The sequence below is a fragment of the Pinus tabuliformis genome, chromosome X (genome assembly GCF_031772625.1).
Source record: "Pinus tabuliformis cultivar Carrire ecotype Pingquan chromosome X, CPIR1, whole genome shotgun sequence".
Classification (NCBI taxonomy): Eukaryota; Viridiplantae; Streptophyta; class Pinopsida; order Pinales; family Pinaceae; genus Pinus; species Pinus tabuliformis.
The window spans coordinates 499,576,721-499,720,899 of record NC_142308.1 but is presented as its reverse complement, the minus strand read 5'-3'; the positions used below and the strand labels follow the sequence as shown (position 1 = coordinate 499,720,899).

Here is a 144,179-nt window from a genome sequence, read left to right as displayed (position 1 = left end):
TTATTTTTAAAATTTTGTTGAAAATTATGAGACATTGTTCCCTGTTCATCGATTCCATGGACTGCCTTAATTTATTCCCACCATAAAATCACTTTCAAATTGTTGTTATACTCGTAAACTTGGAAGTATTTGTTAATATTTCCCCATGATGTTTCTACTCCCTCGGTTTCACCATCAAAACATTGGGGGTTTAATTTTCTTAAACTCCCCTTTAAGCTCCATATTTTTTTTCTTTTTGATGAATTATAATATTTTCTCCGAGAAGCATTCATATACACTTCTTCCTTAGTTTCTTTATCACCCCAATATTCATGAGTAGAAATTCTCTCAGGAACACTATCCTCTCTCTACCTATACAAGTTTACCTTGTTTCCATTTTGAGGAGTTTGTGCAAAATTTCTTTGATTTTTCTTATCTGTTAAACTCTTAACTATCCTCTCTTGTTCTCTCAACAATCGTTCATTTTTAGTCCATAAGCTAACCATTTCATCTCTTAACTATTGCAAGATCTCAAACAACATTACAGAGGTGGACGAATGCTCTGCCATCCAACTACACCCACATTCTTGAATTGTGTTGTGAAAGTCTGCAAAACTTGATCATGTAAGTAAATATGTCATATTACTAGATACTTTTTCTTCCATCCTCTATGAATCCTCAAACACAATTTTGTTATTTTTCTAAATTTTTCTTTAAGTAGGCTAAGTGTTATAATTGTGGCTCTAATACCACATGTAATATGCCTTTCCATGAAAATAAAAATAAAAATTATTCTATAACAATAAAAAATAATGCACCACCTAATATTTACTCACTCCATAATGTCCTTAAGACATTCGCCAAACATAATAAATAGAATACAATGACTATTATAACCTATAATTAACTTCTCTTTTCTTTGATATATACTATATATGTGTTTATGTTGACACCTAATCCTCTGCGGTTGGGTGAACCTAGAATGTGAACAGTCATCAGAAGATGAACTGAGCTGTCACATTCTTATATATAACAATAGCTACCTAATGTAATAAATCGAATCAGTTTTTCTGAGTTTTCTGCCAAACTGGAGTTACTCCTGGCATGACATGGTATCAGAGCTAGCTCCTTTTTTTAGCCTTTGTGTCTTTGTAACTCCTGGTCTGCTCCACTGCTCCCATGTAATTCAGCCACTTCTTACCTGCATTCTGTCTGCCATCCCTGAGCTGTACCTGCGCTCTGCTCCATATTCCATTACCTGCACCATATAGTACGTTGCCCTACTGCTACGTAACCTACGCCCTGCTCTTCTGAAACGTTGTCCTGTCCAGCGCTACCCTTGTTGTCTCATCCGCCATCTGAATGAGCCTGAGCCTGTCTTTACATTCCTGACAGCTCCTTTCCCCTAATTTTAGGCGTATATTCTACAGAATGCTTTTACAACTACAGAAACCAAACATTACCTCATTTTCAAGATAATAGCAAACTGATCTCCATTCCGCCGACATTGCTAAACCTAACCAGCATCTCGACCCTTACGAAGCTGCATCTTTCAAGATGAAAAAAAAACAAAATTCAGAGTATCGGAGCTATGCTACAAACTCGAGAATGAGGTCCTCGTAAATTCATTTTTTTCCCTCCTCTCTCCGACATTTATACTTTCATACATTTATACACACGATGCATTCAGAAGCTTGAAAGGCAAGGAGATACCAAATCAAAGTGAGGATAAGGCGCAGGAATTAACGCCACTCTCACGAGAGAGTGGATTTCACGTCGGTCGCCAGCCCACGTATTGAATCAAGCTCCCCACGTATTTTATGGTATGGTTCAAAACGAGGCTATCGTGCGGTGCTCCTCTTTTTTGAGATAATGGTGCGGACATGGTATGCGGTGTTCTTTTTTATTTGAGATAGCGGTGTTGAATTAATGCCTGTTGATGTGGCTTATATTAAAGCGGTGCTGAATTAATGCGTGGTTTATATGTGCGCTAAAGCTGTGTGCTATATGTGTGTTGTGGTTACATTGATCAGTGTATATATGTGTGCGTTGTGGTTACATTGACCAGCATATGTTTTGAATGCGTTGTCCCATTGAACTGTGGCTTGAATGATGTTGATGATTGACCAGCATATATATATATATATTGACCAGCATTTGAGTTTTGAATGCGTTTTGGACATTGTTTGAATAAATTTTTGAATGCATTTTGGACACTGTTTGAATAAGTTTTGAATGCATTTTGGACGTTGTTTGAATGAGTTTTGGACGTTGTTTGAATGAGTTTTGAATGCGTTTTGGACGTTGTTTGAATAGTTTGTAGATATGGAATATGGTGGATATATTATATGAGGATCCTTGGAGGGATTTGAAGAAACAATACATAAAAGTGTTTGAAATCTTTTTGCCCTTTTGAGTACAATTTCATTGTATATCAGCAGAAGTATTTTTTTTCTATCAGCAGAAGTTTTTTTTTTACAGAATGCATTCAATCATCCCTATGTTAGGAATAGTTCTCACTGGCAAGGAGAACTATCCTGAATGGTCCCGGATGATAAAACACACCCTCATCTTCAATGAGTTGTGGAAAAGAGTGTGTGTCAGAGAAGGAGACAATGACCCAGTGCAGCCTACATCAGACAAAGAGCTCGTCATTTGGGAAAACAAGAACAGCAAAGCCTATGCATTAATCGCAGCATCTGTAAATGAAGAGGTGAGTCGCCATATTTCATCATATTCAACTGCCTTTGAAGCTTTACAAAAGCTGAAAGAACTCTATGACTCACATTCTGCACTGGAAGTTGTTCAGCTCATGATTAAACTCTTCACTCTTGAAGTGAAAAATAATGATCCTCTTTCTCTTGCATCTAAAGTAAAGTTTATAATGCATGATATCAAATCCACTAAGGTTGAATTGGATATTCCTCTTATTTCTTTTCTCAAGGCACTTTATCCTACTTACTCCAACTATCTTGAGTCATTACAAGCAAATGGAAATCTTAAAGATATAACCTTTGACTCTCTTGTGAAAAAGTTTGCTGAAAGAGAGAAAGCCTTTGGAAAGAAGACAGCCCCTGAATCTTCTGAAGAGACTGTGTGCCTTGCTCATAAAGAAAAGCATCCTGCTCAAGACTCTACAAGAGGAAGAGGTGGACGAAGATGAAGAGGAAGATATTTTAGAGGCAGGGGGGGCAGACATTCTCAAGGAGAAAAGGCAGATCTGCATTGCATTCGCTGCAAACGAAATGGATCACATGATGCTTCTACATGCAAGCTACAATGGGACAAAATTGAGCAGAAAAGAAACCAGCAGAAAGGTAAAACTGATGATACAGACAAAGGTAAAGCACCTGAATCCGCTCACTATATTGAGGCACAATGTAACATTGGAGTAAATGAAGATTTGTTTAATGCTTCACTTGCTTCTTCGAAAAATGATTGGTTGCTTGATTCAGGAGCAACCTGTCATATGACTCATAGAAAAGATTTTTTTGAAGATTTCACTGACAATGTTGATGGAGCAGTATACTTTGTAGATCAATCAAAAATCAAGCCATCAGGGCTTGGCACAATCAGGCTTAAACTGCCTGGTCTTCCAGACTTTCTTCTGGATCATGTTCTATATCTCCCACGGCTCAAGAGAAACTTCCTGTCCTTGGTCCACATCCGCCAGCAAGGTCACTCCATTCATATGTTTGATGGCAAGCTTGAGGTAAGAAAAGCATCTGACCACTCACTTGTCATGAGGGGAATAGAAGAAGAAAGACTTCTCAAACTGCAAGGAACCTCTGCTCATGCACAACATTTCTCATATATTTCTCATCATGAAGAAGGTACACTTCCATCAAGTTTATTATGGCATGCTAGATTTGGACATTTAAACTATGACAGTCTCCGCTTATTGAAGAAAAATGGTGTTGCTGGTTTGCCTACAATTCCTAGGAAACATAAGCAATGTGATGCTTGCATTCTAGGAAAGCATAGCAAACAGTCTTTTCATGATTCGCATTCAAGAGCACATAGGAAGCTTGAACTCATTCATTCAGATTTATGTGGTCCAATGCCTGTTCCTTCTACAAATGGAAATAAATATATCATGAAATTTATTGATGATTACACCAGAATGTGTTGGGTTTAATTATTGAAGAACAAATCTGATGTCTTTCAAACATTCAAGAATTTTCATAAATGGATTGAAAATGATGCACAATCTCATATTGGGTCTATTCGCACTGATAATGGAAAAGAATATACATCAAATGAATTTGAAAACTATCTTCGCCAACGTGGGATCAACATCAAACAATTGTGCCTTATAATCCCCAACAGAATGGTGTAGCTGAAAGAATGAATAGAACAATCTTGAATATGGTACGATCCATGCTTTTCTTCAAAAATGTAAAGATAATGTTTTGGGCTGATGCTGTTCTATGTGCTGCATATATAAAGAATAGATGTCCATCTAATGCTATAAGAAACAAGACTCCTTATGAATTGTGGTATGGACATGTTCCTTCGGTAAAACATCTCAGGATCTTTGGTTCCACCTGTTATGCTTTGATACCAAAGGTACATAGAAACAAACTTGGTGCTAGAAGTCATAAGTGTGTCTTCCTGGGGTATTCAAACACCTCTAAAGCATACCGTCTCTATGATGAAGTAAATAAAAAATTTGTTTTATCTAGAGATGTCATTTTTCTTGAATCATCCAAATCTGACAATGTTGTTGAGCGGCAACTTGATCGCTTGGATAGATTCGCAAAAACGAAATCATTTCAAGAATTTGATAATCAGATTCCACATCTTGAAGGGGGGATTCCTATACTAGAACAACATGTAGAATCTTCTTCTGAAGAACAATCTCCCCTGCATGAAACTCCAACAACAGATGATGCTTTAAGTGATGTAATTGATATAATTGGGAGACTCAATCTTGATTCAGTCCCAACTCAATCAATAGAGCAGCCTGGACCATCTCAGAAAGGTCCCCCAAAGTGGCTGACAAAGACACTTGAAAGTGTTCATCCTGATGAAATTGGAAAAACAGGAACCAGAAATTCAAACCGACAAGATGGAGGTGATGTAGATGACTCTAATTCACCTGTTGATATGAATGTTACTTATGATTGTGAATTGAACTTGTCTACAGATTTTGAACCAACTTCCTCCAAAGAAGCTGCTTCTCATGATGAATGGAAAGAAGCGCTGCAAAAGGAGTATGATGCCCTCATAAAGAATGGCACTTGGAAGCTGGTTGATCCCCCATTTGGAACCAAACCAATTGTCTGCAAGTGGGTCTACAAGAACAAATACAAAGCTGATGGCTCACTTGACAAGCACAAAGCTAGGCTTGTGACAAAAGGTTTTGCACAGAAGGAAGGGGTCGATTATGAGGAAACTTTTTCCCCCACAGCAAAATGGGCCACCATCCGAACACTCTTTGCACTAGCAGCTCAAAACGGTTGGAAAGTCCATCAAATGGATGTAAAAACTGCATTCTTGAATGGAGATCTAAAAGAGAATGTTTTTATGTCCCAGCCTGAAGGATTTGCTGTGAAAGGACATGAACAAAAAGTATGCAAACTTGTGAAGTCCTTGTATGGCCTCAAACAAGCACCGCGAGCCTGGTATGAAAAACTAACTGAGCATCTTCTGAAACTCAACTTCAATCATTTTGATCTTGATGATGCAACTTTATTTGTCAAGAAAGTTGGCAAAACAGTTGTATATCTTGTGGTATATGTAGATGATCTTTTAATGACAGGGAACAATGAAAGCTACATTGCATCCTAAAGAAGGAATTGGGGAAAAGTTTTGAAATGACTGATTTGGGCTATGTTCATTACTATCTTGGCATTGAAGTAACCCAACATCCAAAATCCATATTTCTTTCTCAAAAGAAATACATTGGAGATTTGTTAAACAGATTTAGCATGACAGAGTGCAATCCTCTTTCTACTCCAATGGAACAAAACTTAAAGCTCACATCTATTGATGGAAAGGAATTTGAGGATGCAACAAAGTATAGACAGCTTGTAGGAAGTCTCATCTACCTCACTACTACCAGACCAGACATTTCATTTGCTATTGGAATCCTCTCCAGGTTTATGCAAAAGCCTTGTGAGGGACATGGGTCTGTTGCAAAAAGAGTTCTAAGGTACTTGAAGGGAACTCAAGACCTTAGAATCAAGTATACACAGGTGGACGACTTCAACTTGATTGGATACTCTGATTCAGACTTCAATGGAGACAAAGAAACTGGGGTATCTACTTCAGGATATGCTATGAGTCTTGGATCAGGAGCTGTCTCTTGGAGATCATGCAAACAATCAGTTCCAGCAGATTCCACAACAGAAGCAGAATATGTGGCAGCAGCTAAAGAAACGAAAGAAATTGTGTGGCTCAGGAAAATTCTTGAATATTTGCAGGTAAAACAAGTACAATCAACTCCACTCATGATTGACAACACCTCTGCAATAAAGTTGGCCAAGAATCCAAAGTTCCATGATTGTACAAAGCACATCAATACTAAATATCATCTGATCCGACATCATGTTGAGGCCAATACAATCCATCTCCGTCATTGTTCCACAAATGAGAAAATTGCAGACATCTTCACCAAAGCGCTTGGAAGAGAAAAGCTTGAAAGATTCAGAATGATGCTTGGACTCACCAACATCCCTTCAGATTAAGGGGGGGGAATGTTGACACCTAATCCTTTGCAGTTGGGTGAACCTGGAATGTGAACAGTCATCAGAAGATGAACTGAGATGTCACATTCTTGTATATAACAATAGCTACCTAATGTAATAAATCGAATCAGTTTTTCTGAGTTTTCTACCAAACTGGAGTTACTCCTGGCGTGACAATATTGTGGCAATGATTTGATATCACGTGTGTGCTATGATTTACGTAAGGTTACATAACAATTGATTATATATTAATTACGGAAAGGTTGAGACTGTCTAGGGTCATGGTCACCCTTGTGAATACTCTTGTTATTATGTTTTGGTTATAATATTTACTTGGTATAGTTACTAAGGACCTTTGGATAAACCTAACTTACGTGATTATGCAATTTACTAAACTTATATATATGTTACATCATCAAATGTCCTATAGGGTAGTTGTTTGACAATAGACATTTCAAGGAATCTGTGCAGTGAGAAATCACTGATCAATGGTGTCTTAGGGATTGGGAATGAAATTGATGATGGAAAAATCACCTCCCCATTATGGAGTAACTAACTCCCTCACCTCACTACTCCCAGTTGTACTCCCCAAACTTCGAGGTGAGCTCTACAACCCCCTCCACATTTGTGACCATGTACAACTAGATATAAGTGATACCGTGCCATGGCTTAGCTTCTTCACCGGTTGGTCTCTTCCACAAGAAGGTATATAGTCTTTATTTTATATATTCCTAAATCCCATGTTTTTATGCTTAGGGTTGCTTCATTCACATTTGAATTTTTGGCATAGCTTTTACCCTAATTATTGTCCTTGTATTTGCAGATGAAAATCATGGGGGTTCCCTTCATTTCATTCGAGTTATTTTCTTTTCTTTCATTCTGATCATTTCCCATAGGGACTCCCAGGTTTTCAGAGAAACACTACTAGGAGTGCTTTTAGAGTTTTTTTGTCACAAAACTATCGAATAGGCTAATATACCCATCTTAGAACCCCCATAGGTATTTAATAATTCTATTTCCGATTTGTCATCCATAGTCCACATTCTAAAGAATGTTTTTTGATATTTGAGCATGGTTCGAAGTTATGACTGCTCCCAGACCTTCTACATAGGTGAGACTTTCATCTTTCTTTTACTACCTCTTAGTAATACCACTCGAATGATATCACTAACATGTTTTCTTCTCTGAATGTTTGCAGGTTTGGCCTTCTCCTTCTCCGGGTCATTTTCCCAATAAAAGATTCATTTATAACCAGAGTGGAGTGGTTACAGAGGCACCCATAAGCAAGCACCTGGCAGAGACAGCAGGACTAGAGGCCTGGAACTTGAATAGGTCTGGACATAGACCTGGAACATCAAGACGTGCTCGTCATGACCTGCTGATGATTATCGCTGCTACCGCTTGCCTTTACGCGTATAATGGGCCTCAAGATCTTTTTAAGAGCTTTTCCTTCCAAAGGTCCAGCAGCTCTGGTCGCACCCAAGGGTTTTCTTGGAGCTCGATCATCATTCCAATTTCTCACTGTTAATGCCATGTTATATCAAAAGACAATTGGTGTGTGCTTGCACCTTTAGTTACTTCTAGAATGGTACATTCATTAGCCGACATTTTAACTAAATTATGTGTTTATGTACAGTCTTTATAGTTACGGCCATGTGGCCTCGAACGTTTCTTATTCTATTATCTATATGGTCTATTCGTAGAGGTTCTAATTCCAACATTCTCGGCTGAGAAATTGGCTAGTCTTTGAACTAGGGTTGTTAAGTTGTCATGAATAGAAAACTAGGACTTGCTTCCAACCGTGCGGCCTTGGTTTACCTGACACCAAGGGTTTGGTTAATTCTTTTGTATATATGATGTATAATACTTATTTGATACAAAACTTCTTGAAAACCCATAGTTGTTATGGTTTCAATTTGTGGATTCTGAGACTCGTTATGTTCGGAAAATACAAAAGAGTAATTTTATCGAATTTCTCTTTTTCTTTTTCTTTCATGGCTGCGATTTTTCCAAGATTATGGTTGTTATAATTATTTTTTCCCTATTGTAATTTTCTAACATTTAATGAATCTAGTATGGACATGAAAGAATATTATTTTATGCTTGTGGGTTGTGTCCGGACAAATGTGTTAAGGTTTAGAAATAGTTCCCCTTGTATTTTTACATTATCATCAATGATAGTAAATTTCTATACAAGGAAATTTACTCATATCTTCTTCTTTTTTAAACTATTTATTTTTGTTATCTACTGTATTCCTGTATGTGTATCACAAATTTCCATAAGTCTTGTTTGATACATAAATTTGGACCTTTAGTTACCTATTTTTACAACGACATATTCTACTTTTAGTTTAACAGAATGAACACCAAGGTTATAATATGTAATTTTTCTTTCCTTTCTACTATTACTTTAGAAGTCATATATTCAAATTATTTTATACATATTTACCAGCATATTACACATAAGTTTAACAAAATGAACACTAGGGTTATAGGAGAACTGAAATTCTAGTCTTAAAGCCCACTATGTAATTTTTCTTCCCTTTCTACTATTGTTTTAGAAGTCATATACTCAAACTATTTTATACATATTTACCAGCATATTACACATGTAATTGTATATAGTTTGTAAGTCTTGACAATGGCTATCTCTCCAGGATGCGTCATATAATTTCTAGACTTGTTCATTTAGAGATTTGGAAGGTTACTCTACAGGTTTATGGACTTTACTTCACTCTATCATTTGTGAGTAACTAACTAGTCTCAAATTAATATTTATTTATATTCAAACACTATTACACATAAAACAACTTATTTTTCTTTTCAGCAATTTACAAGACCATTCATACTTACAACACCACTTATTTTCTTTTTGAATATATCCTACCACCAAAAACACAGTGGGTAAATGGATGCTTAGGTGGGTGAATGGATGCTCGGCCAACCAATGAGAACCGGTACCCTCAACCAGAACTCCCCTAAAGCTAATTTCACATCTAGAGCAGTTATTTCTTGATAGAGACTTCATCGGGTCTAGTATAGGGTTCCTCCTCACATTGTCCCGCCTCTCTCAAACAATATCATGTTATGAGATAATAGCTCAACAACTAGTTAAACTTGCTTGGGCCTCCACCAACTAGGCTCCAGATCCATGAGGTTGCCTCCGGTTTTTCTCCACTCACTCTCTTGACCAACCTTTTTCCTTACTCAAATAATCTATCTCTAAAGAGAGGAATATGGGAAGCAACCACCTCTACCTTCTCCCCTTCTTGGGCTTTCCTTAATTGTCTTCTTAACTATTTGAAATGTGAAAATTTTCCTCTAGCATCTAATTTTACATGACTCACTAAATGCAACTTTTATTAGTAGAATATTAGAAAAACATTTATTTACATTTCACAATCATACCTTTCCCTTAACATGGGTCTATAGTCTATAAAAGTATATTCACATGAAGGAAAACACAATATTCACAATTCACTAGGGGGTATTTCACATGCATAAGTGTTAATGTAGGTTGTTAACAAAATGATAATGGTTCAGTCATTTTATTGAAGATTATGCTACGCAACTAGCTGTGATGGCCTCTGTGACTCCTCTATCATTCCCAACATTTCTATACAATATGCACATCACATGGATCTAGTGTGAAGTTAGTGTTTGATTATTTCTATTTGAGGACTCAGAGTTCTATTGGCTAGTCTTATCCTTGAGGCTTTTTCCCTTGACAATAGTGAATTCTTTCTCATGTTAGAAGGGGGTTTCTTCCTTTCTATTGGGAGTATCCACCATAGTCCCAAGCTCTTTCTCTTCTTGTTTGTAGTCTCTTATTTCTTACACCAAGTGGAATCTTTCCTATGTGGCTCTATCCCTCTCCTCTATTCTCTCCCCCACCAACACCTCCATTCCCTTTGCAACCTCTTCAGGATAGAAAATTTTCTTTGGTTGTGGGTTTGGTCTCTTGTCACATGTTCTCATCTCTATCTTATTTGGAATTCCATGGCAAAATATCTCATCTAGTGACATGGGTTGTGTCCTCATCATGTCTCATCCATATTTTCACCTTTTGTAGCATATGGTCTCTCCATTTCTATTAGCTCAAGGTGTTATGGTTTTAGTAGATATCGTAGGTGAGTCAATAGGCCTATGTGAAAAGGAGTGGCAATGCAGGTAGTGGTCATGAAAGCTCCTGAGTTAGACTCCATGCAAAGGCCTTAGTAGAGGCATACATAGAGAATATTTAAGATATGGTTCATGAATAACTTTGAGAGCTTCATGGGAAGGTGGGCATTGACCAAGCCTACACCTCTAACTTCTTCAATATTTTATCTAATATTATAAACTAGGTCACTAGGAAAAACCAATATCTCTTGACTATTAACGTATACTCAAAAATCACAATGATATTAGGAAAAGGCATGCTACTGAAGAAGAAATACTTCAAATGTTTGACAATGTGGTCTTGAAAAAAAAATTAATCACACCACAAACAAGTTCCCTTTAGCTTATTTAGCTTATTGCTTTTAGGTTTTATTATTTGGACAACCTTTTTCTAGCTAGTCTTCTAATTATTATGGTAGTAATCCTTTCTTTTAAGTCTTTTCTAAATACATCTAAAGTATATTTTTATCAAACTTTATGCTGTTATTTAATTTCACTCAAAAACATGTTTAATTTCTAATAATTTTTCTTTATAGAAATTCACTAACCCAAAGAAAACCGAACATTGTATTTTTTAATGATTTAATTAAATTAAATTAAAACCGAACATTGTATTTTTTAATGATTTAATTAAATTAAATTAAAATAAATGTAATTTCTTGGCAGGTTGGAGACAGCCCATATAATAACACAAACTCAAATATTTTTACAAATTACACATTTGAAATAACAATACCATTTTTAGAAGATAAAGGAACATACGACTATTATTGAAATTTTATAGCCGTTAAAATGCCTTCCGAATATGGTTCGAGAGGAGAAATTCACAATTCAACTTCGTTTAAATTATTTATTTAATTCTAAATTTATTTATTTAATTTCTTTATGAACTGATTTAGATTTGAGTTAACATTTGTTTAATCATTGTAATCTATTTTAACTATTTTCGTAATTATTTTATTTTAAAATTTTAAATATCGATTGGACTTGGTTTAAATTTGTTTAAATAAATGGTTTAATTATTAATTATTTTAATTTAATTTAAAAAATATTTATAATTATGTCAGTATAAATTATTATTTAACTTTTACTAAATTTACTTTAAATTCTTAAATTTAATTCGAATTCATTTAAATGTGGTCAAATAGTTGTATTAATCATTAATTACTTTAATTTAATTTAACATTTATTTCTAATTATTTTATTTTTAAATTATTATTTTTCATTCTAAATTTTTACTAAATTTATTTTTGTTTAATCCTATTTCCTATAAAAAAATATTTTTAGCACTCGTTTAATTATAAAAAATTTTGACCCTTGGCTCTTATGATGGATGGTGTAACTGTCAGAAATATGGAATGGATTGAAAACATTACACAATTTACTTCTAGAAATCTCCAACAAAAATATGAATAGTTGTGGAAGTATTTGATCACTCTATAAAAATTAATGCAGGTAAGCAACAAAATGATAATGACAATTTCTTCTGTGAAGATGATGCTTCACACCTCATTATGATAACCTCCATGCCTCCTCTATCATTGCAACACTTCTCTCTATTATGCACATCTCATTGATTTTGGCTTAAAGATGGTGCTTGGTTATTTCTATTTGAGAACTTGAGTTCTATTGGCTAGTCTTATCCTTCAAGTTGGAATCAAGTTGAGAAGGTTTTTTCCCTTTCTATTGGGAATATCCACCATAGCCCAAAGTTCTTTCCCAACCTCTTCTTATTTACAGTCTCATCCATCTTATAGTATGTGGATTTGTCCCTATTCCTCTCCTCTATTCTCTTTCCTATGTATCCTTATTCCTCTCCTCTATTCTCGCCCCACCAGAACCTCAATTATCTTTGCAAAGAAAGTTTTCTTTAGCAGTGGAAATGGTCTCTTCTGACAAGCTATCATCTTTATCTTATTTGGGTTTCCATGGAAAAAGTCTCAGTTGCATCTTTTGTGTTCTCCTCATGTCTCATCCCTCTTTCCACCACTTGCAACATATGGTCTCTCCATTTTCTATTGGCTGAGGGTGTTATGGATTTTGACATGGTGGAGAGCTAGCAGGTTTGTGTAAAGGAGTGGCAATAGTCAAGAAAGCTCCCAAGCTAGACTCCCTGCATAGGCTTTCGGACATGCATACACAAAGCATATTCCAGATACCCTTCTAGTTATTAGGGTGGTAACCCTTTCTTTTAGTTCTTTTCCAGATACACCTAAGTTTTATGTTCGTCGAACTTTATGTTATTGTTTAATATCTCTCGAAACATGTTCAATGTCTAATGCCTTGCTATTTTGCCAATAATTTGATTTTCCTTTTAAAATTTCACTAACCGATAAAAAAAAACTAAACATCATTGCATTTTTTAATAATTTAATTAAAATTCACCTTGATAAATGTAATTTCTTTCTCTCCTTAGAGTTTGACATAACACGTTGGTAGCTGGTAGCTTGGAGAGAACACATATTAAAGCGAATTATGATTAACTGAAATGTTTTTACAAATTACAAATTTAAAATAACAATACCATTTTAGAAGATAAGGGAACATACAGCTTTTATTGAAGTTTTATAGCCGTTGAAATCCTCAAATATCCTTCCAGAGGACGACATTCACAATCCAAGTTCGTTTTGCTGAGGTTCCCACGCCAACTCGTCTATAAGGAGAAAGCCGTGTTAGTATCGGATGTGATGTAAAGATCCAGGCCTAAGAACCAAGAAGTGAAAGACGTCAAAGCGAGATTGATTAGTAGATTCAGTTTCATCCGCCTGCGCAGTAGCTCCAATGAAAGGTTTCACTACCATCATCTCTGCATTATTCATGACTTGTATCAGCAACTTTTAATTAACACGTGATCTAATTGTTGCAGGAAAAATGGAGATGTATCTGTTAATTGCCTCTATATCAATCGCGCTGGTGCTTATTATATCAATCGCAGCTTTTGTGCTGCACCATTGTTGTAAGGCCCTCGCGACTTGGGCAAGTGCGCGACGGGCGGGCGCCCCTTCACATGGCGGGCGCCCATTTAACACGGTGGGCAGACACCCCCTTGCGAGCTGGTGCGGGCGCGGGCGTGCACGGCGACCCGGTGGGAAAGGCGACGAGCTGGTGCAGGCGCAGGCGTGCACGATGACCCGGCGGAAAAGGCGACGAGCTAGTGCGGGCGCGGGCGTGCACGACGACCCGGCGGGAAAGGCGACGAGCTAGTGTGGGCGCGGGCGTGCACGACGACCCGGCGGGAAAGGCGACGAGCTGGTGCGGGTGCGGGCGTGCACGACGACCCAGCGGACAGGGCGACGAGCTGGTACCCGGCGGACGGCGCGGCGAGTTGGTAATGCGGCAAGCAGGCGAGAGTCGCCCGACGAGCTGGCGGACAGGCGCGGCGAGTTGACAGGTGCGACGAGAGGGCATGGCTGCACGATGGGCGAGCGTCCCGGTGGGTGACCCGTGCACGGTGAGCGGGCGACCCGTGAACGACGAGCGGGCAATGGTGAACGGCGGTTCTGGGCCTGCGACAAACAATGCGACGATAAACTAAGTGCGGCGAAACACTTAGTGAATAATGCGAAATGAAAGAAGGCCGAAGCCTTATACTTGGCGTAGGGGAGGCTTTGCCCATGGGCAAAGGCCGACTTACAAAATAGTAAGGTAGGGGCTTGTAAAACACTTTTGTGGGGTCGGCCTAATGGCTTGACACCCCTTCACCAAATGGCAAGCAAGCGTATATATTGGAGGCACAGAGCTTCATTTGGAAACAATTCAATCAAGCACTTCGCTCTCTCTTCTACAATTGGAGCAGAGGTAAAGGAGGACGCAGTTAAGTGCGCACATCTCATGCGCATAAATGATAAGTGCACAGATTTTACTGGAGCTTGACGTGGGCTAAACGAAGGGCGATCTTAAGGCAGTTTTGTGCAGAACCGAGTTGGAGGAGTTCTGGTGTCTCGGGTGAGCACCCTCCTACCGAGTGAGGTTGGCACATGGTTGTAAAGGCTGTCTTGCCTTGATTGTAAATATTTCTAAGTGTTGGCCTTGGATTTTGCCAGGCACACTTGTATGATGTATTATTGAAGATTTTCATAATATATTGTTATCGGGCAGACTTGTTTGGAAGTTGCCCCTCCCCTTTATACTTGTGTGCAATTGTTATTGTTCTGGTTAATTGCATATTGGTTAATGAATGTGTATGGGCTTCATTAAGTATAAAGGTTAATGCATTTTACTTGGTTGAGATTAACAAACTAAGTATGTTAATGTGGAAAGGCGTAGTCCATGTGCACGAGTATTGTTAAAAAGAAAGTGTACGGTGGTGCCACACCTCGCCGGACACGGTTGGAAGACTACCGTAGGCCTGGGGGCGTGACAGGTGGTATCAGAGCAGGGTTGCTCGTAGAGACTTGAACAAGGTTCAAGTGTTGAAGCATTTGCAGGTAACTTGAGGAAGCTGTTGAATGGTCGAAACTAGGTCGCAGAAGGGCAAGAAGTTGTTAGGAATGGCAACTAATTCTCAGGCTGGGTCTAGTCACACAATGAAGGACACAGTGAAGGATACTACTCTTGGGTTCATGGAGAAAGTGATTGAAAGAATGGAGACTTTGGAGACTTCTTGGAACCAAGATGTGGACTCGCTTGCTAAGGAGCGAGAAGCCATCTCAAAGGTCAAGGAAGAGCTTGAAGAACTCCGGGCACAGCATGATGAGCTCAAGACACAGTATGAGTACACTGATCTTATGTGTACACAACTTGAAGTAAGGGTCAAGGAGGTTGAAGAAGCAAGGGATCAGGGTCTTGCAGAGATCGTGAACTTGAAGGAAACTCTTGACAAGGTAAATAAAACTCTTGATGATGCCAAAGATGAGATTGCAGTATTGAAGAGGGCCGTGAGACATAACTCAGGTGGAGGAGTGCCTCATGTAAAGGTCAAAGAACCAGAATCTTATGATGGTACAAGGAGTGCAAAGACTCTTGGCAACTTTCTATGGGATATGGAACAGTACCTGGAACGATTGAGTCTACCTGATGGGGAGACACAAGTCAAGGTGGCTGCTCAATTCTTGACAAAGGATGCTAAGATGTGGTGGCGAAGGAGGGTGGATCAGATTATCAATGGCAATGCTGATGACATCACTTCGTGGGATGATATGAAGAAGGCCTTGCAGACCCATTTCAGTCCTCAGGATGAAACATGGGAAGCAAGAACGAAGATTAAGTTCATCAAGCAAACCGGAAGCTTACAAGCATACCAGCGAGAGTTTTCAAGTGCAGCTCTGGAACTTCCCGACATGGCAGAGAGGGACAAGGTGTTCAACTTTATTATTGGGTTGAAGCCTTGGGCACGCAATGAGGTGAAGAGGCAGAAGATCAGAACACTTGAAGAGGCTTTTGTTGCGGTTGACAGATTGGTGGATCACTATGATGAGACTTCTAATGAGAAAAAGAAGTCCGACAAGCCAAAAGAAAAGAAGAAGGATGATGCTTCGAAATCGGATGATAGTCCGAAAGCGAAGAAGCCTTTGAAGTGTTGGATATGTGCAGGACCACATGTGGTGAAGAATTGTCCCTCTAAACTGAAGGTGGCCGCTGCTGCACAATCTGATGATGATGACAATGCTTCTGTGGGGATGATGCAGATACTTGGTGCCTCTGCTACTACGGAAGTGACTTCTAGAAGAGATCCAGAAAGAAACAGGTTGGAGTATGTTCAGATGAAGGTTGGAGGTGCTGATGTACTCACTATGGTGGATAGTGGGGCTTCACACAACTTCATGAATGAAGATACTGCAAGAAGGATTGGGCTAAAATTTGTACCAGTGAAGGCACAAATGAAGACACTGAATTCTCCTCCTATAGGAATTCTTGGTATAGCTGAAAAAGTGGACACTACACTTGGTGAATGGACCGGAAAGGTGGACTTCACTATAGTGCGGATTGATGACTATGAAGCTGTATTGGTGATGGAGTTCATGAAACAATTTAAGGCTATGATTGTACCACATTTGAGGAAACTCTTCATTTATGATGGAAAAGAAGATGTACCCATTGGTGTTCCAACCATTGGTGTAACAAAACCTGATCATAAGTTAGGAGGAATGCAAATGGAGGATATGGAGAAGGTGAACAAGCGGTTGTCCACTGTGGAGACAAAGCTTGTGGAGCAGTCATTGGTCATCCGATCACTTTCAGATAGCATCTTGGACTTGTCAAGAAGGCTAGAGCTGGTGGAGGACGATGATGATGATGTTGACGAGATATATGTGAGGCCGAATATCCAGAAGGAAGATCGGGAGGCATATCTACAAAGAATGGAGGTTGAGGATCCTGATAGATGGATTGAGCTGATTAGTGAGGGAGAGCCTTCCGGCTCTTCTCCCTCCACATCTTCTTAGATGACATAGAAGATGGGGCTCATTGTTAAGCTGCTCATGGCAGTGAGCCCTTAAACATGTTTGAGCAGGTATGACTGATGGTGCAGGGATGGCTTGGCATCAAGCATCATGACATGCTGCAGAAAGATGGGGTTTCCATGGACCTGAGCATGGGCAGTCTTGCACATGGAGATGATGACCTGATGGAGATGGGGCTTTATATATGTTGCAGTGATGTTTGCCTTATATGAAGGAGTCTACATCATGGTTGATGACGATCTTGGTGGAGTGCTACCAGGATGGTGTGTTGTCGAGGACGACAACGATTTCAGGTGGAGGAGGATGTAAGGCCCTCGCGACTTGGGCAAGTGCGCGACGGGCGGGCGCCCCTTCACACGGCGGGCGGACGCTTAACACGGTGGGCGGACACCCCCTTGCGAGCTGGTGCGGGCGCGGGCGTGCACGACGACCCGGCGGAAAAGGCGACGAGCTGGTGCGGGCGCGGGCGTGCACGACGACCCGGCGGAAAAGGCGACGAGCTGGTGCAGGCGCGGGCGTGCACGACGACCCGGCGGGAAAGGCGACGAGCTGGTGCGGGCGCGAGTGTGCACGACGACCCAGCGGATAGGGCGACGAGCTGGTACGGGCGCGGGCGTGCACGACGACCCGGCAAACGGCGCGGCGAGTTGGTAATGCGGCAAGCAGGCGAGAGTCGCCCGACGAGCTGGTGGACAGGCGCGGTGAGTTGACAGGTGCGACGAGCAGGCATGGCTGCACGATGGGCGGGCGTCCCGGCGGGCGACCCGTGCACGGTGAGCGGGCGACCCACGATGGGCGGGCGACCCGTGAACGACGAGCGGGCAATGGTGAACTGCAGTTCCGGGCCTGCGACAAACAATGCGACGATAAACTAAGTGCGGCAAAACACTTAGTGAATAATGCGAAATGAAAGAAGGCCGAAGCCTTATACTTGGCGTAGGGGAGGCTTTGCCCATGGGCAAAGGCCGACTTACAAAATAGTAAGGCAGGGGCTTGTAAAACACTTTTGTGGGGTCGGCCTAATGGCTTGACACCCCTTCACCAAATGGCAAGCAAGCGTATATATTGGAGGCGCAGAGCTTCATTTGGAAACAATTCGATCAAGCACTTCGCTCTCTCTTCTACGATTGGAGCAGAGGTAAAGGAGGGCGCAGTTAAGTGCGCACATCTCATGCGCATAAGTGATAAGTGCGCAGATTTTACCGGAGCTTGACGTGGGTTAAACGAAGGGCGATCTTAAGGCAGTTTTGTGCAGAACCGAGTTGGAGGAGTTCTGGTGTCTCGGGTGAGCACCCTCCTACCGAGTGAGGTTGGCACATGGTTGTAAAGGTTGTCTTGCCTTGATTGTAAATATTTCTAAGTGTTGGCCTTGGATTTTGCCAGGCACACTTGTATGATGTATTATTGAAGATTTTCATAATATATTGTTATCGGGCAGACTTGTTCGGGAGTTGCCCCTCCCCTTTATACTTGTGTGCAATTGTTATTGTTCTGGTTAATTGCATATTGGTTAATGAATGTGTATGGGCTTCATTAAGTATAAAGGTTAATGCATTTTACTTGGTTGAGATTAACAAACTAAGTATGTTAATGTGGAAAGGCGTAGTCCATGTGCACGAGTATTGTTAAAAAGAAAGTGTACGGTGGTGCCGCACCTCGCCGGACACGGTTGGAAGACTACCGTAAGCTTGGGGGCGTGACAATTGTGGTCCCAAGCATGCGCACGGGCTAGGCATAATTCACGGATTGGCGTTGCTAATGCTTCCTCCGCCCTCTAATCAATGAAGGAAAGTACTCGGAAACAAGAAAAGCAGATCATGAGAATATCAGGGTCCAGCTGCATAATGATTCCATGGCCATTCTATCGCTATGTTAAATATAACGAGTTCTCCTTGTATTATCAATTCAGATAAATAGTCTTTAAATATTTAGATGTTTTTGAGTACAGATCCCGATACTATATAAAGTAGATTCCTGATAACAGAGAGTAGCTATTTGAATCGGCGGATTAAAAAAACAAAAAACTAGCAGGATATATTGATAGAAATTAAAAAACAAAAAAATATGACAGACTCGATCTATTGGTAGAAATAAAATAAAAAGTAGTTTATGACAGACACCTAAGTGGAACATGGCAGAGAAAGTAGTGCCATGTAATCGCCTAGGGATTTGCTCTTTTTGTTGCTATCTAACTTTCCAGGAAAAAATCGAACTGATGTGAAAAAACCGCAGGAAGACAAAGTCGCTAGAGGAGAATTGGAGGATGGAACCGACAGATGGTAGATCCGTTGCGTATAATCTGCCCATGGAACCGACAAATGGTAGATCCGTTGTGGATAATCTGCCCACGAGTAGCAGAGTATCCTCGCTTTGACATCTGATCTGCAAGGGCGTGGCAAAAATGAATGGGAGATGAAAAAAATATGCATCCAATTGGAAAGATACTATACCTTAGCCTTAAAAAATAATATTTAAAATATTTTATGTTTTACTAAAAAATCAAAATGGCATAATATATTTCATATTTTAAAATTTCATAAAACAATATTCAATAATAAGCATCCATACCTTATATTAGATTTTCCATTTAAAAATATATAGAAGTATCCAATTTTAATAACACCATTTCATTTAAAAAAAGTATATGATGCACCTGAATGTATTTTATAGATGGTAAATATAATCTTTTAAAACAAATATAAATAATTGGTATTTATATTTTATATTAGAATTTACGTATAAAATTTTATAAATGTATTAATTTGATACTCTTTTAGTAGATGTTATAAAATTTTATAATGGTATTGATTTGATACTTTTTAGTAGATGTTATAGATAATGTATATTATATATATTTAAGATTTGATAATTTAAGAATATTTTTTTTAAGATAGGATTTAATAGATAATATAAAAATATGTAAAAAAAATAGTGTTTTTAGTATATTTTTATTTTTAATGTATTATGGTATTTTTTATTGCTTATTAGTTTGTTTTGATCAAAATGTTTTGTCACTTGTCTATAGTTTAACATTAAGAACTCAATTTTTTATTTATTATTATTTAAATTTATTTATTTGTAAGGTGGTTGGTCAAGGTATAAGTTGTTTAGTAACTTCTATTTCTATTAGTTATTAATTTTTTGTTTTTGTTTTTGTTTTTTTGTCTTTTTATTTTATTTTTTCTCTTTTTCTGTTATTTCCAATTTAAAATGACTTATTATTATATTGAAAACATATTTTAATAAATTTAATTATAAAAAATTATATTTATATTAATAAAAATAAAACACATAAAAAGAAAACATATATATTAAAGTGTATATATGTTAATATAAACAATATTAGTTAATCATGTTTTTTGTGATAACATTCAACAATACATTAATCTTTTTCTTCATTAATTTTAGTTTAATTAAGCTATATTTAAGCAATGCTAACTACTATTATATATTAATAAAAAATAAAACACATAAATATATATAAAAATAAATAAACATATATATTAAAGTGTATATATGTTAATGTAAACAATATTAGTTAATCATATTTCTTAATTTTTTATGATAGTATTCAACCATACAATATTTTATTAACAATTGTAATTTTGTGATAAAATCTTTATGTATTTATTGTTTTTTAATTTAATTAAATTATATTTAACCTAAACAACAAGTACTAGCTACTATATAACCCTAATTAAAAAATAATTCATATATAATAACATTTTAATTTATTAAACAATTATTTGTCAACCAAAAAACCTAGATATTTTTATTAATTTTCCTTTATAACCTTCTCCATAACAACAACCCATACCAGCGATCTTACTCGAGCTGTTTCTCTTTGTGATTCATTTTACAACTTATTAGTTCAGAAAAACATTAAAAAATATGTAAAAAAATTAGTTTTTTAGTATACTCTTATTTTTAATTTATTAAAAAATAATTCATATATAGTAACATTATAATTTATTAAATAATTATTTATCGACCAAAAAACCTAGATTTTTTTAATTAATATTTTTTTTATATATATGAACGTTCTCGATAGCAACGCCCTACAAGCTTATATCTTACCCGAGCTGTTTCTCACTTATTAGAAAAACATAAAATTACATCTAAGAGAAATTATTTTTGCTTTCGTCAATGGCCAAGGAAACCGTAGCCAAGATAGCATACATTAAAAAAAAAAAAAAACAAAACAAAACAGACAAGAGAATATATATTATTTTGAAACTTTCCTCTATAGCTCAACCAAAAGAAGTAATTTAAACATTTTACATAATAGTTTTCTGGTAAACTATATTTTATTTGGTGATTATTAAAATGTATGTATAGATATTTATAAATAAGGTATATAAATTATTTTGTAATATTTTTTATAGATTATTTTAGTATATTTATTAAATTTTGGAATTTTATCCTTTTTCCAATCATATAAAAATTTTGGTATTTTGTCAATTGGTAGGTTATTAATGCAAGGAGAGAAAAAAAAATTATTAATAAAAAATAAAAAATAAATCATATTTAAGTTATACTTTAAAGATTAAAATTAAATATTATTATTACTTTAATATTAATTATATTGAAATTTTAATATAAATATTACTTTAATATTAATATTATTAATTTTGTGGAATCTGATAAATAAAATTCCATGTGATTTTCGCAGAAATCTTTCTCTAACTTGATATGGATCACAGAAGCTTAAACTCTATTATTAATCCTATTAAAACTTTTAATATAAATAATATTCATAATCAAAATAAAAAATTACACTGAATTCACCAAAATTAATATCATATTTTTATAAATAATATTCATAATCAAAATAAAGAGTTACAATGAGTTGACCAAAATTAATATCATATTTCTCTAAAAACATGGACGGAATTGGATTGGAGAAACTTCAAATTTTTAGATTATAAAGTGCTAAAATTTAATAATCTACAAATATTCTTGATCTAATACATAATCATCCATAAATAATATAAAAAATATATAAATAGTTTTGAAGGTTGCTCCTATTTTAATTTATTAAAAAATAAATAATAGACCCTCATGTGAACTTTCTCGATAACGCAGTCAAGAATACCACACGCTGATATCTAAACGGAGTTATTTCTTCTTATAATCCATTCTATGACTAACATATTTCAAGTCTTTATTAGTTCAAGAAAACATAAAATTATCTCTACAGGTAAAAGTATTTTTGATTCCGTTAATGGCGAGGCAAACAGTAACTGCAAGATCGCATACATGAAAAAATAGACAGGAGAATATACACTATTTTTACTTCCGTTAATGGCGAGGGAAACAGTAACTGCAGGATCGCATACATGAAAAAAATAGAGAGGAGAATATATGTTATTTTGAAACTTTCCTCCGTTGCCCAGCAGCAAGAAGTAATTTAAAAATTTTACATATAGGAAGAAGTAATTTAAAAATTTACATATTGTTTTTTTAGATATAAATATAATTTCATGGGAGGATATATTATATTTGATGATTAATACTATGTATTAATAAATATTTATAAATAAGATATATAAAAGATTTTTTAATATTTTTTATGAATCATTTTACTACATTTATCAAATTTTGGGATTTTGTGAAAAAATAAAAATTTGTCAATTAATTTATTATAATTAGATCTGTTATTTTGTTAATTGATTTATTATAATTAAAAAATAATAATAATAAAAATAAAAAAAATTATTAATGGAAAATAAAAAGATCATATCAATTAATATTTTGGATGTTAAAATTAATTTGTATGTTTTATATTTTTTAATATGAATACTATTAGTGAAATTAAAGTTTTTAATATAAATAATATTAATATTAATACTAATATTTAAAAAAATTATTAATTGAAAATAAAAAGATCATATCAAATTAATATTTTGGATGTTAAAATTAATTTGTATGTTTTATATTTTTTAATATTAATACTATTAATGAAATTAAAGTTTTTAATATAAATAATATTAATATTAATACTAATTTAATATTAATATATAATATTGATATTTTGGATATTAAAATTAACTTTTATGTTTTATATTTCTTTAATATTAATATTATTAATGACAATAAAGTTTTTAATATAAATAATATTAATATTAATACTATTTTTAATATCAATAAATAATATTAAATTATGTTTATTGGTTTAATACTTTATTTTAAATTGCCATTATTATTGCTAATATTATAAAAAATAATTAATATATAAGTTAAATATATATATATTTTTTCAAAATATTAGAGAAAATTTTTAACTATGGAGTTTCACCACATTTTAGCATAGAGATTCTTAATTTGGAAATAGACTTCATTACAATACCAAGGCTTATTCATACCATGTGACCAAGAAAAAATAAAAGATTTCATGATATTTGTTAATTGACATTTTTCATTATTAATCAATTTAATTAAAAGAGAAAAAAAAGGAATAATTGTTTTATATATAATCTTAACCTCTAATTTGTAAATATTATTGAGAACATTATAGAATATTCTATGTAGATTAAATCTCCACCATATATGTGATAGTGTTGTTACTTGTACCATGATTTAGCAAGCCTTAATTTTTACTTATACATTAGATATCTAATTATAACTGAAAATTATCTATTTTTACGAGAAAAAAAAAAAAATAAATATATATATATATATATATATATATATAATAAGACATATTATATTTAATTTTAACTGTAAATTATAAAATACTTCGATTTGCTTCATTTCTCTCCAAATTTTTATTGAAATTTCACATTCTTTATGCATATATATATATATAAAATAAGTTTTTCACCTTCATAATATAATGAAAACTTCAGTTTTCAACCAAACATATCTTTAGTGACAAAAACACACACACATAATTTATTTTAAAAATTAAATTATATAAAATATTATAACTTATTTCACATTAAATCATACACCCCAATCACAAATATAATTTAAACATAATTATAATTACAAAATAATAAGCATAATCTAAACATAATTATAATAACTAATATAATCATATTAATAAATATGGAATGTGTCATTTTCAGAGTTTGGAAATAAAAATAAAATTAATTTCTGAATTTTGAAAAATCATACTAAAATGTACAAAAATAACTCACAAATATAAGATAAGAAATGATACTAATTGCAAAAAAACATCTAACATTTAATTGGAATAAATTAGTTGTTAAATAATGTTGACACCTAATCATCAGATTGGGTGAATAAAAACAATTTATGTAAATAAATAATAAGAAATATGAATAGTCATCGAGAGATGAAGTGAACAATCTCCCTCATGTATATAATAAAGACCAACCTAAAGGAATAATAAAGAATTGAATTTGTGGAGTTACTACCTAGCCTGACATGGTATCAGAGAAGGTCCTATTTTTAGTATTCCTGCCTTTGTAACTCCACTTTTCTGCCTATTTTCCTATTCTGCCCATATTTCAAAACTGACACGCCTGGTATTTTCTCTGGGCTCTCTGCCATAATAATTTTCTACACCCTCTTCTCTGGAACGATTTTCGTAATCCGTTGTCTCGCTAATGCACGCTTGAGAGCTGTGTGAGAGAGTTCTGTTGAAGTGTGCAGGGACACGATTTTTTTTTGCGGAAGAACTACTCCATTCTGAGGCTGTGTTTGGCAAGACGGGGGTTCTAATCCTGCTATTGTGGATAGTAAGGCACCGTGGCGAGATGACAAGCGCATTTCGATGCAAGCTTTGGACTGGTGCGCATCTGGTGCCTCCACACTGAAATGAGGAACGAGAAACGCTGCCATCAAAGTATTTTGAACGCTGATGAAACCAATGGCATTGCTAGGTTTCCACGGGGCTGCTCTGACAGTTTAATGGGCAGTGTATGGTGCCTCCACATAGGAATACACATTGAATGTGTTGTTTATATTTAACGTTTCTTCGTATATTTACGTTGTCCCATATTTATTTAATGCTGCCATTGAATTTAAATATTTACGTTGTCCCATATTTATTTGAACGCTAAAACCTGCAGTTTTTATGTACTCTCTGTGATTTTTGTGTACTCTCTGCATTGGGTTTTTGTCGTTGGAGTTGATCCTCGATACGTTTCAAATGAGTATTGACTGGAATATTGACATAAAGGATATGCTTGCTGGAGAATTTTATGTGAGAATAGCTGAGAGGGAAGCTGTTGGTATTTGCGTTGTACATTGAATGTACGCTCTCCCATGTGTCAATGGAGTGATCTTGTTTAATGCTACCATATATGTGTTATTTAATGCTGCCATATTCTATATTTTAACGTTGTCCAGATGAATGTGAATTGACATTTGAATTTTCTATCCCATCATATCAGATGTATATTTTTTCCCATTAGGAGTAAAATTTTGCAACAGAATTTTTTGTTACAGAATGCATTCAATCATATCCATTGTGGGAATAGTTCTCACTGGCAAGGAGAACTATCCTGAGTGGTCCCGGATGATAAAACACACCCTCATTTTCAATGAGTTGTGGAAAGGAGTGTGCATTGGAGACGAAGATAAACAGCCAGAACAACCTACCTCAGACAAAGAGCTCGCCATTTGGGAAAATAAGAACAGCAAAGTCTATGCATTAATTGCAGCATCTATAAGTGAAGAGGTGAGTTGCCATATTATGCCATTTTCAACTGCTTTCAAAGCCTTACAAAAGCTTAAAGAACTCTATGACTCACATTCTGCACTTGAAGTTGTTCAACTCATGATTAAACTCTTCACTCTTGAATTGCAAAATAATGATCCTCTTGCTCTTGCATCTGAAGTAAAGTCTATAATGCATGATATCCAAGCCACTAAGATTGATTTGGATATTCCTCTTATCGCTTTTCTCAAGGCACTTGATCCTACTTACTCCAATTATCTTGAGTCATTGCAAACAAATGGAAATCTTAAAGATATTACCTTTGACTCTCTTGTGAAAAAATTTGCTGAAAGAGAGAAAGCTTTTGGAAAGAAGACAGCCCCTAAATCTTCTGAAGAGGTTTTGTGCCTTGCTCATAAAGAAAAGCACCCTGGTCAAGATTCTTTTAGAGGATGAGGTGGTTGAAGAGGAAGAGGAAGATATTTCAGAGGCAGGGGGGGCAGACACTCTCAAGGGGAAAAGGTAGATTTGCATTGCATATGTTGCAAAAGAAATGGATCACATGATGCCTCTACATGCAAGTTACTTTGGGACAAAATTGAGCAGCAAAGAAATCAACCCAAATGTAAAACTGATGATACAGACAAAGGTAAAGCACCTAAATCCGCTCATTATGTTGTGGCACAATGTAATATTGGAGTAAATGAAGATTTATTTAATGCCTCACTTGCTTCTTAGAAAAATGATTGGTTGCTTGATTCAAGAGAAACTTGCCACATGACTCATAGAAAAGATCTTTTTGAAGAATTTACTGACAATGTTGATGGAGCAGTATACTTTGCAGACCAATAAAAAATCAAGCCATCAAGGATTGGCACAATCAGGCTTAAATTACCTGGTCTCCCAGACTTTCTTCTGCATCATGTTCTATATCTCCCACAGCTGAAGAGAAACTTGTTGTCCTTGGTCCACATCCGCCAGCAAGGTCACTCCATTCATATGTTTGATGGCAAGCTTGAGGTGAGAAAAGCATCTGACCACTCACTTGTCATGAGGGGAATAAAAGAAGAAAGGCTTCTCAAGCTGCAAGGTACCTCTGCTCGTGCACAACATTTCTCATACAATTCTCATTATGAAGAAGGTACATTTCCATCAAATTTATTATGGCATGCTAGATTTGGACATTTGAACTACGACAGCCTCCGCTTGTTGAAGAAAAATGGTGTTGCTGGTTTTCCTACAATTCCTAGGAAATTTAAGCAAAGTGATGCTTGCATTCTAAGAAAGCATAGCAAACAGTCTTTTCATGATTCACATTCAGGAGCACATAGAAAACTTGAAATCATTCATTCAGATTTATGTGATCTAATGCTTGTTCCTTCTGCAAATGGAAATAAATATATGATGACATGTATTGATGACTACACCAGAATGTGTTGGGTTTATTTATTGAAGAACAAATCTGATGATTTTCAAGCATTCAATAACTTTCATAAATGGATTGAAAATGATGCACAATCTCATATTGGGTCAATTCGCACTGATAATGGAAAAGAATACACATCAAATGAATTTGAAAACTATCTTCGCCAACATGGGATCAAAATAATCCCCAACATAATGGTGTAGCTGAAAGAATGAATAGGACAATTTTAAATATGGTACGCTCCATGTTCTTCTTCAAAAATGTAAAGATAATGTTTTGGGCTAATGTTGTTCTATGTGCTACATATATAAAGAATAGATGTCCATCTAATGCTATTAGAAACAAGACTCCATATGAAATGTGGTATGGGCATGTTCCTTCGGCAAAGCATCTCAGGGTCTTTGGTTCCACCTGTTATGCCTTGATACCAAAGGTACATAGAAGCAAACTTGCTGCAAGAATTAGTAAGTGTATTTTCTTGGGGTATTCAAACACCTCCAAAGCATACCGTCTCTATGATGAAGTCAATAAAAATTTTGTTGTATCTAGAGATGTAATTTTTGTTGAATCATCCAAAACTGACAATGTTGTTGAGCAACAACTTGATCGCTTGGATAGATTCGCAAATGCAAAATCATTTCAAGAATTTGATAATTAGATTCCACATCTTGAAGGGGGAATTCAGATACTAGATCAACATGTGGAATCTTCTTCAGCTAGATCTAGATCTAGGCGGCTAGGTTCTAGATCTAATCTTCTGCGGCTAGATCTAGATCTAATCTTATCTTCTGCCTTATTTTTCTACGGCTGGGTTCTACGGGGAAGTAAAATATGGCTCTTAGCTTCACGAAAATAGTTGTTGGCTCATCCGGTTCTGGAGGGCAAACTCCTGCCCATATTGTCAGTGAAGCCCCAGCTCCCACTGTCCAAGTGGTCCAAGCCTCACTCGATGAGGCTTTGAAGTTTTCCGAAAGTGCCCTAATCTGTCGATTCAATGGTTTTTGGCCGCAGTTGAAAGCTCTCCACAATTGGATCTCGGAGGTATGGAAGCCTGTCATTTCTGATGAAATTAATATCTACCCTTATGCTACGGGTTTCTTTATAGTAGATTTTGAAAATCCTGAAAGCAGACAATGTATTCTAGACTCTGGTCCTTGGTTTTGGGAAAAATCAAGGCTATTCATGAAGCCATGGAACCCATCATTCGATTCCTCTACAGCAGTCATAACCTCAGCACCAGTTTGGGTGAGATTACCAAGCCTACCCTTGCATCTCTGGAATCTCTCCTCGCTAAAAGCCATTGGAAATGCAATTGGGAAATTTTACTGCAGGTGCCCAGAAACAGAGGAATATGCCAGAACCACCTATGCACGCATCTGTGTGGAAATGGACTTCAGTGCTGGATTCCCAGCTAAAATAATCCTAACAAGTAAAGACTATGTGTGGAACCAGAAACTCGATTATGAAAGTGTCCTCTTCAGATGTCGATCCTGCTTTGAGATAGGCCATCTAGCCAAAAATTGCCCAAAAGTCTCCCAGAAAAATTCTGCTAGAAGAAACCATCACAGATCTACATGGTGGGAAGGAGCACAGAAAGAACACTACGCTGTCATCAAAGAAGAATACTTTAGAGAAAGCTCTGAATCACAAGAAATCGGGCAAGAAAGAAACAACTCTCAAGACAAGCAGGGAGAAAGTCTCGCCCAGCAAATCAACAGTTATGAATACTGCACAAAATAAATCTTTATTTAATAGCAAAGTAGATCTCCTAGACCAAACTTCTTCTCTGACTATCTTCAAAAGGACGAACACAATAGATCGCGAAGCTAAGAAACCAATGTCCCAAGAACCAGAAGAGATGAAGGAGATGCAAGATAAAGGAATTTGGAAGACCGTAAAGAAAAAAGAGAAAGTTACAACACCAATCTCGCCAAGAAAGATGAGGAGCCAGATAATTAAAAACTAAAAAAATTACAGGTCCAATAGATCAATTTGGTCTTAGTGGACGTTAACCATCATCATCATCATCATCATAAAACTCCAACAAACGATGATGCTTTAAGTGATGTGATTGATAGAATTGGGAGACTCAATCTTGATTCTATCCCAACTCAATCAACGAGGCAGCCTGGACCATCTAAGAAAGGTTCCCCAAAGTGGCTAACAAAGACACTTGAAAGTTTTCATCTTGATGAGGTTGGAAAGACAGGAACTAGAAATTCAAACCAGCAAAATGGAGGTGATGTAGATGACTCTAATTCACCTGTTGATATGGATGTTTCTTATGATTGTGAATTGAACTAGTCTACAGATTTTGAACCAACTTCCTTCAAAGAAGATGCTTCTAATGATGAATTGAAAAAAAGTGATGCAAAAGGAGTATGATGCCCTCATAAAGAATGGCACTCAGAAGCTGGTTGATCCTCCATTAGGAACCAAACCAATTGGCTGCAAGTGGGTCTACAAGAACAAGTATAAAGTAGATGGCTCACTTGACAAGCACAAAGCTAGGCTTGTGACAGAAGGTTTTGCATAGAAGGAAGGAGTCGATTATGAGGAGACTTTTTCCCCCACAAAAAAATGGGCTACCATCCAGACACTCTTTGCCCTAGCAGCTCAGAACAGTTGGAAAGTCCATCAAATAGATGTAAAAACTGCTTTTTTGAATGGAGATCTAAAAGAGAATGTTTTTATGTCCCAGCCTGAAGGATTTACTGTGAAAGGACATGAACATAAAGTATGCAAACTTGTGAAATCCTTGTATGGCCTCAAACAAGCACCACGATCCTGGTATGAAAAACTAACTGAGCATCTTCTGAAACTCAATTTCAAACATTATGATCTTGATGATGCAACTTTATTATCAAGAAAGTTGCAAAACAGTTGTATATCTTGTGGTATATGTAGGTGATCTTTTGATGATAGGGAACGATGAAAGCTACATTGCATCCATAAAGAAGGAATTGGAGAAAGTTTTGAAATGACCGATTTGGGCTATGTTCATTACTATCTTGGTATTGAAGTAACTCGACATCCAAAGTCCATATTTCATTCTCAAAAGAAGTACATTGGAGATTTGTTGAACAGGTTTGGCATGACAGAATGCAATACTCTTACTACTCTAATGGAACAAAACTTTAAGCTCACATCTATTGAAGGAAAAGAATTTGAGGATGCAACAAAGTATAGACAGCTTGTAGGAAGTCTCAACTACCTAACTACTACCAGACCAGACATTTCATTTGCTGTTGGAGTCCTCTCTAGGTTTATGCAAAAGCCTTGTGAGGGACATTGATTTGCTACAAAAAGAGTTCTAAGGTACTTGAAGGGAACTCAAGACTTTGGAATCAAGTATACACGGGTGGATGACTTCAGCTCGATTGGATACTCTGATTCAGACTTTGATGGAGACAAAGAAACTGAGGTATCTACTTCAGGATATGCTATGAGTCTTGGATTAGGAGCTGACTCATGGAGATCACGCAAACAATCAGTTCGAACAGATTCCACAAAAGAAGCAGAATACGTGGCAGCAGCTGAGGCAACAAAAGAAATTGTGTGGCTCAGGAAAACTCTTGAAGATTTGCAAATAAAACAAGTACAATCAACTCCACTCATGATTGACAATACCTCTGCAATAAAGTTGGCCAAGAACCCAAAGTTCCATGATCGAATGAAACACATCAATACTAAATATCATCTGATTCGACATCATGTTGAGGCCAAGACAATCCAACTCCGTCATTGTTCCACTAATGAGCAAATTGCAGACATCTTCAACAAAGCACTTGGAAGAGAAAAGCTTGAACGATTCAAAATGATGCTTGGACTCACCAACATCCCTTCAAATTAAGGGGGGAATGTTGACACCAAATCATCAAAATTTGGTGAATAAATACAATTGATGTAAATAAATATAAGAAATATGAACAGTCATTGGGAGATGAAGTGAATGGTCTCCCTCATGTATATAATAAAGACCAACCTGAAAGAATAATAACAAATTGAATTTGTGAAGTTACTACTTGACCGGACAAATAATATTGTTATCTTTTGAAATAAAAGGAATTTTGTTGGGTTGGAAATTTTGTAGCCGTTGGAACGCTTTTCAAAATCCAATCTGAGTTAAAAGAAATTTATGCTAACGGTATTTCAAAATACTTGAAAAAATCTCATAAAATCTAAAATTTATTGATATACTTCTGCACTAAGATTGGAGTGTTGATTTATTCTCATTAACCTAATCTCTTTACACCTTACGAAAATTTTGCAAGTTCTTTGAAATTATTTGATTTTTATAAAAATTATTTATCTCATTAACATCATATTTCTAAAAAGAAAAATTATAAATATGATACTAATTTTACATTTAACATTTTTTAACTTTGAACCATTTAATAACCTGTAACTCGTATTATTTTCTTTATTGTATTTATATTTCTATTTAAACTTCTTACCTAAATAATAAATAATAAATAATGATGCAGATAAAGAGCTACCGTGTATAATTCTCTTATTTTTTACCCAGACTTTTTGGTTTTCCGATAAGCAGATTTATATTGTAATCGGTTTTTGTCTTTTATCTTTTTATTTTGAAACAAAATTTTCTATGGTTTATCAAAAACATTATATTATGATGCATTTTTAAAAAATTAACGTTATTTTAAAAATAAATTGAAATTCAAAAATTCTATTTTTGATGGGTTAAAATAAGCGATTAAGACATTTTTATGAAACTTATTTTTTAATTATAAACAGAAAAAATAAGTAAAATATAAATTTGGAAAAACCTACCTAAAATTAACACTTATACTATAATCATAACAATGTGTACTAGTTATTTTATTACATTGGACCATAAAATCTTACAAATCTTGATTTATGAATTTTTATATATTTTATTAACATTGAATACTATAAAAATAGTATATCAAATAATAAATTTATCAAGTAATAAAGTTTAAATTAATAAAGTTTAAATTTTATATTTTATGTTAAAATTTTAAAATAATTATTTATATTTTAATATTTATTATATAATTATTTTATCTATCATGTTTATTTTCAACTAGTTTTAAAAAATTTAAATTTTTTTATAAAATTTGGAGAAAAAAAATAAAATAAAATAAAATTGAAATTTGAATTTTTATTTTTTATTGGCTCATATAGATAAAATGACTAATTATGAAGTTATAAATAGAATTTGTCATAAATAAAAATTATTTTGAAAAATAAAAGATCAAAAAAATAAATATATGTTACCAAGTATCATAATAGTACATATGTCAAATCTCAATATTTATGAAAATTTCATTATTTATAAAAAATCAAAATCAAAAATAAAAATAAAAATTATATAACATCAAGTGTCATAATAGTACACACATCAAATCTCAATATTTATGAATTACTAAGACTCCAATACTATTGCAACAACAACAAACAATCTAACAAACACATTTGTGATTTTCTACTTCTTATATCAATATAAAGATATTTTTGAAAATGAAATCTAAGTTTTTCCTCTAAATCCTAGCTGCATTTGAGTCTCTTCCTACATTAATACAACTTCTTTAAATAGATGATAACATTTGAGTTGAATTATATATATATATGAAGAAAATTATCAAAATTGATTTCTAACCTTGCCCACCCCGAAAGGGGACAAAAGGGAGGCCTTTCGGGGGTAGGGAGATTATGATTGGGATAGCGCAAAGCTATGGAACTTAGTCTTCACAAAGGATCATTTATCGAAAATGATACCTGGTACGTCCGAGAGTAACTAGCATATTTGTGTCTGACCTCCTATAAATCTTCCTCATTATTAGATTTAAATTAGGGTTATAGAACGAGAGATTCTTCCAAATCCGAGGGAAAATATGAGGGAAAATAGATTGACAGCATGCAGGGATCCAATTCTGACTTCCAGGGAACAAACTTATAGTTCTAACAGCTGGTAATGGGTCGAGTGACTAGTAACGAGTCGAGCAAATAGAGGCCTCTTCACCTTTAGCTCTCGAAATGTCATCACATCAGGAGAACAATGGATTTGTTTCTCCGAACTTTTCAGTATTTCGAAGAGACATATCTCAAAATAATATAATGTATTGATAAGGAAAAACAATGCCTCCTCCATTATAAATATTTATAGTTCTTTGGTATGCCCCTAAGTTAACATGCATTTTAGTAATTAATTATGTGTTCCTTTAATATTATATAATGTTTTTGTTTCAAACATTTTTACCTACCTTTAATAGCTAGCTCGATTTTATGGGTAACTTGTGTAGGAGTCATATAAGGCCTTGAAATATCAAGTTGTCAAATAATGCAAGGTAAAGACTTATAAGCATTTGTATGCATTAGTTATTTAAGAATAGAGACAATAAAAAAATCAATTGATGACATTTGTTATGTAAATTTTTGTTATAAATGATTTTAATGCAAAATAGAAATTTCATCGTTTTAACTAAACACCTACTGAATCTTAACTTTATGAATTCAACTATAAAAATATCCTTACTTAAAAACTTTAACAATTTTATTTGTTTTAATATTTTGAAATTTTGTTTTAACATTCTAAAGTATAAACCTATATTCAAAAGTTGAAGAAGATCTAAACTATTATAATATCGCTTACGAAATAGAACTTTGTAAATCATAAGTCTTAATAATTAAAAAATTTCAAAATTTTTATACATGAAATTTTATACTTTTGTTATCAATTACTTTTCGCATAAAAAATAAGTACTAAAAAACAGCACTGCATATTAGACTTGTTTATTTACTTATTCATTTTCCCATATATTATAACAACTTGCCCCAGTGACCATCTTACAATATTGAAAAGCATTTGACATACGTCTTTTCAAAATATTATTAACTATTATTACCATATATATTACATAATATATTACTAATACTATCCTTCAAAACATTTAACCGCATTAAAATCCAATATAAATAGATGTAGTTTTTCAATCTCATTCAATTGGGTTTGTTTTTTGTATGGTACGTACGGACCTTCCAATTTGTGTGCTAATTTTAGCCGTAGTCTTTAACGCGACTTTTTGAAAGCCTTTCCGGCGATTTTTTCCGGTGAAAATCCGGCAGTAATTTATTGAAATCGAAGTTTGATAACTAGTTTCTGCACAATGAAAGCGTCCCAGGGGTTTTTCAGGGTGCTGAATCCGAATATGCAGTTAAAAAACCATTTTAACTGCAACAAATCATGATTTCATCTCAATTTCTTCCGCCGGATTCCGTCACCGGAATCTCAAAAAGTCGCATTATAGACAACTCCCTAATTTTATTTATAAACTTCTTAACTTTAATTTTAATTTTCTTTGCAAGATAAGTAAATGTTTGTGTTGTAGTACATCTTTCCAAGTATTAAGAAGAGTCAACTTTAAAGTTCATATTTTTAATTTTTTCGAATTTTTTTTGGTTAAAAAAGATTCATTTAGGGAAAAGCATATTACATTTTAAAGGTCATCTATTCTCCTCGCTTTACTCTAATCAAATTTGTTAACAATGAGAGCCAGATAAAAACATAAGTGAGTCTATTCATTACATATATCCAATGGAAAAAATGGTCAATTGCTCCAAAAGACATTTAAAACTAAAAAACAACTTGTGATTTTCATATTAATGGGTGGGGGCGTGCAGCGGTTACTAATTTGATCCGGGGGGGTTTACTAATTTGATCACCCAAAGCAGTTGAAATCCCATGACCTTCATGAACATGATAGCCAATATGAGTCAAACGCACCTCAATTTCATCCATTCTTTTATTGTTGTGGCATTGACTACATGTCACCAAAGTCAAATGTTCATGCATCTCATTCTAACTTAAATACACATCATTAATGTAGGCCATGGTCTCATTTCAGACCTCATACCTATGTTCATAAAGGATGTCCAGGTTGGCATAGATGTCACGCAATTGTTCTGCAATTGTGCCCAGAGAGGGTGGTTTCTCCACACGGCCCGAAGAATGGGCTTGGGTGTGGGTGACCTATCCTCCCACATTGACACCTCCCACCTCATCCTCATTAAGATCCTCTGCCTTATCGGCTTGTGCACCTTGCTACCCATGATGGTCACCACCGCAACGGGCATGCCCACATTGGCGTAACATTTCTCCTAATAGCACCTTAGTACCTCCCTGCCAAAACCACACCCCAAAGACAATGCCTTGCCTAAAGACCTCCTTATGCAGAAACAAATAGAACCATGTGAACCTAACCCAAACACAGCAGTAGAACCGTTGCTAACACCAGCAAGCCCTACTACTCCTTTATTGAACTGTGGAATTGAATTTCGGTGGTCGGCTGGAGCAACAAGCTTGAACCTCTTATATAATGACAGAGCGAAAAAGATAAGACACCCAGAGCCTTGGTGCCAGCAACCATCAGGGTGTTTAACAAACACAATGTATACCCAAACTTCTCTTAGAGGGTCTCTATCTATAATGTCTCAGATGAGAGATATAACAAGAAGAATCAAGGGTCGGCTTTAAGCCATAAGAACCCCCAAGTCATATTTGGTTATTGAAGAAATAATTATTATGTTAGGGCTTCGAATTTGAACAGAAACATCTTTTTCATAAATAATTTAGTTGATCCTTTTTACATGAAATTAATTATTATACCTGCCAAAGGCAGAGTATATTGTAATTAGTTTGGGTCAAAATTCTTTGACTTTTAATTAATTTACAAATTTTTAGAAACTATTTCCAATGTTTATTGAAGTTTTGGTAAAATTAAATATTAAAATTTTTTTTAGAAATTGAAAATTATTTTTTTATTTTTAAAATTTGAATTTCTAATTTTTTATTGGTGGATGGCTAATTTTATATGGTTTAAATTCAAATTTTCAGAATTAAAAATTGCTTAAAAAAAAAAAAAAACCCCTCTAATCAACAACTGACCTCTAAAATTAATTATCGATTTGTTTTTCAAAATTTATAGATTTTTCCTTAATTCAATCGTTTTTTATTGTCGACCTTTTTTGTTAGTAAAAAAAGATTCATTATATTATCAGGAAAAAGGAAATTACATTTCGAAGACCATCAGCTCTCCCGACTTTCTCCAACCAATTATTTTAGCAATGAGAGTAGGATAAAAACATAAGAAGTGAGTCTATTCATTACATATATTCCATGGAAAAAATGGGCAACTGCTCCAAAAGACATTCAAAACTAAAAAACAACATATGATTTGCATATTAGGGAGGGGGGTTCCTAACTTGATCACCCAAAGCAATTGGAGGCCCATGACCTTCAATGATAGTCAATGTCAGTCAAATGCACCTCAATTTCATCCATTGTTTCATTGTTGTGGCATTGGCTACATCTCACCAAATCTAAATGTTACAAGATCTTCTTCTAATTGAACTACACATCGTTAATGTAGGCCACGATCTCATTCCAGTCCTCATAATTATGTTCATGAAGGATTTCCAGGTTGGCCTAGATGTCACGCAATTGTTCCACAATTTTGCCCAAAGAGCGTGGTTTCTCCACATGGCCCAGAGAATGGGCTTGGGTGTGGGTGATCTCTCCTCCCACATCAACACCTCCCACCTCATCCTCATTAATATCCTCCGCCCTATCGTCCTGTGCACCCTACTACCCATGATGGTCACCACCACAACAGGAATGCCCACATTGGCATAACATTTCTGCTAACAACACCTTAATACCTCCCCACCAATACCACACCTCAAAGACAATGCCTTGCGCAAATACCACTTTATGTAAAAGCAAACAGAACCATGTGCACCTGACCCAAACATGGCAGCAGAACTGCAGCTAACACCAGCAAGCCATATTACTCCTTCACTGAACCATGGAAGTGACTTTCATTGGTCAGCTGGACCAACAAGATTGAACCTCTTATACAATGATAAAGAAAAAAAGGTAGGATACCCAGAGCCTTGGCACCAGCAAACATCAGGGTTTTTAACAAACACAATGTATACCCAAACCTCTCTAAGAGGGTATCTATCTATGATGTGTCAGATGAGAGCTATAATCAAAAGAATTAAGGGTTGGCTTTAAGCCACAAGAAACTAGGTCATATTCGGTTATTAAAGAAATATTACTTTATGTTAGGGCTAGAATTTGAAGGGAAACATATTTTTCATAAATTATTTTACTAATAATTTTAGTTGATCATTTTTACATGAAAGTAATTATTATACATGTTGAACACAGAGTATATTGTAATCAGTTTGGGTCAAAATTCTTTGACTTTTAATTAATTTGCAAATTTTTAGAAACATTTTCCGAAGTTTATTAAAGTTTTGGTTAAAAATGATATCAAACTTATTTTTTTAAACATTGAAAATTAATTTTTTAATTTTTAAAATTTTATTATTGAATGGACTTGGTTCAATCATTTTCCTTAATAGACCTTACCTATATTATATATTTTCACAATTCACAATTCAATTTTAAATCAAAATGCAATATAAAAAATAAAATTTAAGTCAACACTACAATAAACAAGTGTAATATGCAGCGTCCTTGCTTAGTATATGTCTCTTATGCAAAAAGTAATTGATAGCAATTATTAAATGCTTGAACAAATTCATAAATATAATAATAAAACATATTTGAATACAACAAAGGGAAGTAACAAAAGTAATTAATGGACTAGATAACCTTGGTACAAAACACAGATAGGTGCATAGATCATTTTGGATGAAACATTAGCTCCAACATCATCATTTGTTACAATAGCGAAGAGTTTATTGAAATATGTTTGTGCACATTTTATTCCATCATTAGCTTATGGGACCAAATAAGAAGGAGAAATTACTATATATATATATATATATATATACCTTTTGAAAAGCTAATTATTGTAACAAATTATTTATTTAAATTTAAATTTGTACTCTTCGTAGCAAAATAAGTAATCTATGGTATAATATTTATGTCAAAAAAAATCAAATTGTTATGAAGTATTTGTTGTCATCTTAGTCGTGTGGCAAAGAATTTATATGTAATAAAATATCTAATATAAAAAATTATATTGTCTAGTATATTAAAATAAAAAATTTAGTTACACAAAGAGTTAAGCATGAGTGAAAAAGATTCCTAAAAAATATTTTTTTATTCTAATTTTTTAAGCTATGATTAAAATTGTGAAGACAAAAAAAATCTTGTTTATTGTAGTGTTGACTTAAATTTTATTTTTCATATTACATCATGATTTAAAATTGAATTGTGAAAATATATAATATATATAATGTTTATCAAGGAAAATGATTGAATCAATTCCATTCAATAATAAAAAGCAACAAGGAAAATATGAAGAAAATAAACAAGGGAAAAATCAGTGTAGCGTTGTTAATTTTGACTTTTAAATGGGTCAGTTTCCATGCTTAGTAGAAGCCCGAAACGTGATTGCAATTGTATTTTTTTTGCTGCAAAGAAAATATTGATTATGAAAAAATCTATAAATTTGGAGAGAAAAAAAAAATGATAATTGATTTATGAGAACACTTGGCGATTAGAGGTTTTTTTATTTTTAATTTTTTTAAGTAATTTTTAATTCTGAAAATTTGATTTTAAACCACATAAAATTAATCATCCACCAATCAAAAATTAGAAATTCAAATTTGAAAAAAAAAAAAAAAAAAAAATCAATTTCTAAAAAATAAGTTTAATATTTCATTTTACTTTCTAAAAAATTGCAAATTAATTAAGAGCCGAAGCGTTTTGACCCAAACTTATATACATGCCTCTTATGCAAAAAGTAATCAATAGCAATTATTAAATGCTTGAACAAATTTGTAAATCTAATAATGAAACACATTTGAATACAACGAAGGGAAGTAACAAAAGTAATTACTGGACTAGATACCCTTGGCACAAAACATAGATAGATGCATAGATAATTTTGGATGAGACATTAGCCCCAGAATCATCGTTTGTTACAAAAGTTAAGAGTTTATTGAAATGTGTTTGTGCACGTTTTATTCCATCTCTAGCTTATGGGACCAAATAAAGAGGAGAAATTGCAATATCTAGTATCTTTATATTAAATAATGTATATTTATGATATAAATAAAATAAATATTTTTTTAAAAAGCTAATTATTGTAACCAATTATTTATTTAACTTTAAATTTATACTCATACTAGCAAATAAGTAATCTATGGTAAAATTTCTATGTCGAAAAAATCAAATTAATATGAAGTATTTGTTGTCGTCTTAATTGTGTGGCAAAGAGTTTATATATAGTCAAATATCAAATATAAAAAATTACAGTGTCTAGTATATTAAAAAAAAAAAAAATAAATAAATAAATAGTTACATAAAGAGTTAAGTGTGAGTGCAAAAGATTCCTAAAATTTATTTTTTTATTTTTTATTTAAATTTTATTTATTGTAGCATTGATTTAAATTTTATTTTTTATGTTACATCATGATTTAAATTTGAATTATGAAACAGATAATATATAAGGTTTATTGAGGAAAATGATTGAACTAGGTTCATTCAATAATAAAAATCAACAAGGAAAATATGAAGAAAATAAGCAAGTGTGAAATCAGTGTAGCGTTATTGCTTTTGTTTTTTAAATGGGTCAGTTTCCATGGTTAGTAAAAGCTCGAAAGTAATGGAAATCGTTTCCTTTTTTTTGGAAAAGAAAATATTAATTATGGAAAAATCCATAAATTTGGAGAGAAAAAATTGATATTTGATTTATAAGAACACTTTGCGATTATAAGTTTTTTTTAATTTTAAATTATTTTTAATCATTTTTAATTATGAAATTTTGATTTTAAACCACATAAAATTAGTCATCCACCAATCAAAAATTAGAAATTCAAATTTTAAAAATTCAAAAAATATTTTTTCAATTTCTAAAAATAAGTTTAATATTTAATTTTACCAAAACTTTAATAAACTTTGGAAATAATTTCTACAAATTTGCAAATTAATTAAGAATCATAATATTTTGACCCAACTTGATTACAATATACTCTTCTTTGGGCAGGTATGATAAGATTTCTCTTTTGTCTTTACAATTTTAATCATAACTTAAAAATAAAAAATAAAATAAAATGATTTTTAAGAGTCTTTTGCACTCGTATTTAAGCCTTTGTGTAACTAAATTTTTTTATTTTAATATACTAGAGATTTTAATTTTTTATAATAGATATTTTATTACATATGAATTACTTACCACATGATTAAACGGCATGGGATACTTTATATTAATTTGATTCTTTTGACATCGAAATTCTACTATAGATTATTAATTTGTCGTTAATTTAGGATGAGTATAAATTTAAAGTTAAATAAATAGCTTGTTACAATAATTAGCTTTTAAAAAAGAGTTCATTTTATTTATATCATGTATATATAGATTATTTAATATAAAGCTACTAGACATTGTAATTTATCTTCCTTATTTGATCCCATAAGCTAAAGATGGAATAAAATGTGCACAAGCAAATTTCAATAAATTCTTAATTTTTGTAACAAACAATGTTGTTGGGGCTAATGTTTCATCCAAAAGTATGTATCCAACTATTTCTATTTTGCTCTAGGGTTATCTAATCCATTAATTACTTCTATTACTTCCCTTTGTCATATTCAAATGACCTTTATTATTAGATTTATGAATTTGTTCAAACATTCAGAATTGTTATCAATTACTTTTTGCATAAAAGACAAGTACTAAATAGCAAAATTACATATTATACGTGTTTAAATTATATTTTTTATATTAATATATTTTAAAAATATTATTAAGTATTAATAGAATATATATTAAATAATATATATCATCAAAATAAACCATTTAATTTTATAATATAAAAATTAAAATATATATATATATATATATATATATATATATTTTAATTCTTTTTCTTAATATATATTTTTTATATAAAAATATTTATTTATTATTATTGAATTATTTTTTAATATATAAAATTATTTTTATAATATTATTTAAATTATATTAAAGTTTATAACCTTTGGGGTAGCTTAAGCGGCAAGGGCCGTGGAAATGAAGTCTCACCGAACCGGAAGTCTTGGGTTCAAATCTTGGGCTACCCCTCCCCCGTAGAGAGGTACATAATGGACATGTAAATCAGAGAGTCTCGCCCCAACTTTAAAAAAAAAATAAATAAATAAATAAATAAAATATTAAAGTTTATAACCTTAATAACTATAATAAATTTAATATTTAATACTTAATATAATTTTAATAGTCTATTTGTTTTATGTTATTAATTTTTTTTAAGAAGAAGGTACTATTATTATTATTTTTTATAAGAAGAAGTTACTATATTTTTTGTATTTGAATATGGCATCTATAAATTATTTTTTATTCGAATATAACACATATCTTTTTGAGAATTATTTTGTATACTATGTTATTTAGTGTTATGAATATAAAATAATTTTTTTTAATGAGAATAATAATATTAATTCTTAAAAGACGTTTCTCTTTTCTTTTGATTCCTAACCATTTACTATGTATCTTTCCTTATTATTTCCCAGAATATCATAATGAAAACTGTTAGAGATCCATGCCTCCATTTCGCTTTTTCTAAATATAATATTGATGGGAATACTTCTTTAAACACAATTTGAGATAAATATTTCAGTTAACTTTCTATCACCATTTAGGGGATTAACCTAGATTTTTAGTTGTTTATCATTCTATCCAAGTCGTTTCATATTTATTTATTGATCATTCTATCCAAGTTAGTTATAGTGAAAAAATAGTTCAACCTCAATCTCTTACGTAGTTTTAGTGCATTTCTTGATTGATTTTTCATGCAACATATTTTATTGTAATTTTGATTCCTCATTATATTTTAGGGAAAGTAATTGGTTTTCTTGTTTGTGTCCTTTGACCATCTAAATCATGATTTATACTTCCAAAGAGTATCTTACTATAACCAATGCCCCGGGGTATGATCATGTGGGTTAGATCCTTCATTAAACTTTATTGAAGTGTTTCCTTTTAATGTCTCTAATCATTATCGAGAACCTGCCAATTTTTAAGATGTCCTTGGACCTCCATTTGTTCCAATCTTTTAGGCCCACTTTTATTTGTATTGTTAAATTATATACTATCTTGTATGCTCCCTCTCTTAGACACATCTAAGAGTATATTCATCAACATAATTAAGTCATTGTGTATTATTTGATATATATTAAACAAAAAAGGGTTGTGGTAGCGGGTGAGTCGAACCCCGCTCGACCATTGTGCAACAGTACATTACTATGGTGAGGTTGGCGGGATTTGAACCTGCCCGGCCCAATGGGCTAGCCTGCCAAAATGGCAGTCCCATTACCAAAAAAAACAAACGCACCAACAGTGATATCAAAATAGGTGTTCTGCGGGTTGGACCCCAAAACCTCCCCAACCACAACGCTTTAATTATATGTTGTCAGTCAACAGGTTGTTGGCCCTTGGTTGAAAGCTCTGCTGCCCAAACATTATATGAATGTTCACAATGCGCCCAACAGGAGGGGAGCGGAGAGCAGAGATTTGACCAGCGTAACAGTAAGTGGAACCAGGAGGGCGAAACCCTAATGCAGGGGTATCTTTTTTATGTTGAGAAGATTCCTTGGGGGTCCAAAAGTGTTAGAAAGGGGTCAACTTTATAGTCATTTTTCACGACTTTTCACCAAGAATCCAACCGTGCAGCTCGTTTCTCCAGCAAAGGCCTACATTTTCAGACCATCCCCGAATGTGGAGGTACAAGGTGCCATTTTGTAATTGCTTGCAATTTATTTCTACTACCATTTAATGAAAGAGGTCTCCCGCATTAAGCAAGGCTCAGAGACGTAGCCCACATTGGGTGAACTTCATTATCAAATTGTCTTATGCCTTTGAACTCATGGTTGCTTTTGATTTCCACTTCTTTCATGTATTTGTGTTACTTGGATACATGCTCTTTTAAATGCAATTATGTATGCATCCTTGAAGTAAAATATTTGGATCAAGTTTGGTATCAGAGTAGGTATTCTTGATGCAAGTTGCATGAGTGACTTCTAACTAGGAACAACCTCCAAAGAGGAGAAGGGAAACTCAAATATTTTGATCCTGAAGTGGGGCATGCAACACGAAGATGGGACATGGGAGATGAGGAAGCTCAAATGGAGGAAGATTGAAATTATCACAAGATCTTCTTCACCATAGTAGAGAAAGTTGACAAGTTGTTTGCAGAATATGATAAGACAATCAAGCCTAAGAAGAAAGAACCAAATGATCATACCTTAGTAAACCATGAAGGTGGAAGAAGAGAGCCTTCTAAACTTCCCTCTCCATCCTCTAGTGATAGTTCTTATTCTTCCTCTTCTCATCATTCTAACAAGCATCATATGAATGCATCTAAGAAGCCATTTTTTCAGCTAGATGTAAAATTTGATTTTCCCACATATAATGGAGAATGTAGTGCAAAGAAATTAAACAATTGGATCAAACAAATCGAGTTTTATTGTCGATTCAGCATATCAAGGAGGATGAGGCCAAGATCCAATTAGCATCTCTTCGGCTGAGTGGCACTACTCTCGTTTGATGGGAGAACAAGTTACATAAAAGCAGCAAAAACTTGGGTAATCTTCTTTCTTCTTGGTCCAATTTTTTTCTGCATTAAAATATTAGTTTTATCCTTTGTGTTATCAACAAAAGGATTTAATGGAATGGAAATATTTGAGGCAAGGAAAGGGTCAAAATGTGCAAAGCTTCACAAAAGAGTTTAGAAAACAAGCTTTGAATTTGGGCATTTCACTTGATTCACCAAAAACTATAACAAAGTATATTATTGTTTTACATAGTTACATCAGGGATTCTTTGTTGTTATTTGAGCCTACGACTATTGATGTGGCCAATGTGAAGGCCATTCACCTTGAAATTAGGGGAAAGAATGGAAAATAACAACAACCCAATAAATCCTCTTTCAAACCTCATAATGGAAAGTTTAAAGGAAAAGGAAAGGGAAAGGACAAGAAGGCAGCTACAACCAAGAAGGATGAAGGAGAAAAGCCATATTTCACACATTGCAAGAAGGAAGGTTGTGATGATGAACACTATTGGAAGTTGCATCCAGAGTTTAAACCAAAGAGATTTGGTGATAAGAACAAGCAAAAGACAATGGAAACTGTACATCATGACCTTGGATCTGACTCCGGTGATGGGACCTGTCACAGCAGTGGGCATACAAGGTACTCTTTCTCTTCATGCTAATGAAAAATTTGAATTTCATGCGAGTACAAGCTATTCAAATGAGTCTCTTGTTATTGAATGAAAGAGGACTGAATTTTTCCACATTAGAGTCATAATGAAACATACTAAATTGGAAACCTTATTTGATTTGGGCTCACAAGAAAATTTGATTGTAGAATCCTTGGTTAAGAAGTTAGGGTTAGAGACTAAGCCTCATCTAAAACCCTACCCTCTTGGTTGGGTGTGTTGTTGGGAATGGGTCCCCTAGTGGTCAGTTTTGGGGTTAAAAACCCAATTTTTGGGGCAGAAGGCCCAAAGTTTGTATAAAGAAATGTAAAGTCTCCGCATTTTGTGGTCGCAGAGTGTGAAGATATCTAAAGTCAAAAAGGGTTTTCTACCCTTACTCTAGATAAGTTGTGTCAGTTTTGGATATCCGCCCCTGGTCCGCAAACCATGGGATTGTATAAAAAGGAGGTCTTAAAGGAGTCAAAGAGAGGTCAGTCGGGGAAGTAGAAGTACTTGATGAGTCTGTAAAGATCTTAAGAGCGAGAGTCATAGCATAGGAAGAGGCTCTGCAGCTGAGTGGGTAGAGGCCTAGGGTAAAAGTCCACAACTGAGTGCGTGGACCCCTACAGCTGTGTACGTGGGGAATATAGAGTCTGTATTGAGAATTTGAATCATCAATAAAGAGAAGTATTCTGAAATTACTGTGTATTTTCCATCTGTGTGTGTGTTATTTTACTTCTACTATGAATGATGCATTTATGCTATGTTGAATACTGGGGTTATGAATTAATGCTATATTGATGTGCGAATCTATGTATTTCACTCTATCATATGAACACAAGTAAGAATATATGTTACGTGAAGATAACCGTAATGCATGTTAAAGTTAACCAATACTTAAGCTAATCTGGGTAGACATAGAAGTAAGGATAATTACAGAGGTGCGTAAGCACCTGATCTATCTATTTAGGGTCTGCAAAGGATGATCGGAGACTTCCGTGGAGGCTCCAAGGACGAATAAGAGAAGTACATTGATAAGCCCTAAAGGGCTTATCGATCTGTGTGAAGGCAGAGCAAAAGTCTAAAAACTGACATCACAACCATCTCAGGGTGCGGAAACTTGGTTCCTGTGTCCCCCCATACTGCTTCGAGTGAGACTTCAGTCCGCACTCTGCAAATTGATGCCGAAAGGGCTAGTAGTGTACGGATTTTCTTGGCTTCTTAACGTTGAACCTGGGTCAGGGCCCATCAAGCCAAAAAATGGTTCCATTGTTGGGACCAGGATCTGCATAACGATATGTGTGATGTTGTATCATTGGAATCCAACTAAGAAAGAGATCGAAAACTGGTTGGATAGAAAGATCCATGAATTTGCGGCGCGGGAGAACAAGAACCCGCAATTGATGAAAGAACAGTGGTTGGATAGATATATGTACACAGAAATACACAAAATCTTCTTATGTTCCTTCCGGGTTGAGTTATACGAGTGGATCGCGAAGTTCTCAGATGGCCAAGGAAGGTGGAGGATTGACAATCTGATTGTTTGGACACCAGAGTTAGTGTAGAGATTGGAAGCCACTGAAGATAAGATCGCATGTGCTGTCGACCATTGGCTTGACCGCATCATAGGAGGATTTGTGACAAAATTCGTGGTCGATACTTCTATCAATTACAGCGAAGCAAAGCCCTGCTTCTTCAAAGGACCACGAGGTCAGTATTTGAAATCACTAAATACTTGGATTAAGATGCTCTTGTGTGAAAAGAGGGTCATGTAGTTACCTTGATTTTTGGAGCTACGTGAAGTGGAAGGTCTTTTAGGGACGGAGGAAGGAAAGGTCCTGAGTATAGCCCACTGATTGAACCTCGTTTGAGTGATGACGAAGGAGCAGTGTAGTCTTCTCCACTGAGAATTATTCAGCTGATAAGACAAGGGTTTTCGTGAATACCTACACCACCTACATCCTCGTCCCATCCATTCACACCCCCTCCATCCTCACCTCCACCACTTAACCCCTCTCCCACACTACCGCCACCTCCACCATTATTCAACATGGTGAACTCTGTAAAGCTACCTGTATTCAATGGCGTAGGGAATGAAGATCCGGGTTAGTTTTGATTCATTGTGAAGGTTGTGTGCGAAGCTCAAGGTATCACAAATGACCAAATGAAGAAAGCCACACTAGTTAGTGCTTTGCAGGACCATGCACTAACGTGGTACATTAAGTACAGTACTGATAACCCAACATTCGCGTTGGCAGATATCCAGGCTACGCTGAATAGAGAATTTAGTAGACCTAAGTCTCAAGCGCAATCAATTGTGGGATTCAAGGAGATCATGATGAAGCCTGGGGAGACCTAGGATTTGGATCAAAGATTGAAGTGTATGATCCATGAAGCCAACATGAACCTAACTGATGGGCAGCACCACAAATGGTTCATGCCCTCACTCCTACCCCACCTAAGGGTTGCGCTATCATAACAAAAGATTGGGACCCAGGAAGAAGCTCTAGAAATCGCAATGAGACTGCATGAGACACCAATGCAGGATGCTAATCTGGAGGTTCAGCAAATTCACACGCAGTTGCAGAACCTTTGCCTCGAAATGCAAAGTCTAAAGAAAGATAGAACAGCTCGGCCGGAGGCGCGTGAAGAAGTTTGGTGCCTAAAATGAAAAGGTCAAGGGCATGACAAGGATCACTGTCCAGTCTTTGCGAACTATGTTGCAGCAGGGGGACCAATGCCTCTAAGGCCGGAAGCTGCAGCGAGGCCAAGTGTAGGGCCTGCGCTATGGTGTTCCATATGCCATGTAGCTGGGAAATATGCGACTGGTAACTGCCATTTGCTGCAAAAATTCGTACAAACACCACAACATAACTCTTCTGCAATTTCTATCAATCAGTAGTTCATGACGAACATAATTACCGTAGCTATGAATTAATGATGGATAGGAAACCTGCATACAAGGTGCAGGTAGAAATGCAGCCTCTAGACCAAGGCGTTGGGGGAACGCAAGGTGAGTATCAAGGGCGTGGCCAAGGCCAAGGTGGAGGGGGGCCTGGTAGAGGCCAAGGGAAGCTTATTAGTTAGAATTGTGGAGGACCAAGACACTATGCAAGAGACTGTCTGAATCTGACACAACTGTCATGCCGCTACTGTACTCAGTTTGACCATGTGACTAAGGATTGCCCTATATTGTTGGCTAAGATTCGCAAAAAGGGGGTGCAGTCTCTACAACCGACGCAAAACCTCTAGATGATGAGGGTTGAGCCTTGTGGGGAATACCCTAAGGTAAACATTATGTTGTAGAATGGAACAACAACTGGGGAGGATAAAGGGAAGCAACCTACAGAACATGAATCGGTCTGCAGCGCACCAGAAAAGGAGATTGGGTTTGATTTGGAGCACACAAAAGCAACATTTACGGAAGCAAAGAAAAGCTTCGTTGAGGCCTCTCCCTCAGGAAGTTAGGAGAAACTAGTTGAAGAAATGGACCCATCCATGATTACCACGTTCTTGGAGACCTGCATGAAACTGCTCCACGATATTAAGGTTGTTAAATGCCTGCAGGAACTGATAAATCGGTGCGCTGGCAAGGATAGCGCTACTGGCGAACCACATGTAGTCAGAAAGCTTGGCAAGCATAAGGCAAGGATTAGACGTGAGATGAGACTCACCATGCAGCTAGGGGAATACGAAATGGACCAAGTTATCTTGGATCTGGGGTCCAACGTGAATGCTTTTCCAAAACAAACATGGGAAAGAATGGGGAAACCTATTCTTGAGTGGTCTCTAATCTAGTTAAGGATGGTGAATCAAAAGAAAATCATCCCAATGGGGAGGCTGTAGGGGTAACCGTTGACATCGAAGGCGCGAGCACACTGGAATATTTTGAAGTAATATAGATTGTGGATGATAGTAATCCCTACCTTGGGCTCCTTGGAATTGATTGGACCATTGACATGAATGGGGTAATCAACCTCAAGAAGAGAAAGATGATATTTGAAAATAAATCGCTCCAGGTAGTGGTGCCATTGGATCCTGCAAAAGGATCACACTATACAAAACTAGTCTGCGATTATGAAAGTGATGACGATTTGGACCAGATTTACAAGATAATAGTGCGAGACCAAGATTGGGTAAATTCGGCAGCATATGGATGTATTGCATGGGACCACGAGAGATCCTGCACATTAGATTCAGATGAATAACTAGAGCACTGGTAGAACCAATTGCATGAATTATCTACGCTATGTTGTAATATGATGACCAAGTCATTGCGTTGTGTATCATCAGAGGTAAGGAATATGCCTCACTATGATGGGATAACTGACGTTGATCGATTTTTGGATGCATTTGAAAGATAAGTGCCAAAGAAGCATCGTTTGGAGGCCTTGGATTGGGCACTGTGCGCTACACCCGCAAGATGGTGGGGTACACACAAGGATAATGTCGGTGATTGGCACAACTATAGGAGGATGATGAGAATACGTTTTGGACACTTGAAAGTATGGATGACTGATAAGTATGATGGAAGGGATGATCCGCGCGATCACCTGGCCGAATGGACTAAGGCTTATGGAGCGGAGCCCCAGCCTAAATGGGTACATCTGTTTTGTCATACCCTAGATTTCATACCAATGAATTGGTACTTGGAAACAGAGCTCTGCCATGGCACTGAAGAATGGGACATCTTGCGCCAGGGGTTTATAATGACGTTTAGCTTTGAGGATGGGTTTGACTATATTGACACAGCACTACAAGAGGTTAAAGCAGTGATCTTTAGGATACTGCAGGATCCTTTAGACCTGATTCAACTTGATTGGGCTACCCAGCTGAGCCACATGCTGCAATGCTATAATGTGACCACTGAAGAAGAAGACAAGGATCCCAAAAAGATTAATATTCTGGAAACCGAGGGTCACTGCGAGGTTGAAGGACTGCATATAGAAGATCCAAACATAACCGCGTTGCTAAAAACTAGACAGGTCAACATTGGCACAGAGGTGGAGCCAAAATTTGCGAAGATTGCTGGCTATTGGGATGACGCAACAGTAGATAAGGTCGCTGAGCTCCTCTGTGACTATTAGGGTTTGTTCCCCACAAAGTTTTCTGATCTAAAGGTAATAATAGGAAACCTGGGTGTCATGAAGATCACCTTGAAACCGGACGTGAAACCTATGAAACAAAGACCTTACTACCTTAATCGGAAGTATAATGAAAGAGTCCACGCTGAGTTAGATAAGATGCTTGCAGCAAGTATTATTGAGCTAGTAGAAGAATCTGATTGGGTAAGCCCAATAGTGGTTCAGGAAAAGAAACAGAAAGAAGAAATAAGGATATGCGTGGATCTCCAAAAATTGAATGATGCTTGTGTGCATGATCCTTTCCCAATGAACCCCATTCACTGACGAGGTCTTGGATAATGTAGGTGGCTAAGAAGCATACTCTTTCACTGATTTGTTCTCTGGGTACCATCAGATCAAAATCGCACCTAAGGATAGAAGAAAGACGACCTTCGTGACTGAATGGGGATGTTTTCAGTACACCATAATTCCTTTTGGGCTGAAGAATGCACCAGCAATCTTTTCGTGCGTAGTCATTGCAGCATTCAAAGACTACATTCATAAATTTCTCGAGGTATACTTTGACGACTGGACAGTGTTTGGATTGGTCAAGCACCATGTGGCAACTCTGCGCTTGATGCTAGATACATGTCGGAGATACCAGATCATGCTCAATCTGAAGAAGTGTCTATTTTGTGTCCCTTTTGGGATCCTGCTAGGTCATGCGGTATGCAAACAAGGATTGATGGTAGACCTCGTGAAGATCATGGTGATAATCAACTTGGAGGCACCAAGGAATGTGAAATAGCTGCACACAACTTTATGGCATACCGAATACTATAGGAAGTTCATCAAGAGCTATGCCCAGATCACTACGCCTATGGAAATTGTTTTGAAAAAGCATGCTATGTTAGAAGAGCTTGGACGTGCTAAAAGATAAAATTTTCACCGCGCTAATCCTAATCTTCTCGGACTGGAAGAATGAATTTCATGTGCACGTGGACGCATCATGTATTGCACTGGGGGTCGTGCAAACGCAGGCCGGTGAGGGAGAACTGGATCACCCTATAGCGTTCATAAGTAGGAAGTTGTCTAAAGCAGAGAAAAATTATTCCACAACAGAGCGCAAAGGATTAGTTATGGTGTATGCGCTCCAGAAGTTTAGGCACTATTTGTTGGGCGGACACTTTAAGATGTATACGGATCATTCCGCGTTGAATTACCTTGTCAACAAGCCTATGTTGGGGGGGAAATATGTAGGTGGTTGCTATTGTTCCAAGAGTATGACTTTGAAGTTATTGTGAAGCCAGGACGACTAAACGTGGGACCTGATCATCCGTCGCGCATTGAAACAGGAGAGGAACCTACTAATTTGGAGGAAGGGTTGCCTGAAGTGTAGCTCTTTGCGGTACACATCGTGGACAGTCACTTTGAATATATCATCCACTTCCTGACTGTTAGCCTCCTATTGCAATAGGTGTTCATATTTCATGATTGACAGTTGAAAGTGCCAAATATGTCATCTTTTCATGCTGCAAGGTTCCATATTTCCAGAAAGAGGCCAAAGAAGAGGCCATGGAAGTGTGCCAGTCTAAATGCCACTGTTGTATTCCAAATTTTGATGAGTTAATCCATTTTGATGAGTTTTTCAGTTAAGGGAAGTCCAAACAGCTTAATCTTGGCTTCCCTAGGTTTCAATTTCTTGTTGTAGAATATAGAGAATGAATATCTGTCCAAATAGCTTAATCTTGGCAGATTTGTGGATAGGTAGAGAAGCAAGGGTGCTTAACAGCTTAATCTAAGCCCTTGGAAGAGATAAGGGTAGATTTAGTTAGCAGGGCAGTCAAAAGAAAAGGGATAATCAGGGTCTGCAAGTCCAAGTGCACCCATGCAAAAAGAAGAAAAAATGCTAGGTAAGTAGGCTGGGTAAGTAGTTTTGTGGTTGCAGAATCAAGCTATGTGATCCATTTCATGTTTCTTAATGTTATATCTATTCAGATCACAAGTATAAGGCAATTTCCCTTTGGAGGAGCTCAAGCGAGGCATGTCTAATTCCCCTTTTTTCTAAATCTCCAAATCACTCACTAACATCCCCTTGAGGACCTTGGGATCTACCCAACCAGTCCTGTTATCACTTCATTTTTGTAAAAAACCAAGTCAAACTTTGACTCTCTTCAGTGAATAGAAGCCACATTTATTGTGTAAAAATCATGTCTCCACAGTCCATTCACTTCCTCTATCTAAGTTTCAGCTCACAAAACTTAGCCTCTCCCCTACACTTCACCTCAAAAATTCATATTAACTCCTAACTCTACTATCTAGCTCCCTAGATCATCTCCTTATCCCCTATTACACAAAAAACTATATAAAACCCCAAAAAATATTACATATCCCACCCTATAGCACTATAGCTATGTACATACAGTTCTGGAATATAATAGTCCACCTGGGACTATCATGAACCCATCCGTGTCATAACTCTGGGATTGGTCTAAACCTCTGGTTAGGCCAATAACCTATATCCACCCCTTTACCCTTAAAACCTCATATTCCTACCCCTCCGCAGTCATTTTCCCAAAATTAATGTTTAAATGTTTTATTAAACATTAAATTATCATTTCCCCCCACTTAAACCTAACCCGCAAAACCCACATTGTCTAAAGTTTTGAACCCCCGCAACATAATATTATTTTAATATTCGCGCGGGCCCCGCTCCAAAGTTGCGCGCCACCCCAATCAACCCGCCAGCCGTCCGATGCCCAGTGTTTCAGATCCAACGGTGGGTGGGTGTTTTCATATGCCGATCCGCCAGAGGTTAACGTCCGGGGGATGGGTGGTTTCCTTGCCGTACCCCCACCACGTGTCAGCCTCCCGGTGTGTTCGGAGGCCCCTCCCCCAATACCACTTACGCGAAAAAACGGTGCGGGAGAAAACCGGATACCGCCTCCGCCGAATGACGTCAGTGCCACATCATCATGACGTCATCAACATGCGTCGGCCTCCTGCCACCCTGTCCTGTGCCACGTCACTACCACGTCGCTACCACCGTGTCACAGCCACGTCACCCCGCCATACCGCCATGTCACCCTACTGACGTCACCCTACCACGTCACCGTCGTACTGGGACCTCATGCTGATGTCATCACCGAAAAGGGCGCGAAGCACGAAATATGCAGCAACGGATGCCTGGAATGAAAAACCGAGGCAGTTTTTGATGCGCGATCACGCATCGCTAAGGGAAATAGGCCAAAATGGAAGCCCTCTCATGGCTCGGCTACCAGCGGGCCCGAAATTCACAAATTCACAGGAATTTCTCCACACAGGATTCAGAAAAGGGGAAAAGACAGTTCTAAAGGCAACAGAGGGCCGAACAGCAGCCATAAAATGTCGATGGGACAGTTTAAATCATTCAGAAGACATTAAAGAGCCCAGGTTCAGTGAAAGTGTATCAGAGGAAGCGACGAAGACTATCAGTTAGTATTTTTGGTGGAAATCCGTATTTCCAAAGCAGGCAAACATTAAGAGGCCCCCATCAAAGTCAATAAAGCAGTATTGGGCCATTAAAGCTCACCTGATCAAAGTTAATGCATAAGGCCACCTAAGGGCAGCGCTGCAGAAATCAAAGCACAGTTATGGCCAAATGTCGGCACAGGGCTCTAAGGACATCATAGTTACTCATTTTTTGAGGCAGCTGCCCCCAGCGCAGCATTAGATAGATATTTTGGCATTTATTTCAAGCATATGTTAGGTTAAAGACACTTATTACATCAGATCTGTCTCAGATCTAATTCTTGTAGATATTTTTCTTATAAAACCACCGTAATTTACTGTTTAGAGGGTTGGTTAGTTGATCTGCTCCACTAGAGACTCGCTCTGTATACTTGATGTTTTCTTTAATCAAAGACTGCTGAAAAGCTTGGAGGATGGACTGTCTGCTGTGTTATTACTATTTTGAAGAATGAGTATGGAATTCTTGTGCTGCAATATGACTCAATAAGTGTTTTCTACCTCTGTTTTCCATTGATATATGCTCATATCACACATATGTCACCATCTAAAATAGCAGGAAAAATGAATAGCTTAGACTTTGTTTAACTACACTCTATGCTCAATTTCTGTTGTTTCTTTATGTTTTCCTCTGAATTGGTAATGAATATGAATTCCCTTTGGCTCATATTTTCCCCGATTCACCCATGTTTGACAGTTATCTAGGGATTCTTTACTGCTCCTAGATAGAGCTCATTCACCTTCCCTCTGTTAAGCTGAAAGAGAGATTCTTAATTGCCTCTCATTCCTCAGCCTTCAATCCATCTCCATTTAGCTTGAAAGTTGTTTCATGTGTAGCTATCTTGCTCCATATTCCTCTTATGACCAAGAAAACGCACCAGTAGTCCTACTCCTTGACTCCATGCCCAATGGTTTGAAATTTTCATACTATACCTACCTCTCTACTTGAAAGTATCATCCTTCCCACCAAAACTCAAACAAAACCCCTTGAACTCAATAACTAGCCTAAAATCATCATCAACAAAGCTAAATCATAAAGAGAGAGCCCTCTCTGATTGCAGGTAGGCTAGGACCTGTAGTCCAAAGATTGGTTTGTGGTTACCTCGGTCGTATTCCCTTGGGAGTCAAAGGGAACAACCTGAGTGATAACATAATGGTGACTCCACTGGGGACAATGAATTTTCTAATTGTTGTATATTCCTTAAAACTACAGATGAAGCCTGAATGTTAGCCAGGGAGCCTTTGAAACTGTTCTTGTTTTGCATTTACAGGAGTAAATAAAAGTTGCTTCAGTCAATCTTCATGCTAGTTTTAAGTTGTAGATAGCTATTCCAAAATTTGATCAGTTCCTTGCTAATTCTAAAAACATTCACAGAAAATACCAAAACAAGTTCAGAATCTGGCTCCCAAAAGGAACTCACGTTATACAAGGTCAAATCTAGACCCAAATCCCCCAGCCATTTTTGAAAATCCCGATTTAATCCCAAGGAACCTCAGGAAGCTAGAGCGAATAGAAGATTTTGCTGATTCTAGTCCTGAAACAGTCCAGCCAAGCTGTGTTCTAACCCCTGTCAAAGTTTTATTTCGTTCAACCCCAACTTCCCCTAGTTCATCATCCACCTCTCAAAGCACTCCTTCCACACCTCCATTCACTGCACATACTCCCATTACCACTATTATTACCGTTGTTCCAATCGTTCCATTAATCCCTGCTATTCCACTTATCCCTGTGAATATGGCGAATAGATATGCTCCGTTACAGTTGCCTGCTAATCTAGGGGCTATGCCTCAGGATTACCAAACTAAAATCACATACTTAGATGGTACTGGTTCTTGCACAGCCCTTCAGCATACCAAGAAAATGCAAGACTATTTTGAGAACTATGAGATAGATGATGATAGCATGAGAATGAAGATTTTTGTCCAAAGCTTAACAGGAGATGTAAAGCCCTGGTTTAGAAGCCTTTCTGCAAATTCCATAGCTAACCCAGAGGCCCTTTACCAAACATTTCTTAACAGATGGGAGAAAAAGAAATATCCCTTGCACATATTATTTGAATATGACACCATCAAAAGAGGCCCTCAAGAGTCTGTCCTAGACTATTGTGCGAGATTTAATAATGTTTATAATGCAATACCACAGAACTTAAGACCTCCACCTGATCTTGATTTGTATAAATTCCCTGATGGTTTTGATACGGACATGGCTTATCAGTTAAGGGAAAGATCCCCTCAAAGCCTAGCAGACATGCAAGATGTTGTTGTTAGCATAGAGGCAAATTTGATTGCCAAAAGAAACAAAGCTAGAACTGAGAGAAGAACCACCTTTAAGGAAGAACCCATAGCCTTAGACCAAAAGTTGGATGCTATTATCAGTGGCATGCACAGGCTGGGAGATAGAGTGGAAAGTGTTGAAAGAAAATCTACATGGGAAGGACAATAGCCCAATACCATAAGGAACCCAAATTTCGGAAAACTTAGAACACAAATGCTGGTAGGTCTAGCCCAAACCATGATATAAGGCCTCCTTTCCAAGAGAACTACATAGAAGCATCCACATCTAGTGAGCAGACAGAAGAAACTCACATGAATTTGATGGATCTAAAGGGTGAGCAACAAATTTTCCTAACCCAAGAAGACCAAGATGGCCATGAGATAAATCAATTTCAGACTAAGTCAAGTGAGTCTTTTGATTTTAAGCAAGGTTATGATTCCGCTGTTTATGATGTCCATAAACAATATAAGCTGAGGACAAGAACCATAGATGTGCCCGAAAAGGTTAAACCAAGTGATACCAAACAGCCTAAGAAGATCAAAGAAAAGGTTTCCCTCATAGAAACTGTTGATAAAACAGTCCCAAATCCAAAGGATGTCACCATAGAGGATTTCACAGACATGCAGCCCTCTAATGATCACCCTCTGCCACCTTCTTCCTCAAAATAAGATTTGAAAAGCTCTCCTAAAAACCTTTCCAAATCAGAAATAGTTCAAGAAATCAATGAAGAACAAGAGAAAACTGCTGAAAGTGCAATTGAAAAGGGAAAATCTGCCAGTCACAATACTAAATCATAGTCAGAAAAACCTTTTGATTTAGAGGAAGAAATAGGTAAACTGAAGATATCCATCCCTTTATCTGAACTTTCCAAACATGATATCTATAGGCAGCAAATCAAAAGATCGCTGCAAATGCCAGAAAATAGGGATGATATGAATGTATTAGATGATCAACCTGAGCTCCTTTTCGGTCCTGAAGTCAATGGTAAATCAGGACATGGAGCTGTGTTACCATTCTATATAATGCTATGTTTGACTCAAGTGCCTCACACAACCTTATGCCCAAAGTTGTAATGGAGAAGCTAAACCTTGATGTTACAAGACCCTACAAAGACTTATTCTCCTTTGACTCAAGTCAGGTCAAGTGTTTAGGCTTAATCAAAGACTTATGTGTCTCCTTAGTCCAATACCCAAACAAGACAATCCTCATGGATGTGGTGGTTGCTGACATTCCACCAAAGTATGGCATGTTGTTGTCAAGATCTTGGGGAGCAAAACTCCAAGGATCTCTCCAACTAGACCTCTCCTATGCCACTATTTCTGTCTTTGGGCAACCAAAGAGACTATATAGAGAAACACTCATGAAGTATGTGGTAAGTAGTGAGGAAAAGCCCCAAAACTTCCCTATCTATTCAATCCATTCTGATATGGATTCTTTTATTTTATTTAATGATGAAACAAGTCCTCCCACTGATGATAAGCCGTTGGCTTTAGAACTGGACACGCACATCAATGAAGAATCGGTTGCCCATACTGATGAAACTGTCAAAACAACCAAGGCAACCAGCATACAAGAAGAACCTCCCCAAATAGAAAATTCAAATCTGCCCACTGCAAGAATGACTGAAACTCTAAATACTAACCACAAGCAAGAAATCACATGGTATTTAGAGTTTGATGGCTCCGTTAACAAGTTATGAGCAGGGGCAGGTGTATGGATTCATAATACACATAACAATCATGCAGAAGGCCATGCCTACAGACTAAACTTCAAATGCACCAACAACATGGCAGAGTATGAGGCTCTCCTTTTAGGCCTCAGACTGCTCAAAGCTCTAGGAGCTGCAAAAGTATCCATTCTAGGTGACTCCGATTTAGTCATACAGCAAATGAAAGGAAACTTTGTCACTAATGACAATAGAATGAGGGCCTATAGGACTGCTGCCACTAATATACTCAATGCATTCACTGAATCCAAGCTTGCCAAGATTTCAAGAAATCATAACATTCATGCACACAGCCTAGCCACTTTTGCTAGTACATGCAAGCTTCCCTTTGAGCCAAATCACAATTTCACTGCTGAAATAAAACATAGGCCTACTGTCCCAAATAATGTTAAAGACTGGCAAGTGTTCGAAAGTGATGCCCAGATTAACAATTTCCTCACTCTTGAGCATGAGTTTTCAAATATTAACATTGACATGGATGCTATGACGGATGAACAACAACAAACAAATGAAAATCAGCAGGCTGTAACCACTGTAACAGCCAAACAAATGTTAAACCCAACTGTTTTTGACAATGCAAACATAGAAGAGCTGAAACAGATGCATTTGGAGGAAATAGTTGAAACAGAGGCCGAGATCGTTGATCTAAAAGATAACTTTCTCCCTGCTAGCCTCACCCCGTTAGAAGATATGTTTGATGCAAATGATGTTCCAAAAAAACCAAAAATGCAGCCCTTAAACATTGTTATAGAAGAACACAACATTGGGACAGCAGAAAAGCCCAAAATGATCAAACTATCTCAATCTTTGTCACACGATCAAAAGCCCAAATATGTTTATTTGTTTAAAGAATTCCAAGACGTATTTTCTTGGAGTTATGAGGACTTGAAGTCCTATGACACCTCAGTGATCCAACACACCATTCCCTTAAAACCAAATCAAAAGCCCTTCAAACAGAAACTATGGAGAATCAATCGTGTGCTTCTCCCTTTGATTGAAAAGGAAGTGAAAAGAATGTTTGAAGAAGGTATCATAGCACCCATCAGATTTTCTGAATGGGTATCCAATCTTGTTCCCACAAGAAAGAAGACAGGTGAGATTAGGCTACGTGTAGATCTAAGAAATTTAAACCAAGTCTCCCTAAAAGACCACTACCCATTGCCAAAAATGGACCACATACTACAAAGAGTAGTGGGGTCATCTAGAATCTCTTTGCTAGATGGCTTTTCAGGTTTTAATCAAATACTGGTTCACCCGGATGACCAAGACAAGGCAGCCTTTACCACACCGTGGGGAACATTTAAATATGTGAAGATGCATTTCGGACTTAAAAACGCTAGTGCTACCTTTCAAAGGGCCATGGACATTGCATTTGCCAAGGAAATCCATGATTTCTTGGTTGTCTATCTTGACGACCTTACCCCTTTCTCCAAATTTGACCAAGAACACCTCAAACACCTAAGGCAGATATTCATGACATGTAGGAAATACGGCATTTCCTTGAACCCCAAGAAGTCTCTCTTTGGCCTAGAAGAAGGCAAATTACTGGGCCATATCATCTCAAAAGATGGGATTAGAATTGATCCTGAAAGAATTCAAGCCATCCTTCAAACCCCATTTCCAAGAAACATAAAAGAGTTGCAAGCATTCCTTGGAAAGATCAATTTCCTAAGGAGATTTATCCCAAATCTAGCTGAGCTGATAAGACTGTTAAGCAACATGTTAAAAAAGGATGCCAAGATAAAATGGTCTCTTGAAACCAAGCAAGCCTATCAGAGTATTAAAACTGCCTTAACCCAAGCCCCTGTCCTCACAAGTCCACAATTTGACAAAGATTTTATCATTTTTTCATTTGCATCTGAACACACCATAGCTTTTGTCCTTTTGCAAAAAGATGATCAAGGAGCTGAAAAGCCAATTGCATTTTTCAGTCGAGCCTTAAGAGATGCCCCTTTGAAGTACCAAATCATATAGAAGCAGGCCTATGCCCTTGTTAAAGCAATCAAAGATTTCCGAGTTTACATTTTATATTCACATGTGATTGCCTATGTCCCAAATGCTGTTGTAAAAGACATATTAACCCAAGAGGGGTTAGAAGGCAAAAGAGGCAAGTGGATTGCTAACATCCTTGAGTACGACATAGAAATCAAACCAACCAAGCTCATAAAGGGACAAGGTTTAGCCAAACTGATGTCTGAAACAAACTTTCAAGCCTTAGACATTAACCAACTGGACAATGAACAGGAGTTGGTGACTCCACAGATCAATGAAACCTTTTTGCAATCCCCATGGTATGCTGATATATGCTTTGTTTTGTTAAACCTGTTTGCTCCCCCGGGATTGTCCAGAACCAAGAAAAGATTTTTAAAAATGAAGGCTTCAAAGTTTTGTGTCATAGATGGTGCATTATTTTGGAAAAATCATGAAGGCATATTGCTTAATTGTTTAACCATGAATGAAACTAACAATGTCATGAAATAATTCCATGCAGGGGACTGTGGAGGACATCTATATTGGAAATCCACTACTGATAAAATTCTAAGGGCTGGTTTCTATTGGCCCTCTTTGTTTGCAGATGTAAAGAAGTTTGCTATCTCATGTCATAAATGCCAAATCTATGAGGGCAAAAGAAAGCTGTTACCTTTGCCTCTTAAGCCCATCTCAACCGAGAAGCCTTTTCAACAATGGGGTCTTGACTTCATTGGAGAAATCCACCCCTCTTCCTCAGGTCAGCATAAGTGGATTCTAACAGCCACCGACTATTTCACTAAATGGATTGAAGCCATCCCATGTAGACAAGCCAATGACTCCATCATTATACAATTCCTTGAGACCAACATCCTTTCTAGATTTGGATGCCCTGAGAAGATCATTACTGAAAACGCCGCTGCCTTCAAATCCAAAAAGACGATCAATTTTTGCCATAAATTTCACATTACCTTGGGCCACTCCATAGCCTATTACCCTCAAGGTAATGGCTTGGCCGAATCATCCAACAAAAGCCTCATCAACATCATAAAGAAAGTACTAGAAGAAAACAAGAAGAACTGGCATAAAAAGCTCACAAATGCCCTATGGGCAGACAGACTTTCAACAAAGAAATCCATTGGGATGAGCCCTTATGAGCTGGTGTATGACATGGAGGCCAGGTTTCCATCTTCCTTGGGCATTCCTATCATCAAGCTGTTACAAGAGATCCAAGTTGAACCAAATGATGTTCAACGAAGAATCAACCAGACCATTCATCTTCAACAAACAAGAGAACAGGTCTATGACAGAGCTCAAATTTTGCAAGATAAGCTCAAAAGGATGTTTGATAAGAGAGCTAAGGCTGAGGATTTCTGTGTTGGCAACAAAGTTCTAAGGTGGGACTCATGAAGAGAAGACAAGGGAAAACATGCAAAAATTGATTTTTTATGGAAAGGTCCATTTGTTATCAGCGTTGTGCAGGGCAATAACACATATTTCCTCAAATCTGTAGAGGACAGCATAACTGAAGAAGGCCCTGTTAATGGCCGAATGCTAAAGCATTATTATGATCCTTGTTGTTGAACACAACGTAGCTGTATTATATTTGTACATAAATACTTGTATTTTCAGCACTTTGTTATTTTTAGCAGGCCGAATAATGGAACCGTACAGCAAAGTTCTTTAAAGGCAGAACCAAAGCAAGTCCTCCATTCAGATCTCTGTCATTGCACTAGTCTCAGCAAAAGAGCAGGCAGTTTTTCAGTCAATAGTATTAAAAGAAAGGAGGATTTTCAGTTTACATCAGCATCCTTTTTTCAAAACAGAATCAAGGGAAGTGCTCCAGTTTTGTCCCCCCATGTTGTGTTTATTTCAAAGGCAAGTTCTCAGGCAAAGGTGCATGTAATGATAGAGCACGCAGAAGAAAGCAAGCAGTGCTGCTATTGTATAAAAAATTAGTTTATGAGAATGTTGTGTTCAGGTTTCAAATTTTCAATCATTTGACAGCCAACACAAGGGAAGTTTCAGCCTACAGCAACAATAAAAGATCAAGGCAGTCTGACCTACTGTTCTTGGCTTTCCAAAAGGAAAAGCCATCCCCAAGTGGAGCCAATGTTAGCCTCCTATTGCAATAGGTGTTCATATTTCATGATTGACAGTTGAAAGTGCCAAATATGTCATCTTTTCATGCTGCAAGGTTCCATATTTCCAGAAAGAGGCCAAAGAAGAGGCCATGAAAGTGTGCCAATCTAAATGCCACTGCTGTATTCCAAATTTTGATGAGTTAATCCATTTTGATGAGTTTTTCAGTTAAGGGAAGTCCAAACAGCTTAATCTTGGCTTCCCTAGGTTTCAATTTCTTGTTGTAGAATATAGAGAATGAATATCTGTCCAAACAACTTAATCTTGGCAGATTTGTAGATAGGTAGAGAAGCAAGGGTGCTTAACAGCTTAATCTAAGCCCCTGGAAGAGATAAGGGTAGATTTAGTTAGCAAGGCAGTCAAAAGAAAAGGGATAATCAGGGTCTGCAAGTCCAAGTGCACCCATGCAAAAAGAAGAAAAAATGCTAGGTAAGTAGGCTGGGTAAGTAGTTTTGTGGTTGCAGAATCAAGCTATGTGATCCATTTCATGTTTCTTAATGTTATATCTATTCAGATCACAAGTACAAGGCAATTTCCCTTTGGAGGAGCTCAAGCGAGGCATGTCTAATTCCCCTTTTTTTCTAAATCTCCAAATCACTCACTATGGGATCTGCCCAACCTGTCCTGTTATCACTTCATTTTTGTAAAAAACCAAGTCAAACTTTGACTCTCTTCAGTGAATAGAAGCCACATTTCTTGTGTAAAAATCATGTCTCCACAGTCCATTCACTTCCTCTGTCTAAGTTTCAGCTCACAAAACTTAGCCTCTCCCCTACACTTCACCTCACAAATTCATTTTAACTCCTAACTCTACTATCTAGCTCCCTAGATCATCTCTTTATCCCTTATTACACAAAAAATTATATAAAACCCTAAAAAATATTACATATCCCACCCTATAGCACTATAGCTATGTACATACAGTTCTGGGATATAATAGTCCACCTGGGACTATCATGAACCCACCCGTGTCATAAGTCTGGGATTGGTCTAAACCTCTGGTTAGGCCAATAACCTATATCCACCCCTTTACCCTTAAAACCTCATATTCCTACCCCTCCGCAGTCATTTTCCCAAAATTAATGTTTAAATGTTTTATTAAACATCAAATTATCATTTCCCCTCGCTTAAACCTAACCTGCAAAACCCACATTGTCTAAAGTTTTGAACCCCCGCAACATAATATTATTTTAATATTAGCGTGGGCCCCGCTCCAAAGTTGCGCGCCACCCCAATCAACCCGCCAGCCATCCGATGCCCATCGTTTGAGATCCAACGGTAGGCGGGTGTTTTCATATGCCGATCTGCCGGAGGTTAACGTCCGGGGGATGGGCGGTTTCCCTGCCGTACCCCCGCCACGTGTCAGCCTCCCGGTGTGTTCGGAGGCCCCTCCCCCAATACCACTTACGCAAAAAAGCGGTGCGGGAGAAAACCGGATACCGCCTCTGTCGAATGACGTCAGCGCCACGTCATCATGACATCATCAACCTACATCAGCCTCCTACCACCGTGTCCTGTGCCACGTCATGCCACGTCGCTACCACTGTGTCACCGCCACGTCACCCCGCCGCACTGCCACATCACCCTACTGACGTCACCCTACCACGTCACCGCCGTACTGGGACCTCATGCTGATGTCATCACCGAAAAGGGCGCAAAGCGCGAAATCTGCAGCAACAGATGCCCGGAATGAAAAACTGAGGCAGTTTTTGATGCGCAATCGCACATTGCTAAGGGAAATAGGCCAAAATGGAAGCCCTCTCATGGCTCGGCTACCAGCGGGCCTAAAATTCGCAAATTCACAGGAATTTCTCCACACAGGATTCAGAAAAGGGGCAAAGACAGTTCTAATGACAACAGAGGGCCGAACAACAGCCATAAAATGTCGATGGGACAATTTAAAGCATTCAAAAGACATTAAAGAGCCCAAGTTCAGTGAAAGTGTATCAGAGGAAGCGACGAAGACTATGAGTTAGTATTTTTGGTGGAAATCCGTATTTCCAAAGCAGGCAAACATTAAGAGGCCCCCATCAAAGTCAATAAAGCAGTATTGGGCCATTAAAGCTCACCTGATCAAAGTTAATGCATAAGGCCACCTAAGGGCAGCGCTACAGAAATCAAAGCACAGTTATGGCCAAACGCCGGCACAGGGCTCTAAGGACATCATAGTTACTCATTTTTTGAGGCAGTTGCCCCCAGCGCAGCATTAGATAGATATTTTGACATTTATTTCAAGCATAGGTTAGGTTAAAGACATTTATTACATCAGATCTGTCTCAAATCTGATTCTTGTAGATATTTTGCTTATAAAACCACCCTAATTTACTCTTTAGAGGGTTGGTTGGTTGATCTGCTCCACTAGAGACTCGCTCTGTATAATTGATGTTTTCTTTAATCAAAGACTGCTGAAAATCTTGGAGGATGGACTGTCTGTTGTGTTATTACTGTTTTGAAGAATGAATATGGAATTCTTGTGCTGCAACATGACTCAATAAGTGTTTTCTACCTCTGTTTTCCATTGATATATGCTCATATCACACATATGTCACCATCTAAAATAGCAGGAAAAATGAATAGCTTAGACTTTGTTTAACTACACTCTATGCTCAATTTCTGTTGTTTCTTTATGTTTTCCTCTGAATTGGTAATGAATATGAATTCCCTTTGGCTCATGTTTTCCCCGATTCACCCATGTTCGACAGTTATCTAGGGATTCTTTACTGCTCCTAGATAGAGCTCATTCACCTTCCCTCTGTTAAGCTGAAAGAGAGATTCTTAATTGTCTCTCATTCCTCACCCTTCAATCCATCTCCATTTAGCTTGAAAGTTGTTTCATGTGTAGCTATCTTGCTCCATATTCCTCTTGTGACCAAGAAAACGCACTAGCAGTCCTAATCCTTGACTCCATGCCCAATGGTTTGAAATTTTCATACTATACCTACCTCTCTACTTAAAAGTATCATCCTTCCCACCAAAACTCAAACAAAACCCCTTGAACTCAATAACTAGCCTAAAATCATCATCAACAAAGCTAAATCATAAAGAGAGAGCCCTCTCTGATTGCAGGTAGGCTAGGACCTGCAGTCCAAAGATTGGTTTGTGGTTACCTCGGCCGTATTCCCATGGGAGTCAAAGGGAACAACCTGAGTGATAACACTGACGACAAGATTGGCTCCGGAAGGTTATACAAGTCAACAGATGAAGGAACTAGTAATGCGTGTAACAGAATTTTCTATCATTGCAAGGCACTTATACAAAATGGGGTAGACAAAATATTGCGACGTTATGTGCCTGACTTTAAATGAAGCAGCATCCTTGCTGAGGCTCATGGAGGAGCTATAGGAGGAAATTATGCAGGGAAATCAATAGCGCAGAAGATTCTACGTGTTGGGTTGTGGTGGCAAACCCTACATAAGGATTCAAAAGCATATTGTAGGGCATGTGACGCGTGTCAAAGGACTAGTAGGCCATCGTAGAGGGATGAACTACCTCTGATGTTGCAAGTGACGTTACAACCATTCAAGAAATGGGTGATTGACTTTGTGAGTCAAATTCAGCCTCAAGAAAAGAAGACAGGTGCGCGGTACATTATCACCATGACTAAGTACTTGACCAGGTGGGCGGAGGCGAAACCTGTGAAGGACTGTACATGTGTGACAACAACAAAGTTTACTATTGAATATGCGTTGACAATATTTGGTTGTCCAAAGATCTTGATGAGTGGTCACAGTACACACATTCTTAACGAAACAATCAACGCGTTGACAGAAGAATTTCAGGTGTATCATCAGAAAAGTATGCCTTATCATCTTCAAGCTAATGGGACAGTGGAAGCATTCAATAAGATATTGGAGAGTGCAACGACGAAGTTCTACAATGCTCAGAGAACTGACTAGGATGTGTGCGTACCCATGGTGCTATGGGCCTATGAACAACTTGTAAGAAGTTGACTGGGCAAATACATTTCAGACTTGCGTATGGCGTAGAAGTTGTTATGCCAATGGAATACATTGTACCTAGTATGTGCATAGTGACACTCACAAGAATGGTGGACCACGGAGCCCTGGAAGAGAGGCTCGTGCAGCTAGCAGAACTTGAGGAGGACCGATTTCTAGTTGGATTTCATCAACAAGTTCAAAAGAAGCACGAAAAGGCATGGCACGATCGGCACATCAAACTGCGCACCTTCAAGGTAAATGATCTGGTCTTGTTATATGACAGTAAATTTGATAAATTTCCAAGGAAATTTAGGATGCACTGGCTAGGGCCATATGTCATCAAGGAGATTTCCGATGGTGGAGCAGTTTAGCTAGTTAAATTGAATGGAGAATCCTTCCCAAGGAAGGTGAATGGCAGCTGATTGAAGCCATACATCGGTGATCCAGCTAAGTGACTATATGAGGGAAGCACAATCTTATCACTCCAGGCAGCTGAAAGGAAGCACAGGACTATAAACTACACTACCTGGGTTGGAAAGCTGCATGATCGAGGAACTGCGCGGAACAAAGATATGTTACAGAGCCTACAGAAGCAAGCAAGAAGTTGCGCTACCAAAGGAAAATCCATGCAAGATAGCTGGAAAGTGACCATTAATGTCACTGTTCATGATTTGACGATGAAAAAATGGCCAAAGGGAGTGCGGGGGTGGCATTTAAGTCAGAATTTATGGACCAAATCTTTGAAAATATGCTGCTAATCTAGCATTAATGAACCAATTTTGGGGTGGAACAGTTAGATTTGAATTTGAAAGTGCCTATAAATTAGAGGTGGCTGCCGAACGAAAAACACTTGGCATTTTGAGAATTGAGTTGTTGAGCTCTTAGGTGAACATGAGCCGTGAAACCTTTGAAGTTTTGCTAGCAAGTTCTGTATTTGAGACATTGCCACAGGTGACACAGGAGTTGTTACATAGCATCATGTTGACGCCCACAAAATCTATGAGCGTTGAAGCAATGACAGCCGAGGGAACTATTCCAGAGGTGCCTATGGTAGCAGAGGGAGTTGCCCTAGAAGTTGCGCCTGCGGAAGTACCTGTAGAAGTGCCTAAATCCCCAGGACACCCCAGCCAAGGCCTACATTGACCCAGGAGGAGCCAAAACCGAAGAAGGACAAGCAGAAAATGTCGTCGTCGGTGTGTGCATCACCTAAGAGGAACCCACAGTCGGGAAAATCCATCGCACAAGAAAATGCCAAAATGATTGACCTAGAGCCAGAAGAAGAGGTTGAAGAAATCCCCATGGATGATGAGGATATTGCAGTGGAAACAGAGGTCGTTGAAATTGAGGGGTCATACCCCATATCTAAGTTACCTGAATACATTCCTTCGCACAGGGGCAAGACGAAGGTGCCCAAAGATATTGATGAGATTAAAGTCACCCTACACACACCCCTCCTATCAGACCAAATCGTCTTTGAGGGACTACGCTTGGGGCGTGTCCCCCTTTTGAAGTTGGAGGACTGGGACTTAGCAGACACGGAGCACTTCCCTCATTTAGCGACATACCAACTTATGCACCAGGTCTTCCACAAAAATACTGGAGTGACCGTGTTGGAGCCGAGGAAGTGGCTGAAAGGTGTGGACAAGGCAGGCCTGTTAAACCTGCTATGGGTACCACATTACAACCGTGCACCTATCACACTGGTAGTGATCAAGAAGCTGATGTGCTTGGTGCACGACGGGTGTCTGTGACTAGAGGAACCGATACTGATCATGGACATGCTGATCCATAGGATCACGCGGCTGCCATACACAAGAGAAAATCCAGCCATGGCGTTTGGCAGAAAGGTCGGTGAGCATGCGCTTGCCGAGGCGATGAAGGAAAAATTCAAGCTAGTAAAGAAGTCATTCGACTACGCCATTTCGAGCATCTGTGACCCTGCGGTCAAAGTGGCAACACAAATCTTAGCAAGGAAGGTGATGCGAAAGTGTTGCATAGATGAAGTGTTGGCACCAGTGATAGCTTTGGTGGCCCAGTGGGCGAAGAAGTCCAATTTAACTGGGTGCACTACCTCTGCAATGAGTTCCTCGTGAACTACTGCGAGGCACAAGATCACAGTAAGACCTTTCACTATGCATGGCTATTGTTTTCCATAGTGTTGGTTGCGTGAGATCTACCTGAAGATAGCCAGTTCCCTCCGATCACGCCAGACCTACCAGAGGCAGCAAAGTTTGCTTCACTGTGGGTGATGAAGGATCCTCAGTGAATAAAGGAAAGCAAGATCTTTTGGATCTTGATGGAAATGAGCATACATATGGCCATCAACCACAAGCTGCGGTTGACACCTACAAATTTTGAGAAGTTACAGGAATATGTGGAATTCAAGGCTGACTTCCACCATGTGTCAATATGGGTGTAGAAGGACCCTGAGCAAAAATGGCATGACCTGCCATACTTGGCCATCGATGATGCAATTGCAGCAGTCCTCGACTGCTGGCTGGCATATTGGTGCAATGCCACGGACTCGACGATGGGGTCTAACAAGACCGCCATGCAATGGAAGAAGGAAGAAGCCAAGATGAAGATGGAACAGTTGGTCGTGAAGAGGAGAAAGGAGACTGACAACAAGGCCAAGGCAGAGCACACTGCCACGCAGCAGTCGGGTGGACAGGCAGGTGAAGAAGAGTGTGACTCTAACCGGAGTCAAAAGTCGCCTACCCTAGAGACAGAGGAAGAAGATGATCAGATAGAGCAAGGAGGAGCAGACCTGGAGATGACTCCATTTCGCACCAAGCACACCAGAGATCCAGAGAAAGTATGGCCGCGAAAGAAATCCAAGACTAGCACAACGTCTCTAGACCTGATCACCCTAATAGAGGGGGACTTAAACGACAGAGGTGATACGATGCGGGATTCCACTGCGGAACTACTGCAACAGTTCGAGCAGCAAAAATAGCAAGCATTGGGAGCTATACAGATGAGTCTGCGTGAACTGCAGATCCACGCATCACATATACAGACCAACGTGGTGTCAACCATCTTGGCGCCCGGCACCTCAGAAGCTGCAGGGATACTGCGCGGAAGGGATCCCCGAGCAATAGTGTTGCCGGATAGAGCACTAACAACAAACACTGAAGCTAACAGACCTGCTGTCAGTGCACTCAAGAGAGTTGGACTCAACCTGACCGCACTTCCGAATGAGGCGCTTTACCTTTTACAGGATAGCGTGATCACGGAACTTCAGGCCCATGAACAGTGTGCGTTACAGGTGATCAGCGAACAAAAGGTCAATAATGCCCAGCTAACCATGCAGAGAGACTCTGCCCTTAACCTTGTCAAAGACATTACAGACAAGAACCAGCGCATTACCACCGTCGTAACTGAGGCGTGCAGGACTGTCCCAGAGTTGGGCATTCTTGAGGCTGAGCCGATCGATGTGAGGGTTCGGAAGCTCGTTGTTGGAGTGCGAGATGCACGAACTGAATTGGCAAAGGTTCAGCTGGAGCTGAACCTCAAAATTGCATAATTGCAGTTGAAGGCCCAGCCTTCGACTCTGCCAAAGATCAGAGAGCAGCACAAGACCGCTGTGAAATACATGGTAGCAGCAATGGAGAGCACAGTAAAGGACTGTACCACGCTCTTCGAGCAGTAGCTCGAGGTAGTCACCTGCCTGTAAAAAGATTCTACGGTATAGTAGCTGGAAATAGAAGCACCTGAGCTACAGCAGCGCTACAACGAAGTCAAAGCAACAACGCACACTGTTGCCATCATGCAGAGGTTAGCTAAGATGTTGGAGGCCAAGGCGTTAAAAGAGCAGGTAGATGCAGCTCAGCACAAGGAAGTCGTGTTGAAGGCTCACTTGAAGCATTGGTTGGACAAGGCCTACTTGATCACGACCACTATTGAAGGCAAGCTGGCTAGTCTGCAGGAGACTCAGTAGAAGATTAAGTCCGACAGCCTAGGGCCAACAACAGAGCAATTGGTCGAGGAGATGAAGCAGGCGGCAACACAGTGCATTGTCGGGATAGCAGTTGTCAAAGTCGAGCTGGAAGGTCTTCGCGACAAGATCTCCATGCCAACCGAGTGACTCGAGGGTGAGTCACCATGTTTGTGTTGGGGACCTGTTGGGAACGGGTCCCTTGGGGGTCAATTTTGGGGTTAAAAACCCAAGTTTTGGGGTAGAAGGCCCAAAGTTTGTATAAAGAAATGTAAAGTCTCTGCATTTTTTGGTCGCAGAGCGCGAATATATCTAAAGTCAAAAAGGGTTTTCTACCCTTAGTCTAGATAGCTTGTGTTGGTTTTGGAGATCCTCCCTTGGTTCACAGACCATGGGATTGTATAAAAAGGAGGTCTTAGAGGAGTCTAAGAGAGGTCAGTCGGGGAAGTAGAAGTACTTGATGAGTCTATAAAGAGCTTAAGAGTGAGAGTCTTAGCATAGGAAGAGGCTCTATAGCTAAGTACGCAGAGGCCTAGGGTAAAAGTATGCAACTGAGTGCGCAGACCCCTGCAGCTGTGTGCACAGGGTAGATAGAGTCTGTATTGAGAATCTGAATCATCAATAAAGATAAGTATTTTGAAATTACCTTGTACTTTCCATCTGTGTGTGTGTTATTTTACTTTTGCTATGAATGATGTGCTTATGTTATGTTCAATACTGGGGTTATGAATTAATGTTATATTGATGTGTGAATCTATGTATTTTACTCTATCATATGAACGCAAGTAAGAATATATGTTACGCGAAGATAACCGTAATGCATGTTAAAGTTAACCAATCCATAAGCTAATCTAGGTAGACACAAAAGTAAGGATAATTACAGAGGTGTGTAAGCACCTGATCTATCTATTGAGGGTCCATGAAGGACGATCAGAGACTTCTGCAAAGGCTCCAAGGACGAATAAGAGAAGTAAATTGATAAGCCCTAAAGGGCTTATCAGTCTGCACGAAGGTAGAGCAAAGGTCTAAAAACCAACATTACAACCATCTCATGGTGTGAAAACTTTGTTCCTGCACCCCCCATACTGCTTCGAGTGAGACTTTAGTCCATGCTCTGTGGATTGATGCTGAAAGGGCCAGTAGTGTAGGGATTTGCTTAGCTACTTAATGTTGAACCTGGGTCAGGACCCATCAAGCCAACATGTGTGATAAAGCCAAATTACATGTAACCAAGTAGTGTAGAGCTAGATTTGTGATTGCATCCAAACTAGTAGATGAGGTTGACCTTGATGTTGTACATTTGGATATATGTGGCATTGTATTATGGAGTCCATATTTGTATGACAGGAAAAAAAATTCTTTCACGATGAAAACAAGTATCATTTCATGAAAGATGAGGTGGAATACATTGTTAGAGCTCATCGTGCCAAAATTAGTGCCAATATTGTAAGTGCAGGTCACATGAAGAGATTGATCAATTCCAGTAAAGGGTGCATGCTCATGGTTGTGAGAACAAAAGATGTAGAGATATCTGAAGCTTTCCAAGGTTGTGATCCCACTCATAAAATAGAATTGTATGAAATTGTTTCTAACTATAATGGGTTTTTTCAAGAACCAAGTGTTGGGTGTGTCTTATATTCTTTCCACGACTAGCATCAAGCATGAAGCGAGGGTGTTAGAGGGGCTATAGTCAGTCGCCCCTTCGTTGTGTGGGACGTAGTGGGGTGGTCACAGGAGGGGCGGTATCCCACCTTGTCAGGGGGTTTGAGGGGTGTGGTAGACCCCTTCTATGGGGTCCATGGAAACTCCCCAAGAGAAAAAAAATGGATCCTATATTAGGTGGGTAAACCTACCTATGGTTTTATGCATGGGTTTTACATGTGATTTTGGGCATGATGGTTTTCTTCCCATGGTATCTTGTAGATCCAATCAAGGGAACTACAGTTATGTTCTAATCCAAGGTTAATGGATTGGGGTTTATGAATTCTTCGGCATGTATACATATGCATTGTGACATTGAAAGGAATATAATGAAAAAATCAATCTAGTAGTCTCGGTTTTTGGATCTAGGGGAAAATATATGTGTATATCTATTTTATGTTTAATGCTCTCGCCATTGTTTATTTTCTATTTTTTAGAAAACGTATGCAGTTAGTTTTTCTACAAGGTTAAAACGTACATTTTGTATCAGGGTTGTTTTAGCTTTAAGGGGACCCCTTTGTTGCTGAGGGGTTTTCCTCGGGCTTGTGGTAGACACTATTCAGTGGGAGATCTACAGGATCGATTCTTACAGTGAAAAAATATGGCAAGCAGTGGAAATATAGAGATCGGGAAATTTAATGGTCAAAGTTTTGAGTTGTGGAAACTCAATATGGATGATCCAATGGTGGATAAAGATCAGTGGATCATAGTAGATCCTGGTACTAAACCAATGACAATGTTAGATGAATATTGGGGGAAGTTGGATTGGAAAGCAAAAAGCACAATACGATTATGTTTCTCATATTCAGTATTGTTGAATGTATCAGGGGAAGCTACAACAAAGGCTTTGTGGGGCAAGCTAGGGACTTTGTACCAATCTAAGTCTCTGGTGAACAAAATGTTCCTATGGAAAAAGTTATATAACCTGAGGATGAAGGATAGAGACTCGGTGACAGAGAATCTTAATGCGTTTAATACTATGGTAAGCCAGTTGTTATCTATTGATATTAAAATTTCAGATGAAGATAAGTGCATCATTTTTCTGTTTTCTCTACCAAATTCACGGGATAGTTTGGTTGTTGCAATGGGTATAAATACAACTACCTTGAAGTTTGATGAAATAGTCTCATTCCTGTTGTCAGAGGAGATGAAGTGGAAAATTATGGAGGGCCAGAATGGAGATGCCATGTCTATATGAGGATGGTCCCAGAACTGAAATAAAAATAAGTCCTTGAGTGGGAGATCTAAATCTAGAGGGAGATCTAAATCTCCAAGTGATCAGGTGCTCAAAATTATGTTCAAAAATCAAAATTATCAGAATGGTGTGGAATCTGAACGACTCTGTAGTGCTCGTCATCCTAAATCTGGCGCAACTCGTTTCGCGCAAAACAAACACCGTATGCTTCCAGAAACGCAATTCATTCACTTTGTCAAACAGGTAAAAAAAATATGGCAGAGGAAATGACATGGCAAAGTATTCAATGAATGGGAAAGAACCAAGTGGTAGGCTTCCATTGGCCCCACATTTCGTAGATCGTAGAAGGAAGAGGTCTGTGGTTAAGAAAATCGGCCCCCAGCACTACCGAGTTGTGATTTGCGATATCGCAATCGCAGATCGGAGGCGAGTCGACAGTAAAGAATCAGCCCTAAAGAGAAGCCAGAGAGTGACGAGATAAATTACAATCACACATCACATGGATCAAGTGCATTTACACAATTGTCCCCGGCAAAGTCAGGTTGCGATTGCGATATCGCAATCGCATATCACATAGCACAACGACCTATTATGGAGAATCACCCCTTCTCCGGCCGATCGTGATTTGTGATGGAACTATCGGCGTCGATAATTTATGGTTGCCATGTGTCCTCCTAATGGTCAGCTAAAGATTTGGTTGGAAATATAGGTCAGAGGCGAGGGTCGAACCCGTGACCTCCCATACAACAGCGCCAAATTTTATCGTTGAGCCTGCAGCGCATGACTTAAAAAACTATGGTCACGAATTACATTTTAAATTATGTTGACCGTAAGGTTGGGGGGAGACTGCCAGCATAACCACCACCGGCCCTCCCATGTGAACACCTCGTCTGCAGCTCGCAGTAGTTATGTTGCCGCCATGGTAACCGCACCGCCAACTACCAATCCAAACACCCATGTGACCACCTTATCTGTAGGTCGTGACATTTTTTTATAACCGCCAGCAAGGTTATAGGTAGAACTATCTTTCCTACAATTTTTCCCACTGTGCGGTGAAATCTTTGCCCAGTTAACGCTTTTTGGGGCGAAATTGGAGCATCATGCAAGATTTAAAGCGAATAGTGGGCTAACTAGGAGGGGTTATAACTTCTTTAGTTTTCAACCAAATTGGATGCAAAAAGAGTCTAGATGGTTGTTTTGGGACATTCTTGACTCATTGGAGCAGGTTTCTGAGGCATTTGAGCATTATAAAAACATATTTTTACACTTTTGAGCATAATAGAGAGGATCAATCCATTAGAAGTTGGACCAAGGAGATGTAGCCCAGGAGGGGTGAACTCCTTTATCATGTTCCTGTTGTAATGTGTTTTTTATGATGTTTTATACATGTTTATGTTGTTGTTTAGTCTCTTATTTATGTTAAATTGCTCATAAAATTAACATAAAAACTCATCATTTCACTTGCAAAAATTCATGAATCCTTAAGCACAATGAAATCATTTTGTTTCTAATCTGAGGAGGATCTTAGCACCACAATCTAATATTCTAAATTAGATCATTTTGGTATCAGAGCATTATGTTTTCTTTGTGAAAGAAGGATTTAACTATTTGCAAGTTTATGTCACACTTACGAGGTCAAAACTCAAAATAGGAGAAGGGAAGCTGGTTAGAAGCCCTGAAGTTGGGTCAAGGGGAAGGAGAGAAAGGTTTCCACATTCTCCAACACCAGTTTAGCCTCGAGTTGCAGTTGAGACTCCAAAGATCATGCCTCATGAAGGAGAACCTACAAACATTACAGAAGATGAGAAGACCTTTAGAAAGGCTTTCTTTGATATGACAGAGATGGTAAAGGTCCTCTATGAAGAGAGGAATACCAGGTTGCAAGGGGAAAGTTTCAAACCTCCCAAAGGAGAAGGTTCTTCAGGAAGAGGTAATGGAAATGGAGACAAACCTCCACCCTCTCCACCATCTTCTTCATCTTCTTCTTCACAAGCATCTTCATCCTATTCCACTAACACAACCCTTATTCATACTCATCATCATACTTCAAAAGGAACTGGTAAATCACCTTTTTTAAAACTTGATGTTAAATTTGAGTTGCTCATGTATAATGTGAAGTGAATGCAGAGAAGTTTGATCATTGGATTCATCAATTGGAGGTCTATTGCAGGATTCAAAATCTTCAGGAGGATGACATAAAGATTCAGTTAGCTTCCTTGAGAATGGAGGGTGCAACACTAGTATGGTGGGAATCAAAGACCCAAGAGGAGATTAAAAAACATGGTAAGATCTCAATTTCTTGGAATGATTTCATTGCTGAAATCAAAAGACAATTCTATCCTCTAGCTTATATGCATAAATCCGTCATGAATTGGCAGAACTTTAGACAGCTTAAAGGTAAAAATGTGCAATATTACACCCAAGAATTCAGAAAAAGTTCTTTGATGTTAGGTGTAGATTTGCAATCACGGGACACATTGTTGAAGTACATAGGGGGTTTATATAGTTACCTTAGGTATACTATATTAATCTTTAATCCCAATAATCTAGATGATGTGTGTGTGCAAGCCACTCATATTGAGGCAAGATGGAAAACACTCGAGAAGAAGGTTTTAAAAATCCATTTAAGGGTAAAGAGAAAGAAAAGGGTTTCAAGGGAAACAAAACTACATCCGTTAAAAAGGAAGGAGAGAAAACGATATGTAAACATTGTTCCAGAGAGGGTCACAATGAAGCTCATTGTTGGAAGCTTCATCTCGAAACGAAACCAAATAAATGCAACAACCAAGGAAAATAAAATACAGTTGTCATCATTCAAGAGGATTTGGGATCCAATTCGAGTGATGAAACTAAAATTATAGCCATGGTTATAAAAGGAAAAAATCCATTGCTAGCACTAGTATATCAAATTGTCACACTAGCACTCCAAATGAAGAAACAATGATTGAATTATTTCATGTGAGGGTAATCTCAAAACATACAAAAATCGAAACACTTTTTGATAATGGGTCTCAAGCTAATTTGATATCTGATGTCTTAGTTGTTGTGTGTGGAGCATGATTGTTCAGAGATCTTTTGTTTCAGCCAGATGTATATCCCAGGAAGTTTGTACACCCCTCCACGCGAGGGGGACTTGTCCCCCCCCGCAGGGGTCCAAGGGGACCAATCCCCCCCGGATGGGGGATCCGGGGGCCAGCAGTCCCCCGGTGGGGGTTCGGGGGCAGCACCCCCGAAGCCAAAAATAGATGTAAAATTGCCTTGTAAAAGTATAGTAATTTCTAGTCAATCTGGGCCGTTCATTAGGCGGATGATCTGAAGGTAGAACTTAACCCTAGAAGGCAACCCCTCTCTTTGTATGAGGGCATTGTATTTGAGGCTGTGATATAGATGTGTATTCTCTGAGTGAGAAACAGAGAGGTGAGACTGTGAGAGAAAACAAAGGATATTAAAACGGATTTGTTGTAGGTTGTGTCTCTTCATTTTGCTAGATAATAGAAAGGAAGGACTGGCTGTTCGGGGTGGACGTAGCCCAAACTGGGTGAACCACGTATATCTGTGTCTCTCTTGTTTTATGCATTTTCTGTGTTTATATTTCTGTAATATTTTATGTGTTCCATTGCTCCGTAATATATAATTTTCTAACATTAGTCAAGAAACTTAATATTGAAACCATTTTACATCCCAAGCCATATCCATTGAGTTTGATATGCAAGGACACAAAATTACAAGTTAGAAGAAAATTTATTCTTTGGTTTACAATCACAGCAAACTCCATTGACAAAGTTGAATTATATGTTGTACCGCTTGATATATCAGGAATTGTTGTGGGTAGTCCTTACCTTTATGATAGAAAAGAAACCTTCTATCATCATGAAAACAAGTACCATTTGTTCAAGGATGGTGTGGATTATATTGTGCGAGCTCATTGCAAGAAACTAAATATTTCATTAGTTAATGCAGGGCAAATGAAAAGACTAGTGAATTCAAGCAAGAATTTATTGCTTCTTATGATCAAACCCAATGTTGATATTCATTATGAATTGTTTGATGGTTGTAATTCAAAATTGAAAACTGATTTGGTTGATGTCGTTAACCAAGATGATGAAGTATTTCAAAAATCAAAAGGATTTTCTTCCAAGTGGAGAATCCAACATGAAATATCATTGCAGCAAAAGTGTCTTCTTCCTAACATTGATATGCACATGATGTTAAGAATGGAAAGTGCAAAAATAACAAAACAAATGCAAGGATTGTTGAATAAAAGAATCATCCGACCTTCTCCTTTACCATGTGGTGCACCCCTTGTTTTGATGTTCAAGAAGAATGGGAAGAATTTCATTGAATGGGGTTCAAGAAATGGTTTTCATCAAAGTAGAGTTGTTGAAGGAGACATATGGAAGGCGGCATTCAAAACCAAGCAAGGTTTGTTTGAATGGCTTGTTATGTTTTTTTGTCTTTGCCATGCTCCTACTACTTTCATGCATATGAAGCAAGATGTAATGCGACCATTTCTAGACATGATAGTCTACTTGGATGACATTTTCATTTTTAGAAAATTTAATTATGAACATGTCATGTATGAGAAAGAAATACTTGATGTCTTATGTCAAGAACATTTGTTATTGAAGATGTCAAAGCATATGTTGGATAAAACTTCTTTGATGTACTTGGGCCATGATATTGGAGAAGATGAGATGAAGTTAGACTTCTCCAAGATTAATGCCATTATGGATTGATCAATGCTCAAGATAGTCATTTGGGTAAGAGGTTTTTTGGGAGTAGCCCAATGTTGGAGGAAAGATTTTGTTAAATTTTCTTCTATTGTATCTCATTTGCATTCTTTGGCAGTTGTGCAAAAGGTCTTCTAGTGGGGAGGCAAACAATAAGAGGCATTTAATGCTTTAAGACAAAATATCAATTCAGCCTTTATACTTGTTCTTCTAAACTTGAAATATTCATTTGAGTTTCAAGTTGATGTATGTGACTATGTCATGGGTGCAGTCTTTATGTAATATGGTAAGCCCATTTCATTTCATTCATAAATTTCCAATGGTACAGTGTTTAAGTTGCAGCGACAAGGACACTTCATTGCATGGGTTTTCTTCTACTATTCCACTTGGTCAAAAGGTATAAGAAAGGTATAAGTGATAAGTTTGTTGATGTACTTTCTAGGCCTATAGTTTGTGTAATTATTATCCTCAAGCATAATTTTGTTTTACATGAAAGTTATGTTCAAAAAAATACATACTTTCAAGATGTATATTCAAGCTTGAGTCAAAGGAATCAAGTAGAGGAATTTGATTACCATTTGCATCATAATGTATTGTATCATCTTGGTAAGAAGGATGTTGCTACTGATAGTAACATGGACAAAGCCAAATGGATAGAGGTTGGAAAGGTGAGGGAACTGTACCCTCACATGCTGGAAAACTGAAAGTAATATTTTGGAGTCCAAAAGGCTTCCAATGGGGAGGAGTGATCAAGTGCTCAAAATTATGTTCAAAATTCAAAATTGTGAGAATGGTGTGGAACCTGAATGACCAAGTAGCACTCATCATCCTGAATTCAGCGCAACTTGTTTCATGTGAAACGGACACCATATGCTTCTAGAAACGTGATCTATTCACTTTGTCAAATAGGTAAAAAAAAATATGGCAGAGGAAATGACATGGCAGAGTCTTCAGTGAATAGGAAAGCGCTAAGTGGCAGGCTACCATTGGTCCTACATTTCATAGGTCGTAGAAGGAAGAGGTTTGTGGTTAAGGAAATCTCCCCCCCAGCACTACCGGGTCATGATTTGTGATATCGCAATCGCAGATCGAAGGCGGGTCGATATTAAAGAATCGACCCCAGAGAAAAGCCGAAGTGTGACGCATTAAATCACAATAAAAAATTGCATGGATCAAGTGCGTTTACAGAATCGTCCCCAACAGAGTCAAGTTGTGATTGCGATATTGCAATCGCATATTGCACAGCACAATGACTCGTTATGGAGAATCACCCCTGCTCCAGTCAATTGCGATTTGCGATAGAACTATCAGCACTAATAGTTTATGGCTACCACGTGTCCTCCCAATGGCCAGCTCAAAATTTGGTTTGCAAGACAGGTCAGAGGCCAGGGTCGAACCCGTGACCTCCCATACAACAACATCAAGGTTTATCGTTGAGCCCACAGCATGTGACTTAACAAACTATGGTCGTGGATTATATTTTAAATTATGTTGACCGTCATGTTGGGGGGAGACCGCCAGCATAACCAATGGTAGCCCTCCCATGTGAACACCTCGTCCACATCCTGCAGTAGTTATGTTGCCGCTATGGTAACCGCACCACCAATTGTCAATCCAAACACCCATGTGACCACCTTATCTGCAGGTCGTAACATTTTTTTATAACTGTCGGTGGGGTTATGGACGAAATTAGTCATCCTACAATTTTTCTGGCCACGCGACGAAATCTTTGCCCAGTTAACACTTTTTGGGGCGAAATTGGAGGATCATGCCAGATTTGGAGCAATTTGTGGAGCGAATAGTGGGCTAACTAGGAGAGGTCATAACTTCTTCACTTTTTGACCAAATTGGATGCAAAAAGAGCCTATATGTCCATTTTTAACATTCTGGACTCATTGGAGCAGGTTTCTGAGGCATTTGAGCATTGGAAACACGTCTTTTTACACTTTTGAGCATAATAGAGAGGTCCAATCCATTGGAAGTTAGACCAAGGAGACGTATCCCAGGAGAGGTGAACTCCTTTATCATGCTCTTGTTGTAATGTGTTTTTGATAATGTTTTGTACATGTTTATGTTGTTGTTCAATCTCTTATTTATGTTAAATTGCTCATAAAATTAACATAAAAACTCATCATTTCACTTGCAAAAAATCATGAATCCTTAAGCACAATGAAAGAATTATGTTTCTAATTTGAGGAGGATCTTAGCACAGCAATATAATATTCTAAATCAGATCACCAGGAAAACTTGTAAAGGTGTGCTGGAAATTTGGAAAGGAAGGGCACTTCAAAAAGGACTTTAGATCTAAAGCTCCTGAGAAAGGAAACGGATTTGATGATGCTCCTTCTGCAAAGGCCAAAACTAGCTCAGATGAAGGTCGGGATGTGTACTTGGCTTCTTATTCAAGTACACATGTAGATCATGAGGCATGGTTGATTGACTCAAGTGCATCCTTTTACTTCACTCCCCATAGGGAGTGGTTCTGCAAGTATGAGAAATATGATGGTGGTGATGTCTTCTTAGGGGATGATATGAAGGCTAGAATCACCGGACATGGAAAATTCAAGTTGAAGTTGCAAAGTGGAAGGATTAGAACACTTCCACATGTTCTATATATCCCTGCATTGGCCAAAAATATTATTTTTGTAAGCAAGAAGGATGATGCGGGTGAAAAAATAGTGTTCGAGAAAGATACCTGCAAGATGGTTCGAGGAGCACTGGTATTGATGTGGAGAGTTCAGATTATAACTTTGTATAAGCTTCTGCGTAGCATTTTTATTGATGGGTGCAACAGTTCTGTGGTCCCTGAAAGTGGAGCAGAAAATATAGTGGTGTCTAGAGAAAAGACCATGCTATGGCATCAAAGGCTTGGACATATTGGAGAGAAGGGCTTTTGAATACTTCGTGGTAATGGTATGGTAGAAGGTATGTCTAATTTCTCTCTGGATTTTGATTTATGTGAACATTGTATATATGGGAAGCAGAATCGTGTGACTTTCCCCTCTAGTGCTAAGAGGGTGAAATGGATATTAGAGCTTGTGCACAATTATGTGTTTGGACCTGTGTCGATTCCATCACTGGGTAAGTTTGTGTACTATGTATCATTTATAGATGACTTCTCAAGGAATACATGGATATATTTCCTCAGGAAGAAATATGAAGTCTTTGACAGGTTTAAAGAATTTAAGGCTCTAGTGGAAAACCAGACAGAGAAGAAGATAAAGGTGTTGAGGACAGATAATGTTGGAGAGTTCTGCAAGAAGGAATTTGAAGAGTTCTGTAAAAAGTGTGGTATAGCATGGAAGAAGACTACTCCATACACACCTCAGCAAAATGGAGTTACAAAAAGAATGAACAAAATGTTGATGGAAAATGCAAGAAGCATGCTCAGTGGTGTCTGGTTAGGATAGGAATTCTGGACAAAGGCAATGGAGATTGTATATTACCTAGTGAATAGATCACCTTCATTAGTGTTGGAGGATAAGTCTCCGCATGAGGCATGGACTGGTAAGAAACCCTTTCTTTCACATCTAAGGTTATTTGGCTGTGATGCATATGTACATGTTCCAAAGGAGAAAAGAACCAAGTTGGATAGTAAATCTGAAAGGTGCATATTTATTGGGTATAAGGATGGTTTAAAAGGTTATAAGATTTGGAACCCAGAAACAAGGAAGGTTGTGTACAATCGAGATGTGGTGTTTAGAGATGTGAAATATGTTATTAAACATGAAGTCCTACCAAAGGAACTTGAGAAAATAGAGTTTGAGCTAAAGGAAGAAGAATCAGAATCTACAGCAAAAGAGGAATCAGAAGATGAAAAGCCACAAACTCTAGTTGTGAGAAGATTAGTTCGAGAAAGAAGACTACCATAAAGGTATATTCCATCTATTTTCTATTCAAATTTTGCTTTATCTATTACTAATGATGATCCCAGAATTGTCAGAGAGGCAGTAGATTCAGAGGATGGTAAACTCTGGAAAGAGGCCATGGTTGATGAAATGGAATCTTTGGACAAAAATGAGGCTTGGGATCTAGTAGAGTTGTGGTTGGAAAGAAACCCATTGGAAGCAAATGGGTGTTGAATAAGAATATGAATGTAGAAGGCAAGGTGGAGAAATTCAATGCTCGGCTGGTAGAAAAAGGTTATTCCCAGGTGTCGGGAATTGATTATGGTAATATTTTTTCTCCTGTTACAAAGGTAGCTTCTATTAGATTACTTTTATTTGTTGTTGTTGCTTTTGATTTTGAGGTAGAACAGATGGATGTGAAGACAACATTTCTTTACAGGGATCTAGAAGAAGAGATCTACATGAATCAACATGAAGGCTTTGCGGTGAAGGGAAAGAAGGAACTGGTATGCAGGTTAAAAAATTATTTCAATGGCTTAAAATAGTCACCAAGGATGTGGTATCAGAAATTTGATACATTTATACGGGGACTTGGCTTCACCATAAGCAAAGCGGATCACTATGTATATTATAAATTAATTGGTGACTGTGTTATTTATCTAGTCTTGTATGTGGATGATATGTTGCTAATTGGAAATGACAAAGAAATTATCCAAGAATTGAAGACCCAATCGTCCTCCAAACTCGACATGAAGGATCTCAGTGCTGCAAACTATATTTTGGGCATGGAAATTAAATGAGATCGAGCAAAGACGAAGCTTTAGTTAAACTAGAGGAAGTATGTCAAGATAATACTGTAGAGGTTTAATATGCAGGATAGTAAACCAGTGAGCGTTCCTATTATTGTAGGTGTAAAGTTATATGTTGAACAATGTCCCAAGACACAAGAAGAGGAAGAGGACATGTCTTGTTTTGCATACGCAAGTGAAGTTGGTAGCCTGATGTATGCAATGTTCTGTACTAGGCCAGACATTGAATATGCAATGGGAGTATTGAGAAGGTTTATGTCAAAACCGTGAAAGGAGCATTGGACAGCAATGAAGCATATTTTCAAGTATTTGCGTGGCACTAGTGATTATGGTTTGTGTTACCAAGTAAGACTAGGATTGGATATATTTTTTGACATTCATGGCTTTGTTGATGTAGACTGGGTTGGAGATCTTGATCAAAGAAGATTTACAAGTGGGTATGTGTTTAACCTATTTAGAGGTGCAGTCAGTTGGATGAGCAAGAGAGTTTGTAGTGGAACTTTCAACTACAGAGGCAGAATACATGGCAGCCACTCATGCAAGCAAGGAAGTAGTTTGGTTGCAGAGATTGTATTCAAGTATGGGGTTTTTACAGTGAGCTATAAGGATAGACTGTGACAACCAAAATGAAATTCTCTTGGGAAATAATATTTCTTATCATTCAAAGACCAAGTACATTGATGTTCAATATCACTTTGTGAGGGATATGTTTGAGAACAAAAAGGTGTTGCTAGTAAAGTTGGACACTTTGAATAATATTGCAGATGCATTGACAAAGGCTGTGAGCACTGAGAATTTTTCTTGGTGTATAGAAACAATGGGCATTGCAGGGCTGGACCAATGACTAAGATATCATGTGACCCCCTGTGTGGAAAGAAAACAACAAGTGGGAGAATGTTGGGTGTGTGTTATATTATTTCCACACTAGCATCAGGTGTGAAATCGACGGGGTTAGAGGGGGGCAACCAGTCCCCCCTTCATTTTTTGCATGGGTTTTACACATGGTTTTGGGCATGATGGTGTTCTGCTCATGGTATCTTGTAGATCTGGTCAAGGGAACTACAGTTATGTTCTAATCTAGGGAAATTGGATTGGGGTTTATGAATGATTCAACATGCATATATATGTGTTGTAACATTGAAAGGAATCTAATGAAAAAATCAATCTGGTAGTCCCAGTTTTGGGATCCAGTGGAAAATATTTGTGTATATATATTTAATGTTTTATGCTCTCTCCATTGTTTATTTTATGTTTTTTAGAATTCATATGTAGGTAATTTTTGTACAGGGTTAAAACCTACACCAAGTGATTTGCCTCCAAAGCGTGAAATCCAACGTGAGATCCACTTGCAGCAAGATGCTCCTTTACCCAACATTGGTATGTACAGGTTTTCTACCATTGAGATGGAGGAGATAAAGAAGCAAGTGCAGGAATTGTTGAACCAGTGGGTCATAAGGCCAAGTTCTTCTCCGTGCAGTTCACCTATTGTGTTTGTGCCAAAGATGGATGGCACATGGAGGATGTGCATAAACTACAGGGCACTCAACAAAATAACGGTGAATAATCGATACCCTCTCCCTCGCATTGATGATTTATTATATCAATTGAAAAATGTTGTCTATTTCACAAAACTGGACTTGTGTAGTGGATATCATCAGGTCAGGATTGTAGAATAGGATGTATGGAACACTGCATTCAAGAAAAAAACAGGTGTTGTTTGAATGACTGGTGATGTCATTCAAACTATGCAATGCTCTGGCCACATTCATGAGGGTGATGAATGATATTTTCAGGCCTTTTCTTTATGATTATGTACTTGTGTATCTTGATGACATTCTTATTTACATTAGAACATGGAAAGATCATGTGAGTCATGTGAAAAAGGTGCTTGATGTTTTGCCAAAAGAAAAATTGTATGTCAAAATGTCTAAGTGTGAATTCTATAAGACCTCTTTGGTTTACTTGGGTCACATTGTACGAGATGGACAGATAAAAGTAGATCCTTCTAAAGTTGATGTGATTGTAAAGTGGCCTGAACCCACCAATGTTATAGAGGTTTGTAGCTTTTTGGGTGCAGTACAATATTGGAGAAGGTTCATTGCCAACTTCTTTGTTACTACATCCCCCTTATATGCATTAACAAGTTTGAAGAAAACCTATCAGTGGGGAGGAAAGAAATAGAAAGCATTTAATACACTGAAAGAGAAGATCAGTACTTCACCAGTTTTGGCCTTACCTAATCTCCAAAAACCTTTTGAGATTGAGATAGATGCTAGTGGGTATGCCATGGGAGCAGTGTTGATGAAGCAGAGGAAACATGTATGTTACCATTCGGATACATTCTCCCAAGTTGTTGTGAATTATCCCACATATGACAAGGATTTGTATGTCTTGGTTCAAAGTGTGAAAAAATGGAAGCACTATTTGATTGGTAAGGAGACCATCATTCACATAGATCACCATCCCTTGTAGTACCTCCATTCGCAAACCAAGCTTCAACAAGCACATCATTTTAGATTGATGAGATTCCTCCAGCAATTTCACTTGGTAATAAAATACAAGAAGGGCACCAACAACTAAGTGGCAGATATGCTTTCTCACCCTCCTATTTTTGCATCTATAGTTTTTCAAAATGCTTCTTTATCTTTTGAAAGTTATGTTGAACAACATGTTGATGAAAAATATTTTAAGGAGATTTATGCAAATTTGAATCATGGATCACAAGTGAATAATTACCATTTGCAGGGAAAATTGTTGTACCACCTTGGAAACCATTGTATCCCTACCAATGAGAGAATACATGTAATCAGAGAGGGACATATCTCTCTTATGTCAGGTTATTTTGGTGTAGGGAAAACTTTGTGTCATTTGTAGAGGTTGTGTTATTAGCCTTGCATGAGAAATATTGTGACTCGATATGTAAAGGGATGTGTGTTGTGTTCAATTAGAAAGTGCACTAATAGAAAATTAGGGCTCTACACACCACTCCTTGTTCTGAGTCATCCATGGAAAAGTGTGTCAATGGATTTTGTTGGTGTTTTTCCTTTATCTATGAGAGGTCATGACTATTTGTATGTCGGTGTGAATCGATTTAGAAAAATGTGTGTCTTAATGCCTTGTAAAGAGCAGGTCACTACATAGCAGACTCCTCATCTCTTCTTCCAATTTGCATGGGTCCACTTTAGGTTTCCCACATCCATTATGTCTGATCAAGACTGTCGCTTCCTTGGAGATTTTTGGATGAGTTTGTGGAGAATAATGGACACCAAGCTGAAGAGGAGCACGGCATTTCATCCGCAGACCGACGAACAAATAGAAGTTTTCAACCGCACATTCATACATTTAATGGTTATTGTGGCAAGCATCCCAAGTTGTGGGATGAGCAGCTTCCCTATGTACAACATGCATACAACCTGACAGTGCATTCATCCACTCAAATCTCACCATTCAAGACATGCTTTGGATATTTTTCAAGGGATCCCTTAGACATGGTCTTTGAGAGAGATGAAGATTCCAGTGGGCAAGATGACAAGGACAAAGCACGGAAGTTCATTCGGTGGTTTCATATGGTTCAGTAGGCAGTGCAAGAGTAGTTGGAGAAAATTCAAGCCCAATACAAGGCTTGACATGAAAAGCATCAGGTTCATCACCAGTTCCAGGTTGGAGATAGGGTGTGGCTCCACATAAACAAGGACAAAAAGAAAGGGGAAGGAAGTAAGTTGAGACCAATCTGCTATGGTCCATTCACCATATTAGAAAATATTGGATACAATGCTTTTAATATTGATTTTCCAGAATACATGCAGATGTACTCAGTGGTGAACGTTGAAAACTTGAAGCTTTATGAACCTCCTTTGATCGTGGACACTGAAGAGGTTGTACAAGTTTATACAGTGGACAAGTTTGCACCTAAATACTTGGACAAGCTACCTGAGGATATCATTCTTGACATGAGGACTAAGAATTCACGATGGGGAGACATGGAGTACCTTCGTATTGGTTTCAAGGGAATGCATCTAGATGGCTCCAGAAACACTCAGAATTCAGAAGTGGCCTCAAAGAAGCACAAAAATCAAAGTCATTGGATTGAAGTGGAATCAAGGTTAGATCAAAGATCTTGTTGCAAGCTTTCCAACGGCGTGAATGAAACCTCAATAAAAGTCGTAAGTGAAAGTTATGGCCAATCAATTTTTTGGTCAAACTAGGCCTAGTGGCAACCACTAATGAGGCAACAATTTGGCACTTATTAGTGCACAGATTCCAGCGGCCAGAATGGTCGAATTTGTCACCTCTTTAATTTTACCAGTGACCCCAAATTTGGCCAATGACTTTTTAAAATAATTAGTTATATATATATATATATATATATATATATATAAAAAAAAATTCAAGGCTGCGGGTGACCCGAACCCCGCCCGACCATTGTGCAATGTTATATTACTATGGTGAGGCCGGTGGGATTTGAACCCACCCAACCTTATGGGCCGGTCAGCTGAAATGGGTGGCCCCATTACCAAAATAAACAAATGCTCCAATGGTGATACAAAATGGGGGTTCTGTGGGTTGGTCCCTAAAAAATCCCCAGCCACAACGTTTTAATTATATGTCACTAGCCAATGGTTCGTTGGCTCTTGGTTGAAATCTTTGTCGCTCAAACATTATATGAACCTTCACAAGGTGCCCAACAGGGGGAGAGCGGAGAGCGGATATCCAACCAGTGGAACAACGAGTGAAACCAAGAGGGCAGAACCCTAACGTTGAGTTCCAGGAGAGGAACCCTAACACGGGGGTATCTTTTTTAAGTTGAGAAGATTCCTTGGGGGTCCATAAGTGGAGGTATAAGGTGTCATTTTGTAATTTCTTGTAATTTATTTCTGCTGCCATTTAATGAAAGAGGCCTCCCCACATTGAGCAGGGCTCGAAGACGTAACCCACAATGGGTGAACTTCGTTATCAAATTGTCTTGTGCCTTTGATCTCATGGTTGCTTTTTATTTCCACTTCTTTCATGTGTTTATGTTACTTTATTACATGCTCTTTTAAATGCAATTTTGTATGCATCCTTAAAGTAAAAGATTTGGATCAATGCAGAAGCATGGAAAATGGAGACCAACATCAATAGAATAACAATGTCAGTGGATAAATGGACAGCAACAAAATAAAGTGAAGGATCTAGGTGGAACCAAAGAAAAAAGGCTTATGACTAGGAGGTCATAAATTTTCTACCCTTAGGAGTCTAATGCAGGAGCATCTTAACTTCCAAGTTATTTTCAACACTATCAAAGATTTTTGGAGACAAAGCTCCAAAGGGAGTTTCAACATGGAGAAGGAATTATGATTCAGTATTGTAAATAATTTTAGTTTCTTTATTTATTATAGAAAGTATGAATGATATTTCTAAACGAACCACGGATAGAGATAAGATTGAATGAATAAGATTTTTAACGAGAAAATCTGCCTTTTGAGGCATGAGAAATTTAGAGAATAAATCATGGAGTAATCTTAGGATCCAGAAAAACCAACTTTGTTCTATATGTTATTTATCATTGTTAGCCTAAGGGAAAAGCTAATGGCCAAATGAATGTGAAATCAAACCATGGAGAAGAAGTATTAATGAATTGAAGTTTTCATTATATGAGGGTCTTTGCATGATTGTGTAATTCAACTTTGAACATATGAACTCAGAATGAATGGTAGATAGTGAAAATAATCATATGAAGGAAGTAATTCCTATTATGGGATTTGAGGCAATTAAGTAAGGGAAGAGTTCGATACATGCATAGATGTTTTGTGTATTTATTTTATTGTAGGACCAAAGAATCAAATCATGAAATGGTTAAAGGTGTTTGGGCACCTTGATGTTAGTAGTGCATTGTCATCCTAGAAGTAGAGAAGTTGAAGATGTAGGAAAATCTATGATTTTCCTACATTATGACCCCTCGAGCATGCAACATTGGCATGTTTTACAACTGCCTAGTGTAGTGCAGCGTTACTTCACATAGACTACACCTCACAAAAATCTTAGTTATATAAAATCTATATTATTGGTTACTTACCGAGATATCATAATTGTTCAATATAGTGCAAGTAAATCTTATTATCACTTCTACTTCAGTTAACTTTCATTTATCTTTAGAATTTCCCACTGTAGATCAACAAATTATGCAATAGACTAAAGAAAAATACAAGATCTACTTCTACAACAAACTTGTGGAAGCTTAATCAATTATAAGAAAGATCAAATAGAACACATATAACTGAGAATGCGAAAGCAATCACACATGAACACAGAAGAATACTCTTGGGAAAGCCTTAGCTAAAACCCCGATCTCTATAATATCATACAAGTGGAAATATGTCCAGATTACACAAAGCTTTAGTTCACAAGCTATCCAGCTCTCAATACAATCAAACAATACAGCTCACAAACTGAATAGACACAACATATGCCTTCCCTCAGCCCTCCAAGCCTCCTATTTCCTTGCGTAGTTTCTCTTGGGGTCCAATGCTGCCACTTGTGTGAATTGGCCTCATCACACACTCATCAAACTCAAAAGTAACTGCGCAATCGCCAAGGAATGAATTCCTTCTGCATGCAAGAGATATCCTCAATGGAATATTCCTGCAACTGATAGTACATTGTCCCATCACCTGATCTCAACTGGGTCTGTGACTGAACTGACATGCATGAGTTATTTATGAGAGAATATTCAGTTATCTGAAGTGCAGCAGTTACATGCATGCATGCATTAACTAACTGAACTCACAATCAGTTCCAAAAACTGTTGGAACTAATCTAACTAGACTTAACTCAGATAATTGAACTAACTAATTGCAACTCATCCTGATCTCCTTAATCAAGGGATAACTTCCTCAATCAATGGAGAAACTGTTGCATGTCTTCACATAGAATTCATGTTTGATTTCCTACAACTAATTAACTCAATATGAATTAATTAACTATTTTACAAATAGCTGCTAAGATCAAATTCGAATTTTAATTCTCAATTTTAGTTCAGGGACTAACTAAAATTGGAATGTATCCCGAAATGCTATTTATAGCAGTGTTATTTTTAGCATTTCTTGTTGCTATTTTCAGCATTATCAACCATACATGAGCATTATATGCAAGATATTAAACCAATGGTAACATCATCATATACATGCACAAGATATAGGAAACAACCCCCCAACCTTTTTCTTTATAAATGACTCAGAATACATCAATCCTCTAATAAAAAGGTTCTGTCTATAGAAAGTACATAGGAAAACCCATATAAGGAAAAATCTATCCACTCAAATTAACCTACTCAATTTCCCCTATCACCTAACCCGATCCATCCATCAATTAATTTCCTTCCTTGCTCATGTCTACATGATTGCAAACCACCAAGCTACCTCATCCTCATCTTAGCCATTCTTTGCACTTCCTCACTCATCTTGTGACTCATCTTTTTTTGGTTATGAGTTCCACGACTCCCTGATTTGTTGTTACCTTACTCCACTCCTTCGTGCAACTATATATATGGAAAAAAATCGAGTCCTCACTCATGTCCCTTCGCTTAATCATTAGTTGACTTGTCTTATGCATTGTGTGCCTCAGATCAGGCCAACACCCGTCATTCTGACATCACTCGTAGGAAACCACTTTTCCACCCACTCAAACATTCCACCCATCCATTGATCCCTGCTCATCTTTGGTTGATATACCATTCATCTAAATGTGTGCCCTCATGGCTGGCTCGGGCCATCACTTCACAAATTTTCTCACCACTCAACCCCATAGTACCTTAGACTGACATAGGTATTCAATTAAATTCCACTTTTCTAATTTGTCTCAGGGGAATTTCATGGCATGCCATGAGGATTTTGTGCCATCAACTACACATTTTTCATATTGGCTTTAAATCATCATTCGATCAGGTTGGTTGCTTGGTTATGCAACATCCCCCACACCACCAATCCATCCATATATGTCTAATGGAAACTCCAAGTTTCAGTTTTTTGACACCTCATGTTGGCACACCCTCTCCCAACATCCACTTTCATAACATTTCCTGTGATATATTCATCGCAAATCATGCAATGGGGATGTCACCAATGGAGAACACCTTAATTAAAGGTGCACCCAACTCCAGGGCCTAACATCCTCCCTAACTCAAAATTATTTCCATCCCAATAATATTCAAGCCATAAACCTCTGGTCATCTCCCACTACATATCAAAATCATGATGTATAGATTCTCTAGATGATGTCTATGATTAGATCTCTAGAAATGACCTCTACATATCAGCATGTGTTAGATCCCCTCTTATTACTTGACTAATCATGTAGCTAATCTAAGCATCACACCAAGATACAAAATAACTCATGACTCATATTGCAATAACCCTGACCTCAAATCATCCAAGTTCATCAATATTCCTATTGTATAGGTTCCACCTTAGGCATCCCTATGGTGTCATCTCACCATCCAACTGCAACAACAATCCATGTACTCATGGTTCAATGTGATGAAAAGGAGTGTTGTCCATGGTGACCTCCACTTGCATCTCTCATCTCTTCATCTGGAAGCATTCCTCCATACTTCCCCATCACATAAGTTAGTAAAGGTGGGTATGACCCTATCCTACCCTTTGCCTCCTCAACAAGTATCTCTAGCTTAGGGTCTCATGGCCAAGCTCCTAAGCTTAATGTTGATGTACCACCTCTCTCCTTAGCCTCAACATACCAAGTCACACTTCCTTGGTAACTTCTCTATCATATTTTTTAGAGTGGTTATAATATCCACATGTCATCATAGAACAAACTCTACCTCATCGCTACTCATATCTCCACATGTAGCTCTAAAAAAATGCTATTTATCTTCAAAGATGATGGTCATCCTCACTGCTACATTTGGGTCTCCTCTATGATCTTATGAGGACCCTACTACCTGCACCATTCCAACTTGTGTTTCCTCTTGCTGCTCCAAAGCAACCACCTTCTTCTTAATGGGACAATTTCTTGCTAAGTGATCTTCTCCACATATCCAACATTATATGGGCCTCTTCTCTTTATCTTCACCTATTGGTTTGTCTTCTTTGGAATCCTTCCCATTTTCTTGATCCTCCTTTTTCTTACTCTTATCACTCTGCACTCCCTCCTTATCCTTCCCATTTGTCTAGTAGTCTAGGAGCTTCCCTACTATGGTGATATCTATTACAAGAGTCTAGGATTCATGACTTCCTTATTTTCCCATGGTTGGAGATTGTTGATAAAGGCATACATCATTTCCTTATCTTGCATATTTCTAAGTTCCAACATAAGACCTAAGAAATCCCTAATATAGGTTTAGATCCTCTTGGTATGCTTCAACTCCCTAAAGTTATCTCTTGCCACCCACTCTTGATTCCCTAATCTAAACTACATATACAAAGTTTCTTTCATCTCTATCCAAGTCACAATCTTATTTGTGATGCATCAAATTGCTAAAATATTCTACTCAGGTTCTCCACCAAATCTTTGTTGTTCTTGTGAGAAACAGGGTTGTTGCATTTACCTTTGTCTCTTCAAAACATCCCTTCATTTGTTCCAGTGTTTTTTCCACATCCCAATAGAAAATCGCAAACACCTTAGAACCTTTGTTCCCATCATACATCTTCACCTTCATAAATGATTTGGATGAACTCTACCCTATGGCATACTTCAATACTAATACGGTGTCTGCTTAATCGTTTGTGAGTTCCATAAGTGACCTTACATAATCCTAAAATTCATTTGTCTAATATTCATGATCATGGGCTTACCTTACTGCATAATCAATATAATACGAACCTGTATCACAGGCTTCTCTATAACCACCCCTCCCATATTTGCCCAAATTCACAAGTTTGTTGGAGTAAACATGAGACGAGTGTCACTTTGACATGACCTAACCTCCAAGTTCTAGTTATGGAAGTGGGGCCTATAAACTGACCACAAAATAACATCCTACAGGTACTATAGATCACTCAGGAGTTGAAAAACCACCCAGGTGATCAATCCCTGAGCTGGAAACCCTTTTCACTAACCTAACACCCCAAATACATGCACAACAAGGAAAGGGTACGGTTATAGGCCTCCAACTGCATGCATATGCCTTCTTCCATGCAGTCATGGCCTAAATTCCTTAGCTTAGTGCATGTGGTCTCGAGATATGAGCCACTTTTCAAGCCTAGCCTCTAGAACACTTCCCAAAACTTCCTCACTTTCCAGAATCTTATTTAACATGATGGCAATGTTAAACATTCAAACTTGAATTGGAAACTTGACTTAGACTTCCTATAACACACTAGACATTTCATCAAACATATGGAAAACATGTAAGCTATAGATCATGAATTCATATCTGATCATAAACTGATGGTATTGATTTGAGAATCACCAAGAAGGCTCTAAGCCTTCTCTAGCTAGCTACAATAACACTTGTTAGTCCATGCATTCATCAGCCAATCAATAACTTATCAAAACATGTAAAGAGCCATAAATAGATTACATCATATAACTAGCATAGAATTCATGGAAAATCAAGCATAACATGACCATCATAATCAATACAAATGCTTATAGATTACAATAGGAAAATATCTCATATTAACATGTGAAAATGCCAACCAAGCGAAGACTTCTGCTTAACACACAACCATAGATTGGGTTGAACCAAATCTTTATTTCATCCAATCACCCTCACGCCATATTCCAATCATGAATGTGGGATCACATGGAAGAAACCAAAACAAAACCAAACTAGGACTTCCAGAGACTAAACGACCTCAACCCTCAACCATAGTGATTCCACCTCTATGGTTTGGAAATCACTAACATCAACCAGATCAATCTCTACCCAAGATGTATAGGGATCCAGGAACTAGTAACTCAACCCACAACCTTCCGAGGCTCCAGAGAATTTGTTCCAACCTTGGCTATAGGGACTAGTAACTCAACCCTCCAATGGCTCAAGAGCGTTTGTTGCAACCTACATCTCCAGGAACTAGTAACTCAACTTAAGTTGTTCCAGGGCTTCTAGAGCATTTGTTCCAACCCACAACCATAAGGAACCTTAGCACCGATCAAAAAAATAAGTGGAAGAAACCCACAACATGGTTATCCAGGAAATGTTAAGGCAAGGCTAAAAATACACTATCAATCCAGGAAAATCGCCATGCTAATGACAACACATAACTAGAGACTCACATGCATATACCATGCATCCAGAAATCAACAAGGAAATCACACATGCAACCAGTTACTTGCAAAGAAATCTAGTTGTAGTTGTTGATCCCATTGTTCCATTATGCTTTCCTACTTTCATTTTCCTTCTTTCTCCAATCCAAGTGAATTCCCAAGTTCTCCAAGAATGCTCTAATATTTCTCTAAGTGTGCAAGAGTATCAGAGGATGAAAAGAGAGCTCAAAAATTGAACTGTCAAAAACTAAAATAGCAAAAATTGTGAATTGATCCTCATAAGCCTTTTTATCATTGATGCCTCTATTTTCTTCATTTTCCTTCATTTTTCTTCTAATTTTCCTCACATGCAAATTTGTGTCTCTTCACCTTCATTTTCTCCTATTTTCCTTTATTTTCATAAATAAATGTCAATTATTTCCTCTTTCCTTTTCCAATTTCTATAGCCATCATTAATCACAAGTGATTCCCATCCCAACATTCAACTTGGAATATGCGTCCCATGACCTTGGTCTTATTTTATTTACATGGAAAATAGACCAGGCATTGTTACAAACCCCTCCCCCTTAGGGGAACATCGTCCTCAATGTTATATGACACCTATGACTAGCAAACTATTGAAAAACAAAACATAATGCCCATGAAGCTTTATAACATAGCTCGATGCAATATTTACAATGACATCCTACTGAAAAATAAGATAAACATATCGCTTATTAGAGCTTTATAACACATCTCATTGCAATATTTACAACAACATCCATATACATATAGATATACCAAAAGCATATTTGCTTTAACCATCAAATAATGAAGGATATAAAGCCTATATTTGATCATCCATCTCCCATGTAGCCTCATCGGGCCCAAAGTGCTTCCACTACAATTTAATCTGCTTTATTGCTTTGTTCTGAAGCATGAATTGTTTCCGCTGCAATATGCATTATGGTTCTAGTTGGAATTCCCCTTTGGTTCCACATACAATAAAAACCAGTCAATCACATGATCAACATCTTGGACATATCTCTTAAGTAATGAAACATGGAAAACATCATAGACTTTTATTGTAGAGGTAATGCAAGTCGGTAGATCGTTGGTCCAATCCTCTCAAGGATCTCAAAAGGCCCATAATCTTGAGGTGCCAACATCCTCAAGGAGCTCCTCTTGTGATTGATGCACAAGTACACAAGCTCTCCAACTTGACACTCCTTGAAAACTCTATGTTTATCTTCATAAATCTTCTACATTTCCTATGTTGCCTTCAAATTCCTCTTAATAACATGCATTTCATGTTCTATTTCCACCAACATATCCAGTCCAATTAGTACCTTTTTCATTGGATCACTCCAAATGATAGTAGTATTGTAACTCCACCCATAAAGAGCCTCAAGTGGACTCATCTTCAAGGACTCATGATACCCATCATTATATGCAAACTTTACCAGTGGAATATACTCTTCCTGCTTCCTCTACTGATGCATGACATACATCTTCAACATGTCCTCAAGAATCCTATTGACCCTCTATATCTTTCCATTTGTTTGTGGATGATAATTTGTACTGAAATCTAACTATGTCCCCAAACTTGCGAACAACTCCCTCCAAAACCTGGAAGTGAACTTGGTATCTATGTCTAATATAATCTTCTTAAGTACGTCATCCAATCTCACTATCTCCCTTATGAAGATCTGAGCTACCTCACTAGCTAAATTAGTAGACTTAACTACAATGAAGTGTGTTACCTTACTTAACTTGTCAACCACAAGCATTATGGAATCATGATGCTTCGGTGTCCTCGGTAAATTTGTAATGAATTCCATGGAAATGACCTCCCATTTTTACTCTAGAATCAATATAGGTTGTAATAAACCACCTGGATTCTTACTCTTTGCTTTTACCTACTGACAGTCCAAACTTATCGTAACAAACTCAGCCACCTCTTTCTTCAAGTTTGACCAATGATAGAACTTCTTAACTATTTTCAATATCTTCTAATATCCTTGGTGACCTTAATACAACTTGACATGAAACTCCCTCAAGATAAGCTTCTGGACCTTGTTATCACCCCAAGAAACTCTCCTAGGTTGTATCTCGGAGATGCTCAGGAACATTACAAACTCAACAAAAAAATGTTGGAAATAGGTGGATGAATGGAAGGAATGATGCATATTCAAGCCAGATAACCACTTCTACTATGCTTAACCACAGACATGGGTGAACACCCCCAGACTACAAGGCTTTAGACCACCAATTACTCACAGTTTGAGGATTAGATGAACATGGATAATATTGACCACACCAGCAGATGCACAAGACCATGTGATGGCTGGCTGCAACCAGTAAAGAGGTCTGCAAATATATTTCCTAATGCACAGACAGGATGATAGCTCTCTAGCACTAAGTAAACAGAAACCTGCATAACACATTCAATGATACATACCAGATTCTAACACAGAGGTGGGATGACAACCCCTCTAATGCTAGACATCAAGAGCACATGAAAAATGCATAACAAGCACAGCCTATAATAGAATAGAAGTGGAAAGTGAGCAATTAACAGCAAAAGACGCTTGTATTAGCTGAAAATGAAGACCAGACGCTGCAGGTATCACAGTAGTTACAGTCTACAGAAGTTGAACTTTACATCAAAACTACAACCATCAACCTTCATTACATCTGCGTTCTGAGTATAAATAGAGGTTGATTACAAAAATGCTCTGCTATCCTATGCGTGGAGGGGTCATAATGGACCACCAACCACATTAACTCTCTGATAAAGTCTCTGCTACATTTTTCTTGCTTCAATAAATCAATTTGAAATTCTCTGTTACTCGGTCGTCCTTCCTGCATAGGTGGAGTGTAATATGAAACAGGCTCCAATACTGATAAGTACGATTAACCGCTCGAGGCACGTCCTTCTTGCTCTTCGGCCATAATGCTCTTGAATGCAGTTGTTGAAGAATAACTGTGTCGGGTACAGGTAGCTAATCACCATTGTCCTTCGGAAGCACAGCTCAGTGAAAGGTGGTGTAGACTTCATGGCGGGTGGACACACTGAATGGAGGAATAGGGCTGACTGTCGGATTACGCAGATGGACGGTGGATACAGCGCGACCGGGGCTATCGGGAAGGTAGCGTGGCAGACGATCCCATGCCGTTGGATGGAGCAGATGAACGGCAGCAATTGATTTGCAGTGGCTATTGGGAGACGTGAGATCGGGATAAACGAGGGCTGTTGGATCTCATATGGCCTGATCCAATAGTGATCGGGGGCGAAAGCTACACGGGGTTTAATCGGCGGGGATGGGCGGGATAGTGGTAAATGGTATTCCCCGCACTGCCTTTCGGAGGTGGGTGGTATTCGTACAAACCCATGCGATCCCATTCATCGGTTGATGCGTGGCTGATGGGACCGGCGGAAAACCGCTTTCCCCGCAGGTTATTCCATGTGCAGGTTTCGGTAGCGGGGGAAGCGAATGACGTTGGATCATGCAGCAGGAACGATCGGACAGTGGAAAGCGATAACGGGTTAACGAGTGGGAAAAGCAACGGAGACTGTTAGATCAGGATGAAATGATCGAACGGTACAGGTTTAATAGCACAAGTTCCATAGGAAAAGGCACGCGGTCATGCTACTGTGGTTACATGGGTTTAATCCCTAGCGCCTAGGGGGCTGAAAGAACATAGGCTTTCATAGCAATTTAGAGGTGAAATGGAGGAAAACACATGCAGCGGGGGTTATGGGAGTACACAAAATGGAGCAGGAGAAGAACAATTGATGCACATCCCTTCTTGAGAGAAAACGACTGGATCAGGCCTGTATTTGATCCTTGAATGTTGAAATCAATAGCAGAGCTAACACTAGCTCCTTCTGGGGATGAGATCCTCCCTGTGAGGTCTCAAGAACCTGCAGATCAATGCCTTTCCAATGAAAACTAATTAGCCAAAATTCCTAGTGTTCCATTGGGCATGGAGTCTGACTAAAACTAATAAAACAACATATTTACAACTTTAAGGCCAAAAGACCTTAAATCACATAAATTTTCAGAAAATTCCCATTAACTGGGCCATCAAAAACTGCTTCTCCTCCCATGCTTTTCAGCATGAAGGTATTGTTCCCTTGAATCTGAGAGATAATGAAAGGCCCTATCCAGAAAGCATCAAACTTCCCATGATTGCCTTTCTTTTCCTTTAGTGCATCCCACTTCAGCACCAAGTCTCCAACCTGAAAATTATTTGCCTTTGTCTTCCTGTCAAAAGCATCCTTGATCTTTTTTTGATGTGCTGCAGCCTTTTCAACCAGTTGTTCTCTGATTTGATGTACCTCTTCTAAATCAGTAATCCTCCGTGCCATATCTTCTCCCTCACTATGTTCTTCTTGCAGAAATTTTGCCACAGGGGAACACAACTTCAGTGCCATATACCAGCCTGAATGGAGAATTCCCTGTGGATTTCTTAATGGTTACTCTGTCAACCCACAGTGCATATTTGAGTTTGGAATCCCAATTCTTTTTGTTATCCTCCAGCAGCTTCTTAATTATCCTTATCAGGCTTTTGTTAGAGGATTCTGCGAGACCATTGCCTTGAGGATAATATGAGGTGGAATGAACCAGTTTAATGCCCATTGAATCACACATTTCCACCAATTCTTTTGCCCTGAAGGTTGTTGCATTATCTGTGACTAATTTATGTGGACAACCAAATCTGGTAAAAATATTTGCTGTCAGGAACCTCATGACCACATTATGATCAGCCTTTCTGGTAGGGATTGCTTAATATCCATCTGTGCTGGCCACTGGAATGTGGATTGATTTCTCCAATGAAATCCAAGCCCTACTGCTAAAAAGGTCCTTTTGCATGTATTGGTTTTAAGGGCAGGGATTTCAATTGCTGCTTTCCTTCAAATCTTTGGCAGCTGTCACAAGATTTAACAAATGAAAATACATCAGAAAATAAAGTGGCCCAATAGTACCCAGCTCTGAGGATCTTGTGGGCAGTGGTTTTCCAATAATGGTGTCCTCCACACATGCTGGAATGAAACTACTACATAACCTCCATTGATTGTTCTTTGTCCAGACACCTCAAAAGCAATCCAGATGGATCCCTCCAGTAGAGCAGATTTACATGGATATAATAGTTTGATGCCCTAAGCTTAACAGTTCTAGCTTGACTTTGAGTAAGGCTTGGAGGAGTTTCTAGTTTTAGCAAGAATTTAACTATTGCAGAATACCAATCACAATAAGCTAGATCTTCTGCCACTGGTTGCTTTCTCTCTTGTTCAGCTGCCTCCTCTTCTTCATCTGTCTGACCAATTTCTGCAATTGTGCACAAGAAATCAATATCCAATGTTCTGCAATTTTCTTCAGCTAACAACCTGGAAAGACCCTAACCTCTGACAAGTTTGGTGGGCTTCAGTTCTATATTAAATCCGATTAGCTTTGCAATCCATTTAGCCCTTCTTCCATCAACATTAGGCTATGTCAAGACATCTTTTATTGCAGCAGAGGGCACATATGTAATTATCTTGGAATGCAGAATGTAAGCTCTGAAAGCTTTCAAGGATTTGATAAGAGCATATGCTTGTTTTTCAATAATGTCATACCTCATTTCAGCATCCCTTAAGCTTTTGCTGAAAAATGTCACCGGATGCTCTGAGCCTTCTTCATCTGCTTACAATAAAACTGCTGCAATGGTGTCTTCAAAGGCAAATGAAAATAAATGGAATTCCTTGCTGTAATCTGGACTTATTAATGTGGGAGCCTCCATAATAGATTTTTTAATGGACTCAAATGATTTTCGTGCTGCATCAGTCCATCTGACCTCTGACCCTTTCTTCAACATGGAGGTAACATGCTTCACCAGTTCTGCAAAATTTGGTATAAACCTCCTCACGAAATTAATCTTGCCCAGAAAGGACTGAATATCCTTCTTTGATCTCGGGACAAACAGGGTCTGTATTGCCTTTACTCTTTCTGGGTCAATTCAGACACCTGTAGTAGAAACAACATGTCCCAACAGCTTGCCTTCCTCTAAAGCAAAATATGATTTTTTAGGATTGACTGAAATCCCAAACCTCCTGCATTTCAGGAACACCTTTTTCAAATGCTGCAAATGATCTCAATGGCTATTGGAGTATACTGTTATATCATCAAGGTAGATAAGGACAAATTTATCCTTCTCTCCCACAAATGCTATATCCATAGCTCTCTTAAAGGTAGCTCCAACATTCATCAACCCAAAAGGCATCTTGGCATACATAAAAGTGCCCCAAGGAGTGGTGAATGCAGTCTTCTCTTCGTCATCTGGATGCACAGCAATCTGATTAAACCCTGAAAATCCATCCAAGAAAGACATTACTTTGGCTCCTGAGACTTTTTGCAGCAAATGCTCCATCTAGGGTAGAGGGTAATTGTCTTTCTTAGAGCATTTGTTCAAGTTTCTAAAATCAACACACAGTCTGATTTCTCCACTTTTCTTCCTCACTACCACCAAGTTGGCTACCCATTTTGAATATCTGAGAGGGACTATGATCTTGGCAGCCAGCGACTTTTTAATTTCTTTTTCAATCAGAGGAAGATGCATAGGATTTATTGGTCTTAGCTTCTGCTTGAAAGGTATGGTATATTTCTCAAGAGGGATTTTATGCTGAATAATCTTTTTATCATAGATTTTCAGGTCACTATACTCCCAGGCAAAGACATTAACAAATTGCTTCATTAAAGTGCAGTATTCAGAACTTTGATCAGCAGACAGATGGGTGGACAGGTTTATATATCTAAGCTGACATGGACTCCCTATATCATGCTTACAGACTGTAGATTGATCTTCTTTTTGGGCAGCCTTGTAAGGCACATCATTCTAGTCAAACAGTCTTTCTAAAGGAATTAAACCCTTAGGTATATGATTGCTAAGAGGCTGGACAATGCTATCTTTGCCAATTTTATTTCTAAGCTGGGATTTGGGGTTTTCTTCCAAGGCTTCATTTTCTTGGTCAATTTGCATTTCGGAAAACTCATCAATGACTTGAAGGAACCTTTTTAATTCATCATCATCTTCAAAAACTTTCCAATGGTGGACATTGTCAGGCAAGGATGGTCTGTATTTCATTTGGACTTCATAAACTAGTCTGGGAGGCATGGGAGGGATAAACAGGCTAGCAGACATAGCAAGCTAATTTTTGGCTCTAGGGATATATGAAATACAGAAATAATCAAAGGAATCTTTGAGTCTCCATACCTCATCTCTGTATGCTTTCAGCCTTGGGTGTTTTGCTTGAAAAGTTCTGTTCACTCGCTGAATGATAAGGTCAGCATCTCCAAACACTTTTATGTTCCTGATTCCTCTGTCTTTTGTTGTGTTAAGTCCCAACAGCAAAGCCTCATATTCTGCTATGTTGTTGGTTACTTGGAAGGCCAGATTAAAAGACAGTTGTGTGCTTTCTTGCTCTGGAGATACCAGCACCACCCCTGCTTCTGCAGTCTCCCTAGAACATGCTCCATCAAAGAACATCTCCCAAACCTAACTTCCTTGCTCTTTCTCGGCCTGGTTTACTGGTTTCCTAATCTGCATTGAGGCCTTCTGAGATTCTTCTATTTGGAGGATACATGCTCCAAAATCAGTGTCCACAACATATATGGGATGATTAGTAGGATTCTTCTCATCACTGATGATGTATGCCAGTTGTGCTTCCCTGTACAATCTCCTACTTTCTCCTCCAAAAACTGGGACAGTGGCATAAGATAGATCATTCTGTAATGTCCCACCTAGTCTCTTAATCCATCCTCTAGACAGCAGCATGCCAAACTTGGGAGGGACATCTGCTACCACAATATCCATCATCATACTCTTCATGGGTAGCTGAGTTAAGGTAATGGCCAGGTCTTTGATTAATCCTAGGCATTTCACTTTCCTTGAATCAAAAGAGAATAAATCATGATATGGTCTAGTGATGTCAAGGCCTAACTCTTCCATGACAGCTTTAGGAATCAGATTGTGGCTGGCCCCTGTATCTAGTAGGAAATTGTGGAGGATTTTGTCATGAATGGTTAATGAGACATAAAAAGATGGAGAATTATTATCAGCAGGTTCAATCATGGGGCTAAGCACAACAGCAGGCTTATCATCTTGCAAATTAACAGAGTCAGTGGAGGTATGTGTGGTTTCTAACTCAAGAGCTTCAAGGATAGGATTTCTAAATACTTCACTCTTCACCAATTCTACCAAAGGCACATATATTTTTAATTTCTGGACCTCTGACTCAAAGCTGAAAGAGGAAGGTAACTTATCGGAACCTCTTACCTCTTGAACTGGTGCTTTAAGGATGACTGGGTCAGCGGCTGGTCTTCTCTGTGTGATATTCTATGACTCTGTTTGGACAGCAGCTCTTTGGGTAGGATTCTCTTTGACATTTTTTGCTTTTGACCTCAGATTATATCTTTACAGCTCCTCAGTTTGTAGGACAGTCTCTCTGTCCCACTCCTGACTATCTTGTTCCTGCAGCAATGATTCTTCATACGCAGCCAATGTAAAAAAGGTAGCACTACCTTTATCTTCCATGCAATGAATTTCATCCTCATCTTCAAATTGTTCCTCCTCCATGACTACATTCTGGAAGGGAGCTTTAATTTTCTGTTCTTCATTTGTTTCTTTACCCCTCTGAATTATTTGTAGCTGTTCATTTGCTCTTCTGAATGGATTTGGATTTCTTGGAGCAAATGTATTCTGCTACCTTGTCTTTCCTAAATTCTGCTCAACCTTCAGCTTAGATACTTCAGCAGCCAATGACTCTATCATTTTAGTCATTTTATCTAATTTAGGCTCTGAAAATGAGGTAGAGGAAGTAGAAGCCTGACCTCTCTGCCTCCTTCTGTCAGCATGACTCTTTAGCTTTTCTGCAGCCATAATATTAGATTCCACTTCTAGAGCTACATCCTACATGTCAGCTAGAGTAGCACATCTTCTTTCTCTCAATAATAGGTAGAAATCAGAGTGAAAAGCATTGGCATAAGTGACTTTGGCAGAGGTGGGGGTAGGCTTTACCTCAGCTGGTATCTTACTATACATACGATTGAATCTCTTATTAAAATCAGGCAATGATTCTCCATTTTCCCTCTTCAGGTTACCAAACTCAGTATGGTAATATAGCAAGTCTTTTTTATCTCCCCAGTGCTTCAAAAATGCATCATCTAAGGCTTCAATGTCGGTTATGGACCTCTGGGGTAATTCTCTTAACCACTTTCTGGCCTCTCCATCAAGGCTCTAGATAAAAACTCTCATCCACACATCATTTTCACTTATATCTAAGTTATCAGCATAACTATAGAAAGCCTCAAGGTGTTCTTCTATTGTCACTCCCTCTGTACCAGTAAACTTGGGCATATATTTTTGATATTCTCCCACAGGCATGGGATTCAAAGGAACAGGCAAGACCAAAGGTCCATATCTAGTAGCAACAATTATTTCTATCTTTGTGGGTGCTTGTTGTCCTGCCATGACTGGGGTAGGTGGAAGGATACTGGTAGCTTGAGCAGTATGAAACAATGAATTGGATGACAAAGACAAAGGGATGTTATGGACTGTAGGGGAAGCTTTCTTTGGATTGAAATTCAAAGGGGAACTAACTGAACAAGGAGTTGTATGAATCTCTGAAGGAAGTTTCTCACTAGCAACACTAGGCTCAATATCTTAAAATCGTATATTCTCAACTACAACCTTATCTTTCAGAGATGCATAAGTTTTCTTAGGCTTACTTGATCCTGATGCTCCTTTCTGTGATGTTTTCTTTGACTTGACAATCTTCTCAGGGTCAGGCACTGATTTCGCTGGTGATTTCTCAGGATTTCTTCGAGTATGTCTCACAAACTAAGCAGGACTATACTGTGGAGTCGCCAAAGGTTGGTATTCCTCCAGTGGAGTCGCCAGATAGATGATTACAACCAGAAATGTGCCCAGACCTTGTCTATCATCAAAATCTGGAACTGTGTCATTCTCCCAGGGAAGCTGAGGTTTAATCTCCTCTCCCCGGTAATGGCACCAATTAATGTTATCACCCCAAGAAACTCTCCTAGGTTGTATCTCGAAGATGCTCAGGAACATTATAAACTCAACAAAAAAATGTTGGAAATAGGTGGATGAATGGAAGGAATGATGCATATTCAACCCAGATAACCACTTCTACTATGCTTAACCCCAGACATGGGTGAACACCCCCAGACTACAAGGATTTAGACCACCAATTACTCACAGTTTGAGGATTAGGTGAACATGGAGAATACTGACCACACCAGTAGATGCACAAGACCATGTGATGGCCAGCTGCAACCAGTAAAGAGGTCTGCAAATCTATTTCCTAATGCACCGACAGGATGACAGCTCTCTAGCACTAAGTAAACAGAAACCTGCATAACACATTCAATGATACATACCATATTCTAACATAGAGGTGGGATGACAGCCCCTCTAATGCTAAACATGAAGAGCACATAAAAAATTCATAACAGGCACAACCTAGAACAGAATAGAAGTGGAAAGTGAGCAATTAACAGCAAAAGAAGCTTGTATTAGCTGAAAATGAAGACCAGACGCTACAGGTATCACAGTAGTTACAGTCTCTAGAAGTTGAACCTTACATCAAAACTACAACCATCAACCTTCATTACATCTATGTTCTGGGTATAAATAGAGGTTGATTACAAAAATGCTCTGCTATCCTATGTGTGGAGGGGTCATAATGGACCACCAACCACATTAACTCTCTGATAAAGTCTCTGCTACATTTTGCTTGCTTCAATAAATCAATTTGACATTCTCTGTTACTCGACCGTCCTTCCTGCACAGGTAGAGTGTAATATGAAATAGTCTCCAATACTGATAAGTACGATTAACCGCTCGAGGCGCGTCCTTCTTGCTCTTCAGCCATAATGCTCTTGAATGCAGTTGTTGAAGAATAACTATGCCGAGTACAGGTAGCTGATCACCATTGTCCTTCGGAAGCACAACTCAGTCAAAGGTGGTGTAGACTTCATGGCGGATGGACACACTGAATGGAGAACAAGGCTGACTGTCATATTACGCAGATGGACGATGGATACAGCACAACCAGGGCTATTGGGAAGGTAGGGTGGCAGACAATCCCAGGCCATTGGATGGAGCAGATGAACGGCGGCGATTGATTTGCAGTGGCTATTGGGAGATGTGAGATCGAGATAGACAAGGGCCATTTGATCTCATATGGCCTGATCCAACGGTGATCAACAGCAAAAGTTGTTCGAGGTTTAATCGGTGGGGACGGGCGGGACAGCGGTAAATGGTATTCCCCGCACCACCTTTCGGAGGTGGGCGGTATTCGTACAAACCTGCACGATCCCATTCATCGGTTGATGTGTGGCCAATGGGATCGGTGGCAAACCGCTTTCCCCGCGGGTTATTGCGTGTGCAGGTTTCGGCAGTGGGGGAAGCAAACGACGTTGGATCGTGCGGCAGGAACGATCGAACAGTGGAAAGCGATAATGGGTTAACGAGCGGGAAAAGCAACGGAGACCGTTAGATCGGGATGAAATGATCGAACGGTGTGGGTTTAATAGCATGGGTTACCATAGGAAAAGGCGCGCAGTCATGCTACCATGGTTACATGGGTTTAATCCCTAGCACCTAGGGGGCCGAAAGAACATAGGCTTTCATAGCAATTTAGAGGTGAAATGGAGGAAAACACATGCAGCGGGGGCTATGGGAGTACACAAAAATGGAGGAGCAGGAGAAGAACAACTGATGCACATCCCTTCTTGAGAGAAAACGACTCGATCGGGCCTGTATTTGATCCTCAAATGTTGAAATCAATAGCAGAGCTAACAAATCTCACTATCATCTGGCACATAAATCATATTCTTGAATCTGACCAAGCCATTTTTTGTGAGGTGATACTCCTCATCCCTATCACCTTCACCCTATTGTTGCAATCTCTGATTAAGTTGTTGGTACATGTCATCATGCTTCCTTGCCTGCAAGATCTAATCCTACAAGTATGTCCCATAAGAACTTAATGTTGCAATATGGTTCACCTACACTCTCCTATTGATAGCATCTATGTCCCTGTTCTCCTTGCCCTTAATGTACTTGGTCTCAAAATAAAACTCACTGAGGGTAGCCAACCATCTAGCTTGATTGTTATTTAGATTAGGTTGGTTAAACAAGTACTTCAGTCCACTATGATCATTCATTAGAATAACCGCATGCCAATAAGACAATGTCTCCACATCTTCAATGCATATATGATAATTGTCAACTCAATATCACGAGTTACATAATTTGGCTCATGCTCATTCAACTTCCTTGATTGATAACATACCACATGTCCTTCCTACATCAGGGTTCTACCAAGTCCTCTCTTGCAAGTATCTGTATAGACCAAAAAATATTTATCAGGATCTGCAATCTTCAAGACTGGAGCATTTGTAAGCAAATGTTGCAACTACTCAAATCTAGTTGCACACTCCTCAACCCATTCAAAGTTCTTTCCTTTTCTCTACAAAGAGGTAAGAAGATAGGTAATCAGTGAGAAGTGTCGAATTAACCTCCTGTAGTAACATGCTAGTCCCATGAATGATCTGACCTCATCCACATTTCTAGGATTTGGCCACTGCATGATAGCTCTAATATTTTCTAGGTCCATTGTTATACCTTCCTTAGAAACAACATGTCCCAAGTAATGAACTTCAGTCTGAAAAAAAATTGCACTTGTTGAGCTTGGCATACAATTGATGCTCTCTCAGGAATATTAACATTGTTAATAGGTGCTTTGCATGCTCTTCCTCATTCTTAAAGTATATCAATATATCATCAATAAACATTATCACAAACTTATCCAGATAAGGACGCAACACATTGTTCATCAAAGACATGAAAGTATTTGGAGCATTAGTAAGACCAAAATGAACCATCACAAGCTCATAATTCCCATACTTGGTATGTAATGCAGTCTTGTAAATATCTTCTTCCTTGATGCGCACCTGATGATATCCTGATCTCGCATGAATCTTTGAGAACACTATTGATCCCTTCAACTGATCAAGCAAATCATCAATTTTGGTAAAGGATACCTATTCTTGATAGTCACCTTTTTCAACTGCCTCTAATCAATGCACAACCTGAGAGTACCATCCATATTCTTTACAAACAATATTGGTGCACCCCAAGGTGACACACTTGACCTTACGTATCCTTTATCAAGCATTTCCTTAAGCTGCAACTTCAATTCCACTAACTATGGAGTACTCATTTTGTACAATGCCTTTGATGTTGGTGCTTATCCTAGTACCAACTCAATAGAAAAATATGCTTCCCTATGAGGCAGTAACTCTGAAACCTCAGCTGGAAATACATCCCGAAATTGCTGCAAAATAGTATACCTCTTCAAGACTTAATCATCCTCAACATCCTTCCCTTTGTCATTGTCAATATGAATTGCAAACAATACACATCCTTTCTTACAACTATGCTTAGCTTGCATAGCTGCAACCCTTCTCATTGATGTAGGCTTCTTCTTTCCCTATAATATTGTCCTCTCTCCATCGGCATCCAGGAACTCAATAGTATTATCATAGTAATCTACCTTGGTCTTGTGAATGTACAACCAATCCATGCCTAAAATCATATTGTTTGAACCCAAAGGAAACACATTTAGATGTGATAATGTAGGCATACCCTTTAGCTCCAATGCACATGATCTCACCCAATGATGAACTCTTTTCTTAGTCCCTGTAGCCAACTACACCAACCATGATTCACATGCACTTCTTTATTCAAGCCATGCTTATCCACCAAGTCAGGACTGATATAACTATAGTTAGATCCAGGATCAATAAAAATAGAAACAACTTGATCACAAAGCTTACCTTCTCTCTCGATAATAAATGTCTGATGATCAGCCTACCTATTATCCACTGCTACATAAATCTGAGGAATGATTTGACTAACATCCCCAATTGTTTGTGCCTCCTAAGAACTATAAATCTGAGGTCTTCCACCCTGATTCTGTGGAAAATCTCTCCTTTGATGCTCTCTACTACAAGTCCAACATTGCAAAGGTTTCCTCCCAATGCCTTTGTTCCAATCCTCAGGCTGAAACCATGTCCTTTGTCAACTGCATTGAACTTCTTGTACAACACTGCATTCTCCTTGTTACCTATATCTTGAGGTCCTCCTCGCTTCTTATCCCACTTTCCTTTATTCTTTCCATTCCCCTTCCAATCACACTTAGGCTCAAACTTATGCTTAGACTACTCATAAAAATGCTTAAATTTCCTAATGACTTCCTCCAATGGCCAAGGCTCATCATACTCAATCCGATCTTTGAATGCTAAAGGAAACCCATGATGAATCTTTGATCCTTCGTATTCTCATCCTTAAGATATGGCAATATTGAAAATAGCAACAAGAAATGAAAAAAATAGAATCTAGAAATTCCAATTTTAATTTGTCCTTGAATTAAAATTGTGAGTTAAAATCGAATTTAGTGTCATTATCTGCTTGGAAATAATTAATTAATTCATTATGGATTAATTAGTTGGAGAAATTCAAGTTAGAAGTCTTTCTGAAGTCATGCAACGGTTATCCCTTAAATTAAGGAGATTATCCCTTAATTAAGGAGACAAGATTGAGTTATATTTGAGTCGTAATTAGTTCCAAACAGTTAAATTAGTTCCAAATTGTTTGAGGAACTAATTGTGAGTTATCAGTCAGTTGATGCATGCATGCACTCAACCAGTGTACTCCAGATAACTGAAGATTCCCTCATCAGAAACTCATGCATGTCTATTCTGAGAAAGGCCCAATTGATCTAAATTTCAAGGACAGTGTACTATCAGTTGCATGTGTTTTCCTATAAAGGAAACTCATGCATGCAGTCAAGGTAAGATTCCTTGGAGGATTCGCAGTTCTGATAGTGTGTTAGAGCAGTGTTCCACTTGGTGAGGTGAGAATCATCCACTAGGAACAGCGCAAGGAAATAGGAGCTTGGAGGCAGAGGAGGAGGCTTGAGAGAAGCTTTGATTACCTGTGAGCATCTGTGAGGATTGTACTGAGAGCTGGCTAGCTGTGAGAGTTAAGGCTTTGTATAATCTCTATGTATTTCCACCTTGTATGATAATACAGATAGTGGGGTTTTTAGCTGAGGCTTCCCCAAAGTATTTTCATGTGTATTGTGCATTGATTCTTCTTCTTCTGGTTATATGTGTTCAGCTCGATCTTGCTCAATTTTAAGCTTCCACAAATTGATAATAGAAGTAGATTATAGTATTTTTCTTTGGTTATATTGCATTATCAGGTTAATCTACAGTCAGATTTTCTACATAGGACTCAAAGCGAGATTTGTAGAGAATTTGCAGAATTTCTACATGGTATCAGAGCCAGGTTTATCGAAGTAGTGAACAGTATACGGAGAAGAGAATTTGATGTTTGAAGTTCGGGGTTGCAGGTGCAAATCAAATTCATATCATACTTCAATTGAGATGGGACATTATGCGACTAATTTCCCATCGAAGAAGTCCAAGAAGGGATCCTTGGAAGGATCGGAAGGTGCAGCATTAGCCTCTCAATTCGAAATGGACTTTACCCTCATCGCATGCATGGTGTCATCAATGATGGGTTGTGTTTGGTATCTTGACAATGGAGCCTCATTCCACATGACCGGTGATAAAAGTTTATTCAGTGCCTTAGATGAGAAAGACCTCAAGATGCGCATAGAGATGGGTGATGACAAAAGGTATAGTGTTTCAGGAGTGGGCATGGTTGCTTTTCAGAGGGAGCATGGACCTCCTATCACCTTGACAAATGTGAAGTATGTACCTGGACTAAAGAAGCACTTGGTATCGGTTGCAATGTTGGAGGACAAAGGCTATGATGTTGTCTTCAGTAAAGGAAAGGCGTTCCTTAGACACATCACCACGAGACAGGTGAAACAGATTGGTTCACGAGTTAAGAACTTGTATGTTCTTGAGGTTCAAGATGCATGCAAATCCTTTAGGAGCAAGGAAAATGTTAGAGACTTGGTGGTTGAGAGGGAGATTAAATTACCTCTCAACATGCAGCCCCAGAAGAAGTCTCAAACAATTGTGGAGGAGCCATAATTAGAGAAGTAGAAATGAGACTGAGTGAAGAGATCCACTCATGCAGATACCTCCATTAGGGGGGGAATTTCTATCCAAGTGGGCAGAGGGATCACATGCAGCCATACCTCCAGGTGTGAGGTGGGGCAATGTGAAGTGATAGTCCCATGAAGACTGAAATTGGGTAGGGTCCATTGAGAGGTTTTATCTTATGGATCGTACCTTGCTACGAGAGCTCAAAGTACATAGTAGCAAGAGGAATCAATGGGATTGATGCAGTCAAAGATCAAAGTGACAGAGGCTAGATCAATCAAATACTGAAGAGCATAGAGAAGAATTGACAACAGTGCAGAAAGGCAGAGTCAGCAGAAGCGCAAAGTTTTCTATTGACAGAGGCAATAGCAGTCAAAAACTTTGATGACAGATGCATTATACTAATTCAGGTTTTTTTTTTTTTTTTTGGAGTTGCTGGAGCAAAAACACTAGAGAGAAGTGTTGCATGCATAACATTCCAAAGGTTCACGATCGGATTGAGTTGAATTTATTTCTTATTGAGAGGGAGTGTTGAAAATAGCAACATGAAATGATAAAATTAGAATCCAGAAATTCCAATTTTAATTTGTCCTTGAATTAAAATTGTGAATTAAAATCAAATTTAGTCTCACCAGCTACTTGGAAATAATTAATTAATTCATTATGGATTAATTAGTTGGAAAAATTCAATTTATAAGTCTTTTTGAAGTCATGCAACAGTTATCCCTTAAATTAAGGAGATTATCCCTTAATTAAGGAGATAAGATTGAATTATATTTGAGTTGTAATTAGTTCCAAATAGTTAAATTAGTTCCAAATAGTTAAATTAGTTCCAAACTGTTTGAGGAACTAATTGTGAGTTATCAGTCAGCTGATGCATGCATGCACTCAACCAGTGTACTCCAAATAACTGAAGATTCCCTCAGCAGAAACTCATGCATGTCTATTCTGAGAAAGACCCAGTTGAGCTAAATGTCAAGGACAGTGTACTATCAGTTGCATGTGTTTTCCTATAAAGGAAACTCATGCATGCAGTCAAGGTAAGGTTCCTTGGAGGATTACACAGTTCTGATAGTGTGTTAGAGCAGTGTTCCACTTGGTGAGGTGAGAATCATCCACTAGGAACAACGCAAGGAAATAGGAGCTTGGAGGGCAGAAGAGAAGGCTTCAGAGAAGCTTTGATTGCCTGTGAGCATCTGTGAGGATTGTACTGAGAGTTGGCTAGCTATGAGAGCTAAGGCTTTGTATAATATCTATGTATTTCCACCTTGTATGATAATACAGATAGTGGGGTTTTTAGCTGAGGCTTTCCCCAAAGTATTTTCATGTGTATTGTGCATTGATTCTTCTTCTTTTGGTTACATGTGTTCAGCTCAATCTTGCTCAATTTTAAGCTTCCGCAAATTGATAATAGAGGTAGATTATAGTATTTTTCTTTGGTTATATTTCATTATCGGGTTAATCTACAGCCAGATTTTCTACATAGGACTCAGAGCGAGATTTGTAGAGAATTTGCAAAATTTCTACAAGCACATCCCTCAATAGCTCCAAAAACTTAGTCATATACTCTTCATCTGTCATAGATCCCATCTTCAGCTCATAGAATTCATTGGCCTTTCCATCATAATATATCTCTGACAAGTAATTCTTCCTTATGAGTCTTTTGAATTCATGCCAACTCAACTCCTCTATCCTAATGCCTCTGACATGCTTCACATATTCCCACCAAATATCTTCTTTTCCATTGAGACTAAAAATAGCTATCATAGCTTTCGTATTCTCTGAATAATCATGCAGCTTGATTAACTTCTTCATCCCAAGCAGCCATGCTTCTGCATCTTCTATTTTCTTCAACTCTCCATCAAATGTAGGAGGCTTGGCTTTCTTGAACTCATTTGGAAAGTACCCCCTCTCACTCCTCTTGTAAGGATGATGGCAATGATGACCATGATGTCTCCCTAAACCATAACTAGAATAAAACCCATAACCACTACCTCTCCTATCAAATGTATCCATCCATCTGCCACCTTTGACTGTGTCATCCTTGTCCGACCTATGTCCTCCATGATACCTGCTACCATATGCCCCATTAGTTCTTTCCTCCTATCCATAAATGATTCTTAGTTGTCCTAGTTTCATCAAATCTCATAAGTTTTGAAGGAACACTGCATTGACCTCCTCTTGCTTTTCCTGAGCTCTAGCAAGTCTTTCTTGTGATTGAATTATCCTGTCATTATCTTCCTTACAACTTTTGATTTCTAGCTTTAGACTTCTCAAGGTATATGTGATGTCAGAACAATACTCTTCCCCATGTTGATCAATTGATCTGTACGGAGAGCCACATGAACTGTAATCCATCATTCTGCTTGTAATCTCTGATCTTCTTCTTTCGGCAAACATACCATGTTAGATAAACCAAATATAATCATAATCAAACATACATTAGTGAAGTTCAAGGAAGGTTATCTTGTCTACACAAATCAGTCCATATTAACATTATATACATGTATATACACTCATTATGACACAAACACATCAAACAATAGACATCATGCATGATAACTCAAATTGTAGCACTGACGATATACATGACAACCATAGCCACTATAATGCATGCATACGACTGACATGCATGCACAACAATCACACCCCACCCATCTAGTTCAAGTATTTGAACCTGGAAGCTTTAATACCAATTTGTAACCACCCCTCCCATATTTAACCAAATTCACAAGATCGCCATGGTAAACATGAGATGAGTGTCACTGTGACATCACCCAATCTAAGTTCTAGTTATGGAAGTTGGGCCTACAAACTAACCACAAATTTACATCCTACGAGGACTACAGATCACTTAGGAACTGAACAATCACCCCAGGTGATCAATCCCTGAGTTGGAACCACTTTTCACTGACCTAACACCCCTACCACACACACAACAAGGTAAGGGTGTGGTTATAGGCCTCCAATCGCATGCATAGGCCTACCTCCATGTGGTTATGGCTTAAATTCTTCATTTCAGCGTTTGTAGTCTGTCTAGTCAATTTAACGTCTTAAATTGCTCTACATTAATTATCAATCCGGGTATCATAAACTGATGAAGTGTGGTGCATCATATGTGCTTAGTTAACCTTTTCTTACTTCGTTGTTTTATATATTTTATTTTGTTTTGGAGTTTTGTTTTTGTTGGTTTCCTAAAGTGTCTAATGCAAATGGAAATCCTATTCTAAGGTCTTAAGAATATTTTTAAAGGACAAGTATGGATGTAGATTTCAAGACAAAGTCTATGTCCCTAATGGTAATTTCCAAAACTTAGTACTTCAAAAGATCTTAAAACATGTTATTGATGGAGTTAGTACTTAAACAAAAGTGTAAATATGCAGCTACTTCAATCAAAATAGAATGCAACAACCAAACAATGAGCTAGTGACTATGAAACCCAGTATCCTTGCTGTTGTATAAAAAGAAAACTGAACTTAAAGCAATTCAAAAACTGTAAGCAAAGTAAACTAAATCATATTACATCAACTCATATTCTGACCCCTCACCATTCGACACGCTCTGGGTATAGGAGGTAATCATAAACAAATTGAGCAATCTGATATCTAATTTGCATAAAATGAAACTAATATTAAACTACACATTCATACTTCAATCCCTCACCATTCGACTCGCTCTGGCTATAGGAGGTAACTGAAAATGACATGAGCAATTCAATAACTAACTTGCAGAAAAATAAACTAATATCAAACTACGCATTCATACTTCAATCCCTCACCATTTGAGTCGCTTTGGCTATAGGAGGTAACTAAAAATGACATGAGCAATTCAATAACTAACTTGCAGAAAAATAAACTAATATCAAACTACGGATTCATACTTCAATCCATCACCATTTGAGTCGCTCTGGCTATAGGAGGTAACTGAAAACGACATGAGCAGTCTAATATCTATCTTGCAGAAAAGTAAATGAACAAAACAAAATTGAAAGAAATAACAATGCTGGAATTAGAACTCAGAAAATAAATCAGCAGAAGGACAAGATGATTCCATCATGTCATTAGTCATTAAAAAGCTATGTGCATTACTAATCTACAATCAAACGGTTGAACAACTTGCATGAATTAAAATTGCATGAATGAAAAATCTAATCTATCAAACTTGAAAGCAATCAAATGACATAATGAAATCAAAGCAAAATTTACAAAATGAAATCTACTCTACCTTACATTCTAATATGCTCCATGACATCTACTTCACATCTCCTTCCATGTTAAGAACATCAAAGCTTTATTCAAATTCTTCAAAATTACAAAGTACAACAAAGTTCTCCAAAGCTTTCAAAAGCCATCAAGGAAGAACTACAAACTCCAAGCTAAAGAACTCACAAGCTAAAAGACTAAAAAATGAAGGAGAGAGATCTCCTATTTATACAAAAAGATGAGAAGCCATCTCATTAATGAGAGTCCATGAATTTCTCCCTCTACCTCTAGAGTCCTAATCAAAATAGGAACTGATAAGACACATGTCTTGTTAGAGTTACAATACAATTAGGAGATGTGACACATATCCTCATGATCCCATGATTATTTCCAGTCAAATTCGAATTTGCCTTAGAGTGCCACATAAGAGTCTTCTAGAAGCCTCCTTTCAACCTACACATGTCAACAATCTCAACCCATTTGTTAGGTATAAGCATATGCACATTATTTTCTAATTTTTAACCACAAATTCACTTAAAAGACTTAGAATTAATAAATATTGGAAAAACATAAATGTGGCCCAATGATAATGAAAGTGGGATGAATGTGGTGACATAGTAGTGAAATGGAGGTGATATAATAGGCATAATAGTGAAAGTGTAATGGAAATGAATGACATTTTCAAGACTCAACATACCCCCCAACTGAAGCTATTGCATGTCCTCATGCAATATATATTACATTAACTCTTTTGATCCTTGAGCTTGGCTTAACTTTGCATGATATCATTTGATAACTTCATATTTTTGCAAAGTGTTTTACTTGAATTGCAATATGGTTGGTTCTTGTGTTACAACCATTTTTTTTTTTTGCATTCTATTTTGATCTTTGAACTTTGCATAATGATATTTTGATTATTGTTGCAAAGTATATCTTTATTGCATTGCATGATAGTTGATTCTTATGTGACAACCATGATTTTGTTTGTATCCAATTTATCCTTTAAGCACTTTTTCAAAAGTCATTGTATGCTCATAATAGCAATGTAATAACTAATATATGTTGGAAGTATGCGGACTCCTGAATATGATATGGATGTGGCAATATGAAAATGAATGTATTCCCCCCCCCAACTGATGGTATTGACAATTTTATGAAATGAAGAAGAGAAATGTTTTTCCAACAATTATCATTCTAACTTTTTATGGAATTCTATGGTCAAAAGTTAGAAAATGACGTACCTTCACTTACCCCTTTGGAATGGATGAATTGTATGTGTGGTGGCTTAAAAATTTTGATCATATTCTTCTTCAAGTGGCTGAACAAGAGGAGTCATGGATAGAGAGATAAGATGACTTTTTATTGATTTTACTAAAACTTGCTGAATCTGCTCCAAAATGCTGAAAATATTATTGGCACAATTCCTACTATGTGAAAAGATGTTCTGATGTCGAACATGGTAGGAAATTGTTGACTTAGTGACCATTAATGGATGCCACTAGTCAACACGAGAACTCTCACCATTGATGACAATGAAAGTCAAGATGCCCAAACACATCTTGCTAGGTACGAATGAATTTGCCGATGTCGAGTCACCTAGAAGATCTAACGAACAAGGGACATTAATGTATTCCCATTGTTTGTCAGCATGAGGACTTGCCATTAAGGCATGCAAGCCTCAAGGTGTTTATACAAAAAACTTAGACTCAAAGGACTATGGACTCAATAATTTGCATTGAAGCAGGGCTTATTTGCAGAATGAAAATGATAGGAAATGGAAGATGGAAATAGAGAGTAGAAATGGCAATGGGCAATAAGCATATGAATGAGCCTCTTGCTTTTATTCGTGGGTTATGAATGGAGAAAAAGAGATGGAAAGTGTATGTGAATGTAAATGGAAAATATGGAGTGAATGGTTTATTATGAAGTATGGATGTGATGGAGACAATAGTATCTGAAAGTTTTTCAAGTGTTTGGATCTGATTTTGCATCAACATATTTCCTCTTTGTTGCTGATCATCCTCTTATGAAACAAATTGGTCTCTTAGAGAGACACCATTCTCTTGTAGTCATTTGTCCTTCCTCTTGGAACCTGCAAAAAAAACTAATACTTCTTCTGCAATGGAATGTAAGATTATCAAAGGAGAGAGATGGCCAATCTCTCTAGTTATGATATTTACACACAAAACTAAGAATTTGTATTAATAAAACAAGTTCTCAAAGGAAAAATCAAAAGAATTTATACCTGATTTGGAATTAGTGCCTCAAGTTGATGTTGCTTCTTTTCAGCAATTTATTTCATTATTTGCCATTTCAAACTCAAATGATAGATTTCTCATTGTGTAGATCTTGTTGAGATCTTTCCAATGGTACTTAAATCATCAAAATCTGATTTTGTATGAAAAAGTTAGGCTGATTTGAACAATGAGGTTTTTTCTGGCTGCGGAATTAGAGAACAGCTGCGGAATTGGACTTTAGCTGCGGAATGTGCACAGTTTCTGTAGCTAAAATCTTGAATAAAAAGTTAGCCATTCATCTTTCATCATCAATCCAAAATTAATCAATACTTTCAGAAAAGTGAGCAAATAACTTATTTATTTCATTGATTCAAAATTATTATTTTTTTCTTGACATGCAGTGACTTAGTGTGGCGACTTCGTGATAACACACAACTTGACTTCCCTTTGACCGGGGTATTTTTCATTGAATTGGATCAAATGAATAGGACATCATCCATGTACTGACATTCCCCCAGCTCCCCATGTGGCTTGTTTTGCTTGATGACACCTGCTACCTAGATTTTAACAAAACAGCTGCGGAAAGTTGAACCAACTGCGGAAAGTTGAATCAGCTACGAAAAGTGGCTGAAACAGTCAACCATCAGATGCATATCCCTGACTGCCCCTTTTATCTAGCTAAAGAAAGTCCAAGTCTAAGTGTGTTTAACTGATTTAGTTCTCCCAATGAGCCCCATCATTTTATTTATTTATTTATTTATTTTTGGTCTAAGCTTTAAAAGCAACCTAAAGTGATCACTTGGCAAAACAGGAAGAGTCAAAATTTGAGACCGTCCTCTGGTTTTCTTCTCCTTTTTATGGGAGAGACTAGGAATGGGATTTTTCCTTATCATATCAATACTCTCGACCTCAAAATTTTGAAAATGGCAAAACATTCTATCCAAACGCTTTTGCAAGAGACGATTTCCAGTTAGCATTTGATTAGCTTTAGTATCATATGTCCAGCCATCCTGACCAGGTCTCAGCGTCACCCAAGCATCATACCATCCATAAGGAAGAGGAGGAGCACCATCTAGCTTATCATCGTAATTCATATCTCCTCCAAAAACAACATTTGATAGATTATTCAATGGTTTACGTAAGGGAGTTAAAACAGAGTCGTATGATTTTTAGACACGTCTTTGCTGTTGGTCGTGAAACTGAAGCACAGTCACGCGTTGCATGGGATTGTTAGTCATTAAAGACATGTAATTAAAATTGAACACCATCACATAGTTGATTCCTAATTAGATTTCTCTTCCTCAGGCACGTCGAATTACATCAGAGCCTGTTCATTTAATTGAAATTCCATTTTTTTACACGCGGCAGACAAAATTGGGCTCCAAAGAACTGAGGATTTCTCCCAGACCGCCACGAATTTCTTAAAATGGTTTCTGGGTTATCTAATTGACCCTGCTGGTGAAAAACCCATGTTTTCTTTTTTTCAAATTCGTCTCTGTTTGGCTAAATCGTGCATTTTAAGTTAGACGTTTTTCTGAGCTATTACGCCTTTTTTTTGTCTGTCAGGTGTATTACACAGGTACGATGATAGGGCTAGAGAATTGGGGCAATGTATTTTGGAATGCATATAATCTTAATCAATATGGAGTGGCTAGAACCTTCAACGATTCATGAAAACCATCACTTAGTTTTTAGTACAGGTGATTCCATACTGACCCCAAAACCTGTTCAATAACACCGTTGTCTGTCAGAGGAATCCTCTGCGTGTTTATCTTTCTATTCATGTAAGTCAGCTCTCCAATATTCTTCAAATTAGGATAGCCATAAGTCACATATGTTTCACTCATTTGCAACATATTCACAGTTGCTTTGTTCACTTTCAGGAATACTCCATTGAAGATCTGCCTCAAACGCAGTAGCTGTAAGATGAATAATGAAAAGCAACTTGGCTTCTAGAGTCTTCTTTCGTTCACAATTTTATTGCAAAGTCCTGCACCATAGATACCTATAAACTAACCGGTATACCAGGAAGGCCACTGAGAGATCAAGGTCTAAGGGTTTTGATGCTGAGAAGGTTTTAAAAATTTATGCCACACAAATTGGACTCTGCACACATTATTTTGAAAGCCACAAAAGGATTTGTTTTTTTTTTTTTTCAATTGGCCTCATCTTAACAACCCATGCAATATGTTGAATTCACATTTTTTTTAAATTATTTTGTTAATAAAATTACATATGTTATATTTCCAAAAATTTAAAAATATACATATATCTTTTACTAAACAAAATAATAAAATTTATTATATTTTTTTTTAAATTGTTTTGTTAATAAAACTATATGTTATACTTTCAGAAATTAAAAATATACATATATATCTCATTAAACAAAACAATGATTTTTTTATTTTTTTTTAATTGAATCAATTGAAATGATGAAATTTATTGTCTCTTTTTTTTTTCTTTTTTTCTTTTTTTCTTTTTTTAACATAACAATTCTTTTTCTGATCCTCCAGATCACACAAAGTGCAGGAGGAGAGCATACGCAAGAATTATTAATTTTTTTTTACTTAACAATCCTTTTTCTGATCCTCCAAATCACACGAAGTGCAGGAGGAGAGCATACTCAAGAATTATTAAAAAAATTTAGATGTAAGAAATAAGGTCTCCTAATTACACTTCCCCGGTAACGGCGCCAAAATTTATAGTCAATTTAACGTCTTAAATTGCTCTACATAAATTATCAATTCGGGTATCGTAAACTGACGAAGTGTGGTGCACCATATGTTCTTAGTTAACATTTTCTTACTTCGTTGTTTTATAGATTTTATTTTGTTTTGGGGTTTTGTTTTTGTTGGTTTCCTAAAGTGTCTAATGCAAATGGAAATCCTATTCTAAGGTCTTAAGAATACTTTTAAAGGACAAGTATGGATGTAGATTTCAAGACAAAGTCTATGTCCCTAATGGTAATTTCCAAAACTTAGCACTTCAAAAGATCTTAAAACAGGTTATTGATGGAGTTAGTACTTAAACAAAAGTGTAAATATGCAGCTACTTCAATCAAAATAGAATGCAACAACCAAACAATGAGCTAGTGACTATGAAACCCAGTATTGTTGCTGCTGTATAAAAAGAAAACTGAACTTAAAGCAATTCAAAAACTGGAAGCAAAGTAAACTAAATCATATTACATCAACTTATATTCTGACCCCTCACCATTTGACTCGCTCTGGCTATAGGAGGTAATCATAAACAAATTGAGAAATCTGATATCTAATTTGCATAAAATGAAACTAATATTAAACTACATATTCATACTTCAATCCCTCACCATTTGACTCGCTCTGGCTATAGGAGGTAACTGAAAATGACATGAGCAATTCAATAACTAACTTGCAGAAAAATAAACTAATATCAAACTACGCATTCATACTTCAATCCCTCACCATTCGAGTCGCTCTGGCTATAGGAAGTAACTAAAAATGACATGAGAAATTCAATAACTAACTTGCAGAAAAATAAACTAATATCAAACTACGCATTCATACTTCAATCCCTCACCATTTGAGTCGCTCTAGCTATAGGAGGTAACTAAAAATGACATGAGCAATTCAATAACTAACTTGCAGAAAAATAAACTAATATCAAACTACGCATTCATACTTCAATCCCTCACCATTTGAGTCGCTCTGGCTATAGGAGGTAATTGAAAACGACATGAGCAGTCTAATATCTATCTTGCAGAAAAGTAAATGAACAAAACAAAATTGAAAGAAATAACAATGCTGGAATTAGAACTCAGAAAATAAATCAGTGGAAGGACAAGATGATTCCATCATGTCATTAGTCATTAAAAAGCTATGTGCATTACTAATCTACAATCAACCAGTTGAACACACTTGCATGAATTAAAATTGCATGAATGAAAAATCTAATCTGTCAAATTTGAAAGCAATCAAATGACATAATGAAATCAAAGCAAAATTTACAAAATGAAATCTACTCTACCTTACATTCTAATATGCTCCATAACATCTACTTCACATCTCCTTCCATGTTGAGAACATCAAAGCTTTATTCAAATTCTTCAAAATTACAAAGTACAAAAAATTTCTCCAAAGCTTTCAAAAGCCATCAAGGAAGAACTACAAACTCCAAGCTAAAAAACTCACAAGCTAAAAGACTAACAAATGAAGGAGAGAGATCTCTTATTTATACAAAAATATGAGAAGCCATCTCATTAATGAGAGTCCATGAATTTCTCCCTCTACCTCTAGAGTCCTAATCAAAACAGGAACTGATAAGACACATGTCTTGTTAGAGTTACAATAAAATTAGGAGATGTGACACATATCCTCATGGTCCCATGATTCTTTCCACTCAAATTCGAATTTGCCTTAGAGTGCCACATAAGAGTCTTCTAGAAGCCTCCTTTCAACCTACACATGTCAACAATCTCAACCCATTTGTTAGGTATAAGCATATGCACATTATTTTCTAATTTTTAACCACAAATTCACTTAAAAGGCTTAGAATTAATAAATATTGGAAAAACATAAATGTGGCCTAATGATAATGAAAGTGGGATGAATGTGGTGACATAGTAGTGAAATGGAGATGATATAATAGACATAATAGTGAAAGTGTAATGGAAATGAATGACATTTTCAAGACTCAACATGGTCCCGAGATTTGAGCCACTTTTCCAGACTAGCCTCCAAACCACTGCCCAAAACTTCTGATAACTTTCCATAATCATATTTAACATTATGGAATGTTAAACATTCAAACTTAAATAAAAAACTTGACCTTAACTGCCTAGAACACACTAGACATTTCATCAAACATATGGCAGACATGTAAGTTTTAGGTCATGAATGCATATCTCATCATAAATGGATGGTCTTCATTTGAGAATCGCCAAGAAGGATCTAAGCCCTCTCTAGCTAGTTGCAATAACACTTTTTAGTTCATGCATTCATCAACCAATCAATAACTTATCAAAGCATGTCAAGATCCATAAATACATTACATTATATAACCAACATAGAATCCATGGAAAATCAGTTATAACATCACCATCCTAATCAATACAAATTCTCACAGATCACAATATGAAAATATATCATATTAACACGTGAAAATGCCAACCAAGTCAAGGAATTCCACGTACCACCCGACCATAGATTGGGTTGAACCAAATATCTCTTTTAGCCAATCACCCCTGTGTCATATTCTAAGTATGAATGTGGGAACTCATGGAATAAACCAAATAAAACCAACCCAGGACTTCAAGAGGCCAAACCATCTCAATGCTCAACCACAGTTATTCCCCCTCTATGGTCCAGAAATCACTAATATCAACCAGATCAGTCTCTACCCAAGTTGTCCAAAGCTCTAGGAACGAGTAACTTAGCACACAACCTTCTAAGGCTTCAAAGCATTTATTTCAATCACAACTCTAAGGACTAGTAACTCAACCCACCAAGGGCTCTAGAGTGTTTGTCCCAACCTACGGCTCCAAGAACTAGTAACTCAATCCAAGTTTTTCTAGGGCTTCCAGAGTGTTTTTTCCAACCCGCAACCATAAGGAACCTTAACACCAATCAGGAAAACAAGTGGAAGAAACCCACAACACCATGGCTATCCAGGAAATGGCAAGGCAAGGCTAAAACCCACTGTCAATCCAAGCAAATATCCATGCTAATGACATCACATAACCAGAGACTCACATGCATATACCATGCATCCAGAAATCAACAAGGAAATCACATATGCAACCTGTTATCTGCAAATCAATCCAAATGTAGTTGTTGATCCCATTGTTCCCTCGTGCTTTCCTGGTTTTCTTTTCCTTCTTCCTCTAATCCAAGTGAATGCCCAAGTGCTCCAAGAATGCTCCAAGAGGACTCCAAGTGTGCAAGAGTATGAGAGAATGAAAAAAGAGCTCCAACACTGAACTGACAAAAGATAAACCAGCAAAATATATGAACTAATCCGCAGAAGCCTTTTTATCATTGATGCCTCTATTTTCTTCATTTTTCTTCTAATTTTCCTTTCATGTAAATCTATGTCTATTCACCTTCATTTTCTCCTATTTTCATAAATAAATGTTAATTATTGCCTCTTGTCTTTGCCAATTTCCATAGCCATTATTAATCACAAGTGATCCCCATTATAGTGTTTTTCCCACCATTCATCTTGGAATATGTGTCACATGACCTTGGTCTTATTTTATTTACAGGGACAATCAACTAGGGGCTATTACATCCCCTAATCTCTTGGATCTCTACTCAGATCTCTTCAAATTCCTTTCCGTGGCCTTCCATAGTGTCTACCATCAATTCCAAGCTTCATTCAACATCTTGGACTCTCTCTGGTAGTGCCACCTCATCTTGGTCCACTTTAGACGTAGTCTTCACAATCATGACCTGTATCCTTCAAATGTGACCTTGTTGAGGCTCACTTCAACTTTCTCCACAGTGTAACCTGTACCAAGAACCAATAGTCAAAATCTCTTGTCCACCTGGCAATCGATTACAAAATCCCCTTTCCCAATAACCTCCAAGATAGAAACCCAATTATCTTTGCAATCCTCTTTCGACTCTTTCTTCTTCTCTCAAGGAAATCGCAACCTTCTTCTCACCTACTCAGATCGTTGCATGGACCTCCTGCTCACTTGCTTAGAAGCACAATAGATACCACCTTTGTGCAATAAAGATATTCACCACTGCTTTGGTATCAACTCTTCTACCACCTCTGTGATGAATATTTGTACTACTCTTCCTCATGAGTGATAGATCTAATACCATTGGTCACAACCCTAGGGTATCCTATGGTTAAAAGGCACCTTTGTGAGCGCGTTGCGACCCCTCGAGCTTACGACATTGACGTGTTTTGCAATTGCTTAGTGTAGTGTAGGATTACTTCTCCCAAACTACACCTTGCAATAATCTTACTTATATAGTCTCTATATTATTGGTTACTTACCGAAATGTCATAACCCTTCATTATAGTGCAAGTAAATCTTATTTTCACTTCTACTTCAGTTAGCTTTCATTTATCAACCATACATGAGCAGTATATGCAAGATATTAAACCAAAAGTAACATCATCATATACATGCACAAGATATAGGAACCATAACTCCTACCTTCTGCTTTTATATATGAATCATAATACATTAGTCCTATAAGACAAAAGCTTAGTCTATGGAAAGTATGTAGCCAAAACCCATACATAATTACAAAGAAAAACATATCCACCCGAACGACCCTACTAAGGTTGCCCTATCACCTGACCTAGTTTATCACTCATTTTGGTTCCTTCCTTGCTCGAGTTTGCATGACTATAGACCATTGAGCTACCTCATCTTCATCTTGGCCCTTCTTCAGCGTCATAGTATGTACCACTCTCACTGGTCCCAGACCAATACTGCACTGACACGAAGTCAGTCTCGGAATATGTACCACTGTGACGCTGACTTCGGGTTGGTTGAGACTGGTCTGGGACCAGTGGTACATACTCTAAGACTGACTTTGAGTCAGTATGATACATCCTCAATCATTTCTTCTTCTTCATAATTCGGACAAAAGCAGAGCAGAACAGAACAATGCAAGAGCAGAGCAATATAGAGCAAAACAGTACCGATCAGTACAGGGCAAAACAAGAGAAAGTAGAACAGGCAGAATAGAGCAGAGCAGGGCAAGGGTCAGGCTGTATAGGGTAGTGCATTTGATGGATGAATAGTAACGACCGATAGACAGATCGTAGATGAAGTTCTCCATGGTTGAGAGGGAGTGTTAAAATTGGCAACCAGTGAAAAACTTCATGTGGGTCATCTTATTCATGGATGATAATATTTTTATTAGATTCCTCTCATCGAGAGGTGTAGGATTGATATAAAGATCATCTGATTCCGATAAGTATTCATGGAGATATGAATTTATTTTGATTATGGAATTATTATCAAGCCGACCTACAACTCATGTAGGCTCAAAAGCCCAACAGTCGCTTCCAACACCAATGTTGTGTATAAATATAAGAGGACTTTTCCTCATTTTCACTCACTCTTCTCATCACATCTCTCTCTCTCTCTAATGCGCAGAAATGAGTCTCTTCTCTACTGTGTTGAAATGGGTCTCCCTCTCACACATGTGAAGCCGGAAGTTGTTGAATTTGAAGATGCAACTGCGGAAGTAAAGATTGACTTGTGTGGCCTAGAAGATATCCTCTTTGGAACTGCACTATAGGTTCATCTGAACCTCCTCTGAAAGCCGCAACTTTTGGTGGTGGAATGAAGTCAATCTGACGAAACGGTTTGCAAGATATCGACTGCCCTAGTTTGAAGCCGAAAACTGCTGAAACTGAAGTTGCAACTGTAGAAGTAAAGATTTACTTGCATGGCCTAGAAGATCTCCTCTTTGGAACTATGATGTAGGTTCATCTGAACCTCCTCTGAAAGCCGCAACTTTTGGTGGTGGAATGAAGTCAATCTGACGAACGGTTTGCAAGATATCGACTGCCCTAGTTTGAAGCCGGAAACTGCTGAAACTTAAGCTGCAACTGCAGAAGTAAAGAATGACCTACGTGGCCTAGAAGATCTCATCTTTGGAACTGCACTGTAGGTTCATCTGAACCTCCTCTGGAAGCCGCAACTTTTGGTGGTGGAATGAAGTCAATCCGACGGTCGGTTTGTGAGATATCGTCTGCCCTAGTTTGATAATGAAGCCGCTAATGTTGATGCTGCTAATCTAGGGTTTGCTACTGCTGATATGAATCAGACTTATTGTACTATTTCTCTCTGCTGAATTATTGAAGATAAAAGAATATTTGATCAAGGGGTTTCCCCACACATTGTGGGGTTTGTCCCTGGCTAGCCGCCACATCTTGTGTCTCTTGTCTTGGCTTGTTTTCTGTCGATCGTTTAATGTTCTATCTGCACCTTACTTTATGTACATGTGATTGTTAATCTGTGGAATATAATAAGAAAAAGAAGTAAACTGTTATAAGCATAGAACATACTTGTTGGAAATAATATTGAGAGGGGGGGGTGAATCAGTATTATCAAGTCAATTATTTTCTTTTTCAAACCCAGATCATATACGCTACTTCAGTTAGTGAAAACTGCGTATATACGTAACTACAGATAAGGAGATCCGCGTATACCATGCAAACTTATAATTTAATTTATCTTACAGATGTTGATCATTAATCTGTGTATCAAAATCAAATAAACAGTAACCAGAAACAGTGAAACAGAGCAGAAGACAATCACACACAAGAACACAAGATATAAGGTGGAAACCCAATGTGGGTGAAAACCACCTGCTGCAATTCGTCTCTATCTTCTTTTAATTAGAAACTTCTTTTTACAATGTTTCTGTACTGGTGTAGTCTTTTACCAATATGCAGGCTGCTACCTGCAGAGAGCTACAACCCTCTCTCGTTCTCCAGCTTCTCTTGGAAGGGAGCTACAACCCCCTTAGCTCTTGTACTAGCTGGGATACTAGTACGCAGGCTACTACCTGCAGAAGGCTACAACCTTCTCTTTACTTCCAGGGACCAAGTTTCATAAATTTTCAGACTGGATCCATGAACATCAATCAATCATCAAGAATTTCTGCATTAAACAATCTTATTTGCACCAATTAGAACTGAATCAAGTAGACACTTCTCTGACAGCTGTACCCAGAACACAGTAACAATAACCACACACCAAATTCTGAACCCAGAACACTGCAGCAATAGACAGAAGCAGCTAGAACACAACTCAAGAGATGTACGCTACTTCAATAACCAAAAACCTGTGTGCATACGCTTCTGTGTTTGGACCAACCTGCGTATACGCTATTTTTACTCACAAAACCAGCATGTATACGCGCCTTTGCTTCACTGAACCTGCATACAAATCTATAAAAGATAATTCGCTCTTTCAAATATTTAGACATTAATCAACCCAGATTACCAGATTTATAGATCAAGCATGCGCCACATATAACGGATCAAAATCATACAAAGATACTATTATTAAGCCTTAAGATTATGACCCATCAATAGAACTTATCCTTCTCTTTGCGCTCAGGTTCCTCCTTCATTCAGATCCAGATCTGCACCATAACCCAATCACCAATATTCCAGATCTAGCCCTTTATCAGATATTCAATAATTCAGATCATCATTTGCCAAATGATCTCCTTCCTCTTTTATAGTCTTAGGCCTTTCACAATACCACGGTCCAAAACCATATCAAGACAATACCATGGACCCAATACTTGGGATCAACACTTCTGACGAGATACCATGGCCCAAAACCATAGGTTGAAATACCAAGGACTAAATACCACAGACCAAAAGTAAGTTCCCCCACATGTACGCGCTTTTCCTTGCGTGAGAGTGCGTGTATATGCATATGCGACTTCGGAACGTCTAAACCGCGTGTATACGCGGATTCGTCACGGTGAACCTGCTTATATATCTTTTTCTTCTTTCTGAGTGCCTGAACTGTGATCTGTCACCAGAGTGAGTTGCCATCAAGGACAACACCTGTGCCATAGCACCAAACCTGTGCCATAATGCCAACAATCTCCCCCTTTGGACTTGATGGCAACCCCAAGATCCTCAAAGTCATTATCCCCCTTTGTCATCAAGGGAAAAGGGTTGTGCTCCCCCTGAGTATATGCTGAAATCTCTGCTCTGCTGTGCTGAACATGCTCCCCCTGACTGTAGGCGAGATCTGCAAAAAGATGTTCTTCAAGAAGAACCATGACTTATACATCATAAATAACCTTCCTATCACCAAAAGACTCTATACATACATCCATCACCCAACAAAGTGGGGATATATCAGAAATTTACATATGACCACCAAGTACATTACATCAATCATCCCAGCATAGTGGGGAAACCAAAATAGGTCGTTACATGACCTTGATAATAATAGAAGATATACATGACATAGAGATGAATATCTAGAGCAAGACTTATGGAAGTCACCAATAATTGATATCAGCAGCATCTGTCAATCACTATTCAGATCAGCAACCATGTTCTCCTTTTGTTCTCCCTCTGCATTTGTTCCACCTGAAACCAACAACAGTTGTGTACTAGAACCAAAAGCTTCTAAGATAATGCCAACAATGCATTATTAGAAGATTATATGCTCCCCCTGAAGCTGTTCCAGATGGTCTCTGACAGATCCATATCAGACTCTTTTCAACTAGAGTTTGTCCCCACTGATTTCTTTCAAACTACCATATACGTGACTGTCTCTGCATAAACCGGCGTATGTATGCGGATCCTCCTCAGGCAACTCGCGTAGACCCACTTTTCTCTGAAACAAACAAGTTTCAACAGCAAGATGATGCATCAACTACTCCTAGCTTCTGTCTGAGGTATTCAAAAGTTTCTTTGGGCAGTGGTTTGGTGAGAATATCAACAACTTGTTCCTTAGAGGGAACATACTCCAACTTGACCTTTTGTTCGAACACTTGTTCCTGGAGAAAGTGATACTTGATCGGTATGTGTTTAGTCTTTGAGTGCATGACAAGTTCTTTGAGATGCTGATAGCACTTGTATTATCACAGAAGATGGAGATAGGTGGAGTACAAGTGATTTGAAAATCCTGCAAAGTTTGCATCATCCAAAGAAGTTGTGTGCAACAAGATGCGGCGGCCACATATTCTGCTTCGGCTGTAGATAAAGTAATCGAACTCTGTTTCTTGCTGAACCAAGATACTAATCTGGAACCCATAAAGAATGCACCACCACAAGTGCTTTTCCTGTCATCCACGCTCCCAGCCCAATCTGCATCTGTATAAGCATGAAGAGTGAGATTTGTATCTCTAGGATACCATAGGCCATAGTTTTGAGTTCCTTGAAGATACTTGAAAATTCTCTTTACTGCCTGAAGATGAGTTTCCTTAGGATTTGCCTGAAATCTTCCAACCATTCCCACTGCATGCATGATGTCTGGTCGGGTACCTATTAAATAGAGCAGACTTCCAATCATGGATTTATAAGTTGGTTGATGCACTACTGCTGATTCATCATTTGCACTGAGGCTGCATCCTGTAACCATAGGGGTACATACTGGTTTCGAATCTTCCATGCCATACTTCTTCAAAATCTGCTTGAGGTACTTGGTTTGAGATAAAAAGATACCGCCTTCATTTTGTTGGATTTGTAATCCAAGAAAATATGTTAGTTCTCCAAGCAAGGACATTTCGAATTCTTTCTGCATCACCAAGGCAAAGTTTTGACTCATAGCTTCTTCATTGCTGCCAAAGATGATATCATCAACATACACAACAAGTATTAGCAATTTGTTATTTTCAATTTTTATATAAAGATTGCTATTTGCTGATCCTTTTGAGAAACCTTGTTGATGAAGATATTTTTCCAGACGATAATACCAAGCCCTTGGAGCTTGTTTAAGACCATAGAGAGCCTTCTTAAGTCTGCATACAAGTTTTGGATCATTTCTAAGGATGAATCCATCTGGTTGTTCAATATACACTTCTTCTTCTAAGTCTCCATTCAGAAAAGTTGATTTCACATCCATTTGAAATACTTTGAACTTCTGAAAGCTTGAGAGAGCAAGGAACATTCGGATGGCCTCAAGTCTAGCAACAGGAGCAAAAGTTTCTTCAAAGTCTATTCCTTCTTGTTGACCATACCCTTTACAAACAAGTCTGGCCTTGTTTCTAATAACTTCCCCATTTTCATTCAACTTGTTTTTGAATATCCATTTTGTCCCTATGACATTCTTATCTTTTGGCCTAGGAACCAACTCCCAAGTGTTATTCTTTTCAATCTGCTCAAGTTCTTCATCCATTGCCTTGACCCAGCATTCATCTTTGCATGCCTCTTTTACATTTTTTGGTTCAGTGGAGGAGAGCAATGCCAAATAGCTTGAGGCTTCTGCAATTGTTCTTCTTGTTTGTATACCTGCCTCTTTCTGCCCCAGAATTTGAGTTTCTGGATGATTCTTTTGAACGTATCTGGATGGAGTCTTCTCTTCTATCCTTATCTGTTCCTTTGGTGCCTCTTGAGCTTCTTCTTCATCATAAGTCTGATTTGATGTTGAAGGATAGTCCTCATCATCTTCGAAATCTTCAGATCTTACCTGCCTAGGAGTGTTTTCTTCTTCATCAACCACTACATCAATACTTTCAACAATTTTTCCAAGCCTTTTATTGTAACACTTGTAAGCTTTATTGTGGGGAGAGTAACCAAGGAGAATGCCTTCATCTGCTCTAGGTTCAAACTTGCCAAGATTTTCATCAGTATTTTTGATATAGCATTTGCTTCCAAAAATTTTGAAATATTTTACCGAAGGAGTCTCACCATACCAGAGCTCATGAGGAGTTTGAGTGTTGTTCACCTGGATATTTGTCTTGTTGAGAATAACAACTGCAGCAAATGCGGCTTCACCCCAGAAGGTTGCGGGAGTTCCAGACTCATCAAGCATAGCACGAGCCATTTGTTGAACCGTTCTGTTCATCCTTTCTACTACTCCATTTTGCTGAGGAGTCCTAGCTGTAGAGAATTCCCTTCTTATTCCATGTTCTTCACAAAAATCGAAAAATTCATTCGAGGTAAATTCTCCTCCTCAATCAAACCTGAGGCATTTGATTCTGTGATCTGATTCATTCTCCACCAAGGCTTTGAATGATTTGAACTTTTCAAAGGCTTCGTCTTTGTGCTTCATAAGTCCTATCCAACACATCCTGGAAAAGTCATCAATGAATAATATAAAGTATTCTTCTCCTCGAGGTGACCTTTTCCTAGATGGACCACATACATCAGTATGGACAAGTTCAAGCGGCCTGCTGGCTGATCCTTCCTTCTCAGGGAAGTTAGTTTTGGTTTGCTTACCAAATTGACATGATTTGCATATTGTGTTGTCTAGAATTCTGATGTCTAGAAGACCATGAACTGCCTGGTATTTGCATGCTTTCCTTATCTGTGAGAAGCTAAGATGCCCCAATCTTCTGTGCCATAGCCAATGTTCATCATTCTTGCTTAGATAGCATTGATGTTGTCCTTCTTTGAATATATATAAATTATTTGCAGTTCTTATGCCTTTGATCACTGTTTTTCCTGTATCAAGATCACGAACACTACATCCATTTGATCGAAATATTACCTCAATTCCTTGATCGCACATTTGACTGACACTCAGTAGATTATGCTTTAAGCCATCAAAATACATAACATTTCCAACTTTGACCTTTTCTTTCAACTGAACCGAACCTTTACCTTTTATGAACGCAAGGGTGTCATTTCCAAATGATACCTTCTTCTCCTTCTCTAAGGCACAATATGACTGAAGTTTCTCTTTATCACCAGTCATATGTTTTGAACATCCGTTGTCGATGTACCATTGATTTTCCTACCCTTTCGCATATAAGGCTATACCACATCTTTCTGGTTGCGGTTCTTTCATTCTCCATGTTTTGGCACTTGAGGCTTGCTCCTTCTGAGTTGTCTGCCGAAACCTGCTCCTAAATTCAGAATCTTCATGACCGAAATTGTTACAAATAGAACATTCTATTTCATTTTCAAGAACATAGAAGTTATTTTAGGTCCTTTTCATGATCCCAGTCATACTCCTCTGTTTTTGAGCTTCTCTAGTCATGATAGTTTTGTAGGCAACACACTGAGCTGCTTTGTGTCCAAAGTTATGACAAGAGAAACATTGGCCATTGAAGAAATTCCTGTGATTATCAAATCTACCAGCCAAATGATTGTAGTTTCTATTGATATCCATTCTTGAGGCAAATTGAGAAGGTTTTACCTGTGGCTGGTTGTAGCTTCTGCTCATCCTTAAAGTAGATTGCCCCTGATTTACCTGGTAGTCTTTGTTCATTCTTGAGGTAAATTGCCCCTGATTTACCTGGTGAGCAGCATTGTGCCTTTGCTATTGATTGTCAACCTTTTCACTTCTCCTTGCTGCATCAAGATAACTTTTGGAGGTGGATGGCTTCTGCGCTTGAGATGATTCTTCATTATATCCCAGACCTGTCTTGATTAGTGGAGAACGCTGCACTTTGATAATCTCATCTAAGGTGTTAGATCCTTTAACAAATCTAAGATTAAGAGCTTTTGTTTTCTCAATCTCTTTTCTAAGTCCCACAATTTCACATTCTAACTTTTCATGATGTTTTTCCTTTTTAGCAAGTTGGAATTGTAGAGTGTCTATGATCACATTCTTCTCTTCTAAACAAATTTTGAGTCTAGAAATATCTTCATAAAGACCTTCTTCATCTATAGCATCCACAAAATCATCATCTTCAAAAGCCATTAAAAGTTTATAATTATAACCTTGTTCATCTTCATCACTATTTGAAAGCCCATCACTATCTTCATGAGGGTAATAGCTTTTCTTATTTACATTTTGTTTCTTGTTCCATCTAACAGGTTCCTTACCTTTGTCAAGCTTATCTTTATGAGGACACTTGGCAGCATAGTGACCGACTCTTCCACAAGCAAAGCATTTGAAGGGTAACTTACCTCTGAATTTTCCAGCACCCCGTTGAAGGTTCTTGACAAAATTTGATTCTTCCTCTTCTTCTGACATATGTCCTGACTCATAGTAATCTCCTTTGCCTGAAGCCTTGAATGCAGCTTCTCTCCTGTCTGAAGGTCCTCCTTTCCTCATTTCGTAAGCAGTTAGAATTCCGTGCAGCTGTGACATGGTAAGGTTCCGTAGATTCTCTTTTTCTTCTATTGCAGAAACTTTAGATTCAAATTTAGAGGATAAAGATCTTAGAACCTTTTCAACCACAACAACCTCTTTTATTTCTTCACCCAATTTTTTCATACAATTAACAATCTCATCTATACGAAGGAAATAGTTAGCCACACTTTCATCATTGTGCATTCTGAGATTTTCATACTGAATTCTGAGGGTTTGAAGTTTTGCTCGTTTTACCTGTTCATCTCCTTCATAGCTCAGAACAATCTTGTCCCATATTTCTTTTGCGGATTTATACTGCATAACCTTGACGAATTCTGATTGAGATAGACATCCTAATAGAGTATTGACAGCCTTTGCATTTGTTTCATATTGCTTCTTATCAGCCGGATCTGTAGGAGTCGCTGATGGAAAAGTGTACCCTGTATCTATGATATCCCAGACTTCTGTACCAAGAGATTGAAGATAGGCTGTGACTCTTACCTTCCAATAGACGAAGTTGGTCCCATCAAAAATTGGTGGCATGATCGATGCTTCTCTCTCGTAGTTGCTCATGATGATAGATCTTCCTTCAAGCGATGAAGCTTCTTCAGAAGGACCTCCTCTGATACCAATTGTTGGAAATAATATTGAGAGGGGGGGGGATGAATCAGTATTACCAAGTCAATTATTTTCTTTTTCAAACCCAGATCATATACGCTACTTCAGTTAGTGAAAAATGCGTATATACGCAACTACAGATAAGGAGACCCACGTATACCATGCAAACTTATAATTTAATTTATCTTACAGATGTTGATCATTAATCTGTGTATCAGAATCAAATAAACAGTAACCAGAAACAATGAAACAGAGCAGAAGACAATCACACACAAGAACACAAGATATAAGGTGGAAACCCAATGTGGGTGAAAACCACCTGCTGCAATTCGTCTCTATCTTCTTTTAATTAGAAACTTCTTTTTACAATGTTTCTGTACTGGTGCAGTCTTTTACCAGTATGCAGGCTGCTACCTGCAGAGAGCTACAACCCTCTCTCGTTCTCCAGCTTCTCCTGGAAGGGAGCTACAACCCCCTTAGCTCTTGTACTAGCTGGGATACTAGTACGCAGGCTACTACCTGCAGAAGGCTACAACCTTCTCTTTACTTCCAGGGACCACGTTTCATAAATTTTCAGACTGGATCCATGAACATCAATCAATCATCAAGAATTTCTGCATCAAACAATCTTCTTTTCACCAATTAGAACTGAATCAAGTAGACACTTCTCTGACAGTTGTACCCAGAACACAGTAACAGTAACCACACACCAAATTCTGAACCCAGAACACTGCAGCAATAGACAGAAGCAACTAGAACACAACTCAAGAGATGTACGCTACTTCAATAACCAGAAACCTGCGTGCATACGCTTCTGTGTTTGGACCAACCTGCGTATACGCTATTTTTACTCACAGAACCAGCATGTATACGCGCCTTTGCTTCACTAAACCCGCGTACAGATCTATAAAAGATAATTCACTCTTTCAAATATTCAGACATTAATCAACCCAGATTACCAGATTTATAGATCAAGCATGCACCACATATAATGGATCAAAATCATACAAAGATACTATTATTCAAGCCTTAAGATTATGACCCATCAATAGAACTTATCCTTCTCTTTGTGCTCAGGTTCCTCCTTCATTCAGATCCAGAGCTACACCATAACCCAATCACCAATATTCCAGATTTAGCCCTTTATCAGATATTCAATAATTCAGATCATCATTTGCCAAATGATCTCCTTCTTCTTTTATAGTCTTAGGCCTTTCACAATACCACGGTCCAAAACCATATCAAGACAATACCATGGACCCAATACTTAGGATCAACACTTCTGACGAGATACCATGGCCCAAAACCATAGGTTCAAATACCAAGGACTAAATACCATGGACCAAAAGTAAGTTCCCCCACATGTACGCGATCTTCCTTGCGTGAAAGTGCGTGTATATGCATACGCGACTTCGGAACGTCTAACCTGCGTGTATACGCGGATTCATCACGGTGAACCTACGTATATATCTTTTTCTTCTTTCTGAGTGCCTGAACTGTGATCTGTCACCAGAGTGAGTTGCCATCAAGGACAACACCTATGCCATAGCGCCAAACCTGTGCCATAATGCCAACACTTCACACTTCCTCTCTCATCTTGTGACTCATTGTCAATCGATTATGAGTTCCATGATTCGTCAACTTTTTGGTTGCCTTACTCCACTCCTTCATGCAGTTATATATATGGCATGAAGTTGACTCCTTAGTCGTGTCCCTTTGCTTCATCGTTGGGTCAACTCATCTTATGTGTCACACACCTCGAGTCGAGTCGAACCTCGTCATTGGACCCTCACTCACATGCAACCACTCATTCCACTCGCTCAACCATTCCACCCATTAATTAGTCCCACCACTAGTTGGTCCCTCCTCGTCTCGAGCTAACACACTATTTGACTAAATTCACCCTACAATTGGTATGGTCCATCAAATCGGAAAATTTCCCACTGCTCAACCCCATAGTGCCCAAGGCTAACATAAGCGTTTGGTTAAACACCAGTCAACTAACTCATCTCAAGGGCATGATGTGCCACACATTAGGGTGCCTATGCCATCAACTACATGATTCTCATCTTGACTTTCACCCATCGTTTAAGCAATTTGGGTCATTAGTCATGCAACATCTCCTATGCCACCAAGTTATCCATATGTGCCTAATGGAAACCCCAAGTTTCGATTTTTCGACACCTCATGTCCACTTTCGTCACATTCCCTGCAATATCTTCGTCACAAATCATGTGATAGAGATGTTTCCCATGACATGCACCTCGGTTAAAGGCATGCCCAATTCTAGAACTTAACAAGAGGTTTCCTCACATCCATTTAAATTACACCTAATTAAATTGACATCTTTCTTCCACTTTTAATTCATCCCTTTTAAACATAATATTGAAATCTCTTTATATAACCTATAATTCCTATTACAATTAATTATTCCAACATTTCAAAAAAATAAAATTTAAAAGATTCTCAATATTCTAATTTAACATAATTAATATTGAGTGCATATAACTTAATTAGTACTGAATGCATATAGATACTCATCTTCTCACTTATCTTACAACCACGTTGCTTATTATTTTTTTCCTTTGTGATGGTAAATAAATATGCTATTGTAAAGTCTCTTCCATTCTTTTGATGGTAAATAGATCCATTACTATAAAACTCCTTGTAGAAGGTAAGTAGAGAGACTATAGATTGCTTATTATGAACATCTTAATGTGTAAACCTTTCAAACATGTTTGACTTAACTACAACATTTTAAAATTCTATGGATGTGTATTTTTTTTCTTTCTTTCTTTTGAACTAGGTTGAACACATGTCAGTATTGAATGAAAGAATGATATGCAACCTTTCAAACATGTTTGACTTAACTACAACATTTTAAAATTCTATGGATGTGTATTTTTTTTCTTTCTTTCTTTTGAACTAGGTTGAACACATGTCAGTATTGAATGAAAGAATGATATGCAAAATACTATCACTAAAATTTTGGGACACTCAATTGAGCCTAAAACACATGTAAAAACCAGCCAACTAACAAATAAATCCCACACTCAACCCCTCCCCATAAAATTTTATCTAGTAACCTAACAAAAATTTAGCCACAAATCCAATATATCTAATAACTTAACAAAAATTAAGCCACAAATCAAATAATCTCGCAGTGCCAAATTACTTACTTATGCTGCATAAAGATGTTAAAAATGGATATGAATTATCCATTTTTTTTTATTCCGAAGTGCCGCAATTATTTGATCGTTTAAGTGCGCGAGACTAAAAGCTTCAGGTAAGTTCTGTAACATTATTTCTCGCAACATGGCATGCAATGCGATTCCCAAAACCCTAGAAAACTTGGTAGGTCGCAATGTAAATTTTTTTGTTTGAAAGGATGGACAAGATTTTCAAGCCAAATTATGGAATATAACCTAAGAGCATTTATGCTTCATGAGGCGGAAGCCTAGATCAAATAATCTGTTCAGGACGGGAGAAGATGAGGACTGTATCAATCTTTTTTCAGCAGAGGTGAAATGGGTTTAAGCGATTCGTCAGTAGCAATCTGTTTGATGGACCATAGATTCTGTTAAGTTACAGAAAATATGTGGGCTCTCAACATGGGTCTGGGCTTTCCTGCAAAAAATTATTGCTTTGTGCCTGGAAGCCAATGGGTTTTGTTCACAGATCAAACTGGAGTTTAGCCCTAGAAAACCCATTTGAAAACAAAGCCTCGCAACATGTCTTTATGTTGACATATGCTTCGCACATTAAGAGACCTAAGAAGAAAAAAGAGGGACCAATGAGAAAGAAGGTGTAGGCAGAGACACATAGAATTATAGCCTTTAAAAACATAGTGGAGAGAGGCAATTATTTTAGGTTTCTGACAAAATAAAAAGAGTGGCTAGCAAAGGAACCAGAACAGGTACTCCATCTAGATGAGGCTGGGAAAATGTACAGGGAATTGGTTTTTGCAAGAGGAAGAAAGGTCACAAGGTACGTTGAGAGACATCCAGCCCTACTTGAGCTTTACAGACACATTGACAATAAAATGTGGATTGGGTTCACTAGCCTAATGGAGAAGCTTTTGGAAGAAGATAAAACTATCATGGAAGAGAGAGAAAGCCCAGATGGATACAGTGAGAAAACTAATCACGATGTCTGCAGACAAACGCATCGCAATGTCCAAATTCCACCACTGTAGGCACATCTTTGGTCTTCCAGATGATTTCAGAGACAGAGTTAAAGAATACCCACAGTTTTTCCGAATTGTTGAAGAACATGGTCGTCGAATTTTAGAACTTTCATAGTGGGAGATGGATCCTTCATTGGCAGTTACAGCCTTGGAGGCTAGTTATATTGGTAATGAGGAGAAAGTTAAAAAGGCATTTGTGTTTCCTGTAAAGTATGCTAAGCGTCTCCCTACTAGCAAGGATGACGTGTAGATATTGAATGCTTGCAATACACTTCCTCTGGTTTCACGATATTCTAACAACTCCAATTTGAACTTGCAGTCTCTGGAGGGGAAGAAGTATAGAGTGGGCTTGATTCATGAGTTTCTTAGCTTGACCCTAGAGAAGAAGGCCTCCATACATCATCTGGTGGAGTTCAAGGATGACTTCAAGCTGGGAAAAGACACCTACCATACACTTAAGGAGCAGTCTCGTACCTTTTATTTGGAAGGCACCGAGATGAATTGGACAATATTTTTGAAAGATGCATATAGAGGGGAGTAATTAATTGAGAAAGACCCTCTCTTGGTCTTCAAGGAAAAGTTATTCAGTTATAGGTATCTGAAACAGGGCGACCCAAAACTCAAGGAGCTTCTTCGTGCAGAGATACTTAGCCAAGATGAAAAGCAAGAAAAGGAAATTGATGAAGAAGTGGGAATGATGAAATCGGTAAAATGTAGCAATTGACAAAAGTTCCCATACCTAAGGTGAGAAAATTGCGTATAATTATTGCAAAAAAATAGAAACAAGCTCATGGTCTACTACTACTTGCGTTCGTACTCTCTGACCCCAATCTGTTTAATGGCAAGATAGTAATTTTTGGTGTCTCTTGAGATGAATGATACATCTCTGTTCATGGTCTTGTAGACAACAAACGGGCCAGTATTTTGGCTGGAAGATCAGCACAAAATCATATCTGGGCAAATGGATAATGAAGCTAGTGCAGCCATTGCCAGATCTTAGCTTCTAAATTGTATTTTTGAGACACAAAATTTGCTTCTAGACTTTAGCGTATTGAGCTGGAGGTTACTTTATTTTTCTGGTGCTCATTTCTACAGGTACAAAGCTGGGCTGTGGGTTCAGGGACAAAAAATATAGCTGAATTAATGGAATTAAAGCTGTTGTTTTCTCTTGTTAGTGAAAAGTAATGTACTATCCTCCATTGTATTGGAGACTCATCTTTGGTGATAAATTCCATGAATGGGAGATGCCAACTTTAGGATTATACTATAATCCCTTAGGGGGATCAACTGATAGTGTTGTCTCTTCTTTTGAATTTCTTTCACACACTCATATTTACAGCGAATTAAATGAAGATGCTAGCAAGCTTTGTGTTTCCATCTAAATCTGTAATATTCACGACTCTGTAGAAGTTAAGCTGATCCTTTTAGACACAGTTATGATTTACTCAAGTGTTTTTGTTGCTGAAAAGGTAAACAAAGTTTCTGATTTTGAAACTGAATGCCTGATTTATAATGGCAACAATGGTTCAACACATGAAGAATGTAATTTTGGTTCTATCTTTGAATAGAAATTACGAATTTTTTCAGGGAAAAAAGAAAAGGGTGGAGTGATTAGGGTTCAGTCCATTGTGTTAAGGTACTTGAACAGGGTAGCATCTTACCTTTATGAAATTTGTCATTCTGTTTGTAATAAAACTTGGTGTTTTCTCCTGAGTTATGCAATAAATTTTTTAAGCAGTGTAGTTCACTGCCAAATGGTAGGAAAAAATTAATTGTTGTTAATTAGAAAACTATTATCCTGATTTGCCTGTCAACTTTTATATGGCATATAAGCAATATATGTATGGAGGAACTAGAAAATGGGCATATTGATGTTAATCCATGTCTCTGATTTTATGTTTGGGCCACTACTCAACTTGCTGTTTGACTTCAGTTTGGCATCTTCTTGAATAGGTTTAATCCATCTGCAAAATGTTTTTTGAGAACGTCGAGAGTTTGCAACTCACTGTCCAAAATGTTTCAACCTTATCATTATGAAACACCTTTGTCATTCAATTTACACATATAATCGAGTGAAGACGAAGCTATTGAAATCTATACTGAAAGAATGATTGCTGTGCTTAAACAATGTCTTAAACATTGCCATTGTGATATAACTCTAAAGATGATATTCTTGGCAGGGCTCATTCCAAGAATTCAATGGTGTTTGGAAATACAAAATATGTAGTGTATTGGTAAGATGATCAAAGGTGTGAGAATTACAAACCATGTACAGTTTATTGATAGATGATCCTGATTGAGTTTAAATGATCTGTCAAACATATGGGAACGTCACAAAGAAATGTTATCAGACGGGCTTCTTTGGCAGTCATAAGAGCATGACAATTCTCAGCTAGGGATGTTCAATTACAAGTAAACTTGAACTGGATGGTGAAATTTCTAGTCTTCAGAGTAAACTGTGTGAGGTTAATGAACAAACAATTTCTTTTAATATAAAACATCGTGCCAGTGTCCAATCGTCACTGAAATTATCCTTTGTGCTAAGTCTTGGCAATCTTTTAACTAATAATTATTCAATTAATGTCATTTCAAGTATGTGCTTTTTGTGCTCTAGACCATGCAGAATCCCTTTGTTCCAACTGAAATACAAATTCAGTGGTCTCAGGGAGGATAGATTGATGCTGAGCTACTTTGATTCAAGCTATGCATTTATAGCAAAATCGTAGCCATGGATCTGAGAATTTATTTTCATCAGCGACTGCTCATATTAAGCCTACCCACCCTTCTGTTCAACCTTTTACAGTATCTTCATAAGATGTAAAGTTACCATCTTAAGTTGTACCCTTTATAACTGTAGAAGTCTATCAAATGTAATAGGAGCACGAAGATATAACTGTAGAAGTCTATCAAATGTAATAGGAGCACGAAGATGATGGTTGTTCAGTTTCTACAGACTCTTTTGACAATGGTGAGCAGTTTGTCATGTATTGAAATCTGATATGTATGTTTGCTTGATACTGTAATAAAAGAAATGTGTTTTGATTTCGTCATATTCACTTTTCCAGATCTAACCAAGTTTCCAATTTAAAAAACAATCTGTGTATAATTAGTCTCCTTTTCCTTTTTTCCTTTTTATTATTTAGAAAGTGCGTTGATTAAGGAAAAGGAATTTATATATCTTCTCTTCTAGTTAAAAACAATCAGAAGAAGAAAAAAAATGTAAATTATTGGCCTGGATGCATACCTATTCACTCACCAGGGAATGTGATGATCAAACCCAATATTATCTGCATTTGTATGTTAGGTGGCCAGTTAAACCTCCCCAGAAGACTCCTAAAATTGTTGCCTCTGACATGGAAAGACTCTTTCAAAACGCCTTTCCTCGCCCTCATCCTATACTAATGTGCATGAATCCTTGGATATTTGGTTCTATGCATGCTTATAAACTTTCTCCCGGGTCTCTTTATTAATATTTTTACCACCTTATTATCTCCAAGGATACAATCACCATGATATGCACCACAATTTACTCAAGAGGGCCATTTTTCCTTTTATTCTCTCTCCCTCGTCTCAAAGATCAACTCAATTCTCAAGTCTGCTTGAAATTGACACTTAATTAATGTCAAAGATTATCTCAACCATGTAAATAAGTTTGTTGTTAATTAGAAGGAATCCATCATTCCCGATGGGGTTGGTTACGCGGGGAGAGAGGTTTCATTTGAAACTGTGGAGAATGGATACTAGGTGTCTTCATATGAGGAGCTGTGGCGATTGCCCGCTGAAGGCCCTAGGCACACACGCTGCCCGTCTAAGGTAGGTTGTTCAGTAGCAAGGAGTGACATTTTCAAAAGTTTTCGGGTTGGGAGCGAAGTTTATATAATATGTATTTTTATATATTTTGATGCATATATGTTGACAAAAGTATATAGAATGATGAATTAGTTATAGCATAAAAATATGGATTAAACTATAAAACATCAATCATCTAGTAATTACAATCTTCATCAACCATAGTCCACAAGTTACAAGTTTTGATTTATATAACATATAAGGGTGCAAATAACCAAAATAGCATCAAATGCAATCCATATTTGAATCGAAAATACATCAAAAAATAGGCTCTAGATGACCTCTAGCATCCAAAAAAATCATACTACAACAAATACCTACATATCATCAAAATCATTGCCTATCTTGGGATCTGTCATTAATATCACCCTCTAAGCATTGACGTAAGATAGAAAAAACATAGCATATCAAGTCAAGGTTGTGTTTGAGTGATAGGTACATTTTTAGTAGGGTCATCATAGAGGAGTTCAACAACCAATGTCACTAACATCAACGTACATAGAAGGATTTATTAAATACGAGTTCCATACCCCGGTGCATGACAAATTCCAATGGAAACATTGCAATCCTCCCAATTCTAAAAAATTGATAAGTATGTTGGGTTTTGAGTGAGATCTAAAATTCTATTTTATCCATATGAAATCCAATGAGGTCGAAACCACTCTCAAACATCCCGAGTCATTTCATGGTAATGTTAAAAATTTAAAAAGATGAAAATGAAAGATAAAGGAGAATGTCATTTTTACTTTAAGAATTTAACATTACCATGAACCACATATCAATACTAGGGCCATAGGCTTGATCATTAGGCTACCACACTCAAAACTTCTTGTTTCTTTGAAAAAAAATTGTGTTTGGAACATGTTTGCAAAAAAAAATTGTGAAAAAAGCTAGGGTGCAAAAAAAAAATTAGGGAGCGCACTCCCAGGATCACTCCTTCGAGAGCGCGCTTCAGGAGTGGATTCGAGGGGAGGGGTGCTCCCCCGCAACCTTGTCCCAGTCTCTTTAATCTAATGCTTGTTAATGGTCGTGGGTGGTTGCAGTACGTCAAGTGTGAGATTGGAGAGGAAGTATCCTCTTCCTCCTTTTGGTTTCTTCTATGGTCATTGTGCTTGATTTCTCGCTCTGTGGATGTTGAGTCTGGGTTTGTGAGTCGATTGGAGTTCAGACAAAGTGTTGGGTGTCGATGGGTGTTTCCAGAATATGGGGTGGTCCTTCGAGGCTTGTATATGACTTTGCTTGTGAGTTTGGAGGTAATTCTTTTTACTCCTGCATCTCAGTTGTATTCATGGTAGCTCGTGTTTTGTGGGAACTATTAGGGTGGCTTAGAATTTTGTTGATTAAGGTGGTTTGGCTCATTGTTAGTTCACTTGGTGGGATTGGCACTTTGTTAAGGTTATTTGACACTCTGTGGAGTGGGGAGATTTTTTGGTGTTGCTTGTTTTCGTATTGTTAGTATTGTGGAGTTTTATGTTTCAAATTCCTCCTTATTTTTGGTTTGGGTATTGATTATGAACTTGTTCTTTGCATATGTGAGCTTTTCGGCATGGTTAGACTTTCAGAGTACTATTGTGTTATGCCTTCGTGTTGTGGGGAATTTGACAATTTGTTGGAGTCTAATCTTGTGGGGTGGCTAGTAGGTGATGACCTATTAATATTTCAGTCTGGGTTACAAGGTTTGTTGCTCAGTCCATCAACTTATTTCTCTAGTAGAGGGTCTTTTCGTGGTTCTCCAGCTTGCTCTTTGGTTAATGTGCTCATGCCTCCTTGGCAGAGAATGATGAGTAGAAGGGGAGGGTTTGGTTATGTTGGGTATAAACGTATGCATCCCTTCACTTATGACTCTGTTGGAACTTTTTTCGATGTAGTTCCATTAGAGGTGAGGATGGAAATCCCCCTCTTGGAATCCAAGGAGTCTCGTGATCATCCGTATCATTTGGATTTGGATTTGGTTGATGAAGATATGCCCAAGGTACCTAACCCTAGTAGATTCAAGAAGTGTTGGCTTCATTTCTTGAATTCTTTGGCTCTTCACTAGCAAATGGATACTTTGTTAAGATTATTTTTCAAGGATAAACAGGTTGAAAATTATAATGTATTCTCCTTTTGAGGACATTAAACATATGCTCAGGAATTTACGTTTTTGGTTGGAAAATGTGGATTCGACACTGGCTAGGGTTGGAAGATTTCTGGTGTCGGATTCTGGTTCAAGTAATCTCACTAACCTGCTTGGTGACCCTACTGATCCCCTAGTGGACAGTGCTGATCCGGATTTAAACAGGAACGCAACAAATTACAGAGATAACCATATACACAAAGATGCAGCGAAAATAATACTTCATTTCATTAATGGAAAATACTGAAATATGCTTACAACCAGAAATGGAAATAAACCAGCTAGGGCGATGGTAGCTTATCTCTGAGAAGAGATGTGGTGGCTACATGCCTCTGAACTGTGTTACAATGAGGCTCGAAGGCCTATTTATTGTTGAGAAACAATGGAAAACCCTTAACATTCCAAAACCTAACCCTAGGAGATGAAACGCCAAACTGTGGGCTCCGTTTGGGTAAATTGGTACATCAACTTCCCGGGGTCGTAACTTTGGCATACGATCTCCGTTTGACGCGTACAATAGCTCGTTAGAAAGATCTATCCGAGCACTACCACTTTGGGAAGGGCAACATGGTCGTCCATGGACCCATGTTGCCCCCAGGTTTCCCAAAAAACGTCGTTTAGGGCCTCAAAACGGCTCCAGAAGTTCAGGACTCGAAAAACTGCTAAAAATAGTAAGTTGTGCTACAATTAAGGAAACTGAAAATGCTGAAAGAAACAATGGTGGGGGTCCAGGTGGACTTGGCAGGTGGCCACCAATATCCCCCTGGATCATTCCTCCCCCCTTAGGAAGCAATGGTCCCCATTGCGTTGAGTTCCTCCATGAGATGAGGAAACTTTTGCTGAACTTGTTCCCTGGTGAGCCACTTGCCCTGCTGAAGGAGTTGGCCTGCTTTGAAAACTCGATATAGTTGGATATTCTGTTGGCGAGTGTTTTTGATCTGTGTGTCCATGATCCGATCAGTTGCAGCTTGTTCCATGCAATCTGGATTTAATTCTGTGGGTGTGAGCTGTTCTGCAATGTCGGATGTGTCTAGCAATGGTGGAAAGTATGGCCGAAGGCGGTCCACATTGAACACTGGGTGCAGGCCAACGAATGGGGGAATGCTGAGCTCAAATGCATTGTCTCCCATAGCCTTAGTAATGGTGTAAGGACCATATCAGAGTGGTCTCAGTTTCCGATAGGCTCCAGTAAGGCGTTCCTTTTGCAAATGCAACCAGACTTTGTCGCCCACCTGAAACTTGTGTGGCACCCGATGTTGATCATGTCGCTACTTGTATTTGGCATTTGATTTCTCCAGAATGTCATGGACCTGCTGGCGAATATGTTGGATGCGCTCAATGAAGCTGGTGGCCTTATCTGTTTCGGACTGGACATGAGCTGAATTTATGTGAGTAGTTGCAAGTGGCATGGCCACATCAATGGGACATAGTGGCTGGAATCCCAAACCCACCTGAAAAGGGCTATGGCCAGTGGAGCTGTGAAGAGCTCGGTTGTAGCTGTGCTGAACATAGGGGAGGCTCTCGTCCCATGTGCGTGGATGCTTTGAGTTATACATGCGCAGAATGTGCACAATCATCCTATTGACAACCTCTGTCTGGCCATCAGTTTGAGGATGGAAGGCTGTGGACTTCGTGAGTTTGGTGTCCAGCATTGACCAGAGACTGGACCAAAATGTGCTGAGAAACCGACTGTCCCGATCTGAGATGATAGACTGTGGGATCCCAAAGTGCACCCACACTCGTTCAAAGAAGAGTTTAGCAGTGGCTTCTGCTGTGATATTCTTCTTGCAGGCCGCCATAATGGCCATCTTCAAGAACCTGTCGACGACCACAAAAACACAGTCATTTCCACGCTTAGTGGAAGGAAGGCCTGACATGTAATCCATGGAGATGGATTCCCAAGGTCGACTAGGGGTAGGCAACGGGGTATAGAGGCCGTGCTTCTTAATGGTCGGTTTGGCAATGGCACAGGCAGTACATGATCTGATGTACTTCCCAACATCCTGTCGAAGATTCGGCCAATAGAAATAATTTTGCAGTACTGCCACTGTTTTCTCGACCCCGAAATGCCCCGCAGCCCGACTGTAGTGTGCTTCCCAAATCATCTTGGCACGCTCGCTTGAAGGAACACAAAGGTGACCCAGGTGGCATAACAGGGCATCCTGGAGGTGAAAATCTGGAACATGCCGACCCTCCAAGAGTGTCTGGTATGTGTGGCCGAATTCTGGGTCGCTTTTGTAGAGAAGTGGCCAATCAGAAGTCTCGTGCCCACAAGAGTTGAGCACGGTGGTTAACGCCATGATCGGTGGTCGACTGAGGCAATCTGCAACATTATTGGTGCTGCCCTTCTTATACTTGATATTCAAGTGAAACTGTTGTAGGTATGTAGACCACTTCTGATGGCGATCATTCTGCAATTTCCCTTGGGTCTGTATGAACTGCAGGGGTCGGTGGTCTGTGTGGATGACCGTTTCCTTCCCCAAAATGTAATGCTTCCATTGTCGGCAGGCCTGTACAATGGAATACATCTCTTTATCATAAGTGGGGTACTTCCGGACTGTGTCTGAAAGTGTTTCACTGTGATATGCCACTGGATGTCCATGTTGAGTAA

General features: G+C 38.0%; 1 pseudogene; it reads left to right on the top strand.

Moving 5' to 3' along the window:
* Positions 1-66,952: 66,952 nt before the first annotated feature.
* LOC149140867 (uncharacterized) lies at positions 66,953-136,705 on the top strand (annotated as a pseudogene).
* The last annotated feature ends 7,474 nt before the right edge of the window (positions 136,706-144,179 follow it).